The following is a 111,073-nucleotide window of genomic DNA, read 5'->3' as shown; positions in this document are numbered from 1 at the left end:
CTTATGTTAATTTATTCTTTTGTAACTAGGGGTCCAATGTTTCATAATGAATTGATGTATGTGTAGCTTACTGTACATGACATTACAGAATGTTTCATTTGACCACCTGAACTTATTCAGTTAATGAAACTAGCACCATTCCAAGGCAGTGTAAACTGAACAATGGCCTTTGGCAGATGTAAAGGTGTTTTTGTCCTGACCATAGAATCAGAATGAATAGAAAGAAGAATTATTGGTGTATTGTTGTAATCTCTTGGGTCTCACCCAAAGATTCAATGGCTAAAGTGCTTGGCATTTGATCAAGTTTGTTGTTATTTATTCTTTAAGCAGCCTAGGAGGTAACACTGGAATAAACTAAGGAAGCTAACTTTTATTGTTTGAAAAGTAATACTGTATTTGAAGAAATACTGGTGGCTTATAATGTTTTCCCATTATGGAAGAAAACAAATGTGAACAAATGCTTAGGTTTTTGCGTATCAACACTGTTATTTGTTCATGTCTTTCATGTGCCTGGAGCGCCTCTGGCCTATTAAAACATATTTTATAGCCTTTTCTTGTGGTGCAAGGTATTAAATAAACATATCAGACTGCATACCATTTTTGTTGCGCTGTGCATACAAATGTCTAAACAGGATTCTGTCAAGAGGGAAAAGAAAGTATACTGTGAATGAATATTTATTTTATTGTCAAACAATAGTATTTATTAATAGCCTTACTTACAGTAACAGTAGTGTGCAGGAATTTTATGAACTCCCATTTTATAATCATTTCCATTTACAAACACTTTTCATTTGAGGAAAATGGCTAGCCACAGGCTACAGCTTTCCTCCCCACCTTATTACTCACATCAGCATGCATGTAGCGTGTCTGTACTTCAGTGTGTTGTGTGTGTAAAGATGAGCAGAGGCACTTGGTGATGCTGAAATACCAGCACATATAATAAGTATACATTACACAGACCATTACCATAGTCTCTATGGCAACTGTAACCATAAAAAAGGTCTGCCATCCTTCATCTACTGTAGGAAACAAGGTTAAGGCAATTAAATCTCCATGTGACACAAGCTCACAGGCACTTGATCGACAACTTGCTACTTGTGTTTTTTGAGATGATCGTGGTATAAAAAGTTAGAATCCTTCAGTTGGTCACAACATTGTCACATAAAATCAGAAATAAAATCTAATGTAAAAACCCATTGACTAAACATCTAGTAGTAACATGTATTTGGCAGTGAGTGTGTACTGACAAACACCTCAAATGGTGCAGGGATTTGCATACAATTACAAAAGGAACCATAGACAGACCTGTCCTTTCTGTGTAACATGTCATTTACTATTTTATCCGTCTTTTTTTTAAACCCAGAGTACAATATTGAAAGTCACACTATAACAATTATGTAGATACGATTTGTACACAAAACACACATCGAAAAAATACACAGCACCAATCTTGGTCTTACTATAATGAGTAATTCAGACCGCTACGATTTTTCTCTGCAACGTGTCGCATGCTGAAAATAGCAGATCTACTACCATAATATAAATCGGGTTCAAATCGGTTTCATGTCGTTGCGAATCTTTGGTCTGGTGCAAGACAGTCTGCCCCAAAGACAACTTATCTTATCAAGACAGTCTGCCCCAAAGACAACTTATCTTGGTGCTAAAGATGGTTTTGAGAAACCCATCTCTCGTTAGTCATGCCCTGGCCTACTTAAATGCCACAGAGATGATTTGTATAAATGATTTGTATTAGTTATTTACATCCATTTCATGCATAAGGTACTGTATACATTTAAGTGTTATCGAAGCATTAGTAACACAGCAGCCAATTTCTTCTATTTGTCCTATTTGTCTAGTTTATTACAGCTCAATTAGGAAGCTAATTTGTCAACACTTACAGTACATCTAAACATTTTTTGTAATGTCTGTCTACTGTCCATTACACCTCACTGCTATTCATGAATGGATGGATGGATTTGGTTTTGTCCCACTTGGCTACTCCTTGGCCCATGTGTCATTGTAGTTAGTCCCTCTATTTAACATAACTGCGCCACAGTGCATCATTTGTCCATAGGAATTCCACTAGGGTAACGTTGCACTAGTTCGTCCACCTCAATCACTTCCTCCACCAGGTCGCGGATTGCCCTGATAGAGTCCAGTGGCCCAGAGTCTGCTTCTCCAGGCTCAGTGGGGGCTGCTGATGCAGGGGCAGCCGATGCTGCAACTGAGGGTTCCGAGCTCATGCTAGTGGATGACGCTACATTGTGATTAGCATCCGCCGTGACCTCTGTCAGTTCTGTAGCAGAAGGGTCGTTGCTAGGGGTTACAGATGCTTCTTCCGAGGCATCAGCAGGATGCTCGTCTGAGCTCACGGGCGAGTCGCTGGCATTGACCTCCCCATCCAAGAGGTCGGAGGTCGTTGACCCTTCATCTTCGCTGCTCTGTGCTTTGTCTCCCTCCATGGACTCTACTACTGACTGTGGGGATTCGACTCCCATCGACACATTCAGAGAAGATGAGGCGGTCCCCGGGTCAGCATCGTCTGCCTTTGGATCAAGGCTGCCATTACTGGACACACTTACAGGTTCTCCACCACTAGAGGGAGCCTCTGCATCAATTACTGGATCTTGTACACTTTCAGCATCTCCCTCAGTAACAGTTACTGTTAGGGAGTCCATGCCTTCTGCTAATTTGACTACAGCCACTGGTTCACCTGCAGGCTCTGGGGCAGAGGATGGAACAGGATCAAGGCTTGAGACAGAGGCACCACTCTGTGGCGCTTCAGGATTTTGTCCGTCTGCCTTTTCCGCCACACTTTCTACAGCACTGGGAGTTTGCGACCTTACTACTGGGGTTGGGGCGCTGCTGCTGTGAGTTTCTGGTTCAACAGTTGCCTCAGTTTTCTCAGGTTCAAAAGCTGACACTGCATTCTCAGGTTCAATGCTTTCCTCTACTTTCTCAGGTTCAACAACACTGGCCTCTACTTTCTCAGGTTCAACACATGCCTCCGTTTTCTCAGGTTCAACAGCTGCCTCTGGTTTCACTGGTTCAACACCGGCGTCTTCGTTCTCAGGTGCAACAGCTGTCTCTGGTTGCACTGGTTCAACACCTGCATCTTCGTTCTCAGGTGCAACATCTGCCTCTACTTTCACTGGTTCAACACCTGCATCTTCTTTCTCAGGTGCAACATCTGCCTCTACTTTCACTGGTTCAACACCGGCATCTTCTTTCTCAGGTGCAACATCTGCCTCTACTTTCGCTGGTTCAACACCTGCATCTTCTTTCTCAGGTGCAACATCTGCCTCTACTTTCGCTGGTTCAACACCTGCATCTTCTTTCTCAGGTTCAACGGCTACAGTTTCCTCTTCCTTCAAAGCATCTGCTAAGGGCACTGCTTCAGGCGAAGCAGGGATGTCCTCTTGCACTGAGGCAACATGGACCGTGCTGACCTCTGCTGCATTCTCAACAGATGCTGGTTGCTGCTCAGGGGAGCTGACACTGGCACTTTGAGAGACCTCTGCTTCTTCAGACTTCCCTGCTTCAGCGACGAGGGGCACCACAGCCGGCGCTGCATCCGTCTCGGCCTGACCTGGCAAGTGCTGTTCCTCGACTGCTATCTCTCCACTCTCATGTGGAGACAGGCCATTACTCACCAGAGGAGAGGATGGCTGGGGTCTAAGGGAGCTTGGCGAGGGGCATGCCAGGCCCCTGACTGGGCTACCTGGGGTGGACGCAGACGGCGAGGAAAGGCTTGAGCGGCTGGACTGGCTAAGGAGGTCTCTGCTGTCTGTCAACAGGTTGTGTTTCTTCAGGCTGGCTGCCTCCATCACCACTGAAAGACAAGAAAATGGAAAGCGGAAGAGATTTAGTTCTATCTGTGACCCACAGTGTTTTGGCACTTATTGTTAACTTATTATGGAATATTGTTTTCGTTATAGTTTGTATTGTTGTACCTTTGGTGATTTCCTTGTCGAGGGTCTGCAATAGGATGCCCTCATAAATGTTCTCCATATGGACAAAGTTGGAATGGTCAGCATAGATGAACTGCTCAAGACCCTCAAGAGCCTATCCAGAGAAAAACAGATAGATGTGTCTAGTGGAGGTTTTCTTGTTTGTGTTACTGTTAATGTTGTGTGTGTGTGTGTGTGTGTGTGTGTGTGTGTGTGTGTGTGTGTGTGTGTGTGTGTGTGTGTGTGTGTGTGTGTGTGTGTGTGTCTGTGTGTGCGTGCGTGCGTGTGTGCGTGTTTTCCGGTATGTGTGTACAATGTGTGTATTGTGACTCACAGTCTTGCAGGTGGGAGCAAGGTTCTTCTTGATGTGGGGCAGGGTGATAGAAACTAGAGCGTCCTGAACGATCCTCTTCCTCACTGTACTGCTGTCATAGTCATATTGCTACAGGGCACAGAGTTGAAACAGCAGCAGTTAACATTTTGTTATTTCCAGATGCATTGTTTCTCTTCAGTACAACAGTGTGTGATGGAATACAGGTCTGACCTTGAGCACCCTGTGTTTGGCCTTCTCTATGGCAGAGCCTGCGTTGTCTGGGTTGTCCTGGATAGCCTTGGTCATCAGCTGCTCAAACGTGTAGGCTGCGTTCGTCATCAGCTAAACCAAACGCAAAGACAGGATTTAAATGTCCAGTTAAGTACAAATATACATCAACATACTGTAAGGAAACTGTTACATAAAGGTGATCAAAGGGAATAGGCTGAAGCTGGAAGCTTATTAAGTGCCTATCCTAATTACAACAAAACATAATTTTAATTACTCAAAATAGTTATCAGATTCGAAATACATAAATCAATACATAAATCAAGACAAAGCCTTGCATCACGAGCAGCTCAGTTTCACAAGTGAAGATGTGATGTAACATGAACTGAACGAACTTGAATGTTTGACGATGTCACTGACCTTAATGATACGGACATGATTTTGACCATGTCTGTATCATGGTTAGTATCACACACACACACACACACGCACACACACACACACACACACACTTTAAAGGGGCTATACAAATGTGTTCAAATGACATCAACAACAGCCCCAGTCATAGTGTTGCGACAATAAGCTACTCACTGAATATAATGGTAGGGAACATGCTGGGAATATAAAGTCACTTGTATTATAAAGTGGTTAGTGGAATAATTGAATCAGACACTTCCACAGCCCACATGGTCACTGTAGCTGAGAGAAACAGACACATTAGTGTAGTTGTGTGAAAATTGTGCAAAGCTAACGGATGGGTAATGATGTGTGGAAAATGTCACTGGGCCATTATTGGGTGAGACAGAAAGAGAATGGAGTGGAATGTGTGTGTGTGTGTGTGTGTGTGTGTGCGTGCGTTGGTGGGGGGGTCTGTACCTGCTGTAGGTCTAGCTGTGCACAGTGGATCAAACTGGTGATGTTTGAGTACCCAAAACGCTCCTGCAGGTGATGGAGTTTCTTCTGTAGAGAACTGATCTTCTGGTAGCACCTCAACAGGTCAGGCCTCGCCATCTTGACCAAGGACTGCAGAGGTAGAGAGAGAGAGAGAGAGAGAGAGAGAGAGAGAGTAAGAGCAGGAGATCACAGCTTTAATAGAAGCTATGCTCCTCAAGTCCCATTTGACCTGTAGTGTATGAAATGACTCAAAGTATCTAGAGAGAGGAGAGGGACTACACATACATACATCATGTCATAGTATGAGCGAATAGATCATAGAACATCATGTGATTCTTTGTTTAAAACCCTCCAAAATAATATGTTCACAGCAACAACGTGTAGGTTCCATAATTGTGTCTCAAAGAATAGGGCGAGCGAATGAGAGCAACAAGGGAGGAGAGGGAGATCAGAGAGGAAGGAAGGAAAGCATGAGCGGTGTCTCTGGTGAGTGGAGAAAGGAAAACGAGGATGTAAAGAACAAACATACCTTCTTTAGGTTATCTGTAACGCCGCCCACTTCCTCAAAGTCCTTGCACAGTTGGTCCATCATGCGGTCACTCAGATGCCGCGCCTCCCCGAACCCTGAGCTGATTGGCTCCATCAGCTCGTCCAGGACAGAGGCGAGGTAGGGCTGGATGCTATCAGCACAGAACCTCTCTGCTGGCTCTGATACACTAGCTACAGGAGGGGAGGGGGGCATTAGCCAGGGGGCATTTATATAATTTCACAGAGTAAACTAGTGTGTCCTTGCTGGAGCCAGCCCACAATTATGCTGCAAATTGCAATTATACAATGCCAATGAATATATCTAGGATCACGGTAACTACTTCTAGTTTAAACCTGCAATCAAAGCTCATTTGAATGAATAAAACATGATTATTCCACAAGTAACCAATCTGTATGTTGGAGTAGCCTATATTTATTTATACAATATAACTATCACATCTGCAGTGTTTGGAGGTGGTCTTCCGTCACATATATTGAGAGATTAGCATGGTGTCGGTTCGCACACCTACTTTAGAATCAGCATTATTGTCACATCACACTTTTTCATTTTTGTGCGTAGTTCCCATCGTAATTTTTTCCAAGAAAAAAAAAGGGGGGAGGTAAGGAGATAAAGGGGGGGGGGAAAACGTTTGAGCGCTTTAAACATAAAATGTACAGGTAAAGGGTTTTCTTCTGTCTGGGTCTTAGATATTTACAAGCATTTGCCAGCTCATGAAACGTATGGATTGCAAATTTGCAACTTCAATCTTAATTTTTTGAGTACTGAGCATGATTACTCTTTCATAGCACACTGGATCCAGCTCCAAATGTTTTTCTAGAACGCTTTGAGCCGCAGTGACTCTGCCTTAGCCACTTTGGGTTTGAAATATCACCTTCGGTGGTGGTCATACGCACGTATGCACCTGTGCAGACTCTGTTTTCTTTTACAGTATTTGTTTCTGCCCTGCACCTGGCTTGTGCATGCTTTATTCTCTGTTTACTCTTTCACAGCACCATTGTTCATTATTGTAAAGTCATCTCTGTTCCACTCCAAAGGACATAAAAGGACGCAACTCCAATTTCCAACTCAATCCAATGATGAACCACAAAAACACAAATACAGAATCACAAAAAGCCCACACCCTAGTAAACAGCCTGGGTCTGGTCCAGGCATCTCTGCCAGACCCAAACAAATTATATCACAGACACTGACTGTACGTAACACACACAGAATAAAAGACATGCCCAAAACATAGTTAAGGCTCTCTCTGTCTCTCACACACACACACACACACACACACACACACACACAGTGACTCAAATGCGTACTGTGGAAACACTGACGAAGCCTAAGTGTTGCATTGTGTTTGTTTTCTCACTGACTGCTGTTGTGTGCGAACATAAGTCTCCTAACTGCAATTTTATCACTACAGCATATTGACATACTGTGAGGTTGCGGACAGTTTTATGGGTAAATATCCTATTTTCAATAATGTTATAACCTGTCTGGGCTTTCACTTTGTTCCTTGGTGTCATCAAATTAGCATATGGCCTCTTCTAAAGTTCTAGGTCTAATACATCTTAGAGTCTTAACATGATTTTGTTCTGCCATATAACAGTGACACGTATGTGGCATTTATGACATTCTGACAAATACAACGTGATGGATTCATTGCCTGTACAATGCTCACTGAATCTTCTCGTCTAAACGGCCTCTAAGCTGCTGTGCACCACCAGAGGCAGTCTCATTCACATGCATCACGGTGGAATGTAGCCAGTCCTGACACTCGACAGCAATGAGACTGAGAGGCATTTGGCTGAATCAAAGCAGATGGGCAACATCACCTTCATTAGTAAAGAGCCCTAAAAAAACTGTTGACAAAATCGCCTTCATCGCAGAGACACAGGCTAGGAGTAATAATAGAGAAGCACCAACAATTTAAGTCCACAAAGTAATCAGATCCACTGACTACAACCTAAACCTGAGAGAGAATGAGTCGACCAGATGCATATAATTGTAAAGTTGGGACAAGTTTGGACAATGAATCTTGATGGCGAAAACAGTAATTTGGTGCAGTGTTACCATAAGTATTGGTGCAGTAAACTGATCTGTAGACTATTTTACATTAAGTACTAGAAGACATGTATACACATATAAGAAGACAGTAGATCATTCGTAGCTTAAAGGTAATACTTGCATTGTTTTTTGTGAATTTCAGGTTATTGTTCATAATCATAATCTGTAGAAACAACTATAACCACAATATATACAGGTACATTAATATTTCTGATTATGATACAACCCATTGACAGAGAAAATTATGCATTCTGCGAGCAAGCCTGGCACTAGGTTACAGTGCATATGTTATATGACTACCATTACATGAACCTGATTAGATATTTCTGCAGTCAAGATCACAACTTTTGCCCTAAACACAGCAACACAACAGTCAGGACACTCTCACGACCATCAAAGGTAGCAGCAAAAAAAATTGGAAGCAAGTGTTTCAGTTTTCACGTTCACGGATTGTACCCGAGTGACATGACTCACTCACTGAGGTAAACTTTCCAACTTCGGCTCAGTTTTACGGCTATAATGACATGTTGGCTCAACAACAAATACATAGTGGTAAGATTGAAAGTCATGATTTTCCTTTAAAGGGAAACCAAACCACACCAAATTCTTTGTCAAGGGAAAAGGAACGGTATTGACATTACCTCTGAGCTTGTTCTCCAGAGTGATTCTTGAGCTGAGGATTTGGTCCATGTCAGAGTGGATCAGCACCTCCTGTTGGCGGGTGGAGGTACGACACTCCTCCTTCAGCACCGACAGTCTCTCCAACAGACACTCCTGCACCAGGATGTACACTGCCTCCACCGTCTGACGGAAGGCAGGGATCAATTCAATAATTTACTTAATTGTATGCTCTGAATGAGACAAGAGTATTTATCCCTTCTACTCTTTTATTATGATTGATTATATGATATATCAATGTGTGTGTGTTTGTGCGTGCGTGCGTGTTTATGCACTAGATTGGGTAGATGGGGTGGTTGGATGTGTACCTTTTGTTTGTGGGTCACATGTGTTATGGCAATACAGACGAAGTAACATGATAACACGAGGCCATGCACAGTAGACTGTCAGCACACTGGCTCATATTACATAATATGAGGACAACAAAGATGACCACAAAGCGTTTTCTTTGGACAAATGTTCGCCTAATATGACATGCGCACAATAGGGATTGAATTGATCATTGATAGATTGAATTTAATTTGGCAATATATCACATAAAAAGAGTGGAGCCCAATTGCACTTCCAGACAAGTCAAGTGAAGTAGCATCACGCAATAACTTCCATTGTGGTCCTCTGTACATATAAAGTACAATAACCATAAGCATAAACCAGCCACATATGTGGCGGTGTCCCCCATGGCACAATTGTTATGCAATTCTCAATCAATGGCACAATCACGCCGGCCAATAACATTTGCATCATCACTTTTCCGTCTTCACTTTTGTCTTCAATGTTTGTGTTTACACAAACCCGGAAAGCTGAGCATAGGAGGGGCTTCTAAGTAAATGTATGGACCTGAAACAGTACATATTAATAATAATCAACTTTAAACTCACAACAAACCACACTCTCTTCTTCTCTGTCTTCTTAGCTTTGAGGCGAGGTAGAAGGTCCTTCTGCAGGTATGGAAGCAGCTGCTCCATCACTAGGTTGGCCATCACCTTAAAACACACACACACACACACACACACACACACACACACACACACACACAAGATTAGTGTTAGACGTTGGCCTACAAAGCAACCAAAGGCATGGCACCGCCGCACCCCCCCTTCCCCCCCCCCCCCTCCCGCTCGGATCAGCTAACACAGGGAGGCTGGCGGAACCTTCAGTAAAAAAGCCTAGACAACACTCCACCACACGCCCCTGACTCTTCTACCTTCTGGCTCCAAAACTATGGAATGAACTCTCCATTGCAATCACAACTGCAGCCTCCCAAACTCCCAATCTTCCACCATAGTCATCTTTTCAGACTACTGTTAGACTAGCCTCGGAAACCCAGACGTTTTGTTACTGTTAGACAGATGTTAGGTTCTTAGCCTACTTAAGATCCTTGATTGATGACTATTCATATGTATCTAATATACTACAGTGTGTTGTAAATCGCTCTGGATTAAATGCATAAATTGTAAATTGTAGCAGTAGCCTCAGATATGATCTCATAGGTTTGTGACACTGCAAGCGTGGTTATAAATAACATAGTGAAACCACACAGTGAAACTCCTGTCTGCTGTGCCAACATTACTTTCATTCCATTGAGTTTTTACCTCTGACATGTGTGTGCGATATGTACTCACACATCTACATGCCTAAAAGGCACATTGAGGTGGAACAGCAAGTCGTGTGTGTGTGTGTGTGTGTGTGTGTGTGCGTGTGCGCACGTGCATGCATGCATGCGTGCATGTGTGTGTGAGAGAGAGAGAGAGAGCAATATTGTGTGTGCATATGTGTGTGTCTCCAATTCATATGCATCACTGGTATACATATACAGTATGCAATGGTACACATGAACAAGTGTTTGCATGCGAGTGCCAGTGCATGTGTACTGTGTACATAATGTGTGTGCATGCAGAGTATGTACTATACAGTAGGTGAGATGGGACAATGGCAGCCTCCTGTCAGAATTAACAGTGGTTTCCTTTAGCTAGTTGACCTTCCTGTCAACCCTGCCCATTCATAATAAACCCCATGTGAGCACACACAGCTCAACAATAGACTAATTATACCATTACATATTAACGGCTCAGATTCATACATCACCTTTAAAGGGAAAATATAGAGGAGGATTGTGGGGTACAGCACCATCCCCCCTTCTCCTGTCTTTTCTCACTAATCGTCGCTGTCGGGCAGATACTTTGTATCTCCATATTTAATCTATTGTATTTATTTTTTGTTTTTTCATGAAAGTTATTTTCGCTATGCTTTGGTCAAGAGCCTGTGACTAAATAATAACTACATTGGATCTATTGGAACAAACCCTTTCTGAAAACAGTTTTGGACATGCAAGGTCACTAGGCAAACATAACACAGAGCCTACAGTGTAATACATGAGCCATGTCTTTGATATAGAAACCTTTTTTCACTCACGCAAAACCCTCCACAGACAGACTCATATTAGCCTATCAGGCACTATAACGAAGCGCGCTCCATGGCCACATGGTTTAAAAATTGAAACTTTGGCCTCCGTACAAAGGGTTTTGGCCTGGCCAACTGAACATCTGTTTGTTGATTTGGGGATGTTTTTGGAGGTGATTCCACGATCAAGGCTTTATCCATTTTACAGACACAGTCTGACAATGCAAAATGAAACCAAAGCAGGGTGGACGTGGAGGTGGAAAGAGAGACAAAAATAAAAACAGAGAGATGGAAACATACCCTGACGTCGCTGCCGATCAACATGTCCCAGGCCTCGTATTTGCCCTTGTCCTGCCTGTAGAATTGGATGGCCTTTAGGAAGGCCTGCACCTCACATGTCTTCTTCTTTAGGAAGTCTGACAGAATCAGAGGGAGGATATGAGAGATGGGATTATGACGCCAGTCATAACAGGTATGACCTATAACATACGACTCCATATTTGGGCAAGGTTTCAGCCCGATTACAGACGGCTTGGCTCTGACAGAAGCCAGCCGAGGATGTTATCCCGGTCTAAATTCTAATGACTAGAGGTTTGGGCCGCTGCGGCCCTCACGCCTACAGTATATGTACAGCAATGGCTTCCCATTGATGAAACTGGGTAGGATGAACTCATAGTTCAAGCATTCTTTCAATGTCATGTCTGTCACATGCCTTAAATAATACATTGTTTCTCTCTGTTCTAAGAAGAGACCTTGAAACATGAAAGAGCTCTCGTTTGAAAAGGAGTGTGACTCTCTCCAGCTAAGCTAACTAAGTGCCACATTCAAGGATGGAACCTGCACAAAATGATTACATTACCTGTAACATTTGATTCTATCAGTAATTATACCACACAACTCTTTATTTATGAACTTTTATTATAGAAATATATTTGTTATTGTATTGTATATGTCTCTGTTGTTTTCCATGCAACACAATGTTACAACAATAATAAGTTCCCTTGTTGAATACCACCGGAGAGAGACATGTATTTCAGCGCGTGCAAATTTACTTAATGTTAATATCTTTATACAATGATACATACAGTACAGTGGAAGGAATCTACTGTAGCTCTGAACTGAGACATTCCCACTGTGCCTACTGTACAAAATACTACTGTACTGTAGCTGACCAGGTGTGTTACATAATTGTTGTCATTGTCAGATAGATGGAAGACCTAAAATTACATCCTCCAACTCACAACAGTGCCCCCACCCAATCATTCGTTTTTCATACCCCAGCACAAAGCCCTCCCACACACACTTAATTAATAAGACTTAAAAGAGATTTTCATATTTTTTATTATTCTTTCAACAAGATAATTAGTTCGTCTCATTATTTATAAACTCCTCCATGCTTGGTTTCAGTTTAATTTAGCTCTGTGACAAATCATTGATCGTATAACCACAAGTTATGATTCATGACACGTCTGTCAGTGTCTCAGAGCAGTGCAGTTAAATAAAGGCAAATGTCATGAGCTGGTGTGGTGAATCTGTTGCCATGGTGATGGCTGCAGTGAGACACATTTGTAGGCATCAAGCATGTTTCAGGTTCGGTCCGAAATGTTTGGATAATAATAAGAGTACTACAGTAACATTTCATTTTCTAAACCACATGGAAAAAAGTAACACATTTGGGGGTTGTTGGCTTGTAGATCTGCTACATAGCATGTGTGACATGTCATCGACATAGCATAGATCAAAGGATAATTGGAAAAACCCAATCAAAGATCCATTCTTGGCCTGTGCTGTGGCTCAGTGGTCCAGGCACCTTGGCTGGTAATCCAGTCTGGCAGTGTGCCGCGGGTTCGACTCCCGATCCCGACGGCCTTTACGGCATGTCTTCCCCCCCATCTCTCTCCCCATTTCCTGTCAGCCTACTGTCTGTCCCTCCATAAAAAATATAAAATAAAGGCGAAAGCCACAAAAAAAAATTAAAGATCCATTCTTTTTTTTTATAACACCTTTCTCTACAGATCAGACTTTATTATTAAATATTAAATAGTTAAATTTCTAGTTACCGGTAGTATTGTTAGATTATTCTGATTAGCAGTGGGGCTCAGGGGTAGTGGCTGGATGGTAACCGCAAGGTTGCCAGTTCAAACCCGGGCTCCCCCAGAGTTAGTGTCGAAGTGTCCTTGAGCAAGACACTGAACCTATATAAATGCACCATTTACCATTTATATAATAAGACTTGAAAGTGGTGGTTATTTTCCCTGTCAACCTGGCTGGTGATAGTACCGGTATCTCTCTGGCCTTGGAAAAGACAAAGTGCGCTAAAAATGTTGCCCACCCATAGATGGATGAATGGACACATCAACCAACATTGGTATCTTTAGAAACAACGATCTTGCCATTGGCCTAAAAACAGAATATGTTTATCAGTTCTAAGCTGACTTTATGTTGAGAAGAGGGATGTTCCTCTCAGAATGACTGTACCTTGGTTCTGGTGGCGAACGCAGTCTGACAACATGGAGATGAAGCCGGCTTGCTTAGCCTCCTGCCGGAAGCAGAAGTAGGAGTCCCTACGGTAGGGCAGACGCAGGTAGACGGGGAACTGTCCTGGCATACCAGACAGTGGAGGCGCAAACTCCTCCTTCACATCTGTAAGACACAACCCAATGTGCTATTATAGCACTGGTTGAGACACTCTTTACATTTAGGAGGGAGCAACCGACATTGATTGTCAAATAAATGGCAAATATCATACAGCTTGTATCTCTTTATATACCTTTTTTTTTAGCTGTGCAAGTCGCTCCAACATATCAGTGTATCATCAATCTAAAATATTGAGTAATACTGAGTTCTAACAGTGCTCATAACAAACATACTTAAAATCTAAATCGTGTTTTATGTTAAATACTATTAGCCAGCCCTGTGTTTTACACACAGAATGCACTGGTTGCATACACCATGAGACGGCTAATTGCCGTGACACTACAAAATGATTTAATTCAACATTTTGGAACAAAACACTGATGAAAGCTTGGTGGTGAAACATCTGATTATTATATTATTTATATGATAGCCTATATTATTAAATATAATATATATTACACTGTAAAGGCAATTTACATGGCAAACAATGCTTAGAATTTAGCTCGTGACTCCCTATAGTGTCTCCACTCCAGTTAATACACACAGATTACTAGCAAAGCACACATAGAAAACCATCCAGCTTTGGTCTTTGGAGAGTACAGAGCACCATTCTTTTTTTATGTAAGAAGAGTTCATGTTGCCTCATCTCTCTAAAGGTTAGATTTTTTTTTGCATGAGCTGGAACATACACAGTAAAATCCTCAGTGTTCATTTAACTCTTGTGAGAGTATACAAATTTGGCTGTATGGGGTTAAACGAGCACTGATGATTTGACTGTGTGCTGCTTTGATGTTTTAGTGAACCGTACATCCTTATCTAAGAGGAGAGGGAGCTCAGAGCTTGTCCCACAGTGAGGATCTGAAAAACCAAACTCCCACAGTCGTGATTGATCTATTCTAGCATAAAGCAGCTTAGGTAGGAACATGGACGATTTAAGGAAATTGGTATGAGGGTTGTTCTGAGTGGTAGACAGAAGAAGAGAGCATGACTAATCTACATAGAGCAAGCATCTGTTCAGCTTCCATCTCTGTCCCTGTGGGCAAGTCTGAACAAGTGAGCCAATGGTCTTCTTTAGCATCAACAGTGGGACTTTCCCAGAAAAAGAACAAAGCAATCCTTCCATAGGGATGCTTGCTAAATCAGTAGCCTAAGTGTGTGTGTGTGTGTGTGTGTGTGTGTGTGTGTGTGTGTGTGTGTGTGTGTGTGTGTGTGTGTGTGTGTGTGTGTGTGTGTGTGTGTGTGTGTGTGTGCGTGTGCGTGCATGTATATGCATCCATGTCATGTGTGATGTGTGCGTGCGTGCGTGTACCAGGTATTGGGAAATATACCTTGTATACCTTACTATTGTGAGTACTATTTTCCTAAACCCCACAATACAAATGTTGTTTGGATGGTTAACAAAGAATGTTTGAGCCAAGGCCAAGCCAATTTTTTGTGCCCCCCCTTCAAAACAAAAGTCATGTACTCGTACTATATAGGCTACGGGTGGGGGGTCATATATATTCTTCCAGTCCCTGAGGGGGGGGGTCCCGAAAAAGTATTTGGAGGCTGAGGGGGGGTCAAGACAAAATTTAAAAACAAAATCACATCTGCACCACCCCCCCCCCCTGGTGCATAAATAACGACCAGTCCCTTACCATTGGTTTTAGTCTATTCGTTGTAGACGTTCCCAGAGTAGGTTTGTCAGAATTGAGGCCATTAAATGAGCCTTGCAACTGAGTTTAGGAGCTTACTGGTCATCAGGTGTGGTTGAATGGTGTTAAATAAAAACGATGTTAGCTAATGTGTGTGGTGACTTGAGATGTAATTGAATCACATAGTCAAGATAGCATCCTCAACACTGCTATTTGAGTGGTAAGCAAACTCAAAGTAATCAACCTGACCATTAATGGACGATAACAGTCTCTTAGAGACATTTACCTATATTCACATAGTGGCCACTTCACTCTTAAGAAGTTACGTCTGCCAGAGTCCGAACCCTGAGCTTTCCCTTCATTTACCATGTGGAAAACGTCAGCCACCTGACTCAGATAATAGCAGGCATTTGTCATTTACGATAGGGCTAAGTAATTGCTAGCTGCTGGCTATTCACATGTGTGGGCTAGACATTTAGAAGAAATGGTTTCATTAATGAACAGCAACATAATAGCTGCTCATTTTCATATATAAGAGGACATGTGCTGGCCATTACAAGCTGTCATTTACATCATTGTGATCCATGTAAATAATTCATGTAGTTAAGAATTCAAACCCAAGTCTTACAATAGCGGCTTCTTTCTGCCTGTGCCTTTGAGGCATGAGCGCAAAGCCATTACAGCTCAGTAATGGCTCACCTGTTACTGAATGGATTATATTAATAAATATACAGGTGTAATGGATGACGTTAATAAAGGATATAAGACTACAGTTTGTCATACATAAAACAAGACAATCAATCAGCAGAGGACTAACTCTCTCATGCTTTGAATTCTCAGATCACTTTAAAGTAATGAACATTTCAGTTCAACACCACAGGGAATAGAGCGTCGCAGTCCCGCCCCCTTTCATGATGACGCCAGGCCCAGGAAATAGTTCCCAATGCATTTTTCCCATAGACATTTTGAAACATAATTATTTAAAGACCTTTTAAGCGTCGTACAAAGCCAACTCTTGTCGTGACAAATCATGACAACAAACACAATATTTTGGTGTTGTAACCTGCCGTCTTTTTCTACTTTCTAATTCTTTGTTTGGCCCAATTTTTTATTTATTTAAATGTCTTTAAATAAATACTTTCCGAAAAGTCTATGAGGAAAATGAACAGGGATTTATTTTCCGGGTCTCTCGAGGGGGCGGGACTGCGACGCTCTATAGAGGGGACTATGTGTCCAGTCCATTGATTGAATAAGGTTAGGCTGCAGGCATGCCATGCATCTGTTAGAGTTATGGTTATAGCTATGGTCAAAAATAGAGAAAATATCCAATCTACATTTTGTAGATCAACTCAAATGACGTGCCCAACGCAAGGTGGGAAATCAAAATCTTAACGATAATTTGCTTGACTCACCCGCGGGTGTGGCTGATGGCCTGAATAAGTGCACTATCTGCATTCCTGTGTGTATCACTGCAAATGTTTGGCATTCTATATGAATGTACATCACGCATCCACATGTGCAATGTGCACGTGTCAATGTGTGTGTACGTGTGTGTGTGTGTGTGTGTGTGTGTGTGTGTGTGTGTGTGTGTGTGTGTGTGTGTGTGTGTGTGCGTGCTTGCTTGCGTGCGTGCGTGCGTGTGTGCTTGCTTGTGTGTGCATGTGTTAGTTGTCTGTGGAAAAAGCTAAGAGACCTTTGGTTGTACCGTTTGTGGCAAAAGCTTGTAATATCTAAGACAGAAGAAAACCCTTTACCTGTACCTTTCTTATCCTGTCTCGTTCTCCCCCCCCCCCCCCACCCCCCACCTACCACCCACTTTTTTTTACCTGTAAAACTGTGATGTGTGCACAGAATCTTCAGTACTTTTTAATTAAATATATATATATATATATATATATATATATATAATTAAAAGTAAAAACTGTATGTAACATGATTGATCTTCATCATAGTCATTGACTTCTTGAGTGTGAGTAGGTACTAGGTCGGCTTATGTGGAGACAAAAGTGGAGACAGACTACAAGAAAAAAAAGGGCAAAAACCTTTTGTGCTAGGCCCGGCCCAAGGGTACAATAGCGTACAATGGTTTCTTGTGTTTTCTTTTACACTCACTGTTGGTTTCATCTGGGAAACACTTATCCACCATGGCCATGTACTTCTCCTCTGTAGTCAGAACAGTTCCCCCTGTAGGCAGAAGCTTGTGGTGTGGAGGAACCCCTTTCATGAAACTCTGGACAGGAAGAAGAGTAGAAAAAGGCAGCACAAAGAGGCAATTAACAACAACATAAATCCCACTGTGAAGCCTCTGTCTGCCAGGGCTTGAGTGTTTTGCTCTGTTTCTCTTCTAGGGCCTAGGCAGGTATACGGTGGGCAGAGCTGGAGAGATATCAGTTCAATTTGGGGAATCTTGGTTTAAACCCCTTTAAAAGCTTCCCACCAGCAGATGAGAGAAGCTCTTCTCCCACAGGCACCTGTTTTGTTTTTACACTTTTACAAAGCGAAGTTCAATGAGCTTCTGCCCAGTTTTGAGCAGAAGGGCTCCAGTGCTCAACAGCAGAGGACTAGGCCTATATAATATGAATAAAACGTTTATATCTGGTCACTTCCACAACAATTTACATTTCTATCACATATATTTAGATTATTTCTAACTTGCTATTTATTACTTTCTGTAATACATTTTTGTTTTCACGATTATTCCTTTAAATTGTTTGTCTGTGTTTCAACTTTCAAGAACAATAAAATGCTTAATGTATTATTCTCCACTAGGACGGTGTAGCTCTCCAAAATAGAAGATTTATAAACTCACAACAAGCTGCATTGTGTCGCATCAGCTGAAAATAGGAGATCTACAAGCTTTCAAAGCGTTGCATCGCATCACATTGCATCACATCACATCACATGCGACACAACGCAAAGTGAATGAGCTTGTACATTGCATATATTTGCAAGTATAAACCTATATAACGAAGTTGACCACTGGTCTATACAAAGTCCCCTCATTGTTGCTTCACACTCACCTCCAAGCTGTCATGACACTCCAGGCAGTAGTTGGCTCTCACCACCACATACTTCTCCCTCCACTTCCTGGTGTCGTCAAAGTACTGGACCCCCTCTTCATACAGCACCTCCCCCTCCTCAGCACCCAACTGGTAGACACACACACACACACACACACACACACACACACACACACACACACACACACACACAGTTTTAAATATTTGTTTTTGGCTTTATTGATAGTTACTAGTGAAGATAGACAGGAAAGAGGGAGGGAGAGAAGGGCAGAGACATGCAGCAAAGGCCGTCATGAATGGGACTCGAACACGCAACGTGCTGTCAGGCCAGAGCCTACAGTATATGCGGCATGCGCCTGGACCACTGGACCACAGCAGGCGACACACACACACACACACACACACACACACACACACACACACACACACACACACACACACACACACACACACACACACACACACACACACACACACACACACACACACACACACACACACACACACACACACACACACACACACACAGTGTGTCCCTAACCTACCCTTTGTTTGAGCAGTTGAGTGATCTTGTCTTTGTGTTGTTCAAGTTCATCTTCCACCTGAGAGAAGTAGGCTATAGAAAACTGTTTCTTGTAGTATGGACAGAACGCTTTGAGCTCAGCCTCCACTTGGCCTGAAGAGAGAGAGAGAGAGAGAGAGAGAGAGAGAGAGAGAGAGAGAGAGAGAGAGAGAGAGAGAAGGAAATATATCAGCACTGACAGCAATTACGTTGAATAGTGCAGACGAAAACAAATAACAAGCCAGATCGCTTCCAAGTAAGGTGCACTCAGTGGAGCGCAGTGGAGCCAGTAGCTACAACGCTACCTTCCTCTATAATTTTGTCCGTGTGGTGCAGTGCAATTAACCCATTCACTTCCTTGTTTACATTTTCTGGCGTGAGATGCAAAACAGTATGAATGCTCAAATCTCAGAATGTAGTAACGTTCACTTCAAGCATACATTGGCTTTTAGTCTGCTTGTTGTCCTCTGATGTTTCTATTTGTAAAAGAGAAAAAAATGAAAAAGAAAGGGCTAATGAAAGTTACAGGTATGGTGTGTTTTTGAAGTGTGAGATTACCATAATAACAGCAATCCTTAATCATATTCCATTATATTCAGAGCACTGCAGAGGGCGGGTGTGTATGTGTGTGTGTGTGTGTGTGTGTGTGTGTGTGTGTGTCTGTGTCCAGCTGGTGCTCGTTGACGCTAGTTAATGTCAAGGCAATTATGTTTATGCACTGTCAAATACGTCTACATCTAAGGTAGCATATACCTGTAAGTCTATAGACATATTATCCTGCTCATTACTGTGCACAAATGTATTATATATATACACACACCAGTAAGACGCCTTAATATAGGCGACGAGCGACCGCAGGGCTGAGACACTACCGGAATGGTAGTGTCTAATGTCACTTCATTATGTCAGCACTGTCATAGAAGTTAAATTGTCTCATATAAGCATTGTGGTCCAAAAATGAATAAACTGTCTCTGCGATAATTTTTGTCAGGGAGTTTTATAAATCTTTGTTTGAGCACAATATGCATTTTGAGAACCGATAAATGTTCCGCGTGCACGCTGTGTGGCCCCCCACACACAATCATTCTACAGGTGTGGCCCCCTGCCTAATCTAGTTGAACATACACCTACATGTGTATGAGGCATTAACTACTATATTAATAGTTTGATGCATGTTCATCTTCACGGACAGATTTTCCTATCGTTTGTTTGTAAAGACCTTTACGCATGCACTGCATAATTCTATACTATATTATGTTTATTAAATATCCATACATCTAACTTTCATACCTTTGACCTTGGGAGGTCTCCTATAAAGCTCCTTGTTACAAACATAAACCAGTTTATAACATGAAGCCAAGAGAGAGCTTCAAAAGCTCATGGTATCTAGATGTTAAGGGTAACAATTACATGTCATGCTCTGTTTCCCTGAAAAAGACCATAGCTGGCTGATATATGATATAAAGGAATGGGGTATTTTTCTCAGCTTGATTTCTCCACACTGTGTATCCAACAACTTGTCACAAGTTTTGGATGTGCATATATCACTAATTTTCCTAATGACTACACAGTTACTCTGCCTTTTCCTGGATGAAATGGCACAATTTGACTGGAAACGAGACCTGAGCCCATCTTTTACAGTCATTTTCCATTTCGGCCCTGTAAGTATTACCTTTCTCAGACCTGATCGAACACAAAATGACGTCACATTTCACTACTCCAGGTGATCCCAGCGCAATACTGTAATATGATCACTAACACTACATAAGGCAGTCGTTACCACTCATTAGTGTCTTCCTGCTTTGCGTGAGCGAATGCCAGCGCACGTGGCGAACAATCAGACTTTGCGTCTCTTCGTGCAGCCATGCAAGTCTCCCAAGGCCACCAGCAAGATGTGGCATCAAACAGATCCATTTCATAAGCACTCTCTGGCTTGCTTTGTGCTCAGCTCTCTGCATACGTACAACCTCTCTGCAGACCGTCTGCCCATGATGGCTGGCTGTATTGTGGGATGATTATATTATAGAGTCCTTAACACAGAGGATCAGATTACCCAGGAGAAGCAGAGCAAGTGCAGACCACAGGGATACACTAGGCAGGGGCTTTTATTTTGTCAATGGTACCAGATTCTCATTCAGAGTCACATTTTTCTGTTTGTATAACTCAGCTACAGTGCACTCAGAACTCATTATCACCACAGGGGGAAAAAACTATCCGATTCAAATGTGTGCTTTCCCAACATTGAAATGCATAATAGTCTACCCCCTGCCTGTGGGAGTTTACACGCAATAACACATTAATTGACAACAAGCTTAGCGCTGATGTGTGTGACTGTGGCTCATTGTCTGGTGGTGGGGTGGGGTGGGGATGGGTTTACGGCTGTGTGCTATCTCGCTGAATGTCAACAGCATACGTTGTTAAATAGCTACTGTGCTGTAGATAGATAGATCACTATGGAAACACTCACATCACAGTTAAACGAGGGAGGTGAGGACCTTGTCTCGCTTTACTCTACCTGCAGGAAACACAGCAGCCTCAGAGTCTGGAGTTGAGCTGGACTACCGTATTTTAAAATGAAGGACAGCTTAATTGGTGTTATTGAATGGTTATTGAATAAAGGATTTGTGTATGTGTAGAATGTCTAGGACTGTTTTATGGTAATGTGGTGGTCACTGTCACAAAAAAGGGTGAAGGAGATAAAGAGACAAAGAAAAACAGAGAACTAGAAAAGGTTCTCCTCGGAGCACAGGTCTCTGCCAGGTCAGGGAGGTTATTGTGGCCTCCTGGTGGTTTACATTTCACGTAAATCGCAAGCTGCGTTCCTGTTATTTTGTTCAAAATGGACAATGCTGAAAACTTTGGGAGCCAATCTTAGCCAATCAGGATAGAATATGGAAAATGGGACAGATCCGTGTTGATCACGATAGAGATGCTGTGTACTGATTTGCGTGATTTTTGGACCAAATCTGCAGGAGTGGTGTTTTGCAAATTCCGCTTTCATGGTGGCACTATGACAGGTTGATCTGAAAAATGAGGGGCAGAGGTTCTGCTCTGGCATCCAGGGTGAGGGAGTGTGTGTGCACAGTTTGGCAGCGACCGGGCCAATGGTGCCGGGGTCTGGTCGCAGACAGACGGACGGACAGGGGGCAAAACATAGTCTCCCCATGCCTTCGGCCTAGTGGAGACAATAAGAAATGTAGCTATGGAAGGAACAGGGAGACGGACAGGGGGAAACTGTGAAGCAGCTGTGGTGGAACTACAGCGAGGCGGCTCCCCAGGGGGTCTCCTTGTTTTTTCCTTGTCTCTGGGCTGCTAAACAATACCGTCTTTAAAGAGCAGTTCCGCATCCTGTCCCTGTCGGCACTAACAAGGCCATTCTCCCGCTGATCACCTAATCAAAACATTGCTCAGAACTGGAACCTGACCCATATATCGGTTTGGTAATTATTGGATCATTTTGATGAATACATAGTCTCGGGCTCACACCCAAATGATAAACTTTTTTTAATGTTCTCAAATAAAAAATGTAATCAAATCTTTTTTTTGCTGTTGATTACAATTGATTTGACACAGTCAAAACATTGGAAATCAGTGATTTAGGACACCTCCAACATCAGGATCAACATCGGGACCAAAAATCTGGAATTGACTCATACCGCACATTCCATCAGGACCTCCACTCTGGTATGTGTGAATTTTACACTCGCATACAAAATGTGAACTAAGTCACGCACAAGCGCACACACACAGACACACACACACACACACACACACACACACACACACACACACACACACACACACACGCACACACGCACACGCACAGGATATCCTGCCGTCTCCTAAACAGTAACACTGCACTGGGATCCCAGTTCATTCATGATCTTGGTTTCTCTCTATCTCTCTGATGTCTGATGTCTGCAGGGAAAGAGAGACCACTGATTATCTGAAATGACTACCTCATAAACACTCACTATCCCCAAAGACCTTTTCAATAAGGCAAGGCAACACCCATTTCTCCAGAGAGCTGGAATACAGTCAGTGTCTTCTCATATGACTGCCAATGAATGAGGTTCTGGAATGAGGTCATTTCTGCAGCCTGCTCATGTTGCCTTTGTGTTCGAATGGAGCTGAACGTGTCTGTTAGAGAACTTCCTCAATGATCTTAAAAAGCAACTTGACCACCATTTTGTCTTGTAGATATAAGAATTGTCTTATACTGAACAGTTTTTAATGGAAGGACTTTCTATAAACATTCAACAAACATTCAACTAAAAACGCAGAAGAGGAGATTTAGATCTTTATAAAGATGTTGATTGTGTGTTTGTGTGCTGTCAAAATGTAACAGAGGCCGTAGGAAGCATGTCTTAGCAGGCAGCTGTTTCAGATATGCAAGGATTGGGTTACAATATGCCCGTTCAGCTCTGTTGTGCAGCATTTGAATGATGAAGCTTCAGAGCAATAGTAGGATGGCCGCTGGGTGGGAGAACTTCCACAAAGCAAGCTCTTTAGAGTTCAATTTAGTTCACATTTAATCTAGAGCTGGGACTCGATTAAAAAAATTAATCTAATTAATCAGAGGCTTTGCGATTAATTAATCTAGATTAATCGCATTTTAATCGCATATCAATATTCAACCCGAGAACAGCGAGAAACCTTTTTTTTTTAATGTTTTTTGGTATCCCAGTGAATCAACGAATAGTGACTACAGGATACCACTCATTTTCAACATTTTACTGTCATTAATATACCTGTTGTGGAAATAATAATAAAATGTCACCCCATTCTGTGTTGCCTAGAACTGGAGGTCTGAAAAAAAATTAGTAACAGTAACAAGTACATCTCAGTGACATCACAAAGCTGTACTTCATATTGTTACTGTTTTTTGTCAGACCTCCAGTTCTAGGCAATACAAAATGGGGTGACTTTTTATTATTTCCAGTTTTCAGTACTATAGAAAAGCGCCCAGTGAGAAACGTTCTGCGGTGAAAAAAAAGGTGCGATTAATTTATCTGTAGTTAATCGCGATTAATTTTTCTGTAGTTAATTAATCTAAATTAATCGCAATTAGTCCCGGGCCTAATTTAATCTTTGATGTTCTTAATGCCCTGTTGCCTTCTGGAAACACCAGGCGTAATTGTGGAGGCTCTCTTTATGCAAAGCGCCTGCCAGCCTGTATTTGTTTATTATTTTCCCTTTCAATGTAAAATGGGTATGCAAACACAGGCTGGAGGGAGCCAGGAAGTGGTATGAGCAATGCTGTATGGTTGTCAGAGTCAGACTGGGCAACAGATGGTGTACTGTGGGGTATTTTTGCTCTCTTCTGACCAAATCTCTGCCCACGTCATCCATACTACGAGTGACAGTTTCATGGTGAACGACGCCCACCCATCCTTACCAACCGTGTCTATATTTAACTGAACTCATTTAATTAAACCCATGACTAAACTTAACCATACCAACAGTACCTAACCTTAACTATGCCCACGGCCAATCAAAAGCAGCATAGACATGCTGTTTGGACAAAAAGCGGTTGAAAGAAAAGGAATCTGTGTGAAGGGAAGGACAAATGTCAACCATGCCATGCACTTCAGTCATGAGTCATGACATGAATTTTAGGCATTTAGCTGGTGCTCTCATCTGGGAGATTTTTACAAGCAACTTGTCAGATTGTTATATTTAAATATTAAAAGTACATTGCGATGTTAAAGCTCTATAATTAACACATTTTCAGGTGGGTTGCCAATTTCACCCAATCGGGAGATAGTATAGGCCCTACCCATTTATCAGCTTAAATTTTATAGTGTTCCAGTTCCAATTTTGACTGCTCATTTCTTTGTGTCATCACTTCCAGTTTCACTTGTTTGTACTGCATCTGTATGACTTTTATCTACTGATTGGATGAAATTAGTATCCTGACCTGAAAATGCATTTTCGGTTTACTAAAGAGTGAAGAGTTGGAGAGACGGGGAAAGATCCATTGCTTAACAAACATTCTATAGCAATGATCACTATGACAATACAGAGCCATTTATCACTTATTTTGACCTGAGATCAGATTAAAAAAATGTGTGTCTTCTACATCCTGACAGTTTTCTGAATAATGTTTCTATGTCAAAAATAGCAGACCTACAAGCTCGTAGCGTGCCACTCGGTGGCGCGCTATGAGCTTGTAGATCTGCTATTTTTCAATAGCTAACATCAAAAGGGGTTCCCGCCCAGAATGGGTTAAGGAAAGAAAATCCTACCCGTACTATATCTTTAAATACACACATGTACACAACAAAGTCAGGGTGACACATAGCATGCAACACAACCACAGAAGTCGATAAACAGAAGGTATTCAGTCCACGTGCATTACGACTACGAGACGTGACAAAACGAAGGAGCATTACGTCTACAATCTGGGGTTTGTAGGTTGTCAAACAGGGATAAACTCTGAGCAGGTAATAATATATTGGCTGCAAATGTAGTTCAACAAGATGCATTCCAAGAGGAGTAGTTATAGTCAAGTCTGACTTACATCATACGATGTAACCTGAGTCCACCTCCAGACCATTGACACTTATTTGCACTTGGCCAGGTAACTTGTAACCAGTCACATTCCTTTTCAGCATCTTCTATTATGATTTAAAAGGTAAAGATATTATTTATTTGTTCTCTCTCTCTCTCTCTCTCTCTCTCTCTCTCTCTCTCTCTCTCATATCATGATATACTTAACTGAGTACACATTGTCGACTCAATCAGTGCATGGTGAAGGACACAGTGAGTGTTTATACTGTGGATAGGTACTGCAGTGTGACTAGTGTCTACAAAACCCTGTTTCACTGGAGAGACCTGCTCTTCCAGCCTGTTGTCCCACTCTCAACACTGATAGAGCTCAAATTGACATGACAATAGCTGTCCCCATAAGGAGGCACTAGAAAATACACGGCTCTACCAAGTAAGTACATGCAAACACATTCATAACACACAAATAAACTCAAATATAATAGGACAAACACAAATACTACACTATATCCCATGTTTCCAAAACAGACATGTTTCCAACAGGGACATGTCGTCATGGTGTGGTCTCTCTAGGAGAGATGTCTGTGGTTGTCAGAGTGAGTGCCTGCGGGGAAATGAACCCATCACCACATCCATTATTTTTTCCCTACACACAAGTACACAGGCACCACAGACAAACACATATACACAAATACAAAACACAAGCCATGTAGTCTTCACAATATTATGTAAGGGAGGGGGGGTCCCCAGCTAAATGATAGATTGGGACCAAATGGACCCAATACAGGTGTGTAACTCCCAGAGTGTAGAAGTGGAACTCAATGGACCCATGAGACAGATTTTTTTGTAAACAGTAAAACACGAGTAGTTTGGTTCCAGAGATCCCACATATTGGTCTGTGGCTTAATGCATTTTAAAATGGTGGTGGTCCTTGAAATGAAAAATGTTGAGAATCACTGCTGTAACAAACAGACAGATGACACTTGTGTGCTCAGTGATGAGATTTATATGTGATTATGCAAAGTCACCAGCCAGGCAGGCCACACTGATACTATTATTACATTTACAGACAGACCAGACCCAGGCCAAAGATTCCATTCCATGAATGCAACACCAAAATGTTGCTGCTATGACAGGCTATGTGAATTTCCCTCATTGTTACTTCAGGAAATGACTGAGACTTTGTTCAAGTTACTACATGGCAACAATATGTCAAACAAAGTGGGGGGCGGTGTTGTTTGCAGGTGTACAGTGACAGAAACATGAGTATGTGTATTTGTCAGCCAGAGGTTAGTAATAGGGAGAGAGGTTTCTTCCTCCCTGGTATTTACCAGCGATGATATCACACACTGAGTTTGAATAGTTTTTTAGCACAGTAAAGAGGCACCAACCAACCACAGTAAAGCGGCCAACCCAATCCATCGGCTTCACAGATTGGTCGAACCTTGTGTGCAGAACTTCATTATGTTTACATGCACAACATGTCTGTATGTGTCTGCCTGTGTCTCATGTACCTGTATGTTATCAACGTGTTTCAGCCGTTTAGTTGACATCAGATTCAGCGATCCCTGTTTCTTGAAATTTAGTCGTTTGGTCATATAGTGGTGGGTACGCACTGTACGCTTGGTTACCTATATTGTTATAACGTATTAGTACTGTGGTGATCTAGTACTGTGGTGAACCCATTTTCCACCCCTGTGTCAATTATCTAATGTGATCCTGGTCTCTACACACCCTCCGCCAACCTGGGGAGAGCAACGGACTTGAACTCAACTCAACTTGCGCGGTCCCCAAGTAGACTGTAGACACCGGTCTAGTTCACACATTTAGTAAGTGTCCGACTTATTCAGCATTTAAATGAGTAATGCTCACCTGGCTGTCAGTGACTTTTATGACCTGCAGAGCGAGTTTGGTGCTTAAGCGCTGGCATACCATCATAACATAACATCACAACATAGGAACGCCTAGATCTTAACTAGAGTATATTGCATAGTTTACACACCACCACACACAGCCATGCATGCACAATCAATCACATAAACTATACCAAATCCTAGTATAGCTTAGCATGAACTTAACCTACACATAGAGATGACAATATCTGATTATGAACAGCACACATCAGGTCTGTATTCTGTATTGTGGGAGCTCTAGGATACAGACATACAGTAACACATTCATCATGCAAAGAGAAAGACTTAGTGCAGTTGGCCTCCGGGAAACCCACATTCTCATAAGATGATGTCACAGTACAGACTGAATTAGTTCTTTACTGTGTCAGCCTGTAATCTGTTCCTATCTGCAACTTTCTAATTGGGGTTTGGAGAGGATTTTAAGTTAATAATGAGCTATGAGCTTCACGACATTCTGAACTCCATTGTTTCTTGGTTATGGATCTGACCTAACTACACTATCATACTAGAGCTATAGGCTTACATACTCACATACCACATCTCAACTAATATAATGTTATACCTCGCTATCAGTCTAGCACAATAGACGAGCTGACCTGGCCTAAAAATCTGAAACAGCCCACTCAGCAGTTCACAAATCACCAAAATGGTTTACTGGCTTCACCAATAGCGAATGTGTGTGATCTACTTTTTCTATCACAAGAGAATAAATCATTGATCAAATGTATTCTCCAGTCCAGTTTAATTCATAAGCTGGATTTCAATGCATCATGCTTAGGTGACGACCATTCCTTTCAGCCACACCACTTGCATACTTGCATTCAAAACTAGTAGCGCAATGGATGTTGGTTGACTGGGAACAGATTTTGCTCCATTTCCATTGTGTTTGCACACTCAGTCAGCAAGTTGAAGTAAACAACAGGTGGCCATTAAGCAGTGAGTGAGAAGCTTCCTTTCTTTGTGGAGACTGGCAATGGCAGAGATCAGAGGGCTGACGTTGGCCAGTTGGTATGGAATATGAGAGAAATTGTGTAATACTAGAGCTGGAGAGCAAGCAAGCTTAATACAAAAGAAAATGCAAAAAGACCTCAATAACAAAGACTAGGAATGCCTGCTAAATTCACTGTGCTCTGCAGAGACTATGTAGAGATTTGTTTTATTGGCTGGAGCTCGACCATGCATTGACTGATGCCTGTCTTGTAAAACTCCTTTTTACAAGGGGGTGAAGCTTTGTCAAGCAAAACAGGGGTCAACTTAGTGGTTTCGCCATTTGGCTATCATTTGACTCAACGCTGCTCATAAACATGCAACTGAATCATACATTTTCTCCTATGAACCAAAATAATTACAATACCAGCTGTTGCTGAGAAGGAAACAGATGCTGCACCCCACTGAGATACTCACGAATCTCTATATTACTTTTCAGGAAGAAATGTTTCATATGGGTAATAAACTGTTCAGGGTAAGTACTGAGAAGACATGAGGGATGAGTGTGTAAAAGGCTGGTGGATACTGATATCAGACTGTCAGTCAATGGCAGAAACCATTACTTCTCTGATAAGAACTGGCAACACTGGAATCTTGAAAGATGAGACTGACAATATGATCTCTAAATGCAGACGTTCTCTGTATTTGTTTTGGCCAGTCTATGCCATTGGCTCTCAAACATTGTTTTCAGTTTTTCTTTTTAAAACAAACTTCAAATCATTTTTTCACAATCTGAAAAATAAAATGTCAGCTGCTTTTAATCTGTTGACCTATATGTATGGGTGCAGGCAAACAATGTTTAGATGTCAATACATCTTCGTCAGGTCATGAAAAATCCAAATATATTCCCTTGTTTTTTTGTAATCTCACATGTCAGTCCAAACTCTGTGAAGGCCTTAGCATGGGATTCACATCATTTTCATACTCATCAAACCATTCAGTGGCTCCTCATGCTGTCGATGGGGAATTGTCATCCTGGATGAGACCACTAGGGGTGATCAGTCAGAATAACTATATTTGCAGTGACCTTTCCCTCTATAGTCTATGGGGACAAGCAGACATCTAAATTGTAAACCATGGCATACAATGCCCCCTCACTGTAGGATTCAACAATTCAGGCCTATGGTATACCTCACATGCACTCATCAACTTGAGTGGTTTTTGAGGGGCGCTTCTATATCCAGCTTTTGGCTTCTGTCCACAAACTTTGTCCTATACAAACTTTAAATTCCCATTGACAATGAATGGAGAATTTTACGTCATAGTGTGTGAGCAAATAGACAAATTGTCTATTTTACGTCATGATGATGTACGATGATAAGAGCGCCCCTCACTTCACACGGGTGTGATCCCCCCCCCCACATCTGTGTGGACCAGTGCCAATGTTTCTTGAATCACTGAACTCTCAAGTGTACATTTGTATAATGAATGACTATAACAGCCCTCTCTATGTTACTGGAGACAGACTTGCTGACAGTGTGATCACCTCCTGGATTGACATTCTCAGTCACCTGAAGAGAGTTGCTCTTCTACTTTTCCATAGATATCCCTCTAATACCATGAGCAGCATCATGGTCATTGAATGTGCACTTTTGACCACAATTTCCGACCCTATTAATGATGTCTTTCCCATAGATCTAAATCAAGATTTCATTTTATTCACTCACTGTTGCTATTGACACCGTAATGACCGTATCCAGTTGAGAGGTCTTTGTGATTGAAGCTCATGACAGCCACAACAGGGTTGTACCCCTCCCGAGTCCCAACCCAACAAGGGTGGTACCCCACCCAACCCAACATCATGGATTCACTACATCAACTAAACCAAATTTCTCGCCCATCCCCTCCCTCCTCAATGCATGTGCACACACACACACACACACACACACACACACACACACACACACACACACACACACACACACACACACACACACACACACACACACACACACACACACACACACACACACACACACACACACACACACACACACACACACACACACTGCATTTGGTGGATAAAATAATGTTTTCACAATGAGAAATGGTTGTGCTTTGTCATCTCTCTGGTCCAAAAGTCTCTGTTCAATGACTTAGTCTGGACAAAATGGTAGCCAGGAAAAATGGGTCAGGCAGGGAGAAGCAAACACGAAAGCCAAGATTTCTCCCAATTCCTGCTGGAAGAGGCCTTATAGGACCAGCCCTATAGGCTAATTCCACAGTGGTGAGGAGGAATATTAAATTTACGAGATCCGAGCACCCAAAGGGACCTATTATAAGGGCACATGAAAGCTATGTCACATCTAACCTTGGAGCACATAGTCTTAGCCTACTACTTAACTTAGTACAAGAGAACAATATGTTATACTGGGCAATTATTACCATATTACACTCTAAAAACTAAAAAATGTGTCAATTGAACTCAAAGAGTATAAACATGGGACCGGGTGGGTCCATTTTACAGTGTAGAAAAATAAACTCCTAGACTCTTTGGAGATGTTTCTGATATGGGATTCCCCTGAGTCATCACCAGTCACCACTTTCTCCCAGCTGATTATGCCTTTGGGGCCGGGGTTAGAGGCAAGGAAAACATGGATCAGGCAAACGACAAACAATACTGCCCACTGAATCATATGGATATCAAGTTAGTTAACACAGTGTAAGACAAATATTGGAAACTTCACGTAAAATTCCAAAGTAATCTGGTTAGAAATCACTTACACACTCAGCTGGGCTCCACTAATTTCACCAATTTATGTAATACTACAGTAGGCTATTTGAATGTTGCTCAAATGTCCACAGACAGAAAGTCTCAGGGTGACTTCACTCACTGCACTGCACCTCTAGTAATGTTGGCAGAGACCAGGAATCAGGATAGCCACCCATCAGTTCTCACACCTTAGACTATACACACATCACCAGTCACAAAACCCACACATAATCCTAATCCTAGCCTAAACAAGAGATAGGCCTATATATTTTGTCCATTGTCCGTCTCCACCCATATTGCTCAACAGGCACACCTACAGGCGGCAGGCCTGAAGAAAAGAAAAACTGGTACTGGCACTTTTGACTCCCTCACTATCCTCCTGCAGGGCTTGATTATCAGGATTGAGCAGATAAATGCAAAGATAGGCTATAGCCATGTTCTTTTTGTCTAAAACAGCTGCCTGCAGCAAGGCTGGACGAACCATGTTTGCCTTCAGCTATTCTTTATAGGCAAATAAACCTAAAACAATGTGCAAACTGCAAAGGATAGGGCTATTGTTAAAGTATTAATAAAAGTTAATTAACAACGGATTTTTGGACCCATGTCTCCATACCTGAAATAGCCTAATGTATTCCTCAGGTGGTAGGCTATGTCTGGTATAATGGTCATAGGAGACAAAACAAGTCTGACACGTTCCCTAGTTTAGCTGTCTCTGGAAGGAAGCATGCCATACTCCGGGAGGTAAATTACTAAATTCCCTCTTTTCTCAAGTGCATCTCATACTTTTATCTCCACAGAATGAGTCATGGTTTCCCCTTCCCCCTCTCCTAGCAGGCTAAACCCCATCTCCATGAAACACGAGAATGTCTCCGCCGAGCCACACTGACTTTAAAGCAAAGCATATGACGTACGTAGAGAGAGAACACTGAAATGATTTCAAATCTACTGCTGCAAATCACAATATAAAATCATTTATATCAAAGTTTGATTGCCATAAATCAATAAAAATGATCTTTCTCGAGTCATAAGCCAAACCGGCGCCGCTTTGAAGCGCGTCCGGAGACGCGCGTCGCATTACCTTTGATGTAGTTGGATTTAGTTTCATCCAGCAGACCCGACGCGGATATCCCCATGATGCCAGGCTGTCGGGGACAAATTTTAATGTATCCACAGGTATGCTTCACTCCTCAGGTACACACTGTTGCATCGACAGCGAACGAAGAAGACGCCCTCTCTCTCTGTCATTCAATGACGGGCGTGGAGGAAAGGCACGCCAGCTGTTGTAGGTGGTGGCGTAAACACTCATATTCATCAGTCTACTTACTGCCAGCGGCGCCCACCCCAGGTTTGAGAGACTACCGGTTGCTGCTCCCTTGATTTTCATAATTCGGAAAACAGTACCCAAAAGTTACGTATTTCCATGTCGCTTTAACACTAGAAAATAAATATTTTCGGCACTAATAAGTCAAATAAAATCCACCAACATCAGCGAGCGTAGCCTATAAGGGCAACAGGACCACTCTAAACATAGACTGCAGCTTAGAGATAGGGGAGAACGGGGTAAGATGAACCACTTTTTGCTTAAGTTGTCCTGGAAGCAAGGCAAAATGTGATGGCAGTCAAATCTCATGATCTACACATATTTCAGGATGTTCTCTATCAATTGAAATGATGAGTAAGCACTAAGCAGCTATGACAAAGGGCCATGAAAATATGACCTTTTAAAAAAAAACTGGTCATGTGGCTCAATTTGCCCCAGGTAAGGGGTAAATTGATCCAAAATTGAACCACATGATATTTTAATGTAAAGAGCTTAAACTTGAACAGATAATGTATTCACTTATTGAAAATAATTTAATAACAGTTTTCCCTTTTGCAAATAGTCTTATTTATTTGTTTATTTATTATTTAAACAATATAAAAAGATTAAATAAAGTTTGTTATTCAGAACCTTATAATATTTGCAATATTGTTAATACAATATAGAAAATTTGCAAACATTTCCAAACATCCAAATTAAAGGTCATTCAGTATAATTTGAGTAGCAAATACTTAATACAAAAATATGAATGGTGATTCACATTAAGAAAATTGGCTCAATTTACCCCCGGACATTTGGTTCATCTTACCCACAGCCACCATTTAGGAAAACCATGACTAGAATAATACTTCAGACAATGTATTTGCTAAATTATTCATATTCTTCTATCCATTGGTAAACCACCAACATGTATGATATTACATTTTAAACCTGGGTACATTCTGCTTTGTATAACAGTCATTTTACATGATGTGTCGAAATTTACTTTGATTGAAAAAAACAGTTTTTTTGTGTTTTCTACTTTCCCTATGTGCCCCCATGTGCTAACTAACTTTACAGCCAGGTGTACATGATGGATGCTTATTAGATTTAAGGTCACATGGCAACACAGTTTTTTTGTTTTCTAGATGAAGGGGGTGGTTCAACTTGCCCGCTGGCTCATCTTACCCCGTTCTCCCTTACATAATTATGGCACAATTCTGGTTGGAACAGTTGTTTGCTGGAAATTATACACAAGGCTATATCTACAAATTTTATGTGCCAGGGGCATCTTTTCGGCTGGTCCTGTCTCATATCACTTATTGCCTACCTTAGGTTAAAATGTAATTGAGATAACATGTTTTAGACAGATGTTCATTGATTAACTGGCATCTTAGTTCCAATGTAGGCCCTTGATATTGTTAATATATCGTTTTAGACTTAAGAGGTTCTTTCTTGGATTACATATGATCCTATAGATTTTATTTACATGCATCTGGAATTTCTGGATTAAGAACACCTGCTAAATGCCTAAATTGTAAATAGTCATTGAGAAATAGGGAAATATCCCTTTTGTTTTACATCTTAGCCTTTGTTGTCTCTATAAACCCAATGAGTGCAACAGTCCATCTCAATGTATAGATCACATTCACAAGCAGAGCTTAATAACAGGTAAGGTATAAAGTACAAACAAGTTAACCTATGTTGGCGGCAGGCCTCAAATCTCAATGTTTACATTTTCAGAATGCACAAGGAAGACATGGCTTAAGATTTGTCCATACATGTCTCCCCCACTGCCAAGAAATACAGATGAAGTGTGAGGAATGCATGAATCATATTCCTCAGAAACCAGCATTATTCAGGCAACAAACTTTTATTATAATAAAATGTAGAAAACAATAAACAGAACAGGATTCAATACTTTAATAAACAAACAATAAATATTCTATAGTCCCCCCAAAAATATATTTTTGTTTGATGTAATTACATCATTACTATAAGCTCTCTGAAAAAAAGTACAAAACAGGCAAGTATTAAGCTTACATTTGTGCATTCGAACATTTAGCTTCCTAGCAAATGCAGTCAATTCAAAATGTAAAGTTTAACGTTTCACATTTAAAGACATTTTTGGACAAAACTAGTAGAAAAAGTGTTTAAGAAAAAGAAAAATGGCAGTTAGGCAGAAATCTTGCATTGTCTCGCGTACGCGTAGCCATTAGCCAGACATTTAGAGATGCCTGCCTACGCCCTTTGCTTTGAAAATAAAATCAGATACCATTCCATAAGGAGGACTGCCCTAAAATCTTTGAATTGGTTCTGTAAAGCTGTTCTGTTTTTAATTTCTGAATTGTCGGTCTGATAAAAAAAAGACCAAAAGAATTGAACAAAATGTTTAAGCCATTTGAAGAGAATCTCTGAACTGATGACATTCACAAGGAATTAATCTTAATCCACAAAATAGCCGATCTACAAGATCACAATGCTGTGAGCTTGTAAGTATGTGTAGCCTTGGAAAGCAACAGTTCCAGAGACATGTGGCCCACAGGTCAGGAGCATTTTCTTAGCGTGAGGCAGCTTGATGTACAAGCACACCCACTGACAGTGGACTTGTATGTCACAGGAACCTACTCCCAACCCAAGCCTTGATATGGAGTGCCAAGCGGGGTGGCATTCGGTACAATCTTTATTCTCTGCATGGTATAACTCTGCCAGGTACTGAACCCCGACCCCCCCCCCCCAGTCTCAGGACGACATTTTAACCACAAGACAACTGTGCTGGTTGTGAGCTTGTAGATCGGCTATTTTTGGTCAAGATTCAGCCACGCATAAGTAAGCCTTTAGTGTATCACACCGTCTTCAGTGGCCAGGCTTGTGGAGGCGTTGGTATAGGTTGGCACGCTGTATTTGGTGAGGACAGACTTGACCTGCTCCAGCGTGGCTTCAGTCCGAACCCCTGTGGGGTCAAAGTGAGTTCGACTCACCCTGAAACCTGCCTCTGTTAGGTACTGGAGAAACTTGTTTAACCTAGAAACAGGAAAGACAAAGACATGACTGAGGGAAGCAAATAGCATGTGTGAGGTTTTTTTTTGTTTTGTTTGATAGGATTTCTTCAGGCGGAATGACATTTCGTCATTTATCGATGCAGTTCTGATCTGGGGAGCGAGGACCCACCAGCGATAGGGCCATCATTTTGTGCACAGCTCCCTCGTTAACACACTCTGGCTTCTGACTCATATCATAACCAATAGAATCACAGGTAGATGAAAAAATAAGGTGTAACTCACTTGGGCATGTTCATTCCTCTGATGCTGTGACGATGGATACTGTAGTAGAAGGCTGGGTGCTCAAGGGATGCGTCAGACTTCAGCTTCTTCATGACATTACCTGGCTCCTCACCAGTCTTCCTCTTTCCTTCAGGAAAATAATTTGAATATGAAATTCAATTTAAACAGGCAGCAAGAACTAAATAAGAAAATATTAATACAGTCTCACTGAAATTCTCTTGTGGAAATGTGTAATTAGATTTTAGCTTAACCTGCCCTCTAGAGGACCATGGTAGATCTGCAGTCTAGGAGAAGATGCTGGGATTGTAGTTTTACAGAGGTATACATTGAAGTGACTCACCAGACTGGTCAGCAGTGCCTGACTCTTCAGCCCTCTGCAAGGTTTTAATCACCACACCGCATTCCACTGAAGGGAAAAGTAAACCAACAAACTAAACACTGGTGTCACTGTGGTACAGCTTCAGGGAAAATAAACAGCCCATATTTCAGTACATTTCATCAAACACAGGTTGGTTTGGTTTTGCAAATGTTTGGAGACATTGCATCGACTTAAATTAATTCGATATCCCCTTACCCTAACCATAATATATGCCTGACTTTAACCCTAACCTTGTGAAACAGTAATAAAACCAAACAGAAATAGTGTCACACTTGCATCTCCAATCAACAGGCTTCATGTCTAAAATGTGTCCCACAATATGGCCCAAGTCAGGAACAGACAAACAAATAATGGGACCACACTCAGACACACTAGTGGGTCTCACCTTGGTTGGTGAGAGCGGAGGACCCGTGTACAGAAGACTTTAGTGTGGTACACTCCGACTCGCAGATGAGAGTTTTTACCAGGGGTTGGATGTCATCCATACTGTGTTTTACTGCGGCAAACAACATCCTCCTCAGGAAACCAGTGTTAAACAGGGGGCCGGACCTGGAAACAATCATTTGGTAAGTTGAAATGCAGCCCAAATGTTACATGAACGTCTTTTCTGCAATGATGGTACAGTTTACACTAGTGCATTTTATTATACCAATTACATAGACAAATGTCCTTCAGCTATTTCTGACATTTTATAATGTGATTATAGTGCGATTAAGCTACCATAATGGTCCTAACTCCACAGCAGTCTTTCCAGGCATGCTCCCATGACAGTTACAGGGCAGCTGGTTGTAGAGGTTGTCTGATGAAAAGAGACAAGAATGAATTACAAATCAAAATAAAACTCCAAAATAAGAACTTAAGATATTAATTTTGTTTCAAATATCTTTATTGTGAAGCACAGGATTAAGACACAGTTCGTTAAAAAAACCAACACTTATGAAGTGCTTCCCATATTTTTTCAAAAACAAACAGACATGCACCATCTTCCAAAATTACAGATTTTGTTTTAACTTGTAACTTAAACCTGTATTTTTTTTTATTTCACCGCCTGATTGGTTAAATGTAGATCGTTTTCTTTTTTGTCTTTTATTTTATTATTGATATGTTTTACTTTTATTTTTGTGAAGCACCTTTTGACTCCAATTGTATGTGCATTGTATATTGCATGTGTATATGACAATGAACACCCTGAACTAATTTACTTAATAAATGGACATGACATTTTCCCTTCAACAGCTAATTTGTCAAAATGTAAAAAGATGTTAGGTAATGTTCCCTTATTAAATTCAATAAATTGTACTGTTTTTATGTCAAATTATCTTGGTTAGAGAATTCTACAGCTGTATTCAGCGTATAAATCTCACATATTTTACAGACTTACAGGTATGCCACTCTTGGAGGAGCTAGTGTGGGTGTAAGTGTAACTAGGGCTTACTCTTACCCTGCACCATGCTGCCTTGTTTGGAGAATACCCTCTCTTCGCACCACTGGCAGTGGATGAGCTGCCGTAGCCTCTTGGCTGACTCATCAGCTTGGGTTGGTCCCCGGAGGACCCTCACTACCACCAAGACGAAATGCTCCACTGCTACCGCCAGCAGCACCTCGATGCCTTTATTGCAGCGTGCTGCCGCTCTGAAAAATGAAAATGATGAATACATTACAAATGTTACCTCATGACAATTCTGTCCCGCCACTCTGTAAACACAATTAACAGACACATGCACACACTCCACATTTTGATACATACATTACACAGAAAGTCAGAAACACACACTATATATTGATACAAGATTGAGAGTCTACCTGGCAACAGTGGCTAGCACCATGCGTGCGGCCAACTCTTTGTAGTACTCTGTGCGGACTATGTGACAGCCGTAGTGACGATGGGTGACGTTGGGTGACTTGGCGTAGAGGGAGCCCGTGTCTGTGGATGTCACTGAGATGATGCCAAGGTTCCGGATATTTCGGAAGGCGGCGTCCAGGTAGTTCACTGCCGTGCCAAATGGGTCAAGGTGACTGAAAGATATAACCACCAATCAAATAGATAATTTATTACATTAATCAACCAACCAACCATTTAATTAGTCTCCATCTAACACACTAAAGAATATAAAAACACAATAAACAAGATCAGCCCATCATTTTTTAATCATACACTAGACTAGCATAAATAGTTTATGTAAAGCAATTAGAATTTAATTGTATCAAAGTGCCAACATTGAAAACATGAAAAAGGAAATAGCCCCATTCTCCACCGACAGTGCTGTGCACCTTCACTTGTACTCACATATAGTCAAAAGGCCGCAGATGCATGATGACGTTGGCGTCCATCTTAGCAACCTCCACTGTGGCTATGGGCTCTCCCTCTCCTTCACTGCTCACCTCTTCAGATCCACTGGACGTCCATGAGTTGTCCTCCACCCGGATGTTGTTCAATTCGCAATTCTCTTTAATCATCTTGACACATAAGTCACTGATGTCTGTTATAGTGACTTTGACGTCATTACGCAGATGCTTGGCCCACTGGAGGCCCATTATCCCTGTGACACACAGGAATTCCATGCAAATGAACAACCAGTAAAATCCCAGTTATATAATGACTACCTGTAGTTAGTGTTGTACTGGAATGCTAATGGAACACAAGTCTCCAACACTATTACACAATTATATTTGAAGGTGAGGCAAGCATATTACAGCTACTGAAGCCATGTTAATTATACCTGGGGGAAATGTATATGCAAAACATATCTGTATACCATATAATAATAAATATACACATCAATTGTTAATTGCTCACCTGTGGCCCCAAAAGCATCCAGACACTCCAAGGGTTTCCTCTCCTCTGCCAACACAGCCAGTGAACAAAACACCAGCTGCCTGAAATATGCATAAAGATTTACTGTATGAATACTGAGCTGGTCGCCATTAAGGCTACAATCTGAGACTTATTTTAAAACAAACATTTTTTTTTAAATCTACGTGGAAGAGTATGGGAAAACAATACGTGGAAGAGTATGTGAATACAATACAACTAGAAAAAGTGCTCCTCTCAGCACAGGTCTCCGCCAGGTCAGGCAGGTTTATTGTGGCCTCCTGTGCTTTGTAAAACTTTAAGCTATAACTATATCTATAACAGTCTGGGCCAAGTGTCAATGTGCATGCAAAGTTTCATGGAAATCGCACAGTGCGCTCATGATTTCAGCCATTTTGTTCAAAACGGACCAATCCTGAAAACTTTGGAGCCCAATCAGGATAGAATATGAAAAATCGGATAGATGTTGATCACATGACCATAGAGATAGGCCTACTGTGTACCAATTTGCGCGATTTTTGGACAAAATCTGTAGGAGTAATATATATTTTTTAAGTGTTAGTACAAAAAGCAGATGTGAAAGATGCAGGGCAAAGGTTTTTCGTTGGCCTCTAGGGAGTGTGCATGCAAAGTTTCACGTAGATCGAGAGTTATGCATATTCATACCTACTGACCGCCAGAGAGCGGTGTTTTCAACACCTGGATATATAGAGGGTATGCACGTAACATCATCGTACCTGGAAGTTATGCGGGAACGCCCACTGAGTGGCAAAAAACTACTTTCTGGCCTTAGCCCATTCATCCAAACAGAAAAGTCCTCCTGTCTGATTGCATTAAACAATGTTAAACTCACCAACATTGCAGCTGTACGAAAAGCTTGAATTGTCCTCTATCTGCAAAATTTGTGTTTCATAAAAATCCACCATAGAAACGTTATGAGCTACTTTCTGTCAAGAAATGCCCTGCATTTGATTATTTTTTTGTGTCAGAGTTTGGAAGTGCTTGTTTTCAATAACTAATTTTTCTGCCTCCTGCATTATGTGACATTTAGAAACAGGTTGAGTGATTTCCAACGAGCGCTTCCAAACTCCAACACATGCTGCTCAATGTTTTGCCACTCAGTCTAGATGAGGGGGGCGTGTCCTGATGGGGAAATCATGCATGTGCAATTGTGCATACTCTCTATATCACATCCAGGTGTTGAAAACACCGCCCTCTGGCAATACCTGTATGAAATAGACTAACTAACTAAGGTTCTATGAATACCGGATGAGATAGGATAGGTATGAAATAGAATAGTGCAGTCGGCATGCTTTTGGCCTGGTGGAGACAATTTGTGGTTGGAGGTGGTCTCCCTACTCTTCCATTGTGAAATAGATCCTGGTGGCAGGTAGGACAACTACTACAGGTTGACAATGACACGAATGTTATTTGAAGCAGAGGGTGGCCTGGATTGGACTCCAGTCTAGAGGCACAACAAGCTTTATTGCAGTTCAGACATAATTGCAATTACCTCGCAAGATGATGTAAAACATACAGATTGCAGCTTTAATGCTCAGCAATTGTGTCATAGATGAGAATTATTCCCCTGTCCTTGTGCCAAATAGCATTTGAGACATTTCATTGTGAAACTCTGAATCAAGCAAAACCTGTCCACGAACCTGTTGGTCTTCATCTTACGGTTGAAGTAAGTGTCACTCTTCTGAGGTGTGGTGTGGTTAGGAAGGAGCTGCACGTTGGTCCCAAGTTCTTTCATGATCTCATAAGCTTGTCCAGAGGGTGCTGGCCAAACAGGAAAACATACATGTCTATTATTACTTGCATTAGAACATTTCAATAAGGTACATTTTCATAAACATTTCAATAAGGTACTCTCTACCTGGCATTGATGGTTCCACAATAAGATATTCCCTAATATCCTGGTGAAGGAATCCACGTGCAACCCAGATTCGGCTCAAACAGCCATTAAGACATGTGAATCCCTTGACTCCTTCAAACCCGCTCTGAAAGGACACCTATGGACGGCTGCAATTCAAAACTGGCCCCATAAAATAAAAAAGAGTTCCCCCCCATACTGTACTCCCCCCCCCTTTTTTTTTTACTTTCTTTATATGTTTTTTCCATAGAAGTGTGTATTTGTACGTCTTTAAATGTTCTGATTAATTGAAAATGGTGGACCCTGTTGTAAACAGGTCTTAGTGTTTTATCATGGTTTTGTCCACAAAGTAGCAATACTGTGAAATAAATAATTCAATCAAGGATCACATAGGCACTTTTTGATTGGGGTGTGTAGCTTTGTTTCTTAATCTGTTTTTATATCACACCTCTTCTCACCTAGTTGAAGCATGAAACCCTCCTGCATGTTTGTTTATTGAAATGTACAGTAAAAAACCAAAACACTGACATAACAGGTCTGTCTTTAACAGGGTGGAAAGTCTACAAGGATAAATAACATAACACAACACATTAGATTGGGATACATGCATTATGTGTTACCATTTATGATGTATAAGATTCTACATGGTGCTATCCCTACATTTTTGTATTTCTTGAGATGTAAAACCGTTTTACCTGGCTCCTCAAAGGGCACATCTGAGCCCCCTGAATAGCTGGCCTCTGTTTCGCCTTTGTTAACATGTCGTTTCAGGTGACTTATCATGTCAGTCTTTCGGGCAATGGTGACGGAACACACTACACAATGGTAGTGGGCCACCTGTCTCCCTAATGTCTGTAAGGGATTCAAACAAACAGCGGTTTTGAGAGACTGATTTGCATACAGTAGTGCCAAGTTGGTAGTGCCAACCATGGCATCGGGTACAGCGCAAGTTGACAATGCCCCTGCAATCAGATGAATTAATGTACCCATTTTTGGCAACAAGCCACATAATTGTCAGATATAACCATCCTTGGGTAGCAATTTACAATTTAGGCATTTAGCAGACGCTCTTAATCCAGAGCGACTTACATTAAGCAAGAACAAAAAAGCATGGGAATACATCACATAAAAACATTTATCAAGAAACATGCGTAAGCTAAGAAAGTAACAGTGGCATATCTATATAATGAAGCTATACATATAAACTATACATCTATACTACTATGCTATACATATGTACTATGACGTGCTATGACTACATACAATGCAATTATAGTAGCGTCACTTGATTCTGCAGATTAAACTAAACCCTTGTTCCAAACCAACCATTACCTACTTGGGCTAGACAAACTGTGTGTGTAACTTAATTAGTCGTACCTGGTCCCCATTCAAGTTGGGCTTCAGGTGTCTGCAGGGTAGGTGACAGATACACATCCTCTGGCCTATTGGGGATAAATAGTGCAACGGTCATTAAAGGTGAAGAGATCAGATTCAATTTATAAATGTTTGTTAATAATGGCCTGTAATCAGCATTTGTATTAATGTACAGTCATTTATGCAGTTCACTAGGTTCACATGCTTAGCTGAATGAACATTGACGTTGTGGTGCACTTGGGAGGTTAGTACATTCCTTGTACCCGTTCGTCCCGACATCTAACTAACTGCTGATAGTGGGAATGCAGGTATAAAGAAACCAACAGTATAGATTAGAATATAAACAGAGTACAACCAAACTTTCATTAAATAAGAACTAAAAATGCACTCAATGCCAAGTAGGCCATACATGGCCTGTCGCCATCAACAGCCAATAAGGGATCACCGTTCTTACCCTGACATACATACATACATACCCAGCCAATCACCAAACATACCGTAGTTACGTCATCAAGAATGGTGGTCCCTTATTGGCCGGTGGACAACACCGACATACCAAACCGATCGCAGTACTTGCGCTCTCTGCTTGCGCAAGTAATTATGTTTTGACTAAAACTTTTTGAAATAAAGACTGGGTGTGAAATGTGAATGAACAATTGGAAATAAGCAGTTTTACCACTAGAGGGTAGCAAATGTACTGTTTTGTCTACAGTCTATTAAAATCAATGGTGTGGTTTTCCTGTGCAGTTCTAAACAAGTTCATACAGCTAAATGTATTCAGTTATCTCGATAACTGGCTTGAATCCCCCTAAATAGAATAACATACATCTTAAAATGTAAATTGAAAACATTTCTTCAGTTACTGTATAGGCGAGCAGTGACCATGTATACACGTACGGTAGCAGCATGAAGTGAGCAGTGTAGTTTACTTTATGCACTCATCATCATGAGATGAGCTGTGGTCTACTTTTATATATACTTTTGTAAAGTGATACTTAAAGAGGTAGATACAGAGATAGAGAAATATTGAAAGACAGAGATATAGACAAGCCCTGTTCTAAATGGCAAGGCCTATTCTGTGCCATGCTGTAAAATGCAATCCATAGGCCATAGGTTTCAGGCCACATATACAATGGTGATATAAATGCCAACAAAAGCCAGTGTTCTTGTGGTTTTGTCCCTTTTCATTAGGCCCACTTTTTGTCCTTTAGCAGCAGCAGCAGCAGCTGTACAGATACCGTTGCTGTGTAATGTGTAATCCATCAATTGTACTGGCATTAAATATAAAGATTACTACAGACAAGCTACAGAAGAGACCATAAGAGTCTAATAACATGGGCCTCCGTATCTATCTAGTCTTTAGCCATTCAAAGGAAGTTGCAACATGTGCAGATCATTAAAGAAGCTGCACAAATCCCATTGCTGTGTTCAGTGTCAAAGCGGGAAATTTCTCATACCCTCAAATTCCACATAGACTTTCCAGTGGAGGTTCTGGAGATGGCGCCGGAGCTTGTGACTGTAGCAGGCTTTAAATTTCTCCTCTGGACACAGAGGACATGACTTCTTCCCAGCTGTTGAACGGAGACAATTTCCATAGTATGTTGTTATTTAAACCCATTAGGCTTCTGAGAAATATGCTTTTTACAGAACAAATTCTGGATACACTTGTCTTACCACCATTGAGGTCAACAAGCACTTCAAGGCCCTCCAGTTTGGTCTGAATTGAAATATGTCTATCTGTAAGAAGAAGAAAAAAGAAATCCATTTAAATAAATACAAATACAAAATTTCTTTGGCATGGTAAAAATGTGTTTTCTCATGCCAATAAAGCTCCTTTGAATCAAATTGAATTGAGATAAAATACACATTAAAAATCAAGTTTGGAGCTTTTTACAAGTAAGATGATACCTGAGGGCGAGAAGTGACCTCGCCCTAAAGGGCAACGTCATGTGCACGCATCTGCCTGGGTGACAGCAGACTGCTGGGCGAGTGCTGGTGCTTTGGCATGGGGGGGTCAGATCAATATGTGAAATGAATTCTGTACTGGCCATTGGAGTGTATCTTGAGTGTACACTGTACAGGGTTTGATGAGGTCAGATCAACATATGGAATGTCAGAACAGGTGGCAGCGGGGGCAGTGTCTTGAGTGTACAGGGTTTAATGAGGGCCCAGGCAGGGCCAGGCCTTCATTTTTGGGCCTGTTGAGAACTCTAGTTTTCGCCATCTGCGTGGCTGCATTAATAACTTTGGGGCAGGCCTGTCTAGAGTTTAAATGGATCAGTCAAAAGGGAGACATCGAAGAGGAAGATGGATGGGGAGGGATCAACATATAAATAGAGATCTAAGGGTTTGAGGTCAGATGTAGAGTACTTCTGGCCCAGAATAAGCTGTATTATTTCAACTGGTGAAGATGTCCCGGAAACAACGTAAAGATCGTCCCCATATGGGCTGTGATCTGGCCTAGTTCTGAACGTCACCGGAGGCGTCGGAGGACGTCATCATGACGTCATTTGGCTTAATTGCTGGGGTCAGACAAGTTGATTCCTGAACTCAGCACAAACAAGAACCTTTATGAATATGAAATTACCACTAGTTGTGGTGGATGGTCTGGTATCATCACCACTCGCTTCACTCTTTATCTCAGATGCTGGGTCATCTTTGGGTGGAGGTGCAGGACCACTAGCCTGAGTAACCACAGTTAAGGCTACAGGATCACCATCTTTAGGACAAACAAAAAAAGAAAGAAGAAAGGTAATTTGATTAGTTGGCATAGTTGCCTATCATTTGATATGATTTGGGTATTAAGAAATACAAGTAGGCCTATATCAATACAAGTCATATTGTCATTCCCACTAGTTGAGAACAAACATGGTTTAAACAGTGTGTATTAAACCTGTGTTCAACTACCACAAAGCGGGAAAAAAAATATGTATATTCAGGTCAGGTCATATTCACTGAGGACTATGTTTAGATTGATGGGAAACCATTTACTGTATATAGCCACAACTCAAGCCTCTCTTGCGTTAGGACCTGCTCCAAAGACGCGGCTGGGAATTTTAGGGTGAGCTACGGTCAATACTGTGCACTGTGCGGTGCGCCTACACGGTCCTGTTGCAGAGCTCCGCGACGAGGCCGTGGCTTTTCCTCATTTTGTACTGCGTAATTTACTACTAGTAGGTCCCATAGCGGAGCTCCGTGGCGAGGCCCGCATTTTACTCGGGATCACACATTACACTAAAACAATGTTATAGAAGTTACAAATCGCCGATGGAATTTACCGTTTATATCGACGTCCTCCTGGTGTAGCTGAAGAGTGTCTCCTTCCTTGAGCTCCGCCATTGCGTTAACATTTAAGCTATAAACTACAAATCCCACAATAACCCTGCAGCTAATATTTCCGTTCTACGTAGTCTCGCGTTACCAGACTGTTGCCTCCGCAATTTCCAAACGCTTCCATCATACAGCATTCGTGGAATAGTTGTCTGGCTACGCGAGACGGGACATTTACGGAAGTTTATGTTTTCCGTCAATGCAATTCATTCGTTACGTAAATCTTCTTAACTTCCGGTAAGTGGACTTAAAAAAATGATACTGCATGTTGTGAAATTAATAATGTGGCCAATAAATGTTGTATGTTATATTTTGTAGTTGTTTGGGACAGTGAAAAAGTCATACATTGTCATACATTATGCATTCTTTAACATTCATACATTTCGGAAATTGCGCACTGAGCCCACTGAAGCAATGCAATTAAACTAATAGGCGAGTGCGCTCCTGTGTGGTATTTCCGAACGCGCCCATTAAGTTGTCCTCCCCCCCGGCCCCCACACATGTAAAGCGCCTTTGAGTACCATGAAAAGCGCTATATATAGCCTAAATCCCAGGTATTCTTCTTCTTGACAGTGATATATAAATGTGAAATGTATTTGAGTTGTTTTCATGATATTTATTGAAACTGCAAATGATCCCTAATGGAAACTGTAGGTCTACTGTCTGAGGCTGTCTCCCTCATGCTCTCTTCTAACCATCTCATTGATTTATTGAAATTTGTATTCACAATAGTAGAATGGTACAGTTCAAACAAGGTAGGCTACAGGACAGGTCAATACAAAAACTGCTACGAGGATTAATCTTGTTTACACCAGGGTCCTCCATTTTCAATTCATCAGAGATCAAGATCTGTCTATTTGTTAACTATATATTATCCTTTACATTTTCTACAGTTTTTGAAAGGTGTTCTGCAAACTGTTAATACATATTTCAATCAATCAATCAATGTCATAAATACATTATTACAGTCCAGAATTCTTCTATACACCAGGGACACATGTTTGAGTTTAAATTATCTTATTGAACACACACATTCAAGAATGTCAAACATCAGCTGTGTGGCTTGTTGACAAAACATATTTTTCAATTTTGTAGAATGTGAATGTCTTATATGCCTACTGAGCCAGGAACCCCAAGCTGTTTTCTGTTATGCCAAACTGTCTCACTGTCAGGCAGGGTTGACAAAATATGCAATTACTGGGGTTGATTGGAAAAAAGTAAGAAGTAAAGTAAGAAGTAACTATAGTTACTTCTGGCATGGAGTAAAGTAAATATATTACTTTTTTAAAGTAATAAGTAATAATATTACTGTTTTTTTTTTTTTAGTAACTAGGCAGTAGGCAGGCAGTCATGTAGGTAGGAACTAAGGAGCAGCGATATTTAAAGCTAATATAAAGTATGTTTCTTGTCAGATGGTAGAATTATTTTTGTCACAGAAACCAACAGGAACAAAATAGCTCTTATCTTGAAATCCACCGACCGGAAGTTCAATGCTTACTTGGAAACGGTTTATAACTGACCGACGGAAAGTAACTTAATGGTGTTTAGGTTTAGCTTTAGTGTATAGCCTGTGTGGTCTGGTGAGGTTAGTGTCACTATAACGGTAAAAGTAATCGTTTTTGCCTACGTCTCCTCCTACCGTAACGTAATCTTATAATGTATTCCTCCTCTTGTGTTTTAGTCTCGCGTTACCAGACTGCTGCCTCTCGAAATTCCCAAATGCTTATAGCATTCGGAGATTGTGTTATAGTTGTCTGGCTACACGAGACTACTTGTGTTTATTATTTTACTGTTTACTGTTTACAGTGTTGGGGAGTATTAAGCTACATGTAGCTGAGCTACGTAGCTGAGCTACATTTTGCTGTAGCTTGTGGTATTTTAGCTACATTCATATTTGTGTACCTCGTCAAGTAGCTCAGCTACCTTTTGGGTCATTTTTTGTAGCTTAGCTACTCAAGTTACAAGCTACAATTTTGGGCAATAACATGAAAGAAATATATTAATTTTGACCATTGGTTGCTGTGTTAATTCTTGTACTAGAACCCCCTTTGAAAAATCAAGGACTGTTCCTTTTTCTGATTGCTTTGAGGGCATATCAGCACTTGACAGCTGCCTCTAATTGGCCTCTGATTGGCCCTGGTATCACAGGGTGGGAGGGGTCTCCCAGGGGGGAGCAGGGGTCTCCTAGAGGGGAGGAGGGGTCTCCCAGAGGGGAGCAGGGGGAGGAGGGGTCTCCCAGAGGGGAGCAGGGTGGGGGGGTCTCCCAGAGGGGAGCAGGGTGGGAGGAGGGGTCTCCCAGAGGGGAGCAGGGTGGGGGGGTCTCCCAGAGGGGAGCAGGGTGAGGAGGGGTCTCCCAGAGGGGAGCAGGGTGGGGGGGTCTCCCAGAGGGGAGCAGGGTGAGGAGGGGTCTCCCAGAGGGGAGCAGGGTGAGGAGGGGTCTCCCAGAGGGGAGCAGGGTGGGGGGAGGGGTCTCCCAGAGGGGAGCAGGGTGGGGGGGTCTCCCAGAGGGGAGCAGGGTGAGGAGGGGTCTCCCAGAGGGGAGCAGGGTGGGGGGAGGGGTCTCCCAGAGGGGAGCAGGGTGGGGGGGTCTCCCAGAGGGGAGCAGGGTGAGGAGGGGTCTCCCAGAGGGGAGCAGGGTGAGGAGGGGTCTCCCAGAGGGGAGCAGGGTGGGAGGGGTCTCCCAGAGGGGAGTAGGGTGAGGAGGGGTCTCCCAGAGGGGAGCAGGGGGAGGAGGGGTCTCCCAGAGGGGAGCAGGGTGGGAGGGGTCTCCCAGAGGGGAGCAGGGGGAGGAGGGGTCTCCCAGAGGGGAGCAGGGTGGGAGGGGAATCCCAGAGGGGAGCAGGGGGAGGAGGGGTCTCCCCGAGGGGAGCAGGGTGGGAGGGGTCTCCCAGAGGGGAGGAGGGGTCTCCCAGAGGGGAGGGGTCTCCCAGAGGGGAGGAGGGGTCTCCCAGAGGGGAGGGGTCTCCCAGAGGGGAGGAGGGGTCTCCCGCATGTACATTCTCAATTTAACGCTGAAAAATAAAAAGTAGCTGAGCTACTTTGAGCTACTTTTTCCATGTAGCTGTAGCTTTACAAGCTACATCTCTCCAGGGGTAGCTATGTAGCTTGATCAAGCTACTGCCATGGTGAGCTACTTGTAGCTTTACAAGCTACGCTTTCAAAGTAACTTGCCCAACACTGACTGTTTAGATGTTAACTTGTGTGACGAGTGAGTGATGAAGTGACAAGCGTGTATAGCGACGTGCGAGAGTGGCAATGATTGACAATATGTTTCATTCAACGTTACGTAGCCCTGAAACATGACTGTCACTCACGAGAGTGTCATATGAATTGTGAAACATGGTCCATGTGGCTACGTTGAGTACGTTCAACGTTACTTCTACGTCATATTTATACCATAACCATTCTATCTTATGTTAGTACATAACAGTGTAGCAATTCATTAACTTTGAGAGGCAAAATGTCTTCGTTTCCGAGGCTAGCCGACGAGTAAAACAAGAGATGTGAATCTCATTCAAAAATCAAAACATCTCAATTAAAGCACTTAAACTACAATTCGAAACTGGCCCCAGTAGAAAATCAAATCAAAGCACACCCCGGTTTATATTGTGATTTTTTTTTTTTCATAGTTCCTTAATGTTTATTTGTATGCAGCCCCATAAGGTACCTCAGTCCCTATGCTCATATTGTATCTATTACAGTATGAGCAGGGACTGAGGTACCATATGGGGCTAATTTGTATGTTATGAATTGAAAATGACAGTAATGTAAAAAAAAAAAAGCCTTAGTGCTTGTTGGAGTCTTTTGATCCTCTTAGGAGACAGCATTGAACTGTGCTTTCCTGTGCTTATTCTACAAACTGTTAATAAAGTAATCAATCAATCAAATATTTTTTGTTAGAACCTAACTGCTACAATGTCTAAAAAGAAGAAGACTAAGAGATTATCTCCAAGTGACAATGACGAGGAGGTAATTGGAATGTTAATTACACTGTTATATTTGATTTAGACTATAACATGAGTATATGAAGCTGCCCTAAAGCTATATGTAACATAAAGCTGAACAGTATGTGTAATGTTTTGCAGTCTTCCAACGAGCAAGATGGTGCAAGAAAACGCAAGCATTCTTCGAAGCATCATAGCTCCAGTTGTGACAGGTAAAGTATGTATACTTTGAGCATTAACCGATTCCTCTAAAAGCAGGTCAATCAAAATGAAGGTAATGTCATCATGATATTACAATATTGTCTCTCAATCTTTTTATTCATAGTGACATTTTAATTGGGTACAGGCTTTAGTTTAGACATACTATTGGTCCGACTGTCATTAGACCGAATGTTCGACCGCATGTCCGACCGTTGTTGGTCTGTTGGTGTGTCTAATCTGCGTGTGCATCCCATTTCAATTCCTATGACTATCAACAGAACACATAGATCAACGAAGAGCCACGACAAATACAGCACTTCCAAAAGCAAAGAGGATTTCCAAAGTGGTCGGCAGATCAAAAAAGCTGTCTACAAGCTGGAAAAATATGTCACCCCTGAGACACGAAGGTCACACCACAGATCTGGGGAAAAGGTGGAGGGAAAAACTCCCTCACTGGCTGCAGAACCGAGGGAGAAGGGATCTAAGCGGCGGGTGAATGACGACAGGGAAGAGGTTAAGAGGGCTGCAAAGCATTCCTACACTACCTCAGATAAGCACTCTGATGGATCACATCGACTCACATCAAAACAACGGAATGTCACACAAGAGCCTACGACAGCCAAGCCCTTACAATCTCAGGGACCCCCTAAGAAAGAAGTGAGTGTCGACTTCTTCAGTCGGTTTATATGCTTCTACAGAATGCTCTCTCTCTCTCTCTCTCTCTCTCTCTCTCTCTCTCTCTGTATATATAGTTATATACACACACAAATGACACAATACATACATATATATTATATATATATGGAAGATGAACTTGAATCTTACTGTAGTGTGTGTGTGTGTGTGTGTGTGTGTGTGTGTGTGTGTGTGTGTGTGTGTACAGTCGTGTGCACTTGATAGTGGTCGGCAGATCAAAAAAGCTGTCCACAAGCTTTCGAAAGATGTCACCCATGAAACACGAAGGTCACACCACAGATCTGGGGAAAAGGTGGAGGGAAAAACTCCCTCACTGGCTGCAGCACCGAGGGAGAAGGGATCTAAGCGGCAGGTGCATGACGACAGGGAAGAGGTTAAGAGGGCGGCAAAGCATTCTTACCCCACATGCAGTCACACTACCTCAGATAAGCACTCCGACGGATCACATCGACTCACATCAAAACAACGGAATGTCACACAAGAGCCTACGACAGCCAAGCCCTTACAATCTCAGGGGCCCCCTAAGAAAGAAGTGAGTGTCGGTTTATATGCTTCTACACTACAGAATGCTCTCTCTCTCTCTCTCTCGTATTTGCTTAGGTCAAAGCTATGTTAAATGTACCGTTACTCACTAGTAAGTCACTAGTATGCCTTTTTTTATGTACTATGTGTCTATATATTTTCATTATCGGTTATTAGTATCGGTATCGGTCTTGAGAAGCATGAAGTTATCGGTGTTGTAAACTCTAAGTACTGGACCCTCGTCTGGACAGGTATTGTGTGCAGGCGGTGTGGTGTGTGATAATCCGGTTGAAGTATTCCTTTGGTACGGCGACTGCGGCGGCGGGCCCAGGAGAACAATAATGCGACACGAGACAGTATCACGCTAAAGGTTCACAAAGTTTATTACACATACCGGAACGTATAGTGCTGGATCTTAGTGACGGTACAACAAGATATGAGACATAATAACTTGCCTACTGCAACAAGGCTGACCTTGCTGTCCCGGAGATGTCTCTCGTAGCCTAACTATAAAGTATGCTACAGATCAGGCAGTACACAATACATATCAAGTACACTGTGTCTCACGTTCAAGTACACAGACATGGGCGTTCATGATTTTAACAATCGGTATTTGTTAAAAAAAATCAATATCGTGCATCCCTTGAACCTTCATGTCACAACCAGTGCAATCATGCATGTTGGGAAGGCGGACTGCCATTGCCTAATTTTAAAATTATATGTGGGTCACAAATTTTCATGTAACACCAATGTTCTTTTGGATTTTTTGGCGTGGCGTTTGCATACTAGTATGCAAATGTATGTGTGATATGTGTAAATATGTAAAATAATAAGTACTATAAGTACCATTTCTTGTTTTAATATGACTCAATGTGTTGCAGAGCGTACATGATGGAACATCCAAAAAAAGGAATGTCACACAAGTGCCTTCGACAGCCAAGCCCTTACAATCTCAGGTTTCTCCTAAGAAAGAAGAAGTGAGTATAGACTTTTTCACTCGGTTTATATGCTATATGTAAAAAAAAAAGTGCAGATCAAACTGGAGACTGTTTTTGCAGAGTGGAACATCAAAACAAAGGAATGTCACACAAGAGCCTCAGCCTTCGACAGCCACGACCTTTCCCCCTAAGAAAGAAGTGAGTGTCGACTTCTTCAGTCGGTTTATAATATGCTTCTACAGAATGCTGCGTGTGTGTGTGTGTGTGTGTGTGTGTGTGTGTGTGTGTGTGTGTGTGTGGGTGTGTGGGTGTGTGGGTGTGTGGGTGTGGGTGTGTGTGTGTGTGTGTGCCGTCTGAAGGTAAGGTGACTTGAGCTACAAGAGGCACTGCCGTGCAAGCTTAGGCGAGCTAGTCACCTTCATCATGAGATGAAAACGAGCATTCCTTTTGAAATCTGACTGGTTTTTCAATCTGGCTGCAACGTGTTTGTGTGTGTGTGTGTGTATATATATATATATATAATATATATATATATATATATGCGTCTTTCAGCGACGGCGCTCCCATGCCATTTTCGCCAATATTACCCCCTAGCATTGCGCCACAAATTATTTCTTCCGATTGGCTATGGCTGATCACATGACACACGCGTCATGCAGTGCAATGCATGTTGGGAAGGCGGACTGCCATTACCCAATTAAAAAATGATGTGTGTGATATGTGTAAAGATGTAAAATAATAAGTACAGTAAGTCCCATTTCTTGTTTTAATATGACTCAATGTGTTGCAGAGTGTACATGATGGGACATCAAAAAAAAGGAATGTCACACAAGTGCCTTCAACAGCCAAGCCCTTACAATCTCAGGTTCCTCCTAAGAAAGAAGTGAGTGTAGACTTCTTCACTCGGTTTATATGCTATATGTAAAATAATGTGCAAACCAAACTGGAGACTGGTTTTAGTAATACTACAGTAAGTAATTCCCATTTCTTGTTTTAATATGACTCGATGTTTTGCAGAGTGTACATGATGGAACATCAAAACAAAGGAATGTCACACAAGAGCCTCAGCCTTCGACAGCCAAGCCCTTACACAAGGTTCCCCCTAAGGAAAAAGTGAGTGTCGACGTCTTCAGTCGGTTTATATGCTTCTACAGAATGCTCTTTCTCCCTCTCTGCCTCTGTGTGGGTGTGTGTGTGTGTGTGTGTCAGAATTTGGTCAGAATTTATTGAAAGGATAGCCCCTTGAGATGCAGCATCTCATTTTAGAGGGGGTCCCGTATACAGGGAAAAACATTTACATACAGTACAGTGCAGTTACACAGATAGACAGTGCACAATAGACAATACAGACATGTACAGATACAGTTAGCTTGCTCATCCTCTGACTTGAACTACAAGAGGCACTACCGTGCAAGCTTAGGCGAGCTAGTCACCTTCATCATGAGATGAAAACGAGTATTCCTTTTCTAATCCGACTGTTTTTTCAATATTTGCGTTAATTCCACGCCCCCCTCTTCTGTAGCATTGCGCTAGGCTAACACTGCTGGGGACAATCTCCAAGCGCAACGGCGCTCCGTGTGCCTCCACGCCCCTTGTGCGACATTGATCTTTGCTCTGGCACCAATCTAGGCTTCTTTCAGCACCTTCAATGTGCATGCAATCTTTTAATTTACTTTAGTTTCGCCAATATTACCCCCTAGCATCGCACAGCAAATTCTTTCTTCCGATTGTCTACGGCCAATCACATGACACGCACGTCATGCAGTGCAATGCATGTTGGGAAGGCAGACTGCCATTACCTGATTTTAAAATTATGGGTCACAGTTTTTCAACACCAATGATTGTTTAGTTTTTTTGGCGTGGCATTTGCTACAGTGTGATATGTGTAAAGATGTCAAATAATAAGTAATTCCCATTTCTTGTTTTAATATGACTCAATGTGTTGCAGAGTGTACATGATGGAACATCAAAACAAAGGAATGTCACACAAGTGCCTTCGACAGCCAAGCCCTTACAATCTCAGGTTCCTCCTCAGAAAGAAGAAGTTAGTGTAGACTTCTTCACTCGGTTTATATGCTATATGTAAAATAACGTGCAGACCAAACTGGAGACTGTTTTTTGTAATGCTACATTAAGTAATTCCCATTTCTTGTTTTAATATGACTCAATGTATTTCAGTCTCAGAGTGTACATGATGGAACATCAAAACAAAAAAATGTCACACAAGAGCCTCAGCCTTCGACAGCCAAGCCCTTACACAAGGTTCCCCCTAAGGAAGAAGTGAGTGTCGACTTCTTCAGTCGGTTTATATGCTTCTACAGAATGCCTCTCTCTCTCTGTGTGTGTGTGTGTGTGTATATTTGCACCATATATATATTGGGCTACAAGAGGCACCGCCGTGCAAGTTTAGGCGAGCTAGTCACCTTCATCGGGAGATGAAAACGAGCATTCCTTTTTCAATCTCACAGTTTTTTCAGTGTGTGTGTGTGTCTGTGTGTATATATATATTTGCGTTAATTCCACGCCCCCCTCTTCTGTAGAATTGCGCTAGGCTAACACTGCTGGGGATTCATCTCCAAACGCGGCGGCGCTCCGCGTGCCTCCATGCCCCTTGTGCGACATTGATCTGTGCTCTGGCACCAATGTAGGCTTCTTTCACCACCTTCAATGTGCATGCATTTTTTTATTTAGTGTAATATTACCCCCTAGCATCGCGTAGCAAATCCTTTTTTCCGATTGGCTATGGCCAATCAAGTGACAGTGCAATGCATGTTAGGAAGGCGGACTGCCATTACCTAATTTTATGGGTCACCGTTTTTCGTGTAACACCATTGATTTCTTTATTTAAATTTCTGACATGGCGTTAGTATACATAAAATGTGTGTGTGATATGATGTGTAAAGATGTAAAATAATAAGTACGGTAATTCCCATTTCTTGTTTTAATATGACTCAATGTGTTGCAGAGCGTACATGATGGAACATCAACACAAAGGAATGTCACACAAGTGCCTTTGACAGCCAAGCCCTTACAATCTCAGGTTCCTCCTAAGAAAGAAGTGAGTATAGACTTCTTAATTCGGTTTATATGCTATATGTAAAATACGTGCATATCAAACTGGAGACTGTTTTTTGTAATGCTACAGTAAGTAATGCCGATTTCTTGTTTTAATATGACTTATAAATGTGTTGCAGAGTGTACATGACGGAACACAGGTCCAACATCCAAGCCCTAACAATCTCTGGAAGCCCTTACAATTTAAAATTCCCCGTAAGAAAGAAGTGAGTGTAGACTTTTTCAGTCGGTTTATATATTATATAAAATAATGGGCAAACCAAACTGGAGACTGTTTTTTGTAATGCTACAGTAAGTAATGCAGATTTCTTGTTTTAATATGACTTATACATGTTGCAGAGTGTACATGATGGAACACAGGTCCGACATCTCTGGAAGCCCTTACAATCTCAAGTTCCCCCTAAGAAAGAAGTGAGTGTAGACTTTTTCAGTCAGTTTATATACTATATAAAATAACATGCAGATCAAACTGGAGACTGTTTTTTGTAATGCTACATTAAGTAATGTCAATTAATGTCAATTAATGTCAATTTCTGTGTTGCAGAGTGTACATGATGGAACACAGATCCGACAGCCAAGCCCTTACAAACTCTGGAAGCCATTACAATCTCAGGTTCCCCCTAAGAAAGAAGAAGTGAGTGTATCTTCTGTGTCTTCTTCAGTCGGTTATATTATATAAAATAATGTGCAGACCGAACTGGAGACTGTTTTTTTTTGTAATGCTACAGTAAGTAAGTCCCATTTCTTGTTTTAATATGACTCAATGTGTTGCAGAGTGTACATGATGGAACATCAAAACAAGTGCCTTCGACAGCCAAGCCCTTACAATCTCAGGTTCCTCCTCAGAAAGAAGAAGTGAGTGTAGACTTCTTCACTCGATTCATATGCTATATGTAAATTAACGTGCAAACCAAACTTGAGACTGTTTTTTGTAATGCTACAGTAAGTAATGTCCATTTCTTGTTTTAATAAGACTGCTAATGTATTGCAGAGTGTACATGATGGAACACAGGTTCGACAGCCAAGCCCTTACAATCTGTGGAACATTGGTCCGAGAGCCAAGCCCTTACAATCTCAGGTTCCTCCTAAGAAAGAAGTGAGTGTAGACTTCTTCAGTCGGTTCATATGCTATGTAAAATAATGTGCAGACCAAACTGGAGACAGTTTTTTTTGTAATGCTACAGTAAGTAATGCCCAGTTCTTGTTTTAATACGACTCAATGTGTTGCAGAGTGTACATGATGGAACATCAAAACAAAGGAATGTCACACAAGTGCATTCGACAGCCAAGCCCTTACAATCTCAGGTGCCCCCCAAGAAAGAAGAAGTGAGTGTAAACTTCTTCAGTCTGTTCATATGCTATATGTAAAATAATGTGCACTGCAAATGCAAACCAAACTTAATATGACTCATAATGTGTTGCAGAGTGTACATGATGGGACACAGGTCTATGACAATGACATTGAGGTGAGCATGATTGTCCATTTACTTTTTTCTTAATTATTTCTAAATCTTTAATGACCCTAATGTCAAGTAATGAAATCAGCTTGAGGGAGTATTTATTGGCGAATGAGTTCCCTGCTACCTACTGTATCATAATGTAATATGATATGGAACCAGCTTTGGTTTTACAAAGGCCTCCTCAGTGATGGACCGAAGGCAGTCAAAGTTTCAATGAGAAACCGTCTACACATCTTTTAGCTGAAATAATCTACAAGCTCCCAACGTGTTGCAATGCAAGCTGCAGAAGTATATCTGCTATCTTCGTCAAATGTCAGCCTATTTAATAATATGCTGATATTAACCTTGTACAATATATTGTAGATGGAGGTGGTTGAGGAGCTGCATGAGGCTCGCTCTAAGGACATCCTGGGGTTGAGGCTAGTGAAGAGCTATGGAGAACTCACCTCTATGGATCTGACTACAGACCCATCAGTGGAGGTTGTCACAGAGGTTGTCACAGAGGGGCCTGGTGAGTTTTAGCATCATCAAATGACACCTCATAATAATTTAACCACTTAAATTCAATATACTATATATATTTGACTGGGTTCTATACTTTTTTCACTCTACACCAAATCACAGCTGAAAACAGACGATCTACTAGCTCACAACTCGTCGTGTTGAACGCTTTGTGAGCTTGTAGATTGGCTATTTCCACCAAATGTTGACATGCCAGGGTTCATGTGGTTAAAAAAGTGTACCTAGAGGTGTACTGTAAACCATTCCACACGCCAACTTGTTTTATGATATGCTTCCCTTCCTGAGATATGAACCATTTATGCACCTTTACCTGATGTGACCTTGACCGTTGACCTTTTAGACCCAAAGGTTAATCAGTTTGGGACAACCTACTGAACATTCCGACCTAGTTACATGTACATTTGGCTCTGTGTTCCCCCCCCCCCCACCCTGACAAGCACTTGGAATGTAGGCATTGATGCATTATATTATTATTATTATTATTATTTTAATTCGCCTGTAATACTTTCATTCTTGTTCTTAGCGGGATACTGTGATTATTACACAGTAGGATTTGACATGAATTCAGCATGATTTTATGTTTCTTTTCACTTCAGTAATCATTGCTATGGACACAAATATTCTCCTCAGTCACCTGGATTTTGTAAAGAAGATCATGTCTCATGGCCTTGGAGGTGCGTAGGTCAATTTATGGTTTTCCTACCTAGTTTCAGTTATCTTAATGATGCTTTGAGACCCAAAAAGGATGTCAATACAAGCAACTATATTATTTAATAAAAAATCTCATTTTTAAATGATTCTTTCTGGAATTAATCTGGAGTTGGTCATCTTTGTAGAGTTTATTTTGATTTGAGACTAGTAGCCTCTGAACCCTGCTGCTGTAGTCAACAGTTGTTTCTGTTATCTTAACTGTTCTAAGTGTAAGCTTTATTTATTATTATTATAAAAGCTTATTTATTTAAGCTTTTATTATTAGTGCAACATGCCTACATACAGTATGACCATTTAGGGGAGGTTTAACAGAAATAGTTTGTCACATGTGAGATTTAGTTATATTTATATTTTGCCCTCTTTGCATTTTCAGAAAATCAACAACAACCTTTGTCTCATGTTTGTTTATCACTACACATCCAATCTAGTAATATTACACCACACTAGCCTTATAATTTATACTTATACTAAGACTACCTTGTCTCAAGTGTGTTATTTAATTAAACTGAAAAATGTTGGGTGTGAAATGTGAATCATGTTGATGCTTTCTTCAGTCAGAATTCTGTCATTTCTCTGGGAGGCAGACTTTGGTTCGACATAGCATTGGTCCGACTGGATTAAGGTTGGTGAGGGATGCGTTAAGGTTGGTGACTGGATTAAGGTTGGTGAGGGATGCGTTGCTCCGTGCTTGCGGTTATGGTTAGGTTGGGGTTTGAGGTACAGTAGGTTGTCGTTTGGACCAATGGTATGTCGGAACTAAAGCATGCACCCCATTTCTCTTGTAAATATGCCTCCTCCCTCATTTGTCTTGTAGCAATGGGCTTCCCTGTGATTCTGATCCCCTGGGTGGTGCTTCAGGAGCTGGACTCGTTGAAGAATGGGAAGGGGCTTCGTGAATCTGTGGCTCGCCTGGCTTGTCCTGCAGTCCACTTCATTTACATGTGTCTTAAGAAGCAGGATTCAGGAGTCTGGGGCCAATCAATGCAACAGGCCTCTCAGAGTTGCCGTAAGTCCCAACTTGAGTCAGATCGTCTTAAAGTGAGAGCAAAGTTAAGATCAAAATCAAATGCATCCCTGCTCGAGACTTGCATGGGTGTAATTGGTCGTGACCTTCACATTCTTCCCACAGGCGCATAACGCTCCTCCAGTAGAGGCAACTAGCATGCTTGTAGAGCGGTCACCATTAGTGACTATACGGACACACAAACATATTGGAAATTATTTACAATTAAGATGATATCAAACTAAACTCCTGTATTTATATACGCTGAAAAAAGAATGAATGGGGGCCTGCCCCTCAATTGTACTCTGAATTTAAATAAAGGTTAGCATTCTCACACAAGGTATCCTATGTCCACAATAGTGCTGTATGAAAAATAAATGACAGTCTATATTTCTCTCTTTCTGCCTGGTGCAGTCATACTGTAGTTGGGTTTCTTTTGACCAAACTTCAGTGTGATCTTCAGTATACTATAAACATACAATCTTCAACTGTGTACGTGTTCCAATGGAACAGAATGTTACTTAAGGCTCATACATAGTCTGGATTTACGGTGGTGGGGTGACCACCGAACTACAACATGACGTCACGAGCCGCGGTGAAGAGCAAACCACCGCCACCGCTCCAGCCCTTCAATCTGTTTTTACTCACCACCGCTCAACGTTATTTCAGCTCCGGTGGTCAGCTCACCACCGGAGCGGTGGTCACCTTACCACCGAAAATCCAGACTATGAATAGGCCTTGAATGTTCCCGCAGTCAATTATTGACACTACTGTATGAGCACCTACACGTTGTATATAACATGCCCTCACAATGACTGTGAGGGCATGTACTTCCCTAATGGTAAGCTGTGTGCTTTTGTGTACTGTGTAAATTACTTCTGAATATATGCTTTGTATGCACAGTAAAATCCTCATTACTCTAGGAGTTAAATTACCATAGCTCTGAGGATTTTGCTGTGTCCTGTGGCACTAAGGTGAGTCCAGTACATGCATGTATGTACTTCGTTGGTAGTTCTGTGTCAGTAGAGGTCTCTTGTTTCAGGGGACAAATCTACTTTGACTGAAACATGCACATCTAATTAGACTCTAATCAGCTGTGCATGATTAGAGTAAGCAGCTACAGAGCCTTCAAGTACAAACTAGTAAAGAAGCGTTGCAGATATGTGAAGAGTGCTGCCTTCTGCACTGTGCAGCCAGAAACTTGTTGCACATGTGTAATGCTGGATTGTCACATTACAGTATAATGTGTCACATTATGCTGTTGTAACGCTTCAATTTCCCCTCTGGGATTAATAAAGTATATCTCATCGTCACTGTACCATGTTCCAAAGCACTTTGAATATTGTATGAAGAAATTGTTCCCCAGCTCAAAAACCTGATTTACACGTGTCCCGTGCCGAAAATACCAGAACATCGTAGGAATTAAATTATACAGAAATATTATGCATTTCATATAATCTTATGAATATGTGCAGTGTTGATATAGAGTCGACCCCTCCTTGACCTTTTCCTCTCCCCCTCTCTGTAAGTGAGTACATTCTAGTGTTTCCTGGTAATACAGAGGGCTAAAGCGAACATTTTGATGTCTCCAGTTTGGTCATCTTGTCCTTGTGTTGTGTGACCTGTCATTGTCTCTGTCCCTCCCCACAGAGGACCTGACTACTAACAACAACGATGACCGAGTACTGCAGTGCTGCCTGCAGTACCAGAGTCTCTACCCAGAGCGCGCTCTCTTCCTGTGCACGTGAGTTAAAGTACAGACACACAACTCACCCCACTACCCCGGCCTTCACTACAGAACTACTTGTTTGCTTTGCTCAATACCGCAGTGTGTGTTGTGAGCACGTGCCATTGTGCATGTGTCCCCTGTGGATACTGTACACTGTACAGTACATGCATGTCAGTGTGTTTGAGTCCAGCAAAAGATGGTTCCAGTTGGGAGGAGCGAGAAATGCAGGCAGACATACTGACACATGTTAGACAGAAGGAGAGATATACATACAGTACAGCCAGAGACATTGAGTCATCGAAAAGTATTAGGTGAAGCAATGGAATGCTTTTTGGTCATTTCATTAGGACTTCAACACCATCATATCCATCGGTTGTGTGGCTGTGTCTCTTGCGTTGCAGAAGCCTTGTCGTCTACCATTAACAGTACTACATTTACTCTGCTCTCACTGCTACAGTACATCCTAACGTCTGCCAGCTTCTGCATGAAGCAAAAGTCAATTTCTGTCATTTAACAGAATAGACTGACAGACCTGACGTCTATGTTCCTCTGTTCTCCAGTAATGACAAGAACCTATGCAGTAAGTCTCTGATTAGCGGGGTGAAGGCCCTCAACAAAACAGACCTAGTGGAGGAGGCGAAGACATATGGACATAGTCCACACCCTACACTGGTCCCCTGTGATGGGGCAAAGACATATGGACATAGTCCACACCCTTCACTGGTCCCCTGTGATGGGGCAAAGACATATGGACATAGTCCACACCCTACAGTGGTCCCCTGTGATGGGGCAAAGACATATGGACATAGTCCACTCCCCACACTGGTGGCACATGATTGGACGAAGACATATGGACATAGTCCTCAACCCACGCTGGAGGTGCGTGATGGGGGGAGACCTATCATGCAGAACGAAACAGCAGCAGCACCCACTCTCAGCGAGAGAACTGGCGGTTGGCAACGATTGGATAAAGGTCAGATGTCATGAAGATGCCTTGTGCTTGTGTAAAATCGTTTAATCATCACCAAACATACCAGAGTAATTTAAGTCAATAAGTCATGAACATTTGTATACGATAATGTAACTTAAAATAACCATGCCATTTGTAACTTTGTGATTTTCATACCTTACTGAAATGAAAGGAATCCAGCGGCTTCCCTAAAAATCTAACAACTTACAGTATGCTTTGGAAAATAGCCAGTAATTTCAAGTATACAGTGAGTCATAATCAATGGGTTAAGCATTCCACACTGTTGGTATGGTCCTTTAAGCACATGTGACACACACATACAGTACAAATTGATACACTGTGTTTATTGAAATCATCACTATTGTTTCCAGGTAAGCCCCTCAATAAGGTACAGGAGAATGAAAGAGGCGAGGAGGCGGAGAAAAGGACTACGGAGCTCAGCAACTGTGTGTCACTGATGGAGGACTGCCTCACGGAGGTGCTGTCCGCCATACTGGAGGCAGAGATGAAGGCTGCCTATGAAGACCTATGGGAGGAGGTACGTCACACAGAACAGACCTTTATGTTCATATTACAATGCTTCTGTGTCTGACACGGAAGGGAAAGTTATCAATCCATGGGGGTGTAATTTATGTGTAGGAAAAAAAAAAAAATAATAATAATGATCGTAATAAATTAAAATCCATTGAAATTAGCTGAATCTAAATGTAGATGTTTGTAGCTCTCCCATTCTGCATTTTCACGATTTGAATATATACAGTACGCCGGTATACGGGCATTTGTAAGTATACTGTAATTTGCCAGTGTTTATGTGCTAGTGGCTGCTACATAACTCAAAGCACTTAGAATTGATATAAAGTGGTTATATTGTGGGTCGAAATGTTGGGTAAATTCATGAGGTCAAAGGAACTCTTATCCAAGAACAGATATGTGCATCTGTGTGTGAACATGAGTAAATGATTGAGTAGAATAACTAATTGAATGGCTATGTATTTGCTCTAAGGGAGGTCTAGGTTGCTAGGTTATGTAAAAAGGACAGACTCACTTGCAAAGTTTGAATGTAGCCTATCACTTTTTAATTCCACATTTCATTGTCCATTGAGTTCACCTGGTCACTGTGTTGTTCCTTCTGTCACCAGATTGTTTATGTCAAACCGCCCTGGAGCCTTAAGGCTGTCCTGGAGTGTTTGAACAAACACTGGATCGCTGTTTTTGGGAGCATTGTCCCAAGGCATCAGCAGCAAACTGTGAAGAATCTCATTGTCTTCTTCTCGCCAGGTATATATAGTATATTGACATGCAGATGCTTTGTAAATTGTGACAGAAATTTATGTCATCTTGACGAACAGCGGACAATGATTTTTCTGCATTTTTAATGACACGTGACAGATTTCCGAACATGTGCTCCACAGAAAGAGTTTCTCCATCGCATCCATTTGCCACCCAAGCAGAACTATAAATAAGTTTCAAGGGATGAGTCATCCTCTGCTATACTACCTAGTTGTCCCTGGGGTGGGACCCATGCCTGTTTGCATGGTGGGGGGTACCCGTCTGTCTGTCTGTCTGTCTGTCTGTCTGTCTGTCTGTCTGTCTGTCTGTCTGTCTGTCTGTCTGTCTGTCTGTCTGTCTGTCTGTCTGTCTGTCTGTCTGTCTGTCTGTCTGTCTGTCCTGCCCTCTGTGCTAGTGCACCACAGAACTATATATCCAGGAATAAGGTCGCGCAGAAATGGGACGTTCAAAAGTGTGTCAGTAAGAAGTGTGTCAGAAAGATGCTGAGTCGCCCCCTCCCGGCTTGCAGCCACCCCTTGCTCTGCACTTGCTCTCCCTTTATACAACCTGTGTGCGTGTGTGCGTGCAAGCAACCTCTTTTCCGCCACATCCGTCTGTGTGGGGGTGATTGCTCAATGCTCAGAACAACACTGGTTCCCTAAACTGCTTTAAGCCTGTTCATAGATAAAGATGATGGAATTGCAAGGCCTCAGTCTGTTCTGTAGCATGACTCTGGACTTTTTTCCTTGTTTGTTTTAACACCCCCCCCCCCCCCCCCCCCCCCTCACATTCTGGCTCTGTGCCAGCACTGTGGGAGTATGGCAAGAAGGGGAAGAGGAGGAGGCGGGACTGGGAGGGGCAGAGAAGAATAACCCATGCACACGGCTAAAAACATGTTCAGTAGTGGAAAAGTACTGCATATTTTTTGCTGATCGCCGCCTGGGCATGGCTTTTTTGTGTGGCTGTGCGTGTGCGCATGTGTTGTGTACTTAACATGTGCATGCTAATATGCTAATGTTTGTGTGATCGAGAGAGGGCATTGCAGTGAGAGTGTGACATTGTAAGCAGGTTGTAAAAGGAGACAACCCAACACCCCCCCCCCCCCCCCCCCCCACACACACACACACAGTCAAGCTGAGTTGGCTTGTTTTTTCAAAGGATAATCTCACTGATTTCCTGTTCGCCTTTTCTACCACTTAACCTTTATCCTCATAACGGTTTTCTCTATTATAATATTAATTTGCATAATGCTGCAGAGCGATGCAAGTTCACGTACAGTAATTCCTACTGGTAAACATAGCATGCTGTTAACATTCATACTGTATGTGTGTCTGTCTGCGTTTGTGTTATCCCTTCTGATCCTTTCTGCTGTCTGTTTCATCTCCTCATATCACTTCAGGTAAAGCAGTAGATTGCAGCACAATGCTGGTGGCTCTCTGTGAAGCTAAGTCGTTACTGGAGGACTTTCTGTGTAGGTCCAATTATGGCAACCGTGTTCCTACCACTCTCACCTCATTGGACGGCATTATACGGAAGCTACGACCTCAGACAAACCAGCAACCTGAGGTGTGTGTGTGTGTGGGTGTGATGTCACAGTACAATTGGAAAACCAGTCAGATTGAAGGTGCACTCTGTTTCACCGTCGGAGGTGCGCCGCCTCCCGACTGTGACTTCAGAATTGTAAATCATCGTCCCTCGAGTCTCTGTACTGTTGTGATCTCTAGAAGACCCTCGGTCTGGCTCTGACAGGCGGGTGGTGTGTGACAATCCAGTTGAAGTATTCCTTTGCTACAACGACGGGCCCAGGAGAACAATAACGCGACACAGAGACAGTATCACGCTATTGGTTCACAAAGTTTATTACACAGACAGGGAATATAGTGCTGGATCATAGTGACGTGACAACAAAAATAAATATATACTGTAGACACACAACACACAAACTGTGGTTGTCTACACTCTACACCCTCTTTAGAACAAACATCACGGGTTGACAGTGACTATATACATGGGGGAATTAGTAATCATTTTGAGAAGTGTGTTCTCTAAACTATTTGGTGCTTGTAATGTTTAAGGCTAAGGAGAAAGTAGCTGTACCCGAGAACACAGCAACATGGGTCTCTCACCAACACGAAAACTCACCCACGCCTATGCAGAACTCTCACCAGGATGTGTGGGCTCTGTTTGAGGGCATCTGGATGAATTGCATGGAATTATGGTGAGCAAAAATGTAAGAACATTTCACCTATGAATAATCCTGAATCTGGACTGGTATATCTGAATCACTGGTTCTCTTGCGCTCTGCTGTCATTTTCCAGCTTGAAGGTGTTTGAGGCTCTACACTTTGACCCCAACACCATGCAGGTGAATTGGCCACCAGGATTTCCCCCTCCACTGCAGGTTGCCATGGACAAATTGCATCACCTATTATCCGTGGTCACTCAGCTGATCCACGCTTTCCACAGGTATTCCCGTCCACGTCCGTGTTTAGCCTGAAGTTTCCCCATCAGTGTTTTTCTTTCTTTGTCCTTTCTTTTCTCTCTCTGTTGATGTGTTATGGTTGCACTAAACGAAATGTCGTCGTATGTCTCATACAGTGACAAAGATCTTATCTTATCTTATCTGAACATTGTAGCTTGAAAGCTAATCGAAGCCTATTTACTTTATACTTAGTTGACCAGGCGCACTAGTATTTCTACACTAGGGGATTTCAACTGGTGGTCCGTGAAGGTATTGCATGTAGTCCCTGACCATGCATTTATGTAGGAAAGATTTGTTTTTAATCGACCACTAGTTGAGAAATGGTGCACTAAACGACCTGGTGATGTATGATGAAACTTCCACAGAAAATGGAGTGAATCAAGTGGATTGACTGGTTGAGTAACCATTATTAGGAAATATGCCCATCCTACTATAAATGTGCCACGTCTCTGCGTGCGTACGTGTGTGCGTACGTGCGTGTGTACGGTTGTAATGCACCTAACTCGAGAACCGTTTGACCCACCGACTTCACATTCGACACATGCGTTCCACCCCCCCGCAGGGAGTGCAGTGCCCGGTATCGAGTCGGTCGGACCCACGGTTCTCCAGAACCACCCCAAAAGGCTCTGGTCAGCTCTGCCAGTGGGCCTAATCAGCCTAAATCCTCTCACCTGTGCAATTTCCAGTCTCTGCCTCAGCCAATTTATTGCCATGGCAACCCTACACCTGCAAATTGATTACTTAACCACTCCACCTTTCACAATCAGTTTGTACTCTTCACACACAGGCAGACAGACAAATACAGAGATCTCCATGTACAGATAGTTAAAACGGGTGCTATGACAAGTTGGCCGGTGGCCAACGGGCACGTACAGGTCTAGTATAATCCATCGCTTGTATCTGCTTGCTCCTACATAAGTTGCAATGAATCAGACTTTAATATGGAAGGTTAAGAGAAGAGAATATGGGAAACTATGGGAAAGGAATATATCTTCTTTTGTTTTTCTTTTTTTTTGCTCTGCCTCTGGACCATTATATGTCAGTTTTGATTCACCTCAAATTAACAATTGAAATGTTAACCCTTAACAGTCAATATTTCATTTCAAGCATTTCCCCTCACACCACACCCATATTTCCCCTCCCAACACAAAAGTGGTCCCCAGGTTGATTCTTAGTTAGGGTGGTGGTCCCTGGTTCATAATCGGTTGAAAACCCCTGCTCTACACCAGATATGTTTGCTGAAAATAACAAGCGTTTCTACACGTTGTGAAATTCTATATGTTCTGTATGTGTGGAATGTTTGTCCCTAGAATAGGGGCGGGCACTAGGTTTCACAGGGTTAAGGGTCGTGGCCCCTGACTGCTGATCTCTGTATGCTCTTGGTTGTAGTTTTTGAGTGGTGCAACCACTCCTACAACCAGGAATGTCTGTATCATGAACCACTCGGTTCACACAGGTGTGATTTTTTTCCTTTAGGTTTTATGACCTCAATTACACCCAAACAACCACTCGTTTGAGCCAGAAAACCACAGATAATCTACTGAATGTTAAAAGTTCAGGTTTTTTGGGTGCAATTGAGCTCAGAAAACCTTTAAAAAAATAGAAAATGTTTATGTCACAATCTCTTTAAAGCCTGCGTATGCAGGGCTGGTGTAGCTGGTATCATTGATACCGCAAAGGAACACTTTGAAAAGATTGGTGTAGTCCGGGCATAATAATCCAAAGATAAAGAGCAAATGTGCAATCTTGGCAAAGTTGGCATACAGTGCAGCACTACTGTGGTGCTTCTCACAAAATATATTGTACCTTCTAAAATTCTTCTTTAGGCCTCTCTCTTTCTATGTCTCTTTTTCCCACAAATGTCATTCCCTTCCTCTATCCTGTCTCTAAACCCAGTCCCAACTCCCAGGCCTCTGTCCTTAAAATCAGTAGGCCCATTGTTAAATGTGTCCTCGGCGTGTCCCTTTCTCCAGTAGACTCCCTCTAGTATTTGGCCAGGCTGTAATCTGTTTGACCTTGTACCTCTGCCTAATCAGCTGGCCCATGACGCATTCAAACATGGCTTTATCTCTCTACCATTTGGAACAAGAGCGTGACTGTTTTCCCCTTGTATTGTGTACATGACGTGCTGGCATCCATGTCACCATTGCAGTGCATCCATACACCTTTCTGTACACATTGCACACAAACGTTTTAAACTTTTGTCTATAAGCGATCAATAACATGGTCGCTTATAGTCCATTGCACACAAAAGTGTGCTTTTTTTGACCAGTCACCATGTGAAAAAAACCTCTCATTCACTTCATGTCTGTTGTTTTGTTGTTGTCTCTCTTGATTGCGTGACACTCCTGGCATCCCACTTGGACAATAGTAATGTAGTCATCTAAATATCAAACATAATTGAACATTATTGGGGCGGCCCCAATTGTCTGTGAGCAAATCGGAATGCTCGGCTCTTTGAACCCCTCACACTGACTACAGGATAATCTTGCCAAATAATTGCTCTCCATCAAGTTCAAAATGGGACCGACCTGCCCAATAGTTGGGAGGGGCATTTCCGACCTCAAATCAGTTTGGCCTAAAATGTTACCAGAAACAATTGTTCTTTAGCACTCTCCTATGAAGAGGGTTGGATGTTGAAGGAGAATAGTACTATCTGCAGTGGAAAATGAATTATACAACAGGTCGTTTCGAGGAAGCAATCTGCTTGGTTGAAACAGCCTTCTAGCCGTGCTTCAAACCAGCATCATGGAACGGCTAATCAAAACAAATAATTCAGCTGCTCTGTTCTCCCAGAGTGCAGCAACCTCGGTGGTTAGGCTAGCTAGTTTCTTGGGACATTTGTGGTCGTATTGGCTACGTATTGGCTATTTCAGCGATTTTCTTCGTTTATAAGACCAACTGTCGAGGAGGTGGTTTAATGTCATTAATGCACTTCTGCGTTGCTTTCGTAACTTTCCTGCAGCATTGCAGGCGTGCATTAATGACGTTAAACCACCCCCTCGAGCGTAATATTCCAAAATGGTTCCAAAAGTGAGTAATGTTGAACCGGTACCTACTACCATGCAGTGGGAAAGTGCCATAATAAGTGAGATTTTCTAATGGAATGAAGCACTGTTCACATACTTGACTAACAAACCACAATCTTGTTGTTTTCTACTTCTGTCTTTGGTAACCGTCTACACAGTTACCAAATATGGCCACATTAAAATGGCAGGTACAGTATATCCCAATTAAAACATTTGACTAATAATATTATAAGAACAATTTCTACAAGAAAGTAGCCCCAGACTGCCTGCAGAAACAAGGCAGTTGCTATACAACCTTTACAGCATATTTAAAATTCATCAGTCTGCATTCTCTGCTGTTTCTCATACTAGCATAAAAATCCCACAACTTTTGACCTGCACCTTTGATGCTGTTTTAAGATTTAAAACGACATCTTTAAAGCTTTTGACGGCCTGTTTAAATAGTTTAGCGTTGTGTGGTTCATTACTTTTTGGGGATTCTTTGTTTTTCTGCAGCTTATTTTTCTGCAGCTCTGCAGTGTTAAATTCCTTGGTAGATTCCTTGACCTGCAGTTAGCTGTTTCCAGTTAATGGTTTCTTCTCTCTTTTTTTGAGTTATATAACACTGTACAACGACAGAACGACTTCATAGCCATGGTACTTGTTTATTATACAACTACCCAACCAATCAAATTGTGTGATGTGACCAATCCCTTTTCTCCATATCATGCAACACTGCCTTCAGGTGCATACTGAGTGGGCCCAATTAACATTTATCTTTATCTGCATGCAAAGCCTTCATTACTTGTCATGAGAGACTGTGTGCATTAAATTTGCACCTGCTCCAAGTTTCAAAGTGCTGATGAACAGGTTCTTGGAATGGGCAAATGGACCAATACAACAACAACAACAACACACTAGATTGTGTGCCATTTAATGGCACAGAAATGAATTAAAAACCTACGTTATATCCATAATCACAATAGATGCCAAACAAGTGAGAAGAAAATCTATCCATGATGTGTATTTTTATGTCAAAATGTCTCTAAAGGTCTAATCACAATCACTTCCCGTCAAACAAAACGTAATGCAATTCCTCAAGCCCCTATGAATAATCATGAATCATGGTTTCATTCCCCTGTGTGGTTTCCATAGCCCACAGCTGATTATCATTATAGAGACACTGTTGGGCTGCTATTCTATTCTGAATCTAATTCAACTTGATGGCGGGCGGTGCCTTACAAAACATTCTCGTTTTAAACTTGAACAGTATACTAAAATGTATCTGAAAACATTTGAGGTGAGAAATAGGCTAGGTGTTCATAATTAAATTTCATCTTTATTTATTTCATTTCATTTATGGTTTTACCCTATACGTTTTACATACAGTACAATGAAAAGAAAAGGACCAGGAAGAAGATGCATCTTATTTATACCTGCCCCTATCTTAGGTTAAGGTTCAGGTTCATTTATTTGTTTGTCCCCAAAGGGCGATTTGGTGTACAGCAGATAACATGAATCACATAAAACACAGTAAAAAGCACCTGCCCCTATCTATCATTAAAAATCTAAATCATCAAATTATTGATGAGTCTGAGAAATCTGAAAGACCCATTTCGTTGAATGGCTCTAGAGAGACTGTGTACCAATTTGCATGATGTTTGCACAAAATCTGTAGGTGTACTGTCCAAAAACTTGTTTTGCACAAAGCGGCCTCCTGGTGGCTATATAACAGGCCGTTCTGGAAATCTTGGGGCAGAGGTTCATCATTGGCATCGAGGGAATGTGTGTGCAGAATTTGGCATCGACCGGGTTAACGGTGCCGGAGATTAGCTCTTCACGGACGGACGGACACACGGACGGACGGACTGAGTGCAAAACATACTCTCTCCCCATGCCTTTGGCCTGATGGAGACAATTAACACTCATCTTTTACTTTCTCTAATAACCTAAAAAAACTAAAGTTGTCCTTTAACTGATGCACACACACATTCGGGGGGCCTGATTTTATCTGTTTTCATCGTTACTAACTGATGACAATTGGAGGCTTGGCAAGCTACATGGTTACCTGAAAATTAACAATTGTCGTATTGAATCTTAAAATCCTTGGCTGTCCGTGTCCGTCCCTGTCCAATGTATGTTCATTGTTCACCTATATGAAAATAAACTGCCAAACCCCTCCCCCAAACACACACACGCATATTGTAACTAGATAAAGTGCCCATCTGCACAGGTCTCCACCAGGGCAGGTCAGGTTGTGGCCTCCTGGTGGCACTATAATAGGCCAATGTGAAAAGGGTGCCATTTCTTCTTGCCTTGGATGGCAATTGGATGATTTGAGGCTTTTTGTTCAATACGGGCCAATCCTGCAAACGTTGAAAGCCAATGTTAGCCAATTAGGATGGAAAGTGATATATCGGACAGATCCGTATTGAACACATGACTATAGAGATAGTGTGTAAGCCAAACAGTGTAGAATCTGAGAAATCCAACAGACTCGTCTTGATCACATGACTACAGAGATCATGTGGACTGATTTGCGCCAATCTTAGCCAATCAGGATGGAAGATGGGAAATGGTGCCGCTCCGTGTTGATCACATGACTATGGAGATAGTGTATACCGAATTGTGTGATGTATGGATAAAATGTGTACGAGTAATCTACAGAAATGTGTTTTGCCTAAATCCTCATGGTGGTGCTATAACAGGCCGTTGAGGAATATTTGGGGCAGAGGTTCGTCGTTGGTATCCAGGGAGTGTGTGTGCAAAGTTTGGCATGGATCTGGCCAACGGTGCCGGAGATTAGCTGGTAATGGACGGACGGAAGGACGGACGGACACACGGACGGACGGAGAGCAAAACATACTCTCCCCCCATGCCTTCGGCCTGGTGGAGACAATTAGGGCCGTTTTGTTCTAAAACTATGTCAGGAATTATACCTGTAGACAAAACAGGAAAGGGCGCACACCAGTGTTGGTGAGGTGCTGGCCTAAGGCAGTAAATAGTAAGTAAAAATGAGAAAAAGGCTGCACACACGTAGCCACGATGCTGTATATTTATTGACAAGAATCCAACGATTCGACCTAGGAGGTCTTCTTCAGGGCCGTTTTGTTCTAAAACTATGTCAGGAATTATACCTGTGCATTCTATATGAAGAGCTCTTTACATGCAGTCTAACCCTACTTAGGCTGCGGTTGCCAAGGAGGCAGCCAGACTCATTGTCATGTGTGCTATGACTCATTGCTGCCATATTGCCCCCCCCTCTCTCTTTCTCTCTCAGAGAGTCAGTCTTTCTGAGAGAGAATTGCTTTCCACCATCCTTTACCCTTTGCTTTCCTCCCTCTTTTATGTCCCTTTACTCCCTCTTCTCCCTCTTTTACCTTCATATGCTTTCAATACATTCTTATTTACTGAGAGCATGCACTTGGTTACTATTTTGAATACATACATTTATAGGCAAAGTTCTGTGCTCAAGTGCATAAGTAAGTAGGCTGTGGACTCTACCGCCAGTGTAGGCAGATTTATAATTAAAATATTGATTGTAGAGGTTAATGGTGTGTACATAGAGCAGAGGTTCTCAAACTATGGGTTAGGACCCCAAGTGGGGTCATGGTAAGGTGGGAATGGGGGCACACATTGACAAGTGAAACAAACAATTTGTTTCATAGGCTCACTTCAGAATATAATTCTCACTTCCACAATCACTAGCTTCTAATGAAAAATAATTCTAAATTGATCGCAAGGATAAGGTCTGTTTGCATAATCTTGCTCACAATAATAATTCAACCCTCTTTTGTCTCCTTCAGGGTTCTGTCCTCAAACAGTGGTTGTGTTGAAACCCAGGCACTACACACCCTCATCTACTCTGAGGTTGGTAGTCCTGCCTAATTATTAAAAACATTTTTAAGCCTGCTGATTTGAATTTAAGTGAATTGCGTCATGTTCTATTCTATTTCTATTCTAGAATATTCTATTCTTTTCACCATACAATATTTGAATATACTTTATACATTATTATATATTTTTTATATTTTGATTTTGTAATGAATGAATGTATAATCTAGTATTATGTCCAAATCTGGTGTCCAATATTCATTTTGCTGATTGAGGAAAATGTCTTTCAATAGAGAGATTTAAGCTTTCTGTGCTATTCCTAGATTCTCTCCTGTCAAAAGTCAGTCTTGCACTGTGTATCTCACTTTGACTTTAAGTTTACTGTTGGCTTACTGTACATCCTTCATGTTTCAGGGTATTACCATGGATGCCAAGTTCACTGTCAAGGACCTATTGGATTGTTTTGCACAACAGGAGTACAGGTGAGTTTTCTTTGGATACCTTTGGGCTAATACCGATAACACATACCAATAGTGCAATGAAGCAATATGGCGTGTATTGGAGTAATTTTCAATTCATGGACTGTTGAATCAAATTAATAATATCCAATAACTAAATATTGAGTCAGGCAACGTAAACTGTGTGGGGTCCCTGGTGCACACAAAAGTCCAAGTAGAAGTGAAAATGACTCCAGAAGTGTTTGAAACAGTGGCAATTACATAACTGCAGTGCAGTATAACAGGAAGTATTACTTTCTAATCTATTCAATAACAGTTGTGCTAGACAAGACAATGTGGATTTTAGTGACACACAGAAAGGGAGTTTTTAATGTAGTAGTAGTAGGGATCTAATGCGCTCAAATTGTGTGTGTTCAAGTTCAAGTGTTCAATCAACACTTTATTTATTGGGTACTGTTTATCCTCTATTAGCCAGGTATACAGAAACAGGCTATGGCTCAGCAAAAACAACACAGATAAAGAGCAGCAGACAAACATTTTATTAATAAAAAACAACGCAGGGGACCATACTTGTCAATCATCCACTTGAAACTGTGATTCATATTCTCTCAACACTTATTTTAACCTACAAAGTTGAGACCTGTGTACAAATCAGTGCGACACAACATTTAAACAGAGATCAGCATAGTTCCATATTATGCTCAAGTGCAACATTCAAAATTAACTAAACTGGGTGCCATTCTGTCTACCACCAGGACACTAACGATAATTCCCCAAATTATAATAGTTACACACCGGAGCTTTTCAGACAACGTATCATTCTGTATTCTAAAAATGATGACTTTGATGTTGTCCTGGCTTCCTGGCTGGGAAGTGTCAGTGTCCTGAAACTACATTAGATGATTCAGATACGCATATATCTTTTCTACGTCCAAGCATAGACATGGTAACGCCCCGCCTGCCTCTTGATTGGCCTACCGATACTGCCGGCTGCACCAGAGTTTCCTCCGAGGTGGAAGATACGTGCTGGATAGTCTGCCGCGAGGTTACTGTCGCCACTCCGTGGTGGGAAATAAATAAATAATACAAGTACGATATAATACAAGAGAATGACAGCTTGGCATGCGTGACAGTAACTTTTATGTTTTGTAGATGAGGCAAACTAATATATTGTTTATGCCGTTTATTTCACATGTGTACAGTGTAAACATGAAACATTATTGTACTGTAAAAAGGTCTCTTTTCCCTTGATCTTTATCTTTTTTAATAGTATTAGTTTACTATAATTAGATTAATACACGATACATTTAGAACACACTCAAATCATACAAATACATGTTCAATCAATCAATCATTCAATCAAAGCAAACGGCATAAACAATATATTAGTTTGCCTCAAAAATAAGTTACTGTTGCACGTGCCAAGCTGTCATTCTCTTGTACATTTTGTATTATTTCCCACCTCGGACGGAGGACAGTCTGGTGAGACCAGCGGTATTCTGTAGTGTCGGTAGGCCAATCAGAGGCAGGCGGGGCGTTACCATGTCTATGCTCGGACGTAGAATAGATATACGCTTCAGATACTGATTCAGGTACTGATGGTGCTATCCCTGTCAATGCCAAATTTTGCACACACACTCCCTGGATGCCAACGATGAACCTCTGCCCCAAATTTTTCAGAACGGCCTGTTATAGCGCCACTTTTGAATATATATATTTTTTACATTACTCCTCCAGATTCTGTCCAAGAATCACGCAAATCGTTACACATTATCTCTATACCGGTAGTCATGTCTTCAAGCCGGATCTGTCAAATATTTTATATTCCATCCTAATTGGCTAACATTGGCTTTCAAAGTTTGTAGGATTGGCCAGTTTTGAACAAAAAGCCTCAAATCATGAACGCAGCATGCAATTTACGTGAAATCTTTCACAGACTTTCCTACTAGGCTGAGGAATATATCCCACCCTTTTCACATTGCTGTTATCCTGTTATAGTGCCACCAACAGGTGGATTTTTGCAAAACACATTTTTGGAACAAAATGCCTCAAATCATCCAATTGCCATCCAAGGTGTAAGAAGAAATGGCACCCTTTTCACATTGGCCTATTATAGCGCCACCAGGAGGCCACAACCTGACCTGCCCTGGTGGAGACCTGTACTTTATCTAGTTGATTGTGTAACAGCCCTCTGTACACCTTGTGTTGAAAGTATTGAGCATGTCTTATGTTTGTAGCAGACCTGACATGAGCAACTGTGTCAGCAAGCGTGGGAGAGGTGGAGCTGGATGAAACCACATGGTAGACAGTTTGCATAGAGATAGGAGAGGGAGAAAGCAACAGGATACACACACACACACACACACACACACACACCAACTAGGAAGCCAAATTGCGTGTTGTTTGTAACCGAATAGTGAACTCAGCTGGTACATTAAAGGGATTATGTGTCCAGGCCATTATGCTTTCTCTATTTATGTTGCCTGTTTCTAACTGTGTGCGTGTGAGCGTGTGTGTGTGTGTGTGTGTGTGTGTGTGTGTGTGTGTGTGTGTGTGTGTGTGTGTGTGTGTGTGTGTGTGTGTGTGTGTGTGTGTGTGTGTGTGTGTGTGTGTGTGTGTGTGTGTGTGTGTGTGTGTGTGCGACGTGCGTGCGTGTGCGTGCATTAAAAGCTAGGCTGTTCATTTCATAACCTCAGCACTGCAAAACAACATTTGTTCAGCACAGAGGGAGACTGGATTTTATATTATATTTATTTACCCTGGTGTTTGATTATTTTGTTGGTACCACCAACAGTGCTATTCTTACTGATAATTGTCATTGTTCTATTATTAATATATAGTTAATTAATTAATGTAGAGTTTAGTAGTAATACTGTTAGTGTATTAACCAGATTGTGTAAATGTTACTAATACAATGATAGTATTTCTGACCATAGGAATGGTCAGAAATCTACAGTGCATGTTGACATGGTTTGGCACGTGTGCCACTGATGCAAAAAATGATCCCACAATGGAAAAACTGCCACTTCAACATGACACCAGCTGCTGCCTCGTTTCTCAGAATGAAGAGCCCCACTGGCACCAATCATGCACTTTACTCCTGCTTTTACCACAATTACATGGAAAGATTTAGTGAGCCCACTGAATTTTGATGAACACATTTTTATTCCGCCCAGATGCTATTTTGTGTGTTGTTGTGATGCGAGCTAGCAGTTTGCCTTGCTATTGAATGTTTGATTGCTGTGCTCAACCTGGTGGTACTGTATGATCTCATGCATTATGTAAGGCCTCAGGGAGCTTTGTTGAGGATGCATGTAGTGGACTCATCCACTGACAATAAAAACACAGCAAGCCTCCTGTGGGGGAACAAAATTATGCATCTTCCAAAGGAGGTCAGAGATACATAAAGTCACATCCTTCCATCCATCCATCCATCTTCAACCGCTTATCCGTAGTCGGGTCGCGGGGGCAACAGCACCACCAGAGTGCTCCAGACTTCCCTCTCCAGAGACAGAGAGTGACTTCCTCCTGGGGGATTCCGAGGCGTTCCAAGGCCAGTGAGTCGATGTGTTTAGGAGGTCAGAGACACATAAAGTCACATCCAGAATACAAAATCTAATAACTACAGGGATTCCCTGTGCAATTGAAAAGGCTTTCAGACAATCAAACTGGCTTCATGTGACTCGTTGTGAGCTTCTAGATTTTGAAATGAAGTTTTGAAAAATCTTGCATAATGAATACATAAACAAGCAGCCCTGCTGTAGCATTACAACCACAAAGATCTGCTTATGTAGTAGAATCACAATTTACTTATAAAGCATTGAGAAGGAACATCTAGCAAATTAATGTGTTTCTAGTTAACCAGTAAGACGCCTGAGGTCGCGTGCATGCATCCGCCTCGTTGACGGCAGACTGCTGGGTGAGCACTGGCGCTTTGGCATGGGAGGTCAGATCAACATGCAATGAATTCTGTACTGGCCATATAAGGAGCATGTCTTCAGGGTTTGATGAGGTCAGATCAACATATGGAATGTCAGAACAGGTCAGCTCCATATATGGAGATCTAAGGGTGGTAGTGGGGACATTCTCTTGAGTGTGCAGGGTTTGATGAGGCCTTAATTTTCGGGCCTGTTGAGAACTCTATTTTTCGCCGGCTGCCGGGCACGGCTGCTCTAATAACTTTGGGGCAGGCCCAACTAGAGTTTGAATGGACAGGTATAAGTCAAAAGGGAGACATCGAAGAGGAAGGATGGATGGGGAAGGAATAAGGATCAACATATAGAATGTCAGAACAGGTTCTGACATATCCATAATATATGGAGATTTAAGGGTTTGAGGTTTGAGGTCAGATGGGGATCTCCATATATGGGCCGATTCTGGACGGGAACCCCTTTTGGTGTTCTAAACCTTCTGGACAGGAACTAGGGAAATAGGCCATGCAGTTACTCAATATTGATACATTTCATAACAGATAGTTTAAAGGTTTGTAACGATATTCCAGAACAGAAATATTTCTGTAATTATAACATGGACCACTTGTGGTCCCCGCCTCACTGGTTGAGAAAGTTTTAACTTTGGAGCAATATTTTCCTCATAGTCTCAAGTGTTCGGCTCACTTATCTCTGCAACAGTTCTATTCCTGCGTGCCGCTGTCCTCATGCCCACGCAATGCAGTGTCGGGGAGAGAGCAGCTCGTACACTCAACAGTATAATGAGACAGCCAGGTCAAATGTGAGAGGAGCGGAGGGGACTGAGAGTTCTTATCATACAATTCACTGTTATTTAAAGGGGATTCAGCACACTTCACATGTTGAACGTTTACACTGCAACAGTCTTTATAGGAGGGGGAATGACTTAACCTGACTCCGCCAGATTGCGGCAGTATTGAGTTCTCACGTTCCCTCCTCCTACCTGCATCTGGTCTCTCAAGCAGAAATGATTAACCCGAAGCAGCTGGACAAAAATCTGATATCGCCATAATAATTTGGAGTTGTAGTCTTGTTAGATTGTGTTCACATGCCCGTTGGGGCATGTGAACAGCCAAAGTGTGTACTGTGTGGTTTATGCACTGTGTGCAGTATAGGGAGTTGAAAGTAACGTTGTAGTTGGTACCCTACCTGCAACAGTTCCATCACACTCGCGTGTGCACGACCCGCCGGCGGATTAGAGACACACACACACGGATGGGCGAACCGTGACTGTGACCATGCCGCGAACACACACACACACACACACACACACACACACACACACAGCGCTGGACAACTCTTTCTAAAATTAGATATTGGATATAGAGCAGCAGCCTATTATGTAGAAGTGTAACCAAAGCTAAGACCCAAGGGTCAGTTATTTCTGAGTTCAGTTCAGTTCAGTTCAACCAGTTGAACACTGATGAAAGTCCACCGACTATTACAGCATCAAAACAATAAAACCATAGTCCTAATTATGTCCCTCTGAACATCAAAGTGGAATTGCTACCTTTGAGCCACCCAACCGTTGTTTGATTGAAGTATTTTAACAGTTTGCAGAATTACAGTACATTTCAAGTACAACTCAATACAAAAACTGTCAACTGTGAGTGGACGAGTATTACACTTGTTTACAAGAGGGTCAACAATCAATGACTATTCATTACTTGCGCAGGCAGAGCGCGCAAGTAATAATTTCGCCCAGTCTCTTTCACCGTGACAGCCAACCCGCCATTTGATGTTTATATGCAAAAACACATCAAATGTGCCTGTTTTGCTGGGACCAGATTACACAAATGACCATATTTCTTACGTCATCATTGAGAGCTAGTCATACGTATACTATATACATAATCAGTAAAAATAAAATAGCAAATTGTGCCTGATCTGCTTGGACCAGAGTACGTGGTGTGTATATGTATGACTAGCTCTCAATGATGACGTAAGAAATATGGTCATTTGTGTAATCTGGTCCCAGCAAACCAGGCACAGATTTGCTGTTTTTCTTGCATAAGCATAAAATGGCGGGTTGGCTGTCACGGTTTTTGGCGCAAAGTAACCACAGTATACCGCTAATCAACTTACAACTTCTGCCTTTATCATATAAAGGCAGAAGATAGTAGAACAGATAAAGACACACGACTATTTGATCTGGATTGCACAAAAAGGAAACTATCACAAACAGGAGGTTTACCAACTACACTCAGTATAGCAATTGGTGCACAAGTGATGTTGACTACTAATGTAATGGTATCTGATGGATTAGTCAACGGTATCAGAGGATTTGTTGAGTATATTGACTTTGGGAAAAACGGCACCTATGTTACAGTAATACTCGTTAAATTCCAAGACAAAGATGTTGGTCTTAATGCGAAGTCTAATAGTAACTATAAATATTATCCAGAAGCAGTTCCAATCTACAGACATGAAGCTATCATTTTCCATGGAGGCAGAAGAACAGGATCAACAAACGGGTTTCAATTCCCGTTGACATTAGCTTGGGGATTAACTATTCATAAGGTTCAAGGTTTAACTATACAAGAAATTGTCGTATCTATGAAGGGCTCACATTTTAACCCGGGACAAGCCTATGTAGCATTCAGTAGAGTGAAAAGGATAAAAGATCTATATATACTTGACTTTAATCCTAAAAAGATTAAAGTGGATAAGAATGTAGAGAGAGAAATGATACGATTACGACAATCACCTCTTGAAAATCCAAATATACGGAAGATAACTCAATTACCATTAAAACATTCATTAAAAATTGGATTATTGAATGTCAGAGGACATTTAGAAGATATAAACTCAGATTCCCAACTCGAAATGTTGGATCTAATAGCTTTTACTGAAACACACTTAAAGAAAAATAATAACATTACGTTTAAATTAAAAACAATGAACACGAATTACAATACAATCAGGAATGACAGAGAAAAAGATATAGGTGGGGGAGTTATGTTTGCTATAAAAGAAGATATTTCCATTGAAATAATTCAAAATGAAATCACGATATTAGAAAAAGTAGAACACGTATGTATACATGTAAAAGATAAAGATATATATATCATTCTTATGTACAGATCACCTAAAACAGACCTTTCGAAATTAAACACATTTCTCGAAAACATGGTAAAGTATCTATCATCTCCGACTTCTGCAATTATGATAATAGGAGATTTCAATGAAGACCATAATACTGAGAAAGATAGAAGTATAAAGACCTACATGTCAAGATTAGGCTTTAAACAATTAAATACAAATCCAACTACAGATTACGGAAGTATTTTAGATCATGTATATTTTAACAAATGTGAAAGTATTATTACAGAAATTGAAGTTAGAGACACATATTACTCTGATCATGATTTAGTATTAATATCACTATAGTCCAAGATGAAATACATTTAAAACAATTGACAATTTACAATAAGTAATACAATAATTATACTGTATAATATATTTTAATTCAGTTTATATACATTTTTTTTCATCACATATCAATGATTTATTTTTCTTTGAAAAACTAAAAAGGGATCTAGAATATATCTACATCGATAAAACTGTATTTCTTATATAGATAGAAACTTGAACCATACTTAATAATACTAGGTGTTTACATGCATAAAGTAGATAGGTAGCAAATAGTTACACCTAATAATTAGACATTTCAAACGTTCCTTCACAGAGATATTGAGATTCCACCGTTTACAGAATAATTATACTGTATAACATATTTTAATTCAGTTTATATACCTTTTTTTCATCACATATCAATGATTTATTTTTCTTTAAAAAACTAAAAAGGGATCCAGAATATATCTACATCGATAAAACTGTATTTCTTATATAGATAGAAACTTGAACCATACTTAATAATACTAGGTGTTTATATGCATAAAGTAGGTAGGTAGCAAATAGTTACACCTAATGATTATACATTTCAAACGTTCCTTCACAGAGATACTGAGATTTAACAGTTTACAGCGGTCGAAAGTACTTGTGCGCTCTGCTTGCGCACTAGTTGGCCATTTATGGCCTACTAGTGTGCAACAAGCAAGTATGCACTCGACAGAGTGCAGTTCTAGTTAATTCTGTCATTAACACAGTGTTATTCACAATCACAATGCCCTTGTTCCCTGCACACAGTGCACACATAGCGAACGACCCCAGTCCCAGCCTGTTATCATTAACTGGCATTCCGGTATGAGGCTGTAATGCTTGCTGCGAGGCACACTCCAAAGTTCACTGTTCTATTTCCAGATGGACAAAAGAAAGTTTGAAATGGGGGACTATAGTTTCATGTAAACCATATTGTCAGTGTGCGCTGACATGAGGTTACCCACTTAAGTGATATTTTATACTTTATTGTATGCCGGTTTTGCATGGCAAAAATAGCTGATCTAATAAGCTCGCAACACATCGCATCGTGCCGCTTGCAGGTTGGCTTTTTTAGAAAAAGTTAACTTTTTTAAAATGTGTGAATATTTCTGCTTATGATGACATCCCAACATAGAGGTGGCAGGTTTAAAGTGGTTAAACGATGGAGAGGATGATGCTTGATTGGCTGCCAGCCTGTTTGCCTGTCTGCCTCTTTCCTCTGCTTGTTGACTGGCATGGACCTGACAGGTTTATGGGCTGCAGGGAACGGATGTCTTCCACATCAAGTGCTTTTGATAAAAATAGAATCTTGGAAGCAGCCCTGTCTCTTTAATGTGTGGTGCATGTACTGTAGTTCTCTCTCCCCAGAGGGGTGTCTGTGTGAGCTTTTCATTACCATGCCTTTTGTCATTCAGGTGAACATGTTGAATTCTTTATCTCATAACAGAAGACCTACAGTATGTAGCTACATACTGTATGCTCTCGTATGGTCTAACACAAGTATGAGAATTGCACTGGAAAATTGTGTGGATGCTCTCTAATTTACTGTGTATAATATACTGTACAGTTGTGTATATTTTAATGAATATGTGTTCTTGTAGTAGCTGATTGCTCATGATTTAAGGGATACATTGGACATGTGAATTAAAATATATTTTCAATAGTAGGGTGAACGCTGAATACATGAAAAAGGTTTACTTCCAATGACGACACCATCTGATATCCCTGACTCTCAATCTTTATAAAATGATGACATCATAGTAGATGATGCAGATGAAGAGTTGAGATGGTCGCCACGGTAGCCAAACCGTGTGTTAGTGGCATCTCTTTGCTGAAAATAGCCTAAACTTTGCCTACTATGACCAGAATAGGGATGCTAGAGTTGAAGTGCATGCCGTAAAAACCCGACTATTATATTATGTAATACAAAAGGGCCACAGCTCTTGCTCTTTGAGTGTACAATGTGTATGTATGGGCCAATGGGTTTATGTCAATGTGTGCATTTTGTGTATGTCAGCAATCTTATGTGTGACCAGTGACCACGTGCACAATTTTCATGGGTGTACTGGTTTTGTGCCATTTTCTAATCAAGATCATTGCATATGCTGCATTATACTAAATACCTTATCTTGTACCATTTTGAAAAATACATAACATTTTGAATTATACACATTTCAGTCCCTTCGTGCAAGGCCATATCATGATGTAGCACAGACCCATGCAATATGATTTAACCACTTAAACCCTATATACGTTGACCAGGATACCCCCTCCTTTTTCCCTCTACAACAAATCTCTTCACGGACAATAGCAGATCAGGTTAAAACAGAAAAGAGCAAACAGTCCATATAACACCTCTTGTCATCTCTGGGGGTTACATAAACACTCATGAACAGTTGGTGGTGGTGGTGGATGTGGAGGGATGGATGTAGGCTGGCGAGAGGGGGAGAGGAAGAGGAGGCGTCAACAAGTGACATGTTCCCTTCCCTTTCTTTCTTCCCTCTTCTCCCCGTGGTTACGTAACGTTCCAATGGAAACAAAAGCAAAGCCGTGAACAAACAAGCAACAAGCGTCCTCAGTGTCCCTGTTGCCAAAACCACGAGACCCAGTAGAGTGTGTGTGTGTGTGTGTGTGTGTGTGTGTGTGTGTGTGTGTGTGTGTGTGTGTGTGTGTGTGTGTGTGTGTGTGTGTGTGTGTGTGTGTGTGTGTGTGTGTGTGTGTGTGTGTGCTTACATGTATCTATACATATTATCTGTGTGTGCTGGCGTTTCAGCAAAAATTCTGAGAGAGATGTGTCCATAAATAGCCTCCATAAAAACAGCCATGCCTTCCTCTGGAGGCTATGAACAGAAGCTCTTTTGTGCAGTTCCTTCTGGACAGAACATTTCTATGTGAATAGTACATTCAGTCAGCGTGCCATCTTGTCCATGCTCCCTCCTACCTCACCCTCTATGCCCAACGTTGTTGTTTTGTCTCATCTTTCATAACTGAAAGCAGTTGTGAAGTTATTGATGGTCTTCATGTGGTCTGGTTGTGGCATGACATTTTCATTATTCTTTAATTTGCGCAGTTCATGTTTTTGCATACTGTGTTTATGTTATGTAAAATACACTTGTTCTGGATATTACCTACCTGACAATTTGATTTTTCCCCCCAGTTTTTGCAGTGTAGTTTCTGTGGCATGCATGCTCTCACGTGGTGGCTATAATTCTCCCAGCATACTGACAGACATTCATTTCACTGGATGTGTTCTGGGAAATGTCTCTCTCTGTCTCAATTAGTTTTTCTTTCACTTTGAGACTGTGTCTGTTCCTCTCTTTCTCCCGCCAGTCTGGCTGTTAATTGTGTGTGTGTGTGTGTGTGTGTGTGTGTGTGTGTGTGTGTGTGTGTGTGTGTGTGTGTGTGTGTGTGTGTGTGTGTGTGTGTGTGTGTGTGTGTGTGTGTGTGTTGTTTCTAGGGAGAAGCTGAGAGTAGGGGGGATCCAGCTGGAGGAGCTCCAAGCGCGGCTGGAGCGCTGTGTGGAGGCCATGGGTCAGGATGGCTCTGACACCATCATGGCGTCAACCACGCACGACTGAGACGGATCAAACTACCAGTTACTTGAAGCTTAAAATGTTATTACCAATGTTTTGTTTTTATAAAAATAGAATCTTTGTTGCTGAAGTGAATAATAATACGTTCTTTGTTATACAAAGAGTTATGCGTTTACTATAATAACTTGATTTTGTATTTTTACAGGCTGTTTTTTTATTTGTATTTGGTATTTTCCAGTTTGCACTACATACGTTTTTACTTATGCAGAATCCCTGCAAGGAGCTGTTGGCCCTTTGATGATTCAGTTCACTCTTTTCAATGATGAAAACTAGAAAGTACACTGCTGTATCTGATGGCAATAAGTAGCAGGTGGTTTAATTAAACTGTCTGAAGCCATATATACTGTATACTTTCTCTTACCATGGTGCCATATCTGGAAAATAGACGATCTATAATCTCACAAATACGACTCCATCGTACAACGGAGTCATGCCACTATACTGTAGATCCTTACAGGCTAATCACCTGTCTGGAAAAGATAGCTTCAGGAAATGATAATACCAAGTATTTACAGATACTGTATGCTGTCAGATGATGTCACAGATGATGTTATATCTTTGCTGACCTAGTAAACTCTCACTTGTGACATTGCGATTGTACTCATCTACCGCTGCACACTGCATGCCATGCCAAGGCTCAGCTCTCCTGGCAAAAAAGAAAAAAAAAACGAAAACATCTTTGAGTAAAATATATATTTTTGTGAGACTTTATTTTATATATCAGTATTAAATACTAAGTATTTTCCTTGCTGCCTCTTTATAGTCCCAAACAGCTACAGTGCAACTACAGTAGCCATAGCTGACATGTTGATCTCATGGCAGATGCATATTACAAGATTTCCTGCAGCTTTTGTTAGAAGGCCTTAACCACTCTTTTTTCCCTTTACACCAAATCTCTTCCTTGAAAATATTGATTCTACAAGCTCATAATGCGTCACATTGTGAGCATGTGTGAGTTGGGAGTTGAATATCTAGCTCAGGGTCAGGGACACATGCAAACACATGTATACTTTTTATGTGTGTATGTATGCATGAGGTGCGAGGTGAGTGGTGACTAAGTAGATAAGAGCCCCGGTGATGGCTGCCTGCAGGCTGAGATTACACCTGCTGCTGTCATATGCAGATCATCTAAACTCCTGTCAAGAGGTCAGTCAGTGGGAGGTGGAGGGGAAAGAGGAAGGACACACACAGGAGAGGCCAGAAGACAGGTGGTGTTTTTTCTTACATATAAATCTGAGCTATTATTATTAGTGTCCTTATTCTGTGGGCGAACAATAGATATGGTGTCGAGGGGACCAAGTATAGACCTGATGGGGTCCCAGTCAAGTATAGAATTGAAGTAGTTCATTCGAACCCTGAAGTCACTGACACAAGATTACTTTCTGCAGGAAGTAAAATTCTAAATTAAGAAAAAGAGTTTCAAGATGGTCGCCATGGAATCTGAAATTTGTTTTTTCTACCAATTTTCTGTAATAAAGTTCTTTGTTCATATTATCCTACCTACTCTCAGTCTTGTTCTTATGTTGGATGAAAATGAACTAACACACCATCTCCCTGTCTCCCTGTCTTAAAGTCACACTTTGCCCGTGCGTCTTAGGTGACCTACAGGATGCATAGGTAAGCGTTAAGTTGTGTGTGCTTTTGTAACACGTAATGTGAGACCAGGGACACATGATCATAGGTTATCCTCAGGTAAGCTTCCCCTTTAACATTTACACAAACAAGCCCTCGTTGCAGACCTTTCGCTGCTTACTGTCATCACATTACAGCTTCATGTCTGACTTCATGTCTACAGTATTTCCCTAAATTGTATGGACCGTAAACCTATGAGACGGCTACAGTGAGGCCTGTATTTACATGCTTCTTGTATCATACTTTGCTCTCATACATACAGTATACATGACTAATTGCCATCCATTTATTGGCCAGGCACAGAGCCAGGTAGTGACCTCAATGGGAAAGGGGGGCTCAGCCCTCCCTATCTTATGGAGTAAAGATGAGAAATTAATACATTATTATTATAATGTTTTAGAATAGAACTTTTATATTCTGGTATAATCTAAAGCAGCAACAGCATCAAATAGTTACAAGAAAAACACAAAATCAAAAAGCTCAAAAAGCTTCCATTGCCTTTCATTGCGTTGAATGATGCCAAGACACGCCTGCTTGGTTTACTTGCCATTGGGGCTAAAATCTCTCAGCCCCAGAGCCAATAGAGGGCTGTGCTCAGACCTAATGCCCGCCTCAGACCGTGAGGTCATTGGTTATTGACCAATCACAGCTCCTGCGTGGTTGTTTATGATGTGAAAGAATGGCGGGTGGAAGTATTTTAAATGAAATAAGTTTATTATTTACTTTATAATACGTTTTGTCCCGTGTCCGTGGAGGGGAAAATTAAGTTAAGAGACTGGGAGCATATAGTCCATTTCGGATATTATGACAAAAGGAAAGGAGACAAAATACGTTTTGTGAGTTTGAAATTCTTGGGGCAGACAGCTGAGCTGACCGCACACCGGACCCACAGAAAGGTATTGTGGACTGTGGTCTGCTTCATTCATCTCACAAAGTTAAGAAACATAATCGCTGGTTTAATCACATTGAAAGTGGCTCGAGCTCTCGCCTCTCATTGAGTTGGGAAGAGAGAGAGAGAGAGAGAGCGAGAGAGAGAGGCTGTGTTTGTGTGCGTGTGTTAGTGTTTCGGTGCTGTGTGCGTGCGTGCGCGCGCCTTGCAAGTTGCTTTGATCTTTATTCCATTTTGGTCGGTGACGTTTGCGCCAGTTGCGCGTGTGTGTTTGTGTGTGTGTGTGTGTGTGTGTGTGTGTGTGTGTGTGTGTGTGTGTGTGTGCGTGCGTGCGTGCATGCGTACTGTCATTATTAATGACAGTATAAGAGCAGCTACATACAAATACAAACAATGTTCAGTGGAGTGTTTGTTGTGGGCATGCACTTCTGTTGTTGTGGAGCACTTGCTGTAACAAAGTATAGGCCTGTAGTAGTGTCATTGCTGTACTTTGATATCTGGAATATGATGCTATTGCTGCAGGTTGAACTGGTAGCATATAGTATAATGGATGTCTTATAGCCCCGCCACCCAAAATCACTGCCAGCCGCCATTGGTGTGCGGGAATTTTTGTTTGGGGTATCTCTGGTCCATAGCCCTAATGATAATTCTGCCCTGCAGCAGAATTAGCATTAGGGCTATGGACCAGAGCACCAAATTACGATACTTCATTATTAACTGTTTACCAATGATGGTTTGATTGAATTATACAACAGGTCGTTTCGAGGAAGCAGCTATGTGCAGTAGGCCTACTAAACATCCAAGGCTGAGTGAGAAGAGCCAGGAGAATGAGGCTGGTTGCAGTTGGTGCCATTGATGCTGGGAGGAAAGGCCTGGCCAGCTGTGGAGGATGGAGATGACTGGAGACGCGGCTGGAGGGCTCATCAAGACGGCTCAAGGTAGGAACCTTTTTTGCTTCATTGCTGCTGCTTGTGTTGTCTGCTGTGTGCATACTAGTGTGATTAAAAATGTCAAGCTGGTGTAGTTTACTGTAATTTTGGGATCCAATAACTTGGTGGCAATGAAACATGTTCAGTCACTGTTTCTGGCTCTGGAGTTGAATGCTGATGTGAATCTAATCTACAGTTTGTATGTTGTGTTCTATCTGCCGTTAAAGTGACCCATGAGGTACAGGGGAGGCGTACTATCATCCGACAGAGCATTGCTCCAAAGGAGCAATGCTCCGAGGTGCGCTGCGGGTCGGGAGAGGGTTGCGGTTAGGTTTAGGTGTCTGCCCCGGGGGAGGTTAGGGTTAGGGTGAGGGAGGAGGTAGGTTGTCGTTCGGACCAATGCTCCGTCGGATGAAAGGCATGCACTCGAGGTACAGATGGACAGGAAGTGTCCCAGTTTAACCCATTTCCCTGTGGCTCTGCCGTTATTGACAGGCCTGTTGCCAGATTAGCTGAGGCTAATTTGTGAATGGGCGGACATGTGAGGGAGCTCATAAGCTTTGACAGACAGCAGGTGGTGGCCTGTGTCCTACAGATGGTTGATGCACATGTAGCCAGCTCACTTCACTTCCGACCCACGCCCCCTTCTCGTGTTAATGCTAGCTAGCTTAGTTTAATCTCTCCCAAATGAGACACACATGGGGACAGAAAAAGACCAGGCTTAGTACAGCAGTGTGTGGGGATGTCCAGGTAGCAGTGACGAAGCGGCAGGCAGGACACAGTAATGACCGGCCAGGCAGCCACATAGAAGAAGAGCTCAATTTGGGGTCAGTAATGAGTAGACACATTAAGGATTTTGTCAAGGCTTGCAGCTTTTAGCATCCCACTCCAAGCAGAACAGGTCTGCTTGGAGGTCAGAACAGGTCAGAACAGGTCTGCTTGGAGGTCGATTGGAAAGGACTGGAAAGTTAAGCTGGCAGCCACGTCATTTAAGAACTTTGCTCAAGTTGACAGAGAAAAGAGATCATGACCTCAGGGCTCTGTCAGTTACATTGCTTTCCCTTAACCCTGTAACACCCAGCGTTGCAATACTACAACATATTTTAATTAATTAATTAAAACGTTTATTTTTTCACCTAAACGTCATCATTGATGTTCATTGCAATGCCATTGGTCATGATATTGGCATATAAATAGGCTGAAATTCACACAAATTAAACATCTCTGGAACCTGACCCTAATAAAAGTAAATAACTTTTGTGATTAGAATAGAACATGTTTTATTCATTATTGTGAAAGATATCCCCCAAATGTAAATTAATTTATTGTAATTATTCTAAATGTGCATAAAATTTGCAATAAAAGTAGTAAAAAAAGTAGTAAGGTTGAAATAGTTTTTAAATCGAAATTAATCCGAGTTTGCTCATCTCCTAAAGTGACCTGATTTTGTTCTGTAGGTTTTGCCTTGCATGTCAATATCCAATGTTACATATCTTACAGGCAATGTATATTGGAGACTTGGGAATTTGTCTACAATGTAAATTTCTAACCATTGTTGGAAAGTCTAATTTCACACCAAGACAGGGCACAATGATAGGGCTTGTGAGTCCAACATTCTTTAGTTCATTATGCATTGAAGAGATTAAATAGACATAAATCAAGGTTGAAATGGTTTATTAGTTAAGAAATAACTTGTAACAAATGTGATACAATGTTTTCATTCTATCCTCCCAAAAGAATCTATGCCAATGTCTTACATTTTTATTCATTTATTTAAACACTCATCACAAGAAAAAGAAAAAGGATCTCCAGTAAACTGCATCTACAGTACATAGTGAATTAGTCAAATTCATTTAACACAAAATTTGTTTAGCAGAAGCACAGAAGCATGGTTGTGCGTGTCGTGTGGGCGTGTGTGGTGTGCGCACAAAAATATGTGTTATTAAAACTGGCACTGGTTAAATTCAATGACTCTGTCATGTGCGTATGCATCTGGTCACTATCTATCAGCAGTGTATAAAAATATAAAAAAGGCCATTAGTTAAGATTCATAAAGAAAATCCAGCTTTAGCTTAAAATGACACATGAGCCATGACATGGGTGTTACTCCACTCACCTTAAGTAAGGCTTCAAAACCACAGATCTTTAAATAGAAGTAACATGACAGTGAGAAAAAAACGGAATTACTTTCTAATAGAAAATCAATTCAACTCATGTTTGTCCCATATGTCACCACTCCTGACTCTGCAATCTTAAAAGAAAGGTGGCTAGAACAGTTACTAGATTCACTGAAAACCCTCAATGAAAACAATGCACAAACCTTTCAACTATGAAAAAAGCACTAAATGTGTATTAAATGTTGGCATTCTTTGACAAAAGTTTTGAGGAAAAAACAAAACAAAATATATACAGCACGGAAAATATTGTATGCAATATGCAAAGGCGTCATGTTGCTTTGGGCAACCCACCCCACCCGCCCACCCCATTCACCCACCCTCCTAAATACAAGTCAGTCTTCACTGAAGACCCCTCGGACCCTGAAAACCCTAGTAATCCCACCCATACACAGAACATCACGAAAAACACGATTACGTCACTAAGCCTGTTAGTTTGGAAAGACGGTGCCCCACTGTGAAACTCGCCAACCCCCCACTCCCTCCCACCCTCAGGCGAAGGAGGCAGATAGGGCGTCAGTACTGTCGTTCCAGTCGTCCGTCTCGAGGTTGTACACCTCCATGGTGTTGAGGAAGTCGTTCCCGTCGAAGCCTCCCACGGCAAAGATGGAGTTGGCCAACACGGCCAAGCCTGCGTTGCTGCGTGCAGACGTCATGCTGCCCAGCATCCTCCACTCATTGCGGGCAGGGTCGTATACCTCCACACAGCGCAGCGCACGGGTGCCGTCGAAACCACCCACCACAAACAGTTTGCCTGAAAAGAGGTCAGCACCAGGATCAGATTAGCAACAAACAGGAAATTGCAACCAAATTGCAGGAAAAGCCTGATTTATACTTGCACGCCGGTGTCACACAGCTAAATGAACAGATGTACAACGCACATCTAGGTGCGCGACACGATGTACAACTAACTACAAATCAGGCTTACGATAGTAATGTAAATGCCCAATGCCAAATTCAGTAGTCCCAGTGCCTCTTCTCCTCTGCTCTCATGGTAAAACAAGGTCTTACCTTGGTGGACAGCCACGCCAGCACCCCTGCGAGCCACGTTCATGGGGGCGATGAGGGTCCAGGTGTTGTTCTCGGGGTTATAACGCTCCACAGTGTTCAGGCAGTTCCACGACTCTGCCCCTCCGATCACGTACATGAAGTTATCCAGCTCACACACCGCCGCCTGGTGCCTCCCTGGTGACACAGAGCGCATACACACCCTTACTACATACAAGTCTCTGCAAACACCACCACAGAACACAATGTTTCAAGGATAAGGGATGTTACTAGGGATTTAGGACCGTATTGCATAGACACGTACTGATGTTGAGAGGGGCACAGTTGGCCCAGGTTTTGGAAACGGGGTCAAAAGCGTCACAGTTCTTCAGGCCCTTCTGCCCACAGGGGTCCGACCCTCCCACAACATAGAGCTTGTGGTTCAAGGAGCAGACACCTATAGGTGGAAAAGAGCAATAACATGAGTCAATATATGGTTTACATGCTTCAGTTTATCCTCTTAAATGTCTCCATCGGTCCATTAATAATGATTAAGACTGCAGACTGACCTGCATTGCAGCGGTTGGTTCGGAGCTCTGGCACTTGAGTCCACTCGTCCGCAAGTGGATCGTACGTTTCCCCGCAGCTCAGCTCATCCGAATGACCGTTTGAACCACCCATCACATACAGTTGACCCTATAAAGAACAAAAGTCAAAACATTTAATTTAGGTCACATGACATATCAACCTAATCAAATAAAATGTATCTAAAAAGGCACATTTATTTTCCTTTTCCTTCCAATTTACAATTGCATCGTTTTGTTAGTTTTTTGTGTGAGCAGACCAGGGAGGGTGGTGTAACTATGGTATGTATATTATTATACGACTGTAGGGTTGCATGTCTTGAATACGTTAAATCCTATAAATAGTTAGTGCTGAACAAAACATGTAATAACCGTAGACAAACAATGATGCATACAATTCAAAGGCATAAATCAGCAATAAAATACAAATTACAAAAACAATCAGCAATTAAACGTTCATCACTAGACAATACAACGTGCACCGCACTAGGCTAATGGAAAGCTTTTTTTTTTCTAAATCTAAACAGACAATAGTGTGTACCATGAGCACAGCCATCTGAAAGCGAGCCCTGGGAGTCCGCATGGGAGCGATGAAGGTCCAGCGATCTTCTTTGGGGTCGTAACATTCCACAGTCCTGAGACACTCCTCTCTGTTGTACCCTCCTACAGAAACAGGAATCAGAAAAGGCAGGATTTTACTTTCATTTAGATCTGAGCTGCAACGTTTCATAATTTCAAAGACCATACCAAGTTGCATTAATTTCAAAACAAGCTATATCTTTTTTCCATTGTATTAGCCCTCTTCTTAGTAAAACGCTGCCTCTGAAGATTAAGCTCAAGGTTGATACATAAAAGATGTATTGTATTGATCATGTAGAAATATCATCCTTGGTGCCAACCTGCGGCGATGACTCTGCCGTTCAGTGATGCGGTTCCAAGTCCGGAGCGGGCGTAGTGCATGGGTGAGAGCGGGCGCTCCTCCAGTTCGGACTCAGGTTGGACCTCGAAGCTGAGGCTCTTCATCAGGCAGGGGGTGGCAGAGGGGGAGGTGTGTGGGCTGCTGCGACCATGCAAGAAGATCACGCACAGCACGCCATCCATCACGGCCAGGCAAAGGTAGTGGTTGTCTGGGCGAGAGGGAGGGAAGACCATTTACAAATAAATACAAGTTGTCTACATTTTGTTCAAAATGTATTTATGGCAAGGATTTGTTCTTTTGACTAAATAAAATAAATATACTAGAAAAATTAAGCTAGCAAAAATAATGTACGGTAATCACATGAAGCCTATAGACCCTATTCTGGGGTAAACATTCACCATAGAGCAGATCTAAAAGCAGGGAAGAAAGGATTTGGATTTTGCTGTATAGTTCCAGCTCACTTACTGGTGGTCTTCTCAGAGGCGATGTACTTCCATTCTCTCCTGGCAGACTGTTTGGGAGTGTTAGATGGTTGAGTGGAAGGGGACAGGCTTCCTGAGGAGCTGCAGCTCTGCTGTCTCTGGTTGCTCTCCCGAACGGGCTTTTTCTGTAACAGCACAGCGCAGCTACAGACACCAGCTACCAAAAGACCCCCAGTGGCCAACTAACACCCTCATCCATCATACCCCCCTACGGGGGTTAAAGGGATTGAATCAATCTGTATTCTGTACTATAATACAAAACACGTAGTCCCTGATGAAGCCCTTCTGAAGCCAAGAACACAGCAACAACCCAGCCTATGACCCAATCTAGCGAAACACGCACATATTTCAATCACAATCCAACTTGAGCACAAACATTGAGGAAGCCACCGGCTCCCCACTACTGTTCCATATTTTCTACTTTTATGCAACCAACCAAAGCAGGGTTTCCATTTCACCCCCTCACCCGTCCTGCCAATCCACTCAATTCTGTTATAATCCACATAGCAACCAAAACGTGTGCTATATATAAAAATAAAAAAAGCTACGTAGAAGTATAACCAGGCAAAGGTTTTACTTAATAGTTTACGTGTGGCTCAAGCACAGACTAAATGATAAAGCTACTACACGTCGGCGTGGAGGCCAGGCACAAGCAGCCGTGTACCTGCACAAACTGGAGGTGGTCCTCCTCGCCACCAAACACCTCAGTGTGCCCCTCAATCACCAGCCCTCCATCCACCAGCTTATGGTCGGCTGAGTAGTACAGCGTTTGCACCTGCAAGACACACAGCGACAACAACACACCCATGTGGCTGTCTCCATGGCATTGTACTAAGAGCCCAGCAGGGGAGGCGGGGAGGGGGGTTGTGTCGCATCTTCTGCCGCTTGGAGGGGGAGCTTCTTTAAAATTAAAAACGCATACATGCGCACACACACAGACACACTGCTGCTGGAGAAGGTTAAATGTTGTTCATACACGTCCTGGTTTTGTCGCGGCTCTTCTGTGGTCCTTGCCTGCCTAAGAAAAGGTGTTGGCAGCTGAAGAACGAGTGCCGGCATCTGGAAAAATCTTCCAAAGAGAAGGATGAAAGAGGGAATGGGGGAGGGGGAGGCCTTCCTTTCCTTTCACGTCAGCTTCTTGGAAAACCTTTCATCTCAGCGGAGTTACATCGTTGTTGCTCAGGAATAGGCGTTTCTTCACATCCAGATGACACAATAGCACTGTGGTTACGTAACAAATCAGGCTAATGCATACATGTTGTCTGGTAGTCATTGGAGTCTAGAAGGTTCTTCAAACTATTACAAAACCCGTCGGAGCACATTGAGTGCAGAATATTCGTAAGGGACCATCATTTCCACAACATACGAACAGCAATGCACGCTCCAATATGGCCACCTCACTGGACAATTTTTGTGCGACAGCCCTACTGGCTGATTAAGTTTGACGTTAACCTGCAAAAAAACATGCAACGTGAAAGAGGCATATAGCATTCAAACATTCCAGGATTGTGCTGCTCATTTTCGCAAAAGGGAGCTATTTGAGCCTGGAGGCTAATTTGGTAAAACTATTAAAAGGAAATTGCTGAGCAGCAGCTAATTGAATCTTGTGATGTCTGTTTGCAGTCCAGTGCATCACAAGGTCTGTGTTAAGTACATTACCTTAGTTATGTGAAAATGACTTTACTGATGTGCATAATTACGGTGCTTTCTGATGTATCAATAGATGGGTTGATCTGCTGCAAACATGCACTGGTTGATGCATGGGAGGGACACAGGGGTGAATGTATGGTTTATAAATACAAATGTAAAAAAGGGATGCAACATGTTTTAGTAAATGTCCCTCTGTCGTATGTGAATGTGTTGTCTAGGTGCATCTGTGTGTGAGCATGGACAGATGGTAGCCCAGTGTCGTTTGGCTGCAGAGAGGGGCTGCCGCGAGGTAGCAGTAGTACTTCTCGCGCCTTGCCCGCCTCTCTCTTTTCTCTCTCTGACTCATTTACCATGGCGGCTCAGTCCTGGCTCCTCAGTCCTGGCTCCTGCTGCTGTTATTAAACCTAGAGAAGAGATAAATCAGCGGGGAGGACCATCTGTTAGTACTAAAGTGACACAAACATAAGCACACTCTCACTCTCTCACACACACACACACACACACACACACGCACACACAAACAAACACACACACACCTGCCAAGAAAAGGAAAAAAAGTTATCAAGTGAGATGGAGTTAAGTGAGACAGACCTCTAAGAACCTGCACGCGCGTTTGCGACGAGAAGAGCGTCGTAACACTGGGGTGGGGCTGTGTGAGAACCAACCACGTACCCAAAAAGAGAACAGGGGAAAAAAACAAAACAAAGAGCAAACTCTCTGGCTTTTTATTTTTGGCTCACCTCTACTCTGTAGTATGGTTCAGTTGTACAGTGAGTCTTTACTGCAAAACTTATCACTTGGAAAGAACAAATTAGAGGGGGAAAGAAAATACAATCCTGACATCATGCCATGGCAACAACATGCCACTTTTAGGTCAGACCCCCTTAATGACTTCTTTTAAACACCTAAAGAGAGGAAATGCAGCGAGGGAAGTGTGGTGAACGAGTGTGAGACTACAGGACCGTGGTACTGACCTCCTCCATCAGTCGGTCCAGTTGGTCTCCGTTCTCCCACAGGCTGCGCTGCACCCAGTTCAGCACCTTGGAGTAGAGCTTGCCGTTGCTGGGCAGGATCAGGTTGTCTTCTAGCATTACTTCTAACTGTAAAAACACAGACAAAGGCGAAACGTTACAGGAGGCTGTCATACTCCTTAGTAATTGAACTGCATACAGCAGCCATTACTGTCCATTGGACAGCTTGATTTTGGAACAGACAAAAACAAAAAGATCTCCATGAATTCAAGGCTTTAATATTACTGCCACACTATTTAATCTATGATCTATGATATTAAAATTGGCTTCAGGGAGGACGGGCAGGCAGACGGAACACGTCATCACGCTCATGTCACCATGACTCAGTCATAACCAAAGCAGCTATGCCCAAATATGGAGTGCGTTGTCTAACCTCGTCATGGCTTCAGAAGCAAACAAAGCACTCAGCTCCATATATGTGCATAAAAAGGGACATTGACTGACAGATGGAGATCTCCTTATATACTGTAGGCATAAAAGGGCCAATGAGTGACACACACACACACACACACACACACAGTGTGAGGGCCAAACTCTAGATATGAGGGCAGAGTAGTGACCCAACCCTCTAGTAAGTATACTTTTACTGCAGGATTGCACAAGTGTCAATCTTAAATCAAGTCAGGAAGCTAAAAAATACATAGCTTCATTAGCATGCGTTAGGCCCCATTTTCACTTTATGCAATGCTACGCATTGAATATAGCTAATCTACAAGCCGATCGCATGTGCAATGTGTGGCGATCTTGTAGATTGGCTATTTACGGAGCACAACATCGTACGAAAGATCATAAATTAGGAGCTCACCTTAAGGCGGGGGAGTTTGAGGAAGTCTTCCTGTTCGCACACATCCAGCAGGTTGTCCTGGATGTAAGCGTCCACCTTGGCCAAAACGCGGCCGTCTCCCATAGAGCTGGCAAAGTTGCGGAAGGAGATGGCAGTCTGGGAATCCATCTTGGACAGCAGGTAGTCGCCACAAATCTGAGAAATGCAAGTATCGGGGTAAGAATGGTGTTCCCTTATTGGCTGTTGGTGATGTAACTATGGTACGTTTCAAGGTTGGTATAGGGTCAATAACGGGTCTAAAGGATTTAGAACAGCAGTTGTTATAGACATTAGTTAGTAGCAGTGTTTTTGCTCTGCTTGCGCACAAGTAGGCCATGTATGGCCTACTTGTGTTGTGTGCAAGGCGCAAGTTGGCACCTCGACAGAGTGCATTTCTAGTTATTATTTACTTTGTACCTTGTTTTTATCATCTATAGAGAATCTACATATTGTATTGAAGGGTAATAATAAATGAAATCCAACCTGCTTGACCCGTTCCATCTTGAACCTTTTGGCCGCAGAGTAAACCTCCTTAACCAGGTCTTTGTCTGCCTTCAGTCTGGAGGACATAAACAACAGACACTCATTAGACTAAAAGAGGGGGGGGGGGTCTGTTGTGGGGAACAGTGAGAAAGGCATTACATGATGTGTCCAAACAGGGACATATTTGAAAGCAGTGCAATTTGGTTACTGACTGGGCAGTGTAGGCGTAGTTGAGCAGGATCTCCACAGCTTCTGGGTTCAAGTCCTCAAAGGTGACATGAGACACTCCGTGGGGCTCGAGGTCACTGTTAAAGATCTCAAACAAGTAGGGGCTGCAACAAGCCAGCACGGCTCGGTGAGCCATCAGCTCGTGACCACACACCTGGACCAATAGGAGAGGGGGAGGGCAGACGGATGTTTACACAGAGTATGACGGAGAACACTGTTTACGTTTGTTGATCTGATTAGCATTATGATGTGCTAGAGTGTGGCAAAAACATATTCAGGGCAAGATCCTTATGTTGAGAAACATAACAGCATTATGTAAGAAATATCGATGAGCAAACAGACTTTACTGAACACACTCTGCCTCAACAGCCGTAATCGCGTGATTAACATGGCTGGGTGGTTACCCAATGTGATACAAAGGGTGTGAACTGGTTCTCAAAACATGATATGAAAACAATGGAAAGTTAACAGGAAGGATAAAGTAAATACTAGTCCCAACTTCCATATGGGGTGTTCAACTCTAAACTGAAACTAACTGGCTTCAGTGAGCCGTACTATCCTGACTTAAACAAAATCATTATATTGTATTCCAGGCCAACTTCCCCTTCCTCCAGCTCTCACATTTCACAAAAAGCGCTGAACACAGACTGACTAAGGGTGAATTCCCAGAGAGTGTGGGTAGAGAAACATAGCCGGTGGTGCGAGGGGTGTTGACAGGGAGACCTGGGACATTGAATCAAGCAGGTGAGAAACAGGTTTGTGTGTGCGTGTGTGTTGAGGAGGCGAGTAGGGGTTGTACGTACCTGCAGTCTAACATCACAGAACTGTCCACTCTTTCTCAGAGCATTCATCTTGGCCACAGTGGAATCCAGGAAACTCTCGTCCTCAAAAATCAAATAACCGTTTGGAATCATCTTTGTTGAATTTGGATACAAAGCCTGGAAGTAACATAGGGTTGAAAATGATAAACACTCAGTTCAGACAAGCCCACATACTGGCCCTCTGCCCAGCATGCTTACCGATGCCGATACATAGTACTCAGGGCTTAAAGCTAAAAAAAATCCCAAAACTGAAACAGTCTGCACTGATCTCATTAAATGACCCCTATGAAATCCTCAGGACTGAAATCCGTCCCCAGGACTGAGAACTTTAAGCCCTGAGTACTGCTCCTAATACTTTTTACACCAACCTCGACGGGGGTGATTAAGATTAGGTACATGTATATTGTAAGTGAAGGTATACTATGTCGCATGCATTACTAATAGTAATGGTCTTACCTAATGAGAGAATGACGTAAATCCAGGGAAGTGCTAGCCCTTACAGAGGAGTAGAGCTAGAGGAAGGCAACAGGCAAAGTAGACAGCAAGTCTTCTTCACCAGGATGGATGGGTGGGTGACAGGGTTGTCAGAAGCAATGCCAGTAGCAGCCGCACCGATGCAAACTATCAGGCTTGAAGCGACCGTAATCAAGTCCTCAGGAAAACGTTGGCTATAGAGTTGTTCCTTTTCTGCGTTGGTCATACATCATAACCTAGGAGAGAGGGAGAGAGAAATGCAATATAACAAACAGTACATCATGCTTGTTCACTCAAGAAGGTCTGTCCAAAGTGGAATAGGAAAGCTAATTTGAAGTTTATGGTACTTTGCTGCAGCTGTCTGCCCCATGTGTTCAAAAGTCTTTTAATGTCCAAGCTCACTGCAGGGCAGCCCAGCACCACCAGTCTACAACTAGGTACAAAAATAGTCAACAGCAGGGTTAACTCTACCTAACTCCCCCCATGCACCTTCAGAGCAACTCTTTAAGTCTTCAGTAATGTACAGCATGTCGCGTCTTCTGCATTATGGCTGGCCTTGTGCATAACGCCTCTGATGTCTATGAAGTCAGTTTTAAGCAAATTAATTTGAAGATTATGACTTACAAATCTGGAATTCGGCCCTCATACGATAGATTTATAAAGAACAGAGAGCACACCCTGCTATTCATTTCAATGGAAGTTGCTCAGTGGCGTTTTGAAGCACCCAGAAGAACGGTCTATTCCTCATTTTTTCCGATTTGGATATTTGGATTTCGATCCAAAATCTGTACATAAAGGCTGGTCATATGGCCCAGCCCCCAACTCATCATGTCCCTAAACCTGTTGCCATGTGCCACCGACCTGGCTAGGCTAGAGTGGACACTATTAACTTTATTCTGGTTCATACTCCACTCTCCGTAATCCGCCTGTTCTCAGTCAAGACAAGACCCTCTACTTCATCTGAAGACAACCCACACTGGCAAGCTTTCATTCTAGCCTTCCCCAAATGAGAACCATGCAAGGAAGGGGATAGTGTGTGGTCACAGCCCTGCATAAAACAAAGGATGAAGCCAAATGGCAACAATCTCCAAGTTATTGTGAATCTGGTTCTTGACCTTTTAATAAAAACATGACACGACATAAGAAGTGAGCTGCTGCAACAGTACAATCACACAATCCCATGGCACAATATTACACTGGAACAACCCACTTTATAGCAACATCAAGCAACATCACTCAGTCTTGTTAATGGGGTAGTAATAAATGGGGGGGGGGGGGGGGGGGGGGGAGTTAGGCCATAGATGGCGAGGTTGTTTGTATTCTGGGTCTTGGCAAATAAATCACTGTAGAATTCCAACAGTTTTATGACTCCACACAGGTGCCCGTTATAGGTTTGAAATTCCATCCACGCAACCATGTGGGAAGGTCTTTCTTAGAAGCTGTTTGTTTTCAAGATCCATGTGAATCTAGGCCTAAGAAGGAGACATACTGTCTGCATGTCTAAAGTGTTGTGCACATAATAGAGGTTAATGTCACTCAAGTTGGTGCTATTGTCATATTCCTGAATTCCACAAATTGTGTATAATTATGACACCAGTATGCATTTAGTGACAAAGCTGGGATGTACCGTAGCAAGAAACAAATGGCTACTTTAACAACGTGACAAGAATTTAATAAATCGTTTTATTTGGCGATTAGATGCAAGCATGTAAAGAAAAAAGTATTCAATTTTAGATACATATGTAGCCGTAGGTCCAAAGTATAGAATATGTTTGCAGACTTTTGAGGGATGCTAGCCCCTCATATGCCCAGTTGTGTGTGTCTCTGTGTATACCCCATAGTTAGCTCTGGTCCATAGCCTTCTACTGCTTCTACGATTCTGCATGGGAAGTGTCATGTGCTTCTTTCAAGTTTTGTCCTGTGTTGTATGCAATGCTCCTGGTCTGGCCTGCCTGTGGCAAGCGAGTTGTTGCCACTTGCCTTGCCATAACTTAGAAGCTAATCTTTATTTTATCTTTTTAAGATTTGTTTTTGGCTTTTCTGCCTTTGATAGTACCAAGTGAAGATGGACAGTAAAGAGGGAGAGAGAGAGAAAGGGAGAGACATGCAGCAAAGGTCGTCATGAACGGTACTCGAATATGAGACGCGCTGTCAGGCCAAAGCTTATATGTGGCATGCGCCTTGACCACTTGGCCAGCAGGCACCCCATCTGGCAGACTGGTGGATGGAGCCATTCTTCTACAGTTACAGAAGCTGCTTTTGACGGTCTTACTATTTAAAAGAAATGGCCTACATCCAAGTATGGAGGGTTCCTTTCTTGGCACAGTTACTAAAAGTAATGAATGTGAAAAATAAATACAAGAAAAATGTGCTACTTCTTGGAGCGCTGATATGTGACCTGGCCGGGTTGTCTGCCCATGGCTGTGTCATTCATGGGATCAAGACACAAGGAAGCTGCTGGAGGGAGGGAATACGGTTGAGTTTGTATGACAGACAGTGCAACATTTATTTTTGTAGGCCCCCTATGGGCAGAAGTGAAAGTTGTGTGCTCTAAAGAGGCCCTTCAACATGTGATTTCAATGTGGGGAAGATTGGATGTTGCATATCATGGCATTTTTGTGGCCCCCGGCCAGTATGGAGTATCAAAACCCTGTTTAACATCATAATTAGGACTAATTTGGTGTTAAGAAATCACGTTTCTGCATTTGTGGCACCCCTATGGATGCAAGTGAAATTGCTTTAGCCTCTGTGTCGTTTAGAGGCCCATCATTGTGTGATTCATATTTGGGGAAGATAGAAGTGAAGAAAGTCATGATCAGATTACCCTTTCAAATTCAGTATAGGTACATGCACAATGTGATGTGATGTAAGGCTGCCAAATATATCATTATCGTATCGTTATGAACATGCACAATATCAGTATCGCAAAAAGGCAACGGTATCACGATATAGATATATCGTCCACTTCTAAAGCCAGCCCTCTTTTAGCCTGTGCCCCTCGGAAAAGAAACCATCACTCCGTTTGTCCCTCTGTCCTGCACACACGAACACACACACACACTAGGGCTGCACGATATATCGTATCGTATCGATAGAGATATCTGCCATATATATCGTGATATGAATTGTATCGTATCGATAGAGATATCTGCCATATATATCGTGATATGAATTTTTGTCCATATCGTGCAGCCCTAATGTGATGGTAGTGTGCAAACTGGACCACAAAGCCATGTGCCCAGTGCATCCACAAGCAACTAAATGACGTGGACAAGGTAAGACAGCTAAACTGACGTGGGAACACTGTCCTCTGTGTGCTGCTACCAGAGAAAAGAAATGACGTTCTCGCTACAGTCAGACTGCCTGAAGGAAGGCGACAGACAAACACATTGTACAAGCCCATGTGTGAAAGACACTTATTGTGTTGCATCTCCTGTTAATTCTGGGACATCTTGTCCTCAGCTGTTATAAACTATAAAATGCAAGGTGGACACTGTAAATACTCTTGATCAAAGAAAAAATATTCTATTCCATTTAGTAATGCGGCTAATGCCCGGGCCAAAACTATTCTACTGCCTTTGGTTTTGTGAAACATGCCAGCAAGGCAGCAAGTTAGCAACTAATACATTTAGTATTTTCCAGTCATTCCAGTTCAATGCCAACTACTGTAATTGCCCCTCATCCAAGGAAACTGAGGATAAGACATACTGTAATTCTGTGCTAGCTAGTAATCTGATTTTACTCAAAGCATTCACACAGGTGCATTAGTCACACAAACGAACATACTTCTTTAGATTTGTGCCAAGACTAATAAGAGGGGGGGGGGGGGAAGAAATTACTACCAGTTGAGATGGAGTGTTCCAACTCCTGGTGGAAAATTACTAGAACCAGACTCCTAGAACACCATGTGCATATAGCTACTGCGAGTAGAGTTTGAGATGATTACACACACACACACACACACTAGTTGTGGTGATTACTTTATCTCTTAGGGTACAATTGGACTCTTACAGGTCAATTTTTACACTCTGGAGTGAAATTGAAATTAACACTCAAGATTTTAACAGTCTTTATTAAGGCTTGCTAATGGAATTAGAATGGAGATTGGATTCACAAACCGCATATACCACGGTTCCCTTTCACACGCAAGACAGACGAGACTATGGCAGAGGAGAGGGGACAAAATGTACTGGAAAGGAGGGGAGCGGGGGTTGAATGCTCTGTGGAAGTCGAAGGAATAAGAGGAACTGACATTCATTGCATTTGCAGTGGAAAAGAACAGCGCATCACACAGAGACAGTTAAACAAGTATCACTTCCGACTTAAGAGCTGGGTGCGTCTTCCACCCAGACACCCACAAGCAACAACAAAAAGAACATTGCAGAGTGCCTCTGAACATCCTGTTCACTGCCTTTGGGCAAAGGTGTGCAAATTGGGGATGTGCTAAATCAAGACGCATGAGTAAGTCTTGAAGTGCAGAAACAAGACTGGGGAATTTCTTCCTAACCCTTTTTTTTTTTACAAAAGTGGATAATATGTAGATTGACCCAAAACAATTATTACAAAATAGATTTACATATAGGGCGCTGGTCCAGAAAAGCGTAGGAGGGGTCTAACGCCAGCACACGTAGACCAAGGAAGCTCTGAGAAGGAAGGGAAGTGGTCACATGACTGGGCTGCGCCATGACACTTTCATGGGAGCCAAACTACCCGGAAGTTTGGCAGAATGCACGGAGTCAATGAGAGCTCAGTGACCAGCTCATGAACAAACATTATTTATGAACAATTGAGACCTTTTGTAAAGTAATCACTTCTGGAAAATAACAGAAGACATGTAACACATTATGGTCTGCTATGTTGTTATTCGATGTGTACACTGTGATTTTTATAGAGGTATGGTATCTAAAGAGCACAAAGTACCTTTCTGAACGCAACAAGTATCGCAAGACTTCCCACTGTTTCCTGTCTGGCAGCCAAATATTGCGATACTTCGGAGCCAGAAATGATACCTGCTGCTGTTTAGATCCTCAGATAAAATTATATACTGTGCACTCTGTAAGTAAGTGATTAGAAAACAACCTGTGATATGTCTTGTTATTTTCCAGAAGTGATTACTTTACAAAAGGTCTCAATTGTTCATAAATAATGTTTGTTATGAGCTGGTCCAGCCAGCTCCATGTATTCAGTATTTTAGCTGTGACGTGAGCGCCCCCTCCTGAGATACTTCCGGGACCTACTTTTGTGTCGCTTTTGTGTCCCCATGGAGTTATACTGTGACGCTCCGTCGGACTAAATCTGAGACGAAAACAACCACGAAACTCATTTTACCGCTTTCCTCGCAACAACAAAGCTGCGGTGCTCTCCAAAATCTTGCTGTGACAGGACGTCTGCCCCACATGGAATACTATCGCCATTTTATTTTATTGTGTCAACTAAATCCTCATTAATGCAAACTAGATTCAACATACTCAAGCCTGCACACATTCTAAATATCCCCCGAAATATTTTACAGAGCAAATGGACTGTTGCAACCATAATAATAGTCTTTATTGTCTCCACATCATATATTTTTGTTGTCATGGACAACATTAATAATTCTACTCGAGTTGGAAGCATTAAGACCCATTTTAACCCTCTATGGCTTCCTTTCTGAAAGATAACGTCAATTTAAAAAGATTCACGCGTTTAGATATTCTATTTACAATGGGATGCGGACAGGAGCTGGTGCCACTTGGACCCGGACGTAACGTAGCACTACAAAATGATATGGTAAATCCGCTAATTCCTTATGAAATGCTCTGCATGTTTTTTTTTCATATACAGTAAGAAAACAGCTTGTGCAAAACTCCCCTTTAAAGATAATCAATGACATGCTGATGAATGGCCTACATTTATACTGCCGTATACTAATCTGGCACTATAGTAATACACAACATACAGTCAGAACTAGAGGTGCTCCAATCGATTTGCCACAGATTTAAATCGGACGGTTTTCACTCCAAATTAATAGATTGGTGAACGTTAATTTACCCGATCTGGATAAACCAACATTTATACAATTTAAGTCGTATAAAAGTCAATCAGATGCAACTTTGTGACAGGCCTAAACATTCTCCCCACAAACAGGAACATGTATGTGGGTTTTGACCAGGGGGGCAGTCAGACAGATATTTTGTGAAGCCACGAGGAAATCGGGATTTCCTGAAAGTTCATATAATGGCCTGTTGTGGCGCTGTCATTGGGCCCAAAAAAACCCATAGCCCCATAGAAGTCCATGTATTTGGGCCCAACTTCACCTAGACTGTATTACCTTAATAAACATGGTCATGAATACTTTTTGCTTCCAGTCACTAGTTTAAAGTCTCATTTCTAATGTCATAATATTATTTTTGGAAAATTATAGTCCCATTTATATAAAATAAATTACCATAAAGTCGCGCATGTTCTGAGGGGCGTGGCTACCATTACAGTCTATGAACGGGATCCCCCACCCACTCGAGTCAAAATAAAAACCGACGAAGAAGAAGGGGGGAAGTCCCGCCTCATTGTCTGGGCCAGCCAATGGGCCAGCTGGGCCCAAACGCATCTAGAAAGATGGCGACGTACAATTCAAGGACTGACAGGCTTCATTTTACATTCATGTTAGACCCGGGGAACGCTTTGTCCATATTATTTACAGTCTATGGTTTTGACATAATTTTGGAAATATGAAACATTTTCCTTTACGCACAAGATCGAAATAATTATCGGGAGCGGTCCCAAAAAACCAAATCGAAGCACCCCTAGTCAGACTTGACATGGGAAGCCCTGTGTGTGTAGATGTGAAGAAATTGACCCAGTTTCTGCTGCGTTATGCAACATTTGGCAAGGGTGTGTGCTTATAGATGCTCCAGTCCATTGACTGCAAACTCCTCCTCTACGCAAGACTGAATGGCTCCACCCCATCCCTCATGCTTTACACTCCTCTATCTAAGCCTCTTCTCCAGTCAAGACTCGCTCATTCAATCCCAGTGACTCTCTGCTTGTGATTCAATAATCAGCTCTCTACTACTGATAAGACATTTTGACACCATTTCCCTCACTGTAGAGGTCTGAGGTAAATAATAATATGAGAAAACGAACTGAAGCTAGTTGTCATGTAGATCCCAAACAGGCACATACAAAAACATCAATGAACACGTTTATATATTTAAAAAGAATCCACATTCAGTTGTCTGTGTTTTATTTCCCTCCGTCTGTTTATTCTACATACCCTCTCCTCGTCATCTTATATAACCTTTTAACAGAACAGAAAATTAGGGTCAGACTTTTTTCATTATTGGCTGCCTCTAAGCCAATCGTAAGGAGACTTACCCATGAAACCCATAGTCGCCACAACGTGAAGCCGTGAGCTGAGGCAGACTAGAGGCTGTGGCACACACTGATTATACTGTAATGTTCATAAACGAGAGCTTTTTGCACCCATGAGTTATGACTGAGTCATTCTTGTTTTAAATCATTTGTGTGATGAAAAGAAGCCCACAAAGAAAACGGGGTACATGAGGAAGGAAGAACTCCCAAATCGGGTCAGTGACACAATGCTTTTATATTAAGAATAAAGATATAGGCACGAGGCAGCCAGGCAGATAGAGTAAGTTGTGAATGCTGTGAATGCAGACAGCTGGTAAGCGTCATCAGTCAACAGGGAATCGATGAGAAAGGGGACAAGACAAAGGGGAGAAAAGGAAAGTACGAGGATGTTCACTACTTGTGTCACAGAGGGTAGTTTTGAATGTATTCTTTCCCTCTCTGCGTTTCCATTTGACCGATCAAGTACAAAGGTGGAAACGGGTGACAACTGAACAATTGGGACTTGAGTTGAACCCCCTAGTGGTGAAATGGCCACATCAAGTAAGTGATACTATACTCACTGTGCTTGTAAAAATCGATTGCTACTCCATAAAACAGAGCAGGAATTTGATTAGGACAAATAAATATCACTGCAGGACGCATGCATGGGTCAGGTGGTAAAGATTCCTTTACAGGGATGTTCATATAATACGCTGTGTCCAAAGTGAGGAAAAACAAAACCCCACAACTGAAATTACACATCCCTGATTATAATATAAGAGGGTGTAGTCACACAAAGCTTACGTACATTCTGTTTGCAATGACACAAGACTGCATGTATTAAAACAAATAAAAAAGGATGTTATACTACCTCTACTATTACTACTACCAGATTCTTTTTTAAATCTCCCAGACGCATTTTGGGGTTCAATTACAGAGCAAAAATAAATACACGGATCGATTTCAAAGGACAAAAAAGGTGTGGCCAAGCAGCCTTTTGTTAATATAAAAGGGGGGAATAAACTACAGCGGCACTTAAGCATATGGAATGTACTAATGTAGCCAGCAGCCTACACGCCGGATGTAAGGTCACAGTAGTAGACTAGGTTAAATGGTAAATACACTTCACATTGTGGGGCTGATGTTGCAATGCTGCAGCCGGGATCCGATGTGAACAAGACAATGCAGGCCAGGGTGAAAATAAATACATAATATAACTTACAGACAGACTACAAGTCATATAGCCCGCAATTCATAAAGCCATGCTTGCATACACAAATACATTTCTGCACTCATGTTGCAGATGATGTCACGTCACATCATCATTTCTAAAGACTTCCCTGAACACAATAATCCATTTAATTTGGATACAATGTGGCGATAGATAGGGGTGGAGATCGAGTACAGAGTGTGCCCAACTGCCCATGTCAAGAACTCAAGATACCAACCCTGGCTGGCAGCAGTGGGTATATAATCAGCTGATTGGTCACTCAGGATCTATAGCAAGCAGCCTATTCGGCGAGAGCCTTTGTCATCTCCAATCGTAGAATACCTTTACCATGCTGCATGGCGCGGTGCCACCAGTGCCAGCAGTAATTTCTTAATTCCATACGACAGTTCCATGACTCATGGGCCGAAAGAAAATCTACTAATCTAGCAACTCAGTCACACCACATCGCGACCGAACCACTGAGCATTATCTACATCTGCTAGAACACACGGGATACAACATAATTGCCATTAACCGGGTGCGTTACGTATATATTGCCGGTTAAAAACTAGGTCAACCGGACAACACTTACAATACAATGTGATCAAAATCGGATCGACCAAAAACGCAAATATACGACACGGTAGCGTTGAACCTAAACCAGGGTGACGTGACGGCAAGGCATTGAATTAGCCATAGCGACAGCGTGAGCAATGAGCATACCGAGGCTAGTGAACGTTTAGCCTGCTGTCTGAGTCCAGACTCCAACTAGCTGTGATATATAAAGGAATTACAAAGACGACAAAAACCAAACAATCCTCAAAACACGTGTTTGTTTCGTACTTTCGTTAATGGTCAACTATAGCTGTCGGCTGACATGTCCTTGTGTCGACCACTACCGTGTGTGTGGAAAGACGCGGGTACTGGGTAGCAGCAGTGACATTGAGCGCGTATAAGAGAGAGTCACTACCACGCATCACATGGAGGCATTTTCTGGCCATTTCCAACCTGCTCCCCCACCCAATCCGCAAACATCCAGATTGATCCAGAAATGTTGTGTGAGCAAGAAAGCGACACACATGGGCTACCTACCTACACACATTTATGTTTTCCCCTTTTATATAAAGATAGCAATCCAGCATCTGCCATCATTTCCTCCCCCCCTGGAATACCCGTTTTATAATCAACCTACAAAACAAAACGATCTCTTACCTTGGGCATTTGATCGCAGGCGATATTAGACATATTTGTTGCAAATTCAGAGTTTGGTCGGTTAGTGGGTACGGCAAAATGCGCGGCTGTTGGCAAGGTTTCCGAGGGTTGCAATTGCAAGTCCTTGTCTTCTACACTCCAGTCCTCAGCTAGCAACGCGTCCTTTCTCCGTCTACTCTGACTAGCGATGCTGCAGGCTCAGGCTGACTGGGCAGGAAGGAGCACTCTCTCAACAAAAGCTACTCAGTCCAGCGCCACACAGCGCCCTGACGTCGCCGGAGGAGGACGGTCTCTAAACTGATAGCAGCCCTCCCACTTCTCACGTTACACCAGCTTGGGTGGGTGGGGGAGTGGGCACTGCCCATGTGTCCCTCTCAGTGGGGCCAATGTTTGGGAAAATGAATCATGATTATGAATAAATAATAAACCCTGTTTTTGTTATTGGCAATTATTGTTTTGCAATGTGCCATCTATCAGTGTATTTTCTCACCTGCTCCATGTTGATGGTTTCCCTGCCCTTGAGTTGAAATGAGGGCCATGACCATCAGGGAACATCCAGGCTCAGCCAATAGCCAACCGATGTAATAAAAAAAGCCCCTTGCCTTGACTGGTTAGTGGCAGGTTAGGTTACTGTAGACCTCATACGGTCTGTGATAATTCTTATATTATTGGATAAGAATCAACATAACTAATGTGTCAGCCAGCCCAAGGGACTTTGTGCCACATACTGCCTGTCCTGTCCTAGTGTTAAATTCTGAACCACATCTGTGTGTGTACATCCACTTCCACACGTGCACTTATGTCTGTGTGCATGGCATCACAAGTACGTGCATGTGTTGTGCAATCCTGTGCAATCCTGACTCACAGTGTAATTCATTGACAGCAGCACCACAGCATTTAGCCAAAGCCCCAGAAGCATGCTGTCCATTATACTGAGAACCATGGCTATAACAGCTAGGGTGACAGTCAGCCCTCAGATTAGGTTTATCAACACAGAGTAAGTTGTACATAAAAGGTTGTGGGCTACTTTCCAACAAGGGGGTGACATTCTTGACAGGGTGAAAAAATATTTGTTGTGGTTTTGTGGTAGCAGAAATGAATGACCTGTTGCCACGTACCCTGCCACTAGATCACATGCATTATATATTCCACCTTCATATAGCCTTTTGTATGGGTGTGTAAGTGTATTGTACTGCATAATAGACAGTAGGCCTACAAAAGAAAATCCCAAGAGACTGAAAGCTTGGAATTTGAACAGCGTCATCAAGGTGTTTCTTCCAACAAAACAGGTTTAACTTGCATCACTGCTTTGGTTTCAAACAAAAACATTCACAGGCATCCATTTTTACTCATTCCCAAAGTTATAATTTGAAAGAACACGTGATAATGTGTGCGTGCGTGCGTATGTATGTATTTCTATTACCCCAGTATGAACAGCTGCAATATGAACAGCTGCAATATCGCTGGGTGACCTAAAGTGGCACTGTTGACACACCCACCCACACACACGCAGCGCAGGCAGACGGCGCACAGCCGCGGACAGAGGAAGCTGACGCCCGACGTCATTCCGGCTTTTTAGACAGCTGGAGGATGGAAAAGAAGCTCCACCTCCGCGGCTGACTGACGCAGAGGTGGAGCTTCTTTTCCATCCTCCAGCTGTCTAAAAAGCCGGAATGATGTTGGGCGTCAGCTTCCTCTGTCCGCGGCTGTGCGCGAAGGTGTGCCTGCACTGACACACACACACACACACACTGCACTGCTCAGATGGCACGGGTGCGATCTTTCATACACAAAGGGCTTGCAAAAACCCATGCTTGATCCTGCTGAGTCATCTTCAGCCCTTCCAGTCCCTAGTGCCTCCTTCCATCTCTCACTCCATAGAGATGTTCAGTGAGGCTGCACAGATGTGTCCTGACAAGGGTACTATGAATATTTTAGGTATGCAGGTCCAGCTCTGGCACGTGGCAGGGGCATGCTTGCTGTGTAGATGAGGGGCTGCGTTTGAAGGAGGAGGGGTCTTGTGTGAGTGGATGGGAGTGGAGCAGCTTTGTCAAGATATTAGAGATGGAGCGGATTCTCCAACTATGTGTAGTGATGTGCAGGAGGCGCGAGGATTGAACCCCAGTCTCCCACTCGCCAGACATAGGGCTGAGCCCGTACTTTATAGTCTGTCAGGTCAGAGAGAGAGAGAGAGAGAGAGAGAGGAATTCATCTGGCAATGAGAAACCAAACCAGACCCCTTAGGTTCTACATTATTGCCGCCCTCCAACCAGGCCGAAGGCAGAGAGTATGTTTTGCAACCCGTCCGTCCGTCCGTTCGCCTGTCTGTTACCAGATAATCTCCGGCACTGTTGGCAGAATTTGGCATACACATTCCCACTAGGCCGAGGATGAAATGCCACTTGAACATTTTTTAAATACGCCTCATGGTGGCACTATACAGGACACTATATTTACAGTCTGGTACTTCTGGCGCAGGCTGCACCCGGCCACCGGCCGTATTGGAAAATTGTTCAGTTCGGTTTTCAATTAAATTAAATCAAATTCAATTAAATTCAATTAAATTCAATTGAGCTTTATTGGCATGAGAAAACATATGTTTACATTTACATTGTCAAAATATAATAAAAACAGTTGAAAATGGGGAAAGTATACAGTTGGAGAGGTTACAGCTTTTGTAAACAGAGCTATGTCACATTGTGTCGTTATGTTAGCCGCACCATCTTTTTGAAACAAATAGGACCGCAGTAATTTAAAATGTGTATAAGAGTAGCAGCTCTGATACATTCACTCCATCATAGGGGGGGTTGAAAGGCATTTATTTCGGGGGAAGGGGGGGGGTTTGTTCTTATGAGTTTCACGATTCAAGTTGGCTTTGTCTCTTTTGTTTGTTTCTTTGCTAGGAAATACAATCCACAAAAGCACACTTCCTGTTCATGGGTTTGGAGGGTTTGGTGCCAGGCATAAGTAATAGAATTTTAATTCACATAACTCATAAACATTATGTTTCATTCCTGAAACATAATTTTCATATTAAAAAACAATGAACTCACCATGTTCATAATATATCCAGTAGTTAAGTCAGTGTATATTATTAGATGCCTCAGTATGGCTTCTTGTCAGACAACTGAAAAAGATCTCTTAGGCCAACTTAAATCAGTTTCTCCACTTGCATGCATAGGATATAGAGATAAAATTAGTCCAAAGGCCTCTCTTTGACCACCCTGACCTACATACCTTATGAGACCAATGGATTTCCCCATGGCAGCACAACTGCTGTAGACATGCACTTTAAAGACAAGCACACACAACCCATACACCTTCGGAACACCGAACACATACACGCTCCCATGAAAATATTAGGACATAACACATTCTCCCAGCTGCTTGAACCGATAGCTGTGACTAAACAGGGCCAGCCAGACTGACTGACTACACTTAGATATCCTACTTTAAGATTCCCACACACCAGACCAATAATTAAATGTCTGTTATTCTGACCTGTGGATGTACATTAAAGTCCACATATAATTGTAACTACTAATATAGTGTCTCGTGGATGTACATTAAAGTCCACATATAATTGTACTACTACTAGTGTCTCGTTCTCAAGCCTACAGGAGACTCAACTGGGTCAGTGTGTGGAGAGCATACGCAGGATATGCAGGGCATGCACGCACGCACACACACACACACACACACACACACAGACACACACACGTTATAGGCATGTTACACACAAACCCATTGATATCTATATACAATTGAGAAGAGCACATTTTGTGCGCGCAACTTTGCCCGCGGTTCGGTTGGCCAAGCCATAGATAGAGTATGAAGATGCAGGGGCTCATTCTGAACTTCTTCAGGTGGCGGAGGCAATAGTGGGCTTTTTTCACCACTTTTTTGGTGTCACAGACCTGTTCCACTGCATCGCCGTCGATGTAGATAGGTGCGTGCTCCCTGGTGCTTCCTAAAATCCACCATCAGCTCTTTGGTCTTACTGACGTTGAGAGCGAGGTTGTTTTCCTGACACCACTGTGTTAGTGTGCCAACC

General features: G+C 42.1%; 4 protein-coding genes across 6 annotated transcripts; 1 reads left to right on the top strand and 3 right to left on the bottom strand.

Moving 5' to 3' along the window:
* Window positions 1-659: 659 nt before the first annotated feature.
* Window positions 660-32,275, bottom strand: niban1a (niban apoptosis regulator 1a). Its single transcript, XM_083766415.1, has 14 exons — window positions 32,123-32,275; window positions 18,905-19,035; window positions 18,360-18,488; window positions 17,452-17,569; window positions 13,547-13,711; window positions 11,369-11,484; window positions 9,547-9,651; window positions 8,632-8,794; window positions 5,915-6,105; window positions 5,368-5,514; window positions 4,495-4,605; window positions 4,285-4,392; window positions 3,954-4,065; window positions 660-3,832 (listed from the first exon to the last, which is right to left on the bottom strand). Exons 1-14 carry the CDS (start codon window positions 32,175-32,177, stop codon window positions 2,061-2,063), a joined length of 3,423 nt encoding a protein of 1,140 aa, XP_083622541.1. The 5' UTR covers window positions 32,178-32,275; the 3' UTR covers window positions 660-2,060.
* Window positions 32,276-34,204: 1,929 nt separating this feature from the next.
* Window positions 34,205-45,408, bottom strand: trmt1l (tRNA methyltransferase 1-like; the record flags this gene model as incomplete). Of its 2 annotated transcripts, XR_014569426.1 has the most annotated exons (17): window positions 34,205-34,413; window positions 34,468-35,368; window positions 35,629-35,755; window positions 35,969-36,034; window positions 36,393-36,556; window positions 36,728-36,806; window positions 37,449-37,639; window positions 37,811-38,023; window positions 38,295-38,547; window positions 38,805-38,884; window positions 40,481-40,601; window positions 41,391-41,547; window positions 42,073-42,137; window positions 43,527-43,640; window positions 43,744-43,806; window positions 44,657-44,788; window positions 45,348-45,408. XR_014569426.1 is itself a non-coding variant. In XM_083767915.1 (16 exons), 16 exons carry the CDS (start codon window positions 45,406-45,408, stop codon window positions 35,182-35,184), a joined length of 2,073 nt encoding a protein of 690 aa, XP_083624041.1. In that variant the 3' UTR covers window positions 34,205-35,181. The 2 variants fall into 2 exon arrangements, 1 of the variants encoding a protein (XP_083624041.1); XM_083767915.1 differs by having other exon boundaries at window positions 34,205-35,368.
* A 1,490-nt stretch (window positions 45,409-46,898) lies between these two features.
* Window positions 46,899-84,645, top strand: swt1 (SWT1 RNA endoribonuclease homolog). 2 transcript variants are annotated; one of them, XM_083767906.1, is made up of 32 exons: window positions 46,899-46,984; window positions 49,300-49,368; window positions 49,485-49,555; window positions 49,823-50,201; window positions 50,428-50,772; window positions 51,644-51,739; window positions 51,821-51,898; window positions 52,491-52,583; window positions 52,718-52,813; window positions 53,649-53,744; window positions 53,879-53,980; window positions 54,666-54,758; window positions 54,895-54,981; window positions 55,115-55,186; window positions 55,320-55,409; window positions 55,550-55,630; window positions 55,767-55,871; window positions 56,006-56,101; window positions 56,200-56,241; window positions 56,599-56,746; window positions 57,354-57,431; window positions 58,283-58,474; window positions 60,122-60,215; window positions 60,761-61,173; window positions 61,542-61,708; window positions 62,310-62,448; window positions 63,839-64,005; window positions 64,515-64,657; window positions 64,758-64,904; window positions 71,735-71,798; window positions 72,177-72,244; window positions 83,027-84,645. In XM_083767906.1, the coding sequence occupies exons 2-32, from the start codon at window positions 49,315-49,317 to the stop codon at window positions 83,145-83,147; spliced, it is 4,017 nt and encodes a 1,338-aa protein (XP_083624032.1). In that variant the 5' UTR covers window positions 46,899-46,984; window positions 49,300-49,314; the 3' UTR covers window positions 83,148-84,645. The 2 variants fall into 2 exon arrangements, with proteins under 2 accessions (XP_083624032.1, XP_083624033.1); XM_083767907.1 differs by lacking the exons at window positions 51,821-51,898; window positions 52,491-52,583.
* Window positions 84,646-88,269: 3,624 nt separating this feature from the next.
* ivns1abpa (influenza virus NS1A binding protein a) lies at window positions 88,270-107,242 on the bottom strand. Its single transcript, XM_083767855.1, has 15 exons — window positions 107,020-107,242; window positions 97,251-97,504; window positions 96,777-96,911; window positions 95,958-96,127; window positions 95,746-95,821; window positions 95,245-95,418; window positions 94,383-94,508; window positions 92,423-92,533; window positions 91,742-91,883; window positions 91,257-91,484; window positions 90,899-91,020; window positions 90,343-90,469; window positions 90,099-90,230; window positions 89,798-89,971; window positions 88,270-89,540 (listed from the first exon to the last, which is right to left on the bottom strand). Exons 3-15 carry the CDS (start codon window positions 96,885-96,887, stop codon window positions 89,278-89,280), a joined length of 1,956 nt encoding a protein of 651 aa, XP_083623981.1. The 5' UTR covers window positions 96,888-96,911; window positions 97,251-97,504; window positions 107,020-107,242; the 3' UTR covers window positions 88,270-89,277.
* Window positions 107,243-111,073: the final 3,831 nt, after the last annotated feature.

Source organism: Protomyctophum parallelum (assembly GCF_964188405.1).
Source record: "Protomyctophum parallelum genome assembly, chromosome: 6".
NCBI lineage: Eukaryota > Metazoa > Chordata > Actinopteri > Myctophiformes > Myctophidae > Protomyctophum > Protomyctophum parallelum.
Note: the sequence above shows the minus strand (reverse complement) of the source record. Positions and strands in the feature narration are given on the sequence as shown.

Excerpts from the sequence above, each read along its gene's own strand:
- niban1a (XM_083766415.1), bottom strand. The coding sequence starts at position 32,177 with ATGGGGATATCCGCGTCGGGTCTGCTGGATGAAACTAAATCCAACTAC. Across the intron at positions 9,652-11,368 it reads TGATCGGCAGCGACGTCAGG|GTGATGGCCAACCTAGTGAT; the intron begins GTATGTTTCCAT and ends GTGTGTTTTAAG. Across the intron at positions 4,606-5,367 it reads CACAGCTAGACCTACAGCAG|CTGATGACGAACGCAGCCTA; the intron begins GTACAGACCCCC and ends CGTTTGGTTTAG.
- swt1 (XM_083767906.1), top strand. The coding sequence starts at position 49,315 with ATGTCTAAAAAGAAGAAGACTAAGAGATTATCTCCAAGTGACAATGAC. Across the intron at positions 64,006-64,514 it reads AGACAAACCAGCAACCTGAG|GCTAAGGAGAAAGTAGCTGT; the intron begins GTGTGTGTGTGT and ends GTAATGTTTAAG. Across the intron at positions 71,799-72,176 it reads ACACCCTCATCTACTCTGAG|GGTATTACCATGGATGCCAA; the intron begins GTTGGTAGTCCT and ends TTCATGTTTCAG.
- ivns1abpa (XM_083767855.1), bottom strand. The coding sequence starts at position 96,887 with ATGATTCCAAACGGTTATTTGATTTTTGAGGACGAGAGTTTCCTGGAT. Across the intron at positions 91,884-92,422 it reads ACCACCTCCAGTTTGTGCAG|AAAAAGCCCGTTCGGGAGAG; the intron begins GTACACGGCTGC and ends GTGCTGTTACAG. Across the intron at positions 89,972-90,098 it reads CTGTGCCCCTCTCAACATCA|GGAGGCACCAGGCGGCGGTG; the intron begins GTACGTGTCTAT and ends CTGTGTCACCAG.